At 34.8% G+C, this 144,179-nt stretch overlaps 16 protein-coding genes, 1 long non-coding RNA gene and 1 other non-coding gene across 20 annotated transcripts; 5 read left to right on the top strand and 13 right to left on the bottom strand.

Annotated features, from left to right (window-relative positions):
- Positions 1-16,937: 16,937 nt before the first annotated feature.
- Positions 16,938-17,732, top strand: LOC108201526 (uncharacterized). The gene has a single exon (XM_017369814.2). The coding sequence runs from the start codon at positions 16,938-16,940 to the stop codon at positions 17,730-17,732; it is 795 nt and encodes a 264-aa protein (XP_017225303.2).
- A 13,132-nt stretch (positions 17,733-30,864) lies between these two features.
- LOC108203025 (glyceraldehyde-3-phosphate dehydrogenase A, chloroplastic) lies at positions 30,865-33,230 on the bottom strand. The gene is made up of 5 exons (XM_017371711.2): positions 32,989-33,230; positions 32,675-32,785; positions 32,028-32,326; positions 31,695-31,939; positions 30,865-31,609 (listed from the first exon to the last, which is right to left on the bottom strand). Exons 1-5 carry the CDS (start codon positions 33,028-33,030, stop codon positions 31,107-31,109), a joined length of 1,200 nt encoding a protein of 399 aa, XP_017227200.1. The 5' UTR covers positions 33,031-33,230; the 3' UTR covers positions 30,865-31,106.
- Positions 33,231-35,244: 2,014 nt separating this feature from the next.
- Positions 35,245-35,316, top strand: TRNAD-GUC (transfer RNA aspartic acid (anticodon GUC)). The gene has a single exon. It is a non-coding gene; the product is annotated as a tRNA-Asp (tRNA).
- Positions 35,317-61,371: 26,055 nt separating this feature from the next.
- On the bottom strand, positions 61,372-62,148 carry LOC108201516 (uncharacterized). The gene has a single exon (XM_017369802.2). The coding sequence runs from the start codon at positions 62,146-62,148 to the stop codon at positions 61,372-61,374; it is 777 nt and encodes a 258-aa protein (XP_017225291.2).
- Positions 62,149-63,005: 857 nt separating this feature from the next.
- On the bottom strand, positions 63,006-66,320 carry LOC108202153 (F-box/FBD/LRR-repeat protein At1g13570-like). The gene is made up of 4 exons (XM_017370535.2): positions 65,946-66,320; positions 63,869-64,792; positions 63,582-63,740; positions 63,006-63,425 (listed from the first exon to the last, which is right to left on the bottom strand). The coding sequence occupies exons 1-4, from the start codon at positions 65,958-65,960 to the stop codon at positions 63,093-63,095; spliced, it is 1,431 nt and encodes a 476-aa protein (XP_017226024.1). The 5' UTR covers positions 65,961-66,320; the 3' UTR covers positions 63,006-63,092.
- Positions 66,321-70,607: 4,287 nt separating this feature from the next.
- LOC108201515 (F-box/LRR-repeat protein At3g26922) lies at positions 70,608-72,654 on the bottom strand. Its single transcript, XM_017369801.2, has 3 exons — positions 71,691-72,654; positions 71,402-71,563; positions 70,608-71,194 (listed from the first exon to the last, which is right to left on the bottom strand). The coding sequence occupies exons 1-3, from the start codon at positions 72,588-72,590 to the stop codon at positions 70,898-70,900; spliced, it is 1,359 nt and encodes a 452-aa protein (XP_017225290.1). The 5' UTR covers positions 72,591-72,654; the 3' UTR covers positions 70,608-70,897.
- A 7,277-nt stretch (positions 72,655-79,931) lies between these two features.
- Positions 79,932-82,882, top strand: LOC108202985 (FAD synthetase 2, chloroplastic-like). The gene is made up of 5 exons (XM_017371660.2): positions 79,932-80,300; positions 80,986-81,038; positions 81,415-81,550; positions 82,072-82,247; positions 82,335-82,882. The coding sequence occupies exons 1-5, from the start codon at positions 80,095-80,097 to the stop codon at positions 82,835-82,837; spliced, it is 1,074 nt and encodes a 357-aa protein (XP_017227149.1). The 5' UTR covers positions 79,932-80,094; the 3' UTR covers positions 82,838-82,882.
- A 156-nt stretch (positions 82,883-83,038) lies between these two features.
- Positions 83,039-90,304, top strand: LOC108202984 (serine/threonine-protein phosphatase 7 long form homolog). Its single transcript, XM_017371659.2, has 5 exons — positions 83,039-83,185; positions 86,011-86,891; positions 87,914-88,397; positions 88,487-89,330; positions 89,911-90,304. Exons 2-4 carry the CDS (start codon positions 86,014-86,016, stop codon positions 89,297-89,299), a joined length of 2,175 nt encoding a protein of 724 aa, XP_017227148.1. The 5' UTR covers positions 83,039-83,185; positions 86,011-86,013; the 3' UTR covers positions 89,300-89,330; positions 89,911-90,304.
- A 2,082-nt stretch (positions 90,305-92,386) lies between these two features.
- On the top strand, positions 92,387-104,791 carry LOC108200665 (uncharacterized). 3 transcript variants are annotated; one of them, XR_010287706.1, is made up of 7 exons: positions 92,405-92,618; positions 93,370-93,497; positions 93,677-94,560; positions 94,649-94,754; positions 95,104-95,294; positions 95,429-95,803; positions 104,308-104,791. XR_010287706.1 is itself a non-coding variant. In XM_017368895.2 (6 exons), the coding sequence occupies exons 3-6, from the start codon at positions 93,806-93,808 to the stop codon at positions 95,703-95,705; spliced, it is 1,329 nt and encodes a 442-aa protein (XP_017224384.1). In that variant the 5' UTR covers positions 92,387-92,618; positions 93,370-93,497; positions 93,677-93,805; the 3' UTR covers positions 95,706-95,894. The 3 variants fall into 3 exon arrangements, 2 of the variants coding, with proteins under 2 accessions (XP_017224384.1, XP_017224386.1); XM_017368895.2 differs by lacking the exon at positions 104,308-104,791 and having other exon boundaries at positions 92,387-92,618; positions 95,429-95,894; XM_017368897.2 differs by lacking the exon at positions 104,308-104,791 and having other exon boundaries at positions 93,721-94,560; positions 95,429-95,894.
- Positions 96,017-97,219, bottom strand: LOC108200666 (cytosolic sulfotransferase 13). The gene has a single exon (XM_017368898.2). It carries the CDS (start codon positions 97,162-97,164, stop codon positions 96,154-96,156), a length of 1,011 nt encoding a protein of 336 aa, XP_017224387.1. The 5' UTR covers positions 97,165-97,219; the 3' UTR covers positions 96,017-96,153.
- On the bottom strand, positions 97,753-100,256 carry LOC108201514 (uncharacterized). The gene is made up of 2 exons (XM_017369800.2): positions 99,292-100,256; positions 97,753-99,201 (listed from the first exon to the last, which is right to left on the bottom strand). Exons 1-2 carry the CDS (start codon positions 100,109-100,111, stop codon positions 97,913-97,915), a joined length of 2,109 nt encoding a protein of 702 aa, XP_017225289.1. The 5' UTR covers positions 100,112-100,256; the 3' UTR covers positions 97,753-97,912.
- LOC135149638 (cytosolic sulfotransferase 5-like) lies at positions 102,921-103,367 on the bottom strand. Its single transcript, XM_064085406.1, has one exon. It carries the CDS (start codon positions 103,365-103,367, stop codon positions 102,921-102,923), a length of 447 nt encoding a protein of 148 aa, XP_063941476.1.
- Positions 104,016-112,807, bottom strand: LOC108201513 (uncharacterized). Its single transcript, XM_064084716.1, has 9 exons — positions 112,631-112,807; positions 110,980-111,618; positions 110,246-110,854; positions 109,449-109,961; positions 107,632-108,185; positions 106,630-107,395; positions 106,080-106,451; positions 105,242-105,831; positions 104,016-104,919 (listed from the first exon to the last, which is right to left on the bottom strand). Exons 1-9 carry the CDS (start codon positions 112,653-112,655, stop codon positions 104,269-104,271), a joined length of 4,719 nt encoding a protein of 1,572 aa, XP_063940786.1. The 5' UTR covers positions 112,656-112,807; the 3' UTR covers positions 104,016-104,268.
- On the bottom strand, positions 112,663-113,986 carry LOC135149637 (uncharacterized). The gene is made up of 2 exons (XM_064085405.1): positions 113,395-113,986; positions 112,663-113,279 (listed from the first exon to the last, which is right to left on the bottom strand). Exons 1-2 carry the CDS (start codon positions 113,984-113,986, stop codon positions 112,663-112,665), a joined length of 1,209 nt encoding a protein of 402 aa, XP_063941475.1.
- Positions 113,987-127,153: 13,167 nt separating this feature from the next.
- Positions 127,154-129,080, bottom strand: LOC108200701 (cytosolic sulfotransferase 6-like). Its single transcript, XM_064084827.1, has one exon. It carries the CDS (start codon positions 128,264-128,266, stop codon positions 127,316-127,318), a length of 951 nt encoding a protein of 316 aa, XP_063940897.1. The 5' UTR covers positions 128,267-129,080; the 3' UTR covers positions 127,154-127,315.
- Positions 129,081-130,460: 1,380 nt separating this feature from the next.
- On the bottom strand, positions 130,461-131,486 carry LOC108201512 (cytosolic sulfotransferase 5-like). The gene has a single exon (XM_017369797.2). It carries the CDS (start codon positions 131,484-131,486, stop codon positions 130,461-130,463), a length of 1,026 nt encoding a protein of 341 aa, XP_017225286.2.
- A 3,596-nt stretch (positions 131,487-135,082) lies between these two features.
- LOC108200515 (uncharacterized) lies at positions 135,083-138,443 on the bottom strand. The gene is made up of 4 exons (XR_001802721.2): positions 138,249-138,443; positions 137,075-137,185; positions 136,930-136,996; positions 135,083-135,533 (listed from the first exon to the last, which is right to left on the bottom strand). It is a non-coding gene; the product is annotated as an uncharacterized LOC108200515 (long non-coding RNA).
- Positions 138,444-140,931: 2,488 nt separating this feature from the next.
- LOC108201511 (cytosolic sulfotransferase 6-like) lies at positions 140,932-141,913 on the bottom strand. The gene is made up of 2 exons (XM_017369796.2): positions 141,145-141,913; positions 140,932-141,032 (listed from the first exon to the last, which is right to left on the bottom strand). Exons 1-2 carry the CDS (start codon positions 141,911-141,913, stop codon positions 140,932-140,934), a joined length of 870 nt encoding a protein of 289 aa, XP_017225285.2.
- Between the last annotated feature and the right edge of the window lie 2,266 nt (positions 141,914-144,179).

Below are 144,179 nucleotides of genomic sequence, written 5' to 3'. Positions count from 1 at the left end.
CACTAGGCGAATTGAATTTTTTTTAAAAAAAATTATCCTTCCAAAGTAGGTGATGTAAACAATATGTATGCTACAAGTTATATATATATGCAAATATTTTCAAAACATTTAATATAAAAGAGTGGAGAAATATACATGATATAAAGATAGGATTGGTTTGAAAAACCACTATGTTATATTGTTCAAAAGCCACCCAAGATTTCTATTTGAAATTCATTTCATTTAGGTAGTTAATTGAGTAAAAACAGGGTGATATAAAATAATTTTATTCATACAATTTATTTCTATATATAAGATATTGATAGTATTTAATCCTATAAAAGCTAGAACAACCTTGAACCCGTTTTTCTAGAAGGATCTTTCACTTGGAGTTGAAATCTTTCACAAAACAGCTGAGAAGACCTGTTCCTATTTTCTCCTTCCATCCCGTCTTATCCTAATTGTAGCTTGTGAAAACCTGGTTAATAAGTTCTTTAGTCAGCGTCCCCAAGAGATTAACATCACTCACTCTGTCTCAAGTATTACTAGCTTGTGCTCATCATTAAAACACGTCCATAGACCTAGGAAAGTGCACAAATGTAGTAGTTTTTTTTGTTTCTTTGATGTGATCACGTGAGTAGGAATTAAGCTTTAATTAACTACATTCTTAATCACACATAAATCTAAGATATTCAAAGCTCAATATAATATATGAAAATAAATCATATAAATGGGTCCAAAGTAGAGACTGAAAAACTTTTCAATACTCTAATCATGAATCTACAAGTTTTCAATGCATGATTGTACAGGTTCAAGGAAATTGATTGAACTTCAATTTTACTCTAAACAAGGCCTGATATGCGTCAAATCAAACAAACTGGCTTTAATATGGCCTTATCTAATCATAGTTAGGTGCTGGTAATTTGGTTCATTTTATATCAATTAAGTATAAATAACTTGTTTGAAAGAAAGAAGAGAAAACTGTTAAGCTTAAGAAGAGCTTTTTCAATCTCTCTCTCATTGTCTCCTAAAAAATCCTTCCCCTATCGGTGACTACTTATTCAAAATTTTGAGAGATCGATGTTGACGAGGCAATCACAGCCGCTATCTTTTCGACACTCCGTCGTCGTCGGCGTCATAATCGGCACCGTAGAACAAAGCGTGATAAACTGACCAGACTGTATGACGACCGGCGAGGAAGACAAGAGGCTAGGGCTTCTGTTACCTGTAATTGCCCTAGGTATGCTCAAATATATGAGCGTTAATATTATATACAATCAAGTCTGTTTGAACTCACATTATTCCTTATATATAATTTGCATATCCTTGTATTGACTTTAAAGATCTATACTCTGATTATAGTTTCTCAGATTATAGTTTCTGAGATATAGTATCATTTCCTACATTTATGGTACCACATATTTAGTTGTACACTAGTAAAAAAATGACTTTTAGTGTTAGTCAAAAAAGATTTTTACCGGTAATAACCGACATCATAAAACTAATAAAGACGCATATTTGTTGCTTACAATATCGGTTGTCTAGAAAATGCCGACATCTAGTGTATATGTTTTTGCATCGATTTCACAAAATACGGACACCTATTGTATATGTTTTTGCATTGGTCTACCAAAATGTCAATGCCTAGTGTCTGTGTTATATGTTTCACACTACAAGAAAAATGGCCAAAAGCCACCAACTAAAAGCTACCAGGTTCAAAAGCAACCGCATGTGGTTGCTTTTAAAGACAATTTAAATTATAAGAGATTGAAGCATAAAAGCAACCAAAAGTGGTTGCTTTTACATTCGGTTGCTTTTGTTTAGTTGCTTTTGTAGGCGGTAGCTTTTAAGTGTCCATAGTCAGTTAAAGTATGTATTAGTTAGACTTTGTGGGATGGTTATTTATTAGCTTTAGTTTTATGTAATCTTTTGGTATGTACTGTTTGATTGAGATCAAACAGGAGATGATGTATAGGGTTGTTGGACAGGTTGTATTAAATGTTATATCTATTTTTATGCAGCTTTGATATATTTATTGTTTTAATTTTATTAATACCCCTCCCCCTGATATGATGATGTATATTCATACCCCTCCCCCTAATATAATGTTGTTGGGCACCTTTTGATTGGAATTGTCAAAAAACTAGCATGATTTTTTTTTAATGAAATTAGCATATAAAAGCAACTGGAAATAATTATGGTGGCTTATTAAATGCCACTGATTTTGGTAGAATTTCTTTGATTTTGGCGGGAAATTCAAATTTTCGACAAAAAAATGAAGTAATTTGGACAAATCCAAGATTCAATAAAAGCGACCAACAAGGCGGTTGCTTTTATATAAAAGCAACCGGAAATGAGAAAAGCAACCCCCTTATTTGCTACCGACAGTGTTCGGTTGCTTTTAGTCAAAAGCAACCCGGTTCGGTTGCTTTTATCTAAAAGCAACCATATTTTGACGGTAGCTTTTAACAATTTTTGTTGTAGTGTCACCTTTCGGATAACCGACACCTAAAATTTTTTTTCAAAAAAAATAATTTATTTTCTTGATATCCCTGCTGCATAGAAAATCTCATACACCAAAGATCTTAAGCGACCAATCCGGCGGAACATCACACAAACATGATGAAATTTTTAATTATTATAAATTTTAAAACTCTAATGTAATATTTTTTATACATAAAAGGAAAAAACATCAAAATATTAATTTTAGTAAATGTCTGATTTACATAAAATGAATTTCTAATAGCAGATACAATCTCCCCCTCAGCCAATCAAACCAGCCATCTCAACCATCAAAAACTTGAGTAAATCATCCTCAAACTCCAAATATCGTGTACTGGTTCAACTGGAACAACTACAAGGGTGACTATGTGGCTTGTTACTTCGTACAGTACGATATTCAAAGCCATCAAGATCAAAAGATCCACTGCAGACTAAGAAAACATAAAATATACTTTTCAGATATGAGAAGAATTGGAGAAAAACCAAACCCCTTCAAAGCCAAGATATATCCAGAGTTGGCTTCTCATATTACCGTCGTCCTCTCTATATGTCCATTTATGAAGTGGGGATCAGATATTATAAGATGAAAAGAGAAAAAAAGAAGTAAAATATCTACATGCTACGTACTTGCTTCTTAAACAATTCCATATGTGTCAACTTATATTTTTGAGGAATCTTGCTAAACTCTACTTAGTTTTCTAAATGACGGTAAAGCCACAGATCCTGCATGTTTACAATATGTGAGTGGTCTTAATAGGATGTCACAAAACTAAGGAAGCATAAATATAAATTTTATGTCATTATTTTAACAATATACAACATCACGTCAAAAGCTTGGCATTGTATCAGCTAGAGAGTTTCGATTTTGTAATTATCTTATATCACGCATATGGTAATTACAAAATTGAACTCCAGAATTTGAGATAACCATTTGCTGACACAATGTTAAGCCTTCAAGGAGATGGTGTATATGGTTATAACTACCTGATATCATCTAGGATCTTTTTAATAAATGGAAAGACTAAGGAAGCATAAGTATAAATTTCTAACTCCTATGTCGTCATTTTAACCATATACAATATCTCGTCAAAAGTTTGGCATTGATTCAGGAAAGTGAGTATCTCAAATTCTAGAGTTCGATTTTGTAACTACCTTATATTAGAGATAAGGTAATTACAAAATTGAACTCCTGAATTTCAGATAACCATTTGCTGACACAATGTTAAGCCTTCAAGGAGATGGCGTATATGGTAACTACCCAATATCATCTAAGATTTTTTTTCTAAATAAATGGCAAGACTAAGGAGCATAAGTACACATTTTTAACTCCTATGTCGTCATTTTAACTATATACAACATCTCGTCAAAAATTTGGCATTGAATCAGGAAGTGAGCATCTCAAATTCTGGAGTTCGATTTTGTAATTATCTTATATTAGAGATAAGGTAATTACAAAATTGAACTCCAGAATTTAAGATAACCATTTGCTGATACGATGTTAAGCCTTGAAGGAGATAGCGTATATCGTAACTACCCGATATCATCTAGGATTTATTTTAATAAATGGCAAGACTAAGGAAGCATAAGTAAAATATTTATGTCATTATTTAACAATATACAGCATCACGTCAAAAGCTTGGCATTGTATTAGCTAGTGAGTATCATAAATTCTGGAGTTCGATTTTGTAATTACCTTATATTACCGATATGGTAATTACAAAATTGAACTCCAGAATTTAAGATAACCACTTGCTGACACAATGTTAAGCCTTCAAGGAGATGGTGTATATGGTAGCTACCCGATATCATCTAGAATTTTTCTAATAAATAGAAAGACTAAAGAAGCATAAGTACAAATGTTTAACTCCTATATCGTCATTTTAATCATATACAATATCTCGTCAAAAGTTTGGCATTGAGTCAGGAAGTGAGTATCTCAAATTCTAGAGTTCGATTTTATAATTACCTTATATTGGAGATAAGGTAATCACAAAATTGAACTCCAGAATTTAGGATAACCATTTGCTGACACAATGTTAAGCCTTCACGGAGATGGCGTATATGGTAACTATCCGATATCATCTAGGATTTTTTTTTAATAAATGGCAAAACTAAGGAAGCATAAGTACAAATTTCTAACCCCCTATATCGTCATTGTAACACAACCCTAACATAGGCTCGAAAAACTAATTACTCGATCCCAATTGGTCTTCTTTCTCATAACTCACAAATACATTATAAGATTTCTTACATATAGATTAATAGATCTATAATTTTAATACAAATGTCATAAAATAGAATAACTGGATTGTTATATATATTGCAATTTTATCAAAAAGTTTCATTCAAATCTATACAAAATAGTTTACGGTAAAAGTACATTGCAAACTATATCTTATCGGAATTGCTTTTTTTTAAGGTCGTTTTTCTACTACAAGAAATCGCAAAAAAAATAAAATTAGGAGGAACGCAAATTAATTATAGATCGCAAATAAGAAAATAAAAGCCATATATATCAATGTGATAGATTTTTACCTATGCAAAGAAAATCATCGCAATGTGGCTTTGAGCTTTACGATTCATGATTGTATGCACCTTTAACAATATTGTAGGATGTAGTAGATATGTCAGTTTTTCTTGATCTCTTCTTCTTTGGGCTACAATTCTCACAGTAGGAGCCAGTTGCCTATGTTGAGGAGTGGTGCCCAAAACTCAAGGCAATTAATTGGCTCCAAAAGGTCCAATTGTATAACTCTGAAAACACGACATATATATATATATATAATATATATATATTACCTTTATGTACAATATTTATCTGGTATAACAAGAATCTATATACTTATCCCATGGATCATTCCTTAGTTAGACCTTGAATATAGAATATAGGAAGAGAAATAGAGAAAATACGAAAACAAGAAGAACTCCTACTCTGTTGTAGTCCTAGCAGATTTCCATAACAAATGCCTCAAAGCAATGCCTTTATCATCCTTGTGCATATTCTCATATAAATGCATAACTCCGAATATGTATGTTCTGCATTAGGAAATACAAACTCCAATAATGCATTAATCAGACCATGTATTGATTATATGCGAGATCAGTCCAATTACAACCAAGTAATCACATTTATGTAAAATACCATTAAATGCCAAAAGGCACAGACAATATCCTTAGATGACTATCAGTATTTACAGAACGCTTACCAGCTTTGTTGGTCTATTAGTTAGGGAAAATTTTGCAACAAAGTGCTCCATATATAACAATAACAGCATCTAAACCACCAATCGTAATCAGGCTAGCCAAATGGACTGAAAACATATTAAGTTGTGGATTCCCAACTGAAGTATGTTGGAATGGGAACTGGTTGCCTCTTGTTTTTCCTGTGATGCTAGCATAGCTAGAAAATCATCCATAGATGTCTGAGAATGCATGCAGTTAACCAAATTTTAAGGACATTTTATACAGACTGGATATTACTAAGATATCATAGTATGATATAAGTTAGTTAAACAAATAGTGAAACCATCTTTACAGAGAATTGTGGATTCCCTCCTGCTACGTTTTCCCGTCTCAAAGAGAATTGCAACCTGAATATCTCCCACCAGTCCTTTATGAAACCTGTTTCTGCATCCAGCACAAAGTAAAATTTGAAAACATCTGAAATTAATTACCAAAATATATTTAGGGAGACCATCTATGATGGAGAATATGTTTTAACCCGTTAGAAATATAAGAATACTCAAGAGCAAAACGATCAAAAATCCCCTTAAACACGAGTTCGACAAATATTATACACCTACAGCATCTTCTTTTCTGAATTTTTTTCATCATTGATGCCTTTAGTTGCTTATGTCATATATAGAACAGTAATTCGGCCACCTTTTCTGGCCAATCAATTCGTAATTTGGGACCTTTAAAACAAAAATGTAAAACAAGTAATTTCGAGACTCTCTCTCCAAATTGTAAAAAGTTGCAAGTTTGTTCATAGATTGGGGATGCCAACACATAATGTAAAAAACAAGTAATTTACATGTAGCCATGCAAGTAGCATATAAACATATAAGATTCTGAGTCCAACAGTTAACAATTACTATAATAGCACAAAAAGCTTACACGATACAGGCTTCGAGGAAAAACTTCTTATGTGAAATGGATTCAGCCGCCGCTGCAGATGGTTTCAACCCTAATTTCTTGTGTGAAATGGATAGGGCGCGGTCATATTTTAAGAGATTACTAGCTTGGGCCCTGCAGGGCCGGCTCAACTAAATTTGAGGTCCTAAGCAGACTTGAACCAGAGGCCTTTTTTATATAAAAAAATATTTTTTATTTAAAATAGTATATATTTTAGATTATTATAAATTAATTACGCACAAAAATTTATATACCATTTTATATGTTGTTTTTTATTTATTATTAGGTTTATTTGTACATTAATGTAACATTGAAATTAATTAAACATTAGAAAAATACTATAACATAAAAAGTAGAAATCATATAATTTATAATAATGTAAAACTTGTGAAAAATAAATATTATATATTTTAGATGATAAATTTTATTACATTTAGTAAGTACTTAATACACATGCGACTAAAAAATTTAAAATCATTTGATTCATTTAATTCTCACTTTTTATGTTAATCTTATTTATATTTATTAATATTTCATATTATTTATATATATATATATATATTATCTTTTTAAAGTTCAATGATTCATATTTGTTTTAGATATTTAGTTTTTTCCATATTTACAAACAAAAATTTAAATATTATTATTTCAATATATATACTTTCATAAAATTTTGAGGCCCTTTTCAGGTTGGGGGCCTAAGCGACCACTTAGATGGCCTTAGTGTTGAGCCGGCCCTGGCCATGCCAAGTTGAATAAAGATTTGGTGTTTAAATTTTTATACAAAAAAAAAAAAAATTTAAAAATAAGTTGTAGAACTATGTTTTATATGCGCCTTAAAATGCGTGTCGAGCAGTGTGAAAAAACTGTAAATAAATGAGGGGAACAGAGGGAATATTATTTATTATAATTATATTTTTTTTATTGAATTATATTATTATCCTCTTAATATACTTATATCACTATAGTTATTTAGATATAAAACTTTATATATACATTTGATCTTATCTTGATTTATGATTTTTTTTTTTAAAAGTCTCAAATACATGTTATGATATGTATTTATTTCACAATGATATATTTTATTTTAGTAAAATCAGTATGTTGTTTTGATTTTCAAAGAGATTGAAAAATAATATTGCAATTGACTTTAGGGTATCTTATGTATAATAAAATTGAAATTTTTTAACTTATAATTATTTTGGAAGTCTAATCGGTAAATTTTCTGTGTGAGGCTAGTTAGAATTATGGTATGTACTTATTTTAAAAAGATATTTTATTTTAATAAAATTATTGTGTTATTTATGATTTCCAAAAGAGATGAAAAAAAATATTTTACAATTGATTTGTCGGGTATTTAATTGTTCATAAAATTTCTTCTTAATTAATTTTATGATTTATAAGAAGTCTAAAACAACACATATTTACATTTTATTAATTTGAAATTTTTAAATGATGTGTGAAATTTTTATCATGCTCCACTGTTTTTTTGTAAAGATGATTATATAGGTACTTGTTTAAGCCCCGGTTGTGCTGACATGAATATGGATAATAAGTATATAAGAAGTCCATATAATTTACATATATTTTATCCATACATGTATTTTCTTGAAACAAGTTTTGGTGATCATGGTGTGAATAATCAATGTCTCTTGATCTCAACTCCAGCGTTAACAAGGTCGCAACTTTACTCTTCCTCTCTAACCAACCATGCTCTCTTCTCCTCTTTTGGTCTATAAAAAGATCATTTCTTGATCCATTTTGAAACCATGCATGCTCAATTTCACGTTCATGGGAGCTAGCTTAAAGAGTCTGCTCGAGAACAAGGCATACTAAGAGAATGATAGGCGCCACAAATAACCAACCAATTTTTTCGTAATTAAGTTTTGGCGGTACTTATTATAAGAGTGTTTGATCCATGTTTGAAAGCATAAGTACATATGGTAATTTCATTACGTTCACCAAAACTGTAAAATAGTACTCGAGTTAAAAGGGATTTGCACTGGTGATAAATCATACAGCTGTGAAACCTATCCAATTTTAAGTGTTAAAAAGAGAGATCCTAATTTTGAAATATTTATGAAAGATTTCAATTGATAAACCGCCATCCAGAATTGAGAGTGCATAATATGCGAACCTGGGCCATTTGAATTACTTTTCTGCAGATTTAAAAAGAGTATTTGAATGAGAGCATGATTGGATAGCCCACGTAGTTAAGTGTTTATCCTCCGTTGTCTCATGTCCTGGGCTCGACTTTGGCTCATCTCGAGAATATATGGTCGTCCTCACCAGCTTCAGCATGGTTAAGCCCTTGTGTTGCTAATGTATGGCTGTCGACTATTAGTTACCCTCCTCATCAATTGATAGTTTAATTAACTGTGACCAACCTTGGCACATCAGTTTGCACATAGCTTTGACTTGTAGTATAGATTAATAATGTCAGTGCCCCATCTGGTATATTTACAGGTGGGATTATGACAGGAACAAAAAGGTCATGACAATTTTTATTTAAAATGTAGCCGGAAATTTGAATTTGACGAAAAAAATTGGAGGTGAAAAATCAGAGCTAAAAATGGCCGATTGAAGTCAAATTAGGCGGTCAAATTTAAGAAGTCATATTTAACCCGTCATATCTAAGCAGTCACATTTAATTAAATATGACCGAAAATGTTAAATTCCACTAAGCTATCTCTCACCAACAATTTCCGGTCAAATTTAGCTAAATTCGACTAAGCGCGGTCAAATTTAATTAAATATGACCGAAAATTGGCGGTCAAATTTACCCGTTTTTGTTGTAGCACGCAATCAAAACTAAAACCGAAGAAACTACACAAATCTTCTTTATAGTCTTCGAAATTATCAGAGTTTGAGCCATCATCAGAGTTTGATGACTCATTATCAAACTTTGTGATTAGAGCCTTCCTTTTTGAGTGACTCCTCTTTACAACAACTTCCTTGGGTGCTTTCTCCTTAACCTTCAAGGTGATTGATTTAAACTTACCATCATGTATCTTGCTCCTTAGCTCTATATCAAGCTCATGAGTTTTGAGTATTCCATAAATTTCATCAACAGACATAATCATCGTCAACAAACCTATTTGTTTTAATTTTTTAAACTCAAATAATTTAATTCTTTATAAAATTTCTATCATGTTTCAGAATTCAAATAGATAAGGAGTAATACCAAAATACCGAAATTTGTTTATCATCATATATTTTTTAATTTAATCATTATTATTATACTACTATGAAAGACTTTTATATTGATTATAATTTTGTAATGTAATGATTATTCCACCGACAAAACTATATCACAAAACAAACTATTTCTTTTAATTTTTGAAAATCAAATTATTTGATTTTCAAACAACTCTGTACAATTTCCTATCATGTTTTAGAATTCAGATAAATATGGAGTTCATCTTGATATTATTAACATAATTCATATTAATACAAAATTTCATTCATTCACGGCCCTTTACAATATTACGATTATTACAATATCGGGGGCAACGATAGCTTGCTGGATCTTATCTTTCCCCGTCTCCCTGTCAGATCACTGACCCGATTCAAATCGGTATCAAAACAATGGTGTGCCCTTATCTCCGATGCCCACTTCGGCCGCCGCCACACTGTTGAAAACCCTAGTTCTCGCATCCCCTCTGGACTCTACTTATACAGGCCTGTCTGTTATCGGGATAATACAGTTCATTCAATCTCTGTTGATGAATTAGGGCGTAAAATTCCTTCTTGTTCAGATACAGTTGAAATACCTGATCATGCTCCAATTAAGTTGATGCGGATGGTATAGTCTTGTAATGGATTGTCTTTATTTAGATTCAATGCTCTTTATGCTCTTAATTTCTATTGTGTTCGTAATTTAGTTACGAATCAACTAAAGTTAGTACCTGTGCCCAAATTAAATGCTGAAAATTATAGTCATGTTGCTAATTGTTGTTTGGCGATTGACCCTTTGGTATCACCCCATTTCAAAGTTATATGTGTGCAAGTGTTTATTTGTCCATCCCGACGCCGACTAGTGTCTAAAATTTTAAAATTCAGTTCAGAAACTGGTCAATGGGTAGATACCAGTGTTTCTTTGGTTGGAACTGGGCTGGAATTTTCCAGGGGTGAGTATTGCAATGGTGCAGTTTATTTGATCCGGGTAAACAGGCTATCTTGCTATCGTTTTGATATCGATGCTGAGAAATTGACCCAAATCGCTCTGCCTCCACAGGCTCGTGGTTCACACTTCCGGCATTTTGGAGAATCTTGTGGACACTTGTACCTTGCAGGTGTCCGAGATAATACAGCAAAAATTTTGAATGTGTACGAGCTGAACCTGGTTAATATGAAGTGGAATATCAAGCACTGGGTTCATATTGATCGTCTGATATCTTCATTCCCACAGGTTATTGTGAATGGGGGAAATCAGATGTGTCACTCCACCCAATCGATATTAGGTGTTCTTAGGGGAGAATGGGATGAAGACTCAGCTGTTATTGCAAATGTTTTGGGCACAGTTGTTTCGTATAATTTCAAGAGTAAGAAGGTTGAGGTGCTGCTATCTGAGCTCCAATGGAAGAATGATATTAAGCGTATTTTTAGTGATTATGATGAACCTCCATTTGTTCCTGCATATCCACTGATTGCAAGCCTACATCCTTTGTAAGTATAAACTATTCATTATATATAGTTTAGTGCTTAAAGTACTTCAGTTACAATATTTTTATTATTGTGGTTTGTATACTCGAGTTTGTGTTGGGTGTGCATATGGGAATAGACATGTTAATATTCTTCCTTGATGTGTATGGTAATTTTTGGACGTGTAAGGCATTTCTTAACTCTATAGTATACTGGAAGGACCTAGACAAGGCAATACGCTGTACTGCACAGTTTAATGGAGTCAATCTTCCTTCTTTTAGAAAAACATTTCGGTTGTCTTAAAACTGTTCAATCTATCAACAAATCAGTTAATTACAAGACAAGGGCAGCTGAAAAACACCGATGTGCTTAACATCCCCATTGGAACAACTACTACCGATGACAGAGAATTTTGTGATCTGACAGAAAATTTAGCTGAATTTGCTACTTGTTTACTAAGTTTACTTATTACGTAATATATCTGTTGATCAGCATAGTCGATCTGCTAGGTTTATTTGTTAAAAAAGATTCTTCCTTTAATGGTAAACTTGGGATGGTTATTTCTAGCGACTCATTTTACCTTTGTACTTGTGTGGTAAAATATGTTGCCCAATGTTATCTGTTCTGTGAATCAAATCCGAGTTTCTCTTTTCGTATTTTCTGTATTATTGACTATTATTAGTTTTGCTGCTTTTTGATAGGGAATAGGGGATATAAGTTGAAATCCGGTGCTCTCAACTATGTTTCTAAAGAGTAGAAGCAATAGAGAGTAATGGGGATGCTTTCAAGATAAATGTTGCCTCTTAGGAAAACATTAGTCTCAACTTCCTATTGCTGAATATTTGAATGGCCGTTTCTGCAACATTTCCCTCAATGTGGTTTGAAAATTTATGTTTAAATGGTCGGACGTCATTTTCTCTCATTCCATTTTTGTGTTGTGACCTAAATATTAGGGATTAAAATTCACATTGTGGTTTGTTATATATATATATATATATATATATATATATATATATATATATATATATATATATATATATATTCGCCCAAGCTCGGTCGAATTAAAAACTGCAACCAACTAGCTAAGACGAGGACGGAAACTTCGCGGATGTCGTTACATTCAACTGGTAATGGTGGAATATACATCTATAGAATTTAGGTATTTTGGCGGAAATTTTACTACCTTTTTAGAAATGAAAAGTTCAACTTCATTTTAAGTAAATTCAACGATAGATGGTAGAAAATAATAAAGGCGACTCATGCGGGTAGAATATAACATATTTAAAAACTTTTGGTCACTTCATTTAAATGTATATTGTTTCAGTCGTAATGAATATATGAGATAGTAATCCTCTAATTAGAGATAAATACTGACTATGTTCTTAAACTAGTAATTATTCGGCCCACTGTTATGAGATCAGCACATCACCTGAATTGTGATCGTATAGAAGATGAAACAACTCGATTTTCGTTTTAGAAGTCACATTTCTAGCTTGTTGGCCTGTCAAGCCAAACTCTAATGATAAATGGAATGGAATAGAATAAACTTAGTGAATATTAAAAAAAATTGAGTGGATATAGTTTTGTATGATGAGATTTCACATAACTCGTGTAATTTAATTTGACGGAAAAATTCTGAAAAAATTAGTTATTTTCGACAATCGAACATTCTATTTTCGACAGAATTCTAACCGTCAAAATTAAGGGCGTCGAAATTATCCATACTATCGGATATAGGTATTTTCGGCAGTTTAATTTCAAAAGTTTATTGTCGAAATTAATCACTCGAACATATGACTATTTGACTTGAAATTTTAAATTTTGGGCAAAAATTCAAACTAATCGCCAAAATTTTTGAATATTTATATTTTCTCACTCATCTAAATATTTTCGATAGTATATCGTTAAACTCATTACCTTTAACAATAATTTAAATTTTGACTTTTTCTGCTTTTTTTTCTAAATTTGACAACATTCTCTCAAAAATATTGAGCCATATCCTGTCAAAAATGGTTGGCTGCTTTCCGTAACGGCCCATCAATAGCACAATATCCCGTAAATATGTTGCATTAATTTAGACAACATCGGTAAAAAATAATAGCATAAACTAGAAAAAGATTATAGAAAATTTTACAAAAACCGCTTAATAAACCCAGCAAGCATCCATCACAATTAAGTCGCTTGATTGTGGAATTCAGTCGAAATTATAATTTCGATAGTTTTTCGTCGAATTAATTCCAAACATTTTCACATTTTTCGATGATCAATTTATTTAAATTTGATCAAAGGCGGTCAAATTTAACTAAATTCGACCGGAATATACGGCCGGTCATAACTTAGTGAACTTTAGCTTCTCCGATCAAAATTAGCTAAATTTGACCGATTACTTTTGACCGTTTTCGATCACTTCTGACTATTGTTTTCAAATTTTAAATTTTCCTGAAAATTCAAATCTCCCGCATTTTTTTAATTTAATTGGACCATATAGGTGAATTTTATTATTTTGACTACTTGTGTTTAGGCATATTTATAAATTTAACCACTTATTTTAATTAGCCAATTTTATAATTTCGATTGATATTTGTAGTCAAATTTATAATTTTGACTGATTTTGGGTAATCAAGGTTATATATTTGACTGTTTTCGTTCAAATATAATAAGTTGAATGCGACCGAAAACAGCCAAATTTGTTGAAAATATTACCAAAAATATTATGCCATGATCCAACTATATATGTGTGTGTGTGTATATATATATATATATATATATATATATATATATGCTACTGTCCCATCTGTAACCAAATCAAAATAACCCAATTCAATCTAATCGCAATAACCCAATCAAACTATACTTTAATTTGCAATCTGATGTAAACATAAATTAGATAAATTTTTATAAACAAACTTGATTATACACCATTCTAATAAGTGATAGTAAAAGTTTTACGTTGCAAAATTAATTACTACAACAGTTAGCAATTAATTCACGAAGGTTAGCCTAACGGCTTACAACATTATATGCACATTTATACTTCTGCATCTTAGTCTTAAAAGTCAAAATGAGTTTCAAAAAGTTAGCCTCAAAAGAGTAGTTAGTCCCTCATAAACCTTGTAGCTATTACAAGGGATATTGCTCTCCTTCTTCGTCTAGATCTTCATCATCACCATGGTATCTTGAGATGTCGCGATCCATTGAAGTTTTTTCAATACTAGTACCCTGTAATTGAATAAATTATATTATATTCTTAAATTCAAAGAGAAATAGCATTTTAAAAATAATTTTTGACTATAAATACAGAAAACCAAAGTGCTTCAATCTTAACGCAATCAAAACTAAAACTGAAGAACCCACACACATCTTCTTCAAAGTCTGTGAAATTATCAGAGTTTAAGTCATCATCGGAGTTTGATGACTCATTATCAAACTTTATGATTAGAGCCTCTCTTTTTGAGTGACTCCTTTATACAACAACTTTCTTGGGTGCTTTCTCCTCAACCTTGAAGGCGATTGATTTAAACTTACTATCATGTATCTTGTTCCTTTTCTCTTTCCCAAGCTCATGAGTTTTGAGTATTTCGTATATTTCATATGAAGACATATCATCAAGTTCATAATTGTGTCGTATGATGGTGGCTGTTAGATCCTACTTGTCACGCAATGCTAACAGGAACTTGCGGTTGGAGTCTTCCAAATCATCCTACTTGTCAAAGTGTATGGTCATCCTATTTTTCTTTATTACTCTCGCATCTCACTTCTAGAACATCCTAGATTTCTTTGGCTGTTTTGCAACCTATCACTCTGTAGTGTAGTCCTTCTTCTCCTTGGGGAGCATTCTCTGTTTGCTCTTCTCCAATTGAAAGAGAAATCATAGTTGGCTTATGAGGTCCATCATTTATACTGTCGAGGTATTATCGGTCAGTATTCTAGAAACATAGGAATTAATCGTCAACAAAACTATTTGTTTTAATTTTTTAAACTCAAATAATTTAAATCACGAACACTACTAGAAAAGCTGGCAAAACCGACCGTCAAAACCAAAATTATTATTATTATTTAATTCATGTTTCAGAATTCAAATAAATAAGTAGTAGTACCAAAATACTGTACCAAAGTTTGTTTTTCATCATATATTTTTTTATTTAAATTATTATTATTATTATTATTATTATTATTATTATTATTATTATATTGTTATAAAAATTGTATTAATTAGAATTTTGTAATGTAATGATTATTTCACCAACAAAATTATATCACAAAACAAACTATTTCTTTTAATTTTTTTAAAATCAAATTATTTGATTTATAGACAACTCTGTATAATTTCCTATCATGTTTTAGAATCCAAATAAATTTGGAGTTCATATTGATATTATTAACCAAATTCATATTAATAGAAAATTTCATTCATTCATTGCCCTTTACAAGATTAATAGAAAGAAGAAATGATGGTGACAACATTGACATGATAAATAGAAACTCAACAACAATGAAGTCATTGTGACAACTAAGGTTAGAACAATTGTCCATATTGTGGCAGCATAGAGTAAAAGGACCGAAACACAAGATATTGTCTCAAAATATTTATAATAAATTAGTTTTGGATTAAAGTTATTTAACTTCGTTAGACTTCTTTATTGATTTATCAAACAATCATCGAAACAACTGCCACACAACTATTAGAATAACAAAAACTCCAAAAAGTGTTATATATTATGTTTACCTATTATTAAGAATTAAAAACTTGAAATTTATTAAAAATTAAAAACCCTACAAATCAACTAATATATATGTGTGTTATAATAATAATAATTATTATTAATAAATAATAAATATTAAAAAATTATTTAAACCTACACGCGTTATAAATTGGTACCACTAAATCTCAGATAATACACAAGTAACAATATTTTCCACAAAGTTTATTGGATAAAATAAACAAAATGAACAAACTTAGTTTATATAAACCAAACAACCACAAATTCATTTCATTTCATTTTACTAAAGCCCCGCCGGAAAAGAAATGGTAAAGAGGAAGAACCCTAAATCTCAAAAACTATGTTCACCATCAGCAGAATTGATCGGGGGTAACCATAGCTTACTGGGTCTCATCTTTCCCCGTCTCCCTGTCAAATCACTGACCCGATTCAAATCGGTATCAAAGCAATGGTGTGCCCTTATCTCCGATGCCGAGTTCGGGCGCCGCCACACTGTTGAAAACCCTAGTTTTCGCATCCCCTCAGGACTCTACTTATACAGCCCTGTCTGTTATCTGGATAATACAGTTCATTTGTTGGAAATTAATCTAACTTGTTTTGTTTAGTTGTTTTATTTATTATGTGAACGTGTATTCAGTTTTCGTGCTAGTAACTGAAGACCAGGACGTGTAGGTTGGTCGAGTAGTTTAGGAGTATTGCAGTAGTGGAGCAGTTGTAGGTGTCTAGTAGTTGTATGAGTTTAGCAGTTAGATATTAGAGTTTGCTATATATTTCTGTAAACGTATTGTATTCAGGTTTCTAAGGAGAATAACAAGGTTCTGGTTTTCTCTGCATATTAACATACACATTGAGTCTGTCTGTTTGTACTCGTCTGTTTGTGCTCTGAATTCCAACACTTGGTATCAGAGCAACCAGGTTCTGTATGCCTAAATATCACCCAAACACATAAACAAAACCATGGAGATAACCAAGACGAAAGAAGGCTCGGTGGGTTTAAGCTATCCAATGCTAACGAAAAGTAACTATACAACATGGTCCTTGAAAATGAAAGTTTTCATGAAGGCTCAAGGTGTTTGGAGTGCGATCGAAGGAGACCCAAAGATTGTTGCTGATGACAGGACGGTACAGATAGCTCTTGCAGCTATATACCAAGGCGTGCCAGAAGAAGTACTGCTGACTATTGCTGAGAAAGAAACCGCAAAGGAAGCTTGGGAAGCCATTAAAACGATGTGTGTAGGAGCAGAGCGAGTTAAGGAGGCTAAGGTACAAACGTTAAAGGGAGAGTTTGAGTCTCTTACAATGACGGAGACAGATAAAATCGATGATTTTTGTATGAAACTGAGCGGGATAGCGACCAACATACGGGTTCTTGGAGAAGTGATGGAGGAGTCAAGCGTTGTGAGGAAGATCCTACGTGCAGTCCCTGATAAATTTCTGCAGATAGCTTCAAATATTGAACAGTTCGGAGACATGAAAGCTATGACGGTTGAAGAGTTAGTGGGTCGTCTTAAAGCTCACGAGGAGAGGATGAAGGGCAGGTCTGAGAGCGCAGACAGACAACAACTTCTCTTGGCATCACATAATCAGAGAACTAAAGGTGGTTATTTCCGTGACAAGAGTAGGATCAGGTGCTACAACTGTAACACCTTGGGACACTATGCATCAGAATGTAGCAAATCACCACGGGGAAGAGAGAAGAAGCAGGAAGTAAACATGGCAGTCGTCGAGGATGATGAACCAGCGTTATTATAGTCATAAGTAGTCGTAAGTTGATTAGCCATACGGGCTCAGTTGAATAGCCATACGGGCTCAGATTATTAGTCATACGGGCTCAGTTGAATAGCCACACGGGCTCAGTCGAATAGCCACACGGGCTCAGTCGAATAAGCCATACGGGCCGGAAGGATTGCTAGACAAGTTTAGATTATGGGGGAGATTGTTGGAAATTAATCTAACTTGTTTTGTTTAGTTGTTTTATTTATTATGTGAACGTGTATTCAGTTTTCGTGCTAGTAACTGAAGACCAGGACGTGTAGGTTGGTCGAGTAGTTTAGGAGTATTGCAGTAGTGGAGCAGTTGTAGGTGTCTAGTAGTTGTATGAGTTTAGCAGTTAGATATTAGAGTTTGCTATATATTTCTGTAAACGTATTGTATTCAGGTTTCTAAGGAGAATAACAAGGTTCTGGTTTTCTCTGCATATTAACATACACATTGAGTCTGTCTGTTTGTACTCGTCTGTTTGTGCTCTGAATTCCAACATCATTCAATCTCTCTCCAAGAATCAGGGGATCCAGTTCCTTCTTGTTCAGATCCAGTTGAACTACCTGATGAAGTTCCAATCAAGTTGATGCTCCCAGAAAAAAATATCATGCGGATGGTACAGTCTTGTAATGGATTGTCTTTATTTAGATTCAATGCTCTTTATGCTCGTAATTTCTATTGTGTTCGTAATTTAGTTACGAATCAACTAAAGTTATTGCCTGTGCCCAAATTAAATGCTAAAAATCATGAACATGTTGCTACTTGTTGTTTGGCGTTTGACCCTTTGGTATCACCCCATTTCAGAGTTGTTTGTCCATTATGAAGCCAAATAATGTCTAAATTAATAATATTCAGTTCAGAAACTGGTCAATGGGTAGATACCAGTGTTACTTTGGATGGAACTCAGCTGGGATATGCCCGGGGTGAGTACTGCAATGGTGCAATTTATTGGATCGTGGAAAGCAGGCTATCTTGCTATCGTTTTGATATCGATGCTGAGAATTTGACCCAAATATCTGTGCCTCCACAGGCTCGTGATTCACGCTTCCGGCATTTTGGAGAATCTTGTGGACACTTGTACCTTGCAGGTGTCCGAGATAATAGAGCAAAAATTTTAAATGTGTACGAGCTGGACCTTGTTAATATGAAGTGGAATATCAAGCACTGGGTTCATATTGATCGTCTGATATCTTCATTCCCACTGGCTATTGTGAATGGGGGAAATCAGATGTGTCACTCCACCAAATCGATATTAGGTGTTCTTAGGGGAGAACGGGACGAAGACTCAGCTCTTATTGCAAATGTTTTGGGCACAGTTGTTTCGTATAACTTCAAGAGTAAGAAGGTTGAGGTACTGCTATCTGAGCTCCAATGGAAGGATGATACTAGGTGTATTTGTAGTGATTCTACTGAACCTCCATTTGTTCCTGCATATCCACTGATTGCAAGCCTACATCCTTTGTAAGTATAAGCTATTCATTATATATAGTTTAGTGCTCAAAGTTCAGTTACAATATTATTTTTTCTATGTATAATTTACTTTAGCTCTTCTACTAATCTTAATTTGCATTTTATTATTGTGGTTTGTATACTCGAGTTTGTGTTGGGTATGTGTGCATATATGGGAATAGACATGTTTATATATATTCTTCCTTGATGTTTATGGTAATTTTTGGACGTGTAAGACAATGGTAACAAAAATATACCAGAACTCTCTCATATTATAGCCACAAATTTTTGGGTATTTCTTAACTCTATAGTATACTAGAACGACCTAGACAAGTCGAGCTGTACTGCACAGTTTAACGGAGTCTCTTCTTTGTTTTAAAAAACATTTCTGTCATCCTGTTCAATCTATCAACAAGTTAGTTAATTTACCCCTAAATAGGCAAAGACATTTTAGAGCATTTACGAGACAAGAGCAGAGGCGGATCTTAGAAGGGGCTTAGAAGGGGCAAGGGGGGCAACTGACCCCCTTTATTTTTTTTAATATTATACATATTTTTATGTTGTAAAATTGAAATTGACCCCCCTTAATTTTTTTGTGACCCCTCTTAATTCTTTTTACAAAAAAATTGACCCTCTTAACTTTATAGTCAGATCCGCCACCGGACAAGAGGGAAGCTGAAAAACACCATTGTGCTTAACATCCCCATTGGAACAACTACTACCGACGACAGAAAATTTAGTGACTGAATTATCATGCAATCTGATATATGCACACCTATTTTGTGGTCTCATATCCAGTCCATATATGAAATAGCTGAATCTGCAACTTGTTTTCTAAGTTTACTTATTACCTAATAAATCTGTTGATCAGCAGATTCTGCTAGGTTTATTTGTTAGTAAAGATTTTTCCCTTAATGGTAAGCTTGGGATGGTTATTTCTAGCGTCTCATTTTACCTTTGTACTTGTGTGGTAAAATATGTTGCCCAATGTTATCTGTTCTCTGAATCAAACCGAGTTTCTCTTTTCGTATTTTCTGTATTATTGACTATTATATGTTTTGCTGCTTTTTCACAGGGAATAGGGGATATAAGTTGAAATCCGGTGCTCTCAACTATGTTTCTAAAGAGTAGAAGCAATGGAAAGTAATGGGGTGAAGTGTTTCAAGATAAATGTTCGCCTCTTAGGAAAACATAATTAGTCTCAACTTCTTTTTGCTGAATATTTGAAATGGCCGTTTGTGCAACATTCCCCTCAATGTGGTTTGAGAATTTATATCATTTCTGCATTATATGCAGTGTACCTATACAGGCTTGAATGTCTTTTTCATGTTAATTTTTGGATCAGTTAAATATTGGACTATATTTTTAAATGGTTGGGCATCATTTTCTCTAATTCTACTTTTGTGTCAACCAATGTGAGTTCTTGAAACAGAAAAATAATATTATTTTTTTTCTATCAAGGTTTAATATATATAGGGTCTAGCCCACCACTTAAATCATCTTTTACTGCATTGCTTATACTGCATGTGACCTAAATATTAAGGACTCAATTTGACCTATATATACCTCTTCTGCATACTCATAATCCGGATTTGACATATCTAAATAGCCATTTTTCTTCCCTCAGGTTTACTACACTATTGCATATTATTCTTTCGTAATAATCTTGTTATTTTAAATGCTTCAAAGGCAAGTAAAAATACTTATATTTGAAATTATATGACATATTCCTAATCAGCATTATATCCGCACAAAACGAACACTACAAGAAAGTTCGCTTAAGAGTGACCGACTATTTTCCATCACTGCTAAATTTAACTGAATTTGGTCAAATTTTAGGTCAAATAAAATGAAATTTCTGTCAAGCTCAAATTTAAACTTAAGATTAGTTGAAAGCCGTCGGTTTTTCTTACTCTCGGTCAAATTTACGCCGTCATTTATATATAAATATATGGATCAAATATATATAGATATATATATATATATGTATGGATCAAATTTTTTGGAGTCTAATTCTATTGTGATCTTTAGAGACTAACTTAATCTATTACTGGATTACATCTATTTTTAAAACAAAACTAATAACATTAACCACCGTCACCTTCAACTGCTTGCCAACACTGATCTATATATATTTGATCCATATATTTATATGGATCAAATATATCCTTCAAAACAAATTTTTATTTTATAAGTTTCAAAAAAAAAGGAGTAGAAGAATATTAATTCTATCTACAAAAGGGACTTCGAATTGTGGTTGCAGAACACGAGGCTATAAGTTCATGTATTACAATTGCGCTCCTAATTTGAATAATATAATATCCCAAAATTTTAGTAATTATTAACTATGTTTACTTGATTTATGTTTACTATTGTTTTATAATAATTAATATTTTATAATAGTGCACATTTGTTTTGGATAGAGTACTTGACTCTTGTTTAGATAAGCACGCTTGACCCAAATTTAGGAAGTTGATAAGTAGTAATATTTTTAAAAAAAAACTCTAGTTTCAATCCTAAATTACCCCGTGCTTATCTACATAGTAGTATAAATATTAACTAGTGCAGTGCTAGATAACAAGGCAAACTGGTGTTGGTGAAACAGAGTGGCTGGGTTCCGTGAGCAAGTCTGGTATCACGTGTGTTAACAGTAACACAAATAGAATAGAGCTCTAGAGTAATAAAGGGAAGGAAGGCTCTATAAATTAGCAGGGTGTATACTGTGACGGAGGTTCGATTTTCATATTTAAATGCATTAGTTATACTATATTATAATCCTATTAATCGTAGCTTATTTTTCAGGGTTATAATCAATTGTACTTGTTGCTACTTTCTTTCGGTGCTCTTAATTAAGGTGAGTTTAATATTTTGTATATTCGATATTTATTTAATTATTGAATATCTTGTAATCTAAGTCCAGATTTTGTTAGATTTTTGTTAATATGCTTGCATTGTTTAGGGTCTAAAATATTATTGAGAAACCATATCATTCATGTTTTAATACAATTTCTTAAAAAATATATTTTTTAGCAGTGGTAAATATTGCGGGCTATTGATTCAGGCTTGACTACGATTTTCAACTCTTGTTTATTTGATTTGTATTAGTATACATGTGTGCTTCTCATGTTCTTATTTGGGGAGTTTAATTATAGTGGTTTAAGCATACCACATGTTATATTATATGTACTCATTGGTTAAATTTTGTAGTCATTAACTTGCATTTTTAAAACTAATTTCTTTGTAATTTATTAATTACATTATAATGCATATATTTTTTAATAGTAGTATTTAATTTAATTACTATTTTCTTTAACATGAAATTATGTTCTAATTAATCTTAAATTTGAGTTTGATATAATTGATTAAACATATTTTTCTATGTAAAGCAATTATTTTGTTGCGACAGGCACGAATAAAACATACTGGCCATGTTGTTGAATCACTCTTTTACGTGATGAACTTTGTATATAGCAAATATGAGTTTTCGCTCCTTATTTCAGTATTATATATCATGTACCTGTGTCACTTTATGCTTCTATGTTTTGTTTTACATCGAACAGGGATAACAAGTTACATTAACACGGCCACTAAGCTGTTTTATATTATTTATTTTATTGTTAAATAATATATTTAGCCATCTAATCTCATGTGATTATATTTAAATAACTATTTTATATTTGATAATAAAATAATTTAGTTTAGCTGTTATTGGGACAATAAGTGATAATACTTATTAATATTTATATGGTCACGACTTCTGAACTTTTATAAGTTTTGGGTTTAGGGGAGTTAATACAGGAATCTGACCTGCTTATAATTATTACTACCCATGTTTATAATTCCGTTAGCTAATGTATATTATTAATTGAGTAGGTCAGTGTAATATTTGGATGTTAATTTAGTATGTTAGTATTCCGGAAGTGGTCCATGTCAAAGTAGATAGAGTGGGACTAGTTACTGGTTTATAAATACGCTGGTGATGGTTCGGATGCACTGGTAATATCTTAAAGACTAATTAATTAACTGGATTTGATTAGATAACTGAGGAGCAGCGGAGAGGAAATTTATTGAATTGATTATTATTATATCAGGTACTCTCTCTCCTTTTATTTAAATAATAAATATTTATTATATTTATTATTGTGACATTCTTAAAATCTCTCTTGTTATTGCATATCACTCTTTTCGCTTGGCCTCCGTATATTTAAATTGTTGTTGCCTTGACTCATATTGTTTCCTTTCGTTTTATTATTGTATCATTGTATATATTTTGTTCATTGAGTCGGCAACTTTTGTAATTGTTTGGGCTCTTAAACTGATCCGTGTGGGTAAATCACGGACAATGTTCACATGGAGTTCGTAGTAAAGGTGAACTAGACACCAACTCGTATCGGTGATTTAAGCATACGAGCACGTTTCTGGGGTATGAGACGTGAGAAGATCATGATCGTTATTGTTTTGTGGAATGTTTTATACATTCTTTATTTCTTCTTGTGGATAACCGAAGAAGAAATCATTGTTCTGTATTTGCTCGGTGATTGGAGTTGAGCAAGTACAGTTTTGTGTAAGAGACCCGTATTATGTCATTTATTCATCATTGAGTCTTATTTATAGTTCATCGTTTATCTCGATTATTGTGACTTGGGGTACTTATTTGTACCAACTTATTGTGATTATTGTTTCGAGATTATTGATACTAGTTGCACCTACATTATTGTTATATTCGTACTGGACATTGGCTCACTCTTGTTTGTTTCCTTTCCGCAGGTAATCAGGGGTAGCGGGGAGTGTGATGAGTGACACCCACTCTAGTTGATTTCTTTGTTAGGGGCTAATGAGACTTTAGAGCTTATATTTATATTGTTTTAAGACTGTGTTGGATTTATCATTATGGAGTTCAGACTTTATTATCCATATTGATATTTTGTTTGTTAAATCATTATATTATTTCCGAATAAATTTAGAATCATTTAATCGTTTAGCCCTATTGTAAAAGTGGGGTGTTACATTTTGGTATCAGAGCGAGGTTATGATTCTGTAGACTAGCCTTAGGGCATTTGACCTGTGAGTTTTGGGTTGACTTCGTATGGGTAGAAGTAAGATTTTGATATACCTGCGATATTTACTCGATAATATTCACTATATATGTGTTCACATAATAAATGTTGCAGGATGCCGCCTAGAAGAGATACCTCGAGAAATAATGCAGGAGGACAACAGATTGTGATGGACAGGGAAACTTTCTTGGACATGGTTAGGGAGGTAGCTAATCAGCAAAGGCAGAATCCTCCTGGTAATGTGCCCAATCAGGAAGGCCAAACTATGTTTGACCGTTTTATGAAGCAGCGGCCCAATGTTTTTAAGGAAGCTAAACACCCTATGGATGCTGAGGCTTGGATTGATCACATGGAGAAAATATTTCGGGTCCTAAATTCTTCTGAGGAGGAGAAAGCTCGTTTTGGTATCTACCGTCTTGAGGGGGATGCTAGTACTTGGTGGAAGTCAGTGGTGGCTTCTCATGCAGCTGGGTAAGAGGACACTCTCACCTGGAATGTGTTCAAGGCACATTTTGATCAGAGATATTTTCCTGCTAGTGTTCGGGAGGAGTATGCTCGTGAGTACCAGAATATTGCTCAGAAGGAGGATGAGTCTGTGGCAGATTTCCAGATTCGATTTCAGAGGTTGGCTAATTATGCTCGATCTATTGCTGGGAACGACGCTGATAAAATTATGAAGTTCAAGTGGGCTCTAAAGACTTCAATCCGGAATCATATTATTGCCAACCGCTACACCACTATGGACAGCTTAGTTGATAGTGCCAGGGACCAGGAGCTTCATCAGGCTGATTTTCGTAAACAAAAGGACATGCAGGGTCAGAAGAGGAAGAGAGATGATGATCCACCCAAATCCCAGAATAATGGTGGATCTTCGGGCGGATTTAGACAGAACAATCAAAGGTACAACACCCGCAGCTTTCAGCAGAAAAATGGGAATCAGGGGAATCAGCAAAACAGGTCAGGCAGTCAATCTGGGAGTCAGTCAGGCGGTCAAACTGGTCAGAATGGAGGAAGATCTGCTTGTGCACACTGTGGGAAAATGCACAGTGGTGTTTGTCACTGGATTTCTAGAGCATGTTTCAATTGTGGCCGTCAAGGCCATACTATCAAGGACTGCAAGGCACCATTAAAGAAGTCTGGGGACCAGAATAATAATACTGGGAAGAATGAGCAGAAAAGTTCATTGTATGTGTATGTAAATACCAATTAAGGTTCATTTCTATGTCAAACGTTGTGTTCATGGTATATAATATTGCACGTTTGGTTATGTGGATAGGTGTTTATACACTGTTATGTTTCTTGATTATAAAGTATATCACTAATTTGTATAAAATTAATATGTGGGTTTTTCTTATTGGTATTTTTTTGTCACAGGGAATGCAAAGATCGATTGATTTTTCGTATATTAAAGTAGAGTTGTTAATTACCTTGTCGTATACGGCATTTGTTAAATAAATTGGGGTTTGTGGGTAAAACTTTTACGAAAAAGAAATATATTGGTGTTCTTTTGTGTCATAAAAAAGAAAGGGAATTAGGTAGTTATTGTACAAAATAATGATAATTTAATATAAAAAGAGTGTGGGGATTATTATTTTTTTTAGACTTCTCTTGCTATCTAGAATGTACTTTTAAATTATTAATCAACTTAATTGTGGCATCATTGTCACATGAACCGTAATATAGCTTCAGCTTGGTCATATATGAACTCAGAAGGGATTTTTTATACATGATCGGTTAACTTAATGTTTTGCATTATCACATTTTTAACAATATGGTGTAGATGTTCCCAAATTATCTCTGAATTACAAATTTTACTCGTACATGTGTTCTCATTTTTTGTAGAATCTCATTCTTATATGAGCCGATAATTTTGTTAAAGATAGGATATGCTCTTGTTGTGTTGTCTACGGGATTATTAGTTTGGTCATACCTTGTTGCCCTCGATAATGACACACAGATAGGAGAAAATATGCTCAATTCATAAAAGTGGTAGTAGACATAAGTTTAAAATACAAGCGGAGTCAGGAAAAGCATGAGAAATAGTAGAGGTATCCTCGAGACATAAGTTTATGAGTGAAGTAGGAGATATAAGTTTGAAATGCATGACATCTTAGTTCAGGTGGGGTGTGATTTTCCATTAAAGTAACAAACATAATTAATGAATGTACTATAAATTTTTAAACCCAGCTCTGATCCCTTATAACTATACTATATTAAACGTCTATTTTGATGATCCAACATGTTTTGTTTTTTATGGATGTCTCATAAAAATAATCAATCATTACTGTTGAAATTTAGTGTTTATAAAGCGTACATACCGTTCTCTAATTTAGTAATTACTATTAATATTCCACAAAATATTTAACAATTAGAGTGTATTAAAAATTTATTTACTACAATTCATATGTGATATAGCTAGTATGTCTAGCAAATCTCATGTGCAGAACAAATAGATAACTGGTGTAGGACAAAAGATATGACAACTTTTAAGTGATGAAAAATAAGTAAAGATCTAGTTAATTTATCTCATGGAAGTAAAAGTAAGTTTTCACTATAAAGAATTTGTGCATACAGATTTAAGATTTTATTAAAGAAAGTATAATTTGAGGGATGACTATATGGAATATAAGGCACTTTTCACAAGGACAATATAATTATTTTTAAAAAAATTACAAGGGTGGTTTGAATCAAACCACTTTTGCAATATTGTTCTCTTCATGATAATCTATATGTGAAATTTTCTATTAAGGAAATTTCACCTCCAAAATAACAATCTTTCATATATAACAAGACAGTTATTTACTAGTTTATATCTCATAGAAAATAACAATCGCAAAAACAACAGAATCTAGCTACAAGTGAACAAGATCATGTCAAAGACATAATGTTGCCTTACACTAAAGACGGATAATAATAATAATAATAATAATAATAATAATAATAATAATAATAATAATAATAATAATAATAATAATAATAATAATAATAATAATAATAATAATAGTGCAGAAGAAAATCATCATAAATAACTACAAGGATACTCAAGAGAAATGCCATGGTCGGCCAAGGCATAACGTGCAAAGTGAATCAAAAGAGAAACTGTGAAGTAATCAATTATTATTACAATACATAGGTTAAAATCTAAAACCATAAAACTAAATGTCCTTCATGATTGATCAGATTTCTTCGGTTTTGGATAAGTACGTGCATTGTGCCGCACTAACTGATCGCAATTGGTGCACTTTCTCTTCTTTCTTTCTTCCATAGAAAGCTCAGGACTGCTTTTAATTTGGCTCCCGCAACCCTTATTACGACTTATGTTTGGATTTAGCAGCGTTAGACTCTATTGACACATGTCCATTTAATCATCTAAATGTGAAATTCACTGTCATGCATATCAGATTCATGACCAGAGATTTCCGATTCTGAACTCACAATATGTGGTGCAAAAGCAGAACCTACAAATATTATGTAAATACCTGGAAGACGAATACATATATATAATGTAGAATATCTTATGCTGAACAATGTTTAAAGAATATGATAAAAAAAAAAAAAAAAGAACAACACAAATTAAACAAAGATAATAACAATCTCATTTATCCAATCCGAATTACAAATTAAATCGACTACAATTCAACGTACCAAATGTTTCTCCATCACAACCCATAACAAGAACTCGACCGAAAAACCGGAGGCGATACTATGTAGAGAAAATAAGCAAGAGTATTTGATTGTTTGATGGAGCAAAAAGGCGATAGAAGATTGAAGTGCCCCTAGAGATTAATAATGAATAAGCAAGAGAGAAGAATAATCAGATGTAATTGATTTGCTACAATCATCCACTGCACGTAACTGTTAACGCCTGTTACTTTTAACAGATTACAAAATACAGTTGCCAATATTGTGCTTGAATGTTTTTTTAATTAAAAAAACAAAAAGAACTGACCATTAATTAGATTAAAAGATGATGGTTGAGATGGGAAAAACAAAATTATATGAAGAGATTCATATATTAGCTGATGCTGTGTTTCCAGATAAAAGGGATTCAGGTGAGCAATCAATGTGGTCACAATGTATATGAGCAGCAGGAAGTTACCTTGATCACATCTTGGCAACCGACAACACGGTCATTTTACATGTACTCCACTATATTTGTTTGGAAATATAACATAATAATAAGCGAGACTAATATATATAATCAAATGTGTCATTTATTCATTAATATGTTGTTATTCCAAAGTCTGGAGACTAGAGTATTATGGTTCTTATTAACATTAACAGTATTTTGAATCAGAAAACCAGGGGAATTCATTGTTATCATTAATATTTAATTATATATGTGAACAAGATTGAAGTATTAATGCTTCTATTTTGTCAGTCAGTTACTTGTGATCCACCAAATTCTTAACAAAAAAGTTAGAAGATTTATAATTGAAGAATTTGTACCAAGTCCGGCCATCTGGCTGAAATTCTTCAGGTTTTATAGACGCCATTATTGGGTTATGATTTTAACAAAGAGATGGGGTACATGATAATAAAGGAGAAAATATTATCTGTCAGCTGGGAGAGACAAACGGTCTTGGCCAATGGCCAAACATGGTACTGATGAGTTTGTTTATTTCAGTTTTATGAGTAGTATTTTGAGTAGATGTTGGTGTACTTGAAATATATAAGTACAACATTAAAGATATGGTATGTGACAGATAAGAATTTATTATGTTCATGTCTGCAGAATCATGAATGTTTTGATGAGTGAGTACCTGGAGTCCTGGACTATAAGATTTAGTGATATAAATGTTTATGCAATCTTATATAAGATTAAACTTTGAATATTAAATAGCTAAAGAAGTCACTGAAAGTGCTCCATGACAATCAAATTGAACCTAAGGTTCACTAGATTTTATTTCAGGTTATAGTTGAACAGCTAGATTGATTTCAGGTTATAGTTTCACAAAGTGAGTTGATCAAAAAGATTACCCAGTTCTAATCTCTTATTGCGGGATACTGGACCACAGACCAATGAAGTTGAAGGAACTAATTGCGGAAACCAGAACCAACATTAATGGTGAAGACATAGATGAACATACGGAAGAATTTGATCTATATTTTTAATCATGAATGGAGAAATGAACTTATTGGATTTACAAATCCATCTTTATATCTATGGCAAATATTATAACTTATTGGATTTTACAAATCCATCTTTTGTGTTTATGTCAAATATTATGTAGGGTGAAAATCATCTTTTGATCATGACTTTTTTCTAATCGAGGATTGATCACATTTTACTTGGTTAATTCATGTTATGTTATGATTGTTAATGAGTTTTGCAATATTTTTTGTATTCCTGCAGATAGGGAGAATGTCATCTGGTTGGTCTAAATATTCCAAAAATGACAAGGTACATAAAATACCCTCCACTCTTTGGGGGTTCTGATAGTTTCTCAATCCAAAATTAACTTGATATTTTCACTACAAGAAACTGGTCTTTCTACGACCGCATATCAACGATCGCATACAGTCGCTATAACTTATCAGCAACCGCATTCCGTCACTGAAAGTAGTTGCAGAAAAACTGGTCGCAAATGTACACTGTTGCGACCAGTATCAGCGAAACATCTGCGACCGACCTGGTCGCGAATCTGACTCAGGCAGCATTCTTTTTCATATCTTTATAAATCATAAAAAAATATAATGATTTACTAAAATTGTAATTATAATAAATAAATTAAACCCACGCGTGTATGGCATTGGTGATAAACTAGTTTGACGAGAATAAGCATTTTCAACAAATCCTGCAACCCATGAGCATGCTAGAATTGAGTGATTTATGTCTTTCATAATAAGTTTCCATCAGAAGTTATTATGACAGCCTATATCCATTGTGAGCACAACTCTTCTATACAAAAACTCAATACTGCAGTCAGAAGCATATGGAAAAATCCTCAGCAAAGCTCTTTATATAGAACTGTTAGTAAAACTTATACATGATCTCTATCCTATTTTGTTAAAACTTATTCTTAAAGTAAAAAAAGTTAAACTACATTCCACAAAGACTTGGTCAGCTAACCAATTGTTCACCAACAGTTTGTCATTTGAACACAAGGGTTGGATAGACCTGAGATCATGAGAATATGCGTGACGACAGAAGGCCAGAGTGAACTAGTTGATTGCAATGCTAGTTGTAGATTTAAGAGGTCTCTTCTACTTTGAATGATCTTAGAGCATCTCCAATGTGAGGTGCCAACCAAAGTTGCTAAACATGCTTATTCATCAAAAATATCAATATTTTATTTTCTCTTTCTTTTAAGTTACTTTTGGCACCCCTCTTATCAATATTCACTCCAATGGTTGGCACTTGAAGTTGTCAAAAATACTATAATTTTGTTTATCTAAAATTAGATAGAATATTATAGGCTTTCATGACAATAAATGAATTTTTCCCATTTTGGGAGGGTGCCAAAGGGTGCCAAAAATTGGCAACTTTGCTTGGCACCCCTATCACTCCAATGGGTAGCCAAAAAGATTGTTATGCCATGTCATGCCACATGACATTTTAGCACCTCTCTTGGCACCCCCATTGGAGATGCTCTTACAAGTCTGAAACATCAAACTACAGAAAAGCTTATTCTTAATATGATATAATAAAACCTAAATGCTTTACAAACAGAAAAGCTTCCGAAATCTGAAACATCAAACTACAGAAAAGGGGCCACAGATGACCTTCTGTTCTCGCAGGCTGATGTTTGGTTTTAAACATAAATGATGAAGTTGTTCATCCTCATATTACAGTTTTCAACAAAAATCGGAAATCTATGAATGGAAAAAGTTAATATAACCAACCATCAGAAACAGATCATTTCCATTGACTGGCAACAATGTCAGCCAAATCAACCACTCGCTGGGAATAACCCCACTCGTTGTCATACCAGGCAATCACCTTCACCATGTCGTCTCCCATAACCATGGTAAGAGATGCATCAACTGTTGAGGAAACATCTGAGCATCTGAAATCAACTGAAACAAGTGGCTCCTCACACAAGGCTAGGATGCCTTTGAGCTCATTGTCAGAGCTTTCCTTAAAGGCCGCGTTCACTTCTTCAGCAAATGTCTTCTTGGTAACCTGAACAACGAGATCCACAACAGACACGTTAGGTGTGGGCACACGGAGGGCAATGCCATTGAGCTTGCCCTTCAGGTTTGGTAGAACGAGTGCCACAGCCTTCGCTGCACCAGTTGAGGTTGGGACAATGTTGAGTGCTGCAGCACGTGCACGTCTCAGATCCCTGTGGCTGGCATCAAGCAACCTCTGGTCTCCGGTGTAGGAGTGAGTTGTAGTCATAGTTCCCTTAATAATGCCTATTATGACATATCTCATACATTTTAGCTCTTGGAACCATTTTACTTTCTTTATTTAAAAAATGCTTGGGGAAGAAAGTATTACCAAATTTCTGGTCAAGAACCTTGACAAAGGGTGCAAGGCAGTTAGTAGTGCAGGATGCATTACTAATTATGGTCTCAGAATGATCATATAACTCCGCGTTGACACCAACAACATATGTTGGAATGTCACCCTTCCCCGGGGCTGTGATGAGCACTTTCTTGGCTCCAGCCTCAAGATGCTTACCAGCACCTTCTCTGTCCACAAACACCCCTGTCCCTTCAATGACCAGGTCAATTCCCAGCTCCCTGTAAGCTTTCACAGAATTATTCCTTGTACAAAGTGTAATTTGTAAGTTAATAAAAACGCTAAACGAGCAAAGATAGTTGCAAGTACCCCCATGGTAGGTTGCTAGGATTGCGGTTAGAGACGACTTGGATGACCTTTCCATCAACAGATATGCCATCAGTGCCAACAGGCTTGACATCAGCATCAAAGATGCCAAGTGTTGAGTCGTATTTAAGCAGGTGAGATGCTTGCTTTACACCACCGGTGTCGTTGATTGCAACAACATCAAGAGGAGAGTCTTTCCTTCCATGCCAACACCTAAGAAAGTTCCTTCCAATTCTTCCAAATCCATTGATGGCTACCTTCAATTTAGCTTCCACAACTCCCCTCTTGTTCCCTCCACCGATCTAGATTAATCACAAATCGGCCCCAAAATATAGTACATTAGATCTTCCTATAAATAAATCTACAAGACTACAGTACTCATTATAGAAACAAAACTTTTCAGGTAGATCTCTGTTTACTTGTCTCCGCGGTCTTACTGAGCAGTCATAAGGTCTCACACCAAATTAAAACGACGAATATTTTTTATACTATAATCGACATTGATATTGTGAAATTTACTAGCAATACTGAATTAATCTTATAAAAAAAATTACTAGCTAGAATTTAAGAATTCATTTATCTAATTCTGATAATAATATGAATTGCTACCAACAATGTCGGTTGAAAAGTGAATAACAGGGGAGACTTACGACAGAGGTCTGGAAAGCAACAACAGAGAGCAAGTCATCAGATGTTCTTCTGTTAAAAGGCAGAGCAGCAGACGAACGCAGGCCCGTGAAATCCGAGAATCCCTTGTTCACCTGCACATTTACCACAAACATACATTTAACACTAGGCGCATAAAAACTTCACATTTTATATGCTCTCATTAGTCCCGTTCAAAAACACGTTACACGTCCAGTATTTCCGCGGTCTGGGAAGTGTAAAATGTACGCTGACAAACGTAAGCGTAACGCAGAAAAACATAGTAACTACAAGTAGTTAAGTATAATTAGTAAAGCACCTGCAGAGATGAACTGCCCATGAAAAGAGCAGCCGAGGCCATGGTTTTCGATACCGGACGCTACCAGTGATCGAAGAGAGGTGGCTGATATATATAGTAGAAGTAGATGATAAATGTGAAAGATATATGTGGAGAATGGGCAGAGAAAAAAGAATGTGGATGAGATTTTGGATGATAGATAGAGGTCTGGCTCATTTTATGGCTATGGTTTTAGTGTTTAATTTTGCATTGGTTTTTTCAGTGTGGCCTTTCATATCACATCCATAGAATATATGGTGGTATGTATTACATGAAAATCTTGCACTACCTTATCTTTCAAAGTTGACACTCTGTCAATTGCCAAGTGGGCTGTGTTTTTTTATATGTATAATTTAACACGTACATTCTGTTGTTTTTAACAAAATTCGGATACTTGATCGACATAATACCATTTGATCAAGGAATTATTCGTAATGACGAAGATTTAATTTTTCTATTTTTTATTTAAAATTGAGTTTTAATAATTAATTATAAAAAAAAATTCTACAGGGTCTCTGATGATCAGATATTTAAAATTGAGTTTCATTGGTTGCGTTGAAAGTATTTGATGTGTTGCCTGATGAGATATGGTCATCTTGGATGCAAGCTGTGAAAATGGTTGATAGGAGTAATTTTTGGTGGCTTGTGATAATTTGTGGGTTATGGTTTGCTTGAAACTGCTCAATGTGTTGAGTTATCTACATTGGTTGAGGAAGAGGAGGGGTGTTGGTTTATGAGTCCTCGCCCTGCAGCCTACAAGCCAACAGCATAGCACTTCACGAAGCGAGCAATTAGGGCTCCGGATAGTTCTGACTTCTGATATTGGTTGCTGAAATGACATGATTGGTGGCTATGCACAATGTGGTTTGATTGGTAATTGTTATGAAGCTGCTGAAAGTGTTTCTCTCTTGCACATATGTGTGCGCGGATAGCTTACATATCTGAAGGCTTTAATGGCTACTTATGTATAGTTTGTCGTAATGTCAGAGACAGATTCATGGATTACATGAAACCTTGAAAATTGGGGAACTGGCAAGTCGGTTGTGAACTCGATCATCAGAATGTACTTTAATCATGGCCTTAATTAGAGGTCTAGCTAGCATTCACCCTCTTTCATAAAATGGTAGAAATAGTTTTGGTATCACGGGGTACTGTTTTTGCAAAACTTTGTGAAGTCATAGATGCTTGTGTAGTGTATTTAGTTTAAACTCTATAAACTAAGTATAGGAGGATTTGGAACCTGGCCTTGAATCAACTAGAACTCCCTATGAATATGACTCTTCCTGAATTTCTTAATCCCTATGAATATGACTCTGTTTGCAACTCCCCTGACGGGAACACGAGGATCTTTTCAATTCATTTTCCAGTCGTTACATGTGCAGGGACATCAAACACAACTTTGTCTCACTCTTTCACTTTGTCAGCAAGGCCAATTTGTAACTCTCCCGTTACTTTGGAAGAAGCCTTTGATTCGTACTATAAAGGAGTCGGTGCAGGTGGACCAGTTTGGGACCAAATCCTGGGATATTCGAAACAGAACAAGAAAAACCCACATAAAGTGCTCTTTTTGAGGTACAAAGAGATGAAAGATGAGCCTTATTGACAGCTGAGGCTGCTAGCATATTTCGTTGTTACACCATACTCCAAGGAGGAAGAAAATTCAGGTCTAATTGATCAAATCGTAAGTATATGTAGTTTCGAGAGCATGACAAAGGTAGATGTCAATAAGACGGGAACCTTTGTGGATGGTTTTACCAATAGTTCATTTTTCTTGAAAGCTCTAGTCGGATATTGGAAAAATTGTTTAACTGCTGATATAAAAGTATAAAACTTTGTCGATGTTAATAAAATTATTCTTCCCTTTCCTTACCCGAGAGTACGTCTAGCACCCTGGCATAATCTTGTCTGGGTGACTGGGTATGAAACTACTATTAAGAAATCTCAATTGATATATCTGAGTTCTAAAACACCTCCCCCTGAAATAGTGCAGACTGATATCATCTTTGCAAGATAACATTGCCACCAGCATATTTACTGCATCAGACAGATGGAAATGTATAGACATAATGGAAAAATCTGTTCATCAAGAGCTTATGCATGTATGTCAGAAGCTATCATGTAAATATATGAAGCACTATACTCACCAGTGAAGTTATTAGAGGGTGTCATATTGGTGAAAACAAGGCATCTATGACAAAAATTTGAGTCCTAAGCACAATAACAAAAATGCCACAACAGGTCGTTGTAGTATAGTGGTAAGTATTCCCGCCTGTCACGCGGGTGACCCGGGTTCGATCCCCGGCAGCGGCGTAATTTTTTGGAAAGAATAAAGCTTTTCATGAATGTTATTTTTATAGAATGTAGGAGGCTTTTTATAAACTTAAACTTTCATGAATCTCTTTTTTATAAAAAGATGCAGTGATGTGCGATCAATTTTATTGTTTCCCTTTGTTTTTCCTCTACACTAATAACATGATTTTCATCAATTTCAAAACTGTCATGTAATTTGTAATGCTAAACTAGCAAACACCAGAAATTTGAGCAGAACTCAATTTTTAACTTACTCAAAACTATCATGTAATTGGTGACTTTAAACTATCGAACATGAGAAATTTCAATGTAATTAGTGACTTTAAACTGCCGAACACAAGAAATTTCAAGTGATCAAGCAATAGCTTGGACCAAACTAATGATGAGGAAAACAATATCCTCAACAAACGCATCATACCAACTTAAAGAGTAAAGACCATGTAACACTTAAGCGACAACCCTTTTTGCAAAATACTTCTACCGCATAGACAAGACTACACAAGTGCAAGTAAAGACATGGACTTACCAGTGACCTCTTCTTTACATGGTATCTCCCTCACTTTCCTTACCCGAAGTTTAAGGGTTCAAAGGTGCGTGAGTGTCGTTGATTAACAACAAGAACAAGAGAAAGGCATGGACTTGTCCAGAAAGCCAGATTTTTAGTAGAAGCGTCTATCTAGTATGATTAAGTGTTCTATTGGTTTGTTCATGATTTTAAAAAATATAGATAAAGAAAATCTCTTGCCGTCCCTTTACATAATTTTTTGTTTATCTAGTAAGTTCCCCATATGCAATGACAGGCAAACGGGAAATTTCCCCTTTCTATTTCTAGTAAGCTTCACACTTTCTTACTTTAATCTTTGCAAGATATATAAAAAAATGTCTTGTAATTTTTTTATTTTTTTGTTTGCCAACTGCAAAATAAAGATGGAAGGAAAGATAAAAAAACGTAACCTGCCAAAAAAAAATAGGGATTCCAACAACCGGCAATTATAAGAGCAAACCCAATGCAATTCCCTATTTTCAACCCCTAAAATATTATATAATAATGGTTACCCAAAATATAGGGGACCAAAAAATTGTTTTGCTCCAATGGTATTCCCTATATTGATCCCCTATATTTCAAATTCACATATCCAACTGAAATAGAGAGAGAAATTGCAGTGGCAAATGACAGAAAAACAAGAGGATATATGAGCTGGTGATGACATGGAGAATATAGGGGTTTGCTTTTTCATCCCTCAAATAAGGGGTTGAACTTTCTCTCACCTAAAATAAATGAGGGATAGGGAGTTGCGTTGGAGTTGTGTTTTTTGTTCTCAATCCTCAAATATTGTCCATGTAGACTAAATATAGGTAAGGAGTGGGTGCATTGGAGTTGCTCTAAGAACCCTTCAATGATTACACACCATCTTCACAGAAATGTTAGCACAGGTTTAGAGTAATTAGACCAGCAAACAGTCGTGTTGCAGTAGAGTATGGAACTGGCTGAAACACCGAAAAATACCCTCCAAAGCTGGGATTAGCACAGGTTCTTGTGGTCAAGATTCTGCAGGAAAGTTGACATGGAGGTTGTAGGTCAATATTTTGATGAGATGGTTGTTTCTTTTGCACAATTGTACTAACAATTCTAATTCGGCTTTTCTTTTTGCAAATGGCAAGTTTTCACATATTTCTCAAAGAATTTTACAATTTATGTATCAAATAATTTCCTCTATTGATTTATTGTATGAAATTTTGAGATTCAGATGATGAGTAATTTTGTTATATTCCATAATTTATGTAGCTTTATTCACTGGTAAATTGTACTTTTTCAGAAAATAAGTTATCTTTTTCTGCAAATAAAGAACATTAAACACATATAAAATCCTTAATACAAAATATCAAGTAAATGAATTTTTCTCCCGAAATAAGTTCTTGATGAGGCTAAATAAGTTTAGGGGTGTTTGGCCCAGGTTTAAAAGCATGGCTTCGGCTTTATAAGTTAAAAGCACTTATTTGTACAATTTATGTGAAAAGACAGGAGGATACGGGACTTAAGATTATCCAAAATATCCAATGAACTATAAAAGTTGAAAATCAGTCGGTAATATCGGAGTTTAGGCAGGCGTAATCTATTAAATTCTCCCCTAAATAAACAACAAGGCTATGCATGTAGATAGAACAAGAAGATGTGTATTTTTGATCAAGCAATAGTGATAGCAAAGGTGAAAACATGCATAGAGCAAACAGCCTTACCTGATGATAATTATGCAGATAGACGATGATGGTAACGAAACAGAGCTTGAAAATCACAGCCTGAGCTTCCTGAAACCCTTTGCCTACTAGTTGCAAGTTTTCTTTTTATAGTTACCGTGAATTAAGGATCGGGCCCAAAAGCATGATTCTCGGTCAAAGTATAATAAAGTATAATAATTGTGGTTCGTACTTCGTAGGTCTCTAAACATCTTATTTTATTGTATTAGTTTATAAATTTATTATCAATGTGTTATAATTAAAAACACATTATAATCAATCATCAATATATATATATATATAAAGGAGGATGCTCCTCTCTAGGATCGTTCGATTCAGTATTCTGATTTTTCTTAAAATTCGGATATAAAATATAATTATAATTCAAAAAATCATGCCTAAGAATTCTAAAGCTAATCCAATTCTTTTTTTTATTGGATTCTAAAGATAATACCATTCTCTTCTTATTTAGGAATTCTAAAAGGAGTGAAATTGTATTTATTTAAACTAACAATCATAGATAAAATATAATTTATATTTAAGATTTGTAAGATAATATAATACTTAATTTTTGATTTAGTCTTAATTGTTCCATTCAGTCTTCTGATTTTTCTTAAATTTCGGATAAAAAATATAATTATAATTCAAAAAATCAGGTTTCAGAATTCTAAAGATAATATAATTCTTTTCTTGTTGGATTACTCTAGAATACTAATTTTTTGAATACCTTTTCCGTATTCAAGTCAACTCGCTGATAACAACTGTAACTGTATTTCACTAAAATTTCTTAATCTTCGATTTATTAATAGATCTGTGATTAATTTTTGATTTTTTTTATCAATTTATCGATTTTATTATGATTTGATTAAAACTTCCAACTTCTTTAAAAATTTTATAAATCTTTTTTAAATCTTGAATCAGTTTATCAACCCATTAATTCCTATTTCTGATTAACAATCATGATTTTGAATGATGATTTCAGAAAATATAACATTTTTGAGATAAAAAGGAATAAGCAAAAAAAGAAAAAAAAAAGAAAAACGGATAAAAAAATACGATACGCGTTGGCAACAAAAAGCAACGACGTTTCACCACCTTATCACGCGAGAAAAATAATTAGAAAAGCAATACAATTCTTTTTTTCCATCTCTGATCAATTCGCTCCACCTCCCATATTTTTTGTTGAGTCGCGCTTCGTTTTAATTTCCTTTGATGTTTCAAGTTTTAGTTAGTTGCTGAGTGATTCGATTGGGTTTTGTTGTTGGGTCAACCGAGTTTGTTGTAATAGCACTGAGTTGAGTAGTTGGAAATTAGAATCTGCAGGTGGTCTGATTTTTATTTTGTTGAGTTTGCCGCGAGTCGATAGTCATGTTGTTGCTTCTACGTCTTACAATTTCCACATATATTACTTGAAGTCCCAAATTTTTAGGTTCATACACACATAAATTATAACCCTAATTTAATTGATTTTGAATTTGAGTTGCTTTAATATAATATTTTTGATTTTTTTTGAAAGGTGATAATATTTTCGTAATTATTTTTTAAATTTAGTTATGTATAAAAAAAAAGCACAAAATAAACTAGGATATATAAAATAGGAATCATATATTGATTTTATGAATAGTGTAAATGATTCTTGATTAGTATTGTGTTTGACGGGCACGGGAGGCGGCCCCAATTAATTTTTATCTAAATAATAATAATTTTTCTATTGGTTAAATGTTTGACGGGAAAGCGGCTGAAATAATTTTTTATCTATGTTATAATATATTTTTTTTGTTAAAATGGGACCACGACTTAAAATAATTTTTATCCAATTATAATCTTTAACTTTATAATAATTATAATAATTTTTATTAGTATTTTTTTATGGTAGGGCGACTCAAACTAATATCTATATTATAATATTTTGTTATTAGTATTGTGCTTGACAAGAGAGTGGCTCAAACTAATTTTAATCTATATTATTATATTTAATAATTCTTCATAATTATAATAATTATTGATTAATATTGTCTTTGATGGGAGGCTGGGTAAAACAATTTTTTTTATCAGTATTGTGTTTGACTGGAGGGCCACTTAAACAAATTTTTATATTAATTATAATATTTTTTATTAGTGATATGTTTAACAGGAACATGACTCAAAATAAATTTTATTCAATTATGATATTAATTCGTATCAAAATTTATAAAAAAAGATTCTTGATTAGTATTGTGTTTGAGGGGAGGGCGGCCCAGATTAATTTTTATCTAAATAATAATAAATTTTCAAAATTCTCTATTAGTATTATGTTTGACGGGAAAACGGCTGAAACAATTTTTATCTAAGTCATAATATATATATTTTTTATTAAAACAGGACCACGGGTGATATAGGTCAGAAATAATATTTAATTATTATTAGATATTAAAAGCCCAAGAATACTAAAGCCCGGTTAAAAAGGGCCTGAGCCTCTATTTATTAGTTAATTTCGTAATTAATTAATAGAGGCCCAGTCAGAGGTCCAGTAACAAGTCCGAATTCTATAACACATCTGATTCTAGCAGATAAATATTCAGAAGGTCGGATAAACGTCAACAACAAGAGGATAAGAGCTCTATCTTATCTCTTGCTTCGAGGCATACTTCGATAAGAAGTCTGAGATACGGAATCATACTTCCATCCGACTTCTGACTCCGAAGCGCCTATATAAAGGGCTCTACCCCTCATAACTAGAACTACGTTTTGGACTTGATTCTTCTTCACACAGAAGATACGTAGGCATCTCGCACCGAGACCAGTCCGAAGCACGAATCGCTCACCCCTTTGTTTTCTATTCTATAACATTTGGCGCCGTCTGTGGGAAAACAACAATAACCATGACGAACCCAACCGGAATACGTTCTGAAATCCATGTTCCACGCAGTCGGACCACCACCGGGGTCTCGACTGAGTCAACCCCTGTAACTACCACCCTCCCGCTTGGTACGACCATTGCTCAAACTACTACTCCCCTGACTTTTGGCTCGCTGCCCCCTCTGACTCGAGTAATTGCAACCGTCACCGACGCCGGCACACATTACTCAACGGTCACTACAACCACCCGTGGAGGCACAAGAGATGACTATGTGCATGTCACTGACTACGACTCTTCCGAATCGGAGCAGGAGCATGATACACCCCCTCGAAGGAGGAGAGATGCTGATCGACATCGTCGACGCCGCCATAGGCAAGAAACTAATGAGCCCCGGGGGCCAATAACTTATGAGGAAAGGATCCGGGCCTATGAAGAGGAAATCGCACGGTTAAAAAGAGACCAGGCAAGGATGCAACCCCCAGAATCTAGGGATGAAAACCCTCGTCAAACCGTGATGAATCAAATTCACCTGTTACCAGCAGGCGATCCTGATAACCCGGTTCCCCCTTTTACGCAAGAAATCATGGGTGCAAGGATTTCCCGAAAATTCAAGCTCCCAACTATTAAAGCTTACGATGGCACGGGTGATCCCGCTAATCATGTTCGGACTTTCATGAACGCTCTGTTACTCCAGCCCGTCACTGAAGCAATCAAGTGCCGCGCTTTTCCCCAAACCTTAAGTGGGATGGCCCAACATTGGTATAGTCGCCTACCCCCTAATTCTATCTCCTGTTTTGCTGACTTGAGCAGGGCTTTCATAGGGCAGTTTGTCGGAAGCAAAACACATGCTAAGAGCTCTGCCTCTCTAATGAATTTGCATCAAGGTAAGAACGAATCGCTCCGAGAGTATATGAATCGTTTTACCAAAGAAGCCTTGAAGGTCCCAGATCTAGATCAGAAGGTAGCCATGATTGCACTCCAACAAGGCACCACAGATGACAATTTTCGCCGATCCCTAGCCAAGAGGGCTCCGGACAATATGAACGATTTACAAGAGAGAGCCGGAAAGTATATAAAGGCGGAGGAAAGTTTGAGAAAATCCCAGAACAATCAGGGACCGAATACCAACTTCAAGAAGCGTGGGAATGATACGGAGTATAATGCTGAGAATAAGTATTCCCGGAAGGAAGAGGAGGAAAAATCGCCTGCTAAAAAGAAGCTGGGGCCGAGGTTTACTGAGTATGCCAGGCTTAACGCCCCGAGGAGTCAAATCCTGTTGGAAATTGAGAAGGATGAAAGTGTTAGATGGCCGAAGCCAATAAGGACCGATCCGGAGAAACGTAACTGTTAGGCCGACTAAACTCACTATATATATGATAATATAGTGAACACAATCCAATACAAACACAAGTATAAGAGAATAATTCAATAAACTCTTATTCACAAATCTCAGTAGTTTACAAATAATCTCTTAGTGATTTATATCTTATCACTAAGAGCTGCTAGGTTACACGAATGATATTCAATTGATAACTCATGTAGAGTAAACCCTAAGCTGTGTTTATATACACAGTTACATGATATCTACTGATTGATTTATAATTATCTGCTTCCTAAAATAATCTAATCAGTAGCTATCCTTCTGCTGTCCTGATCTGTACAATCTCTCTTGATCTTTATCTTCCTTATTTAGTCAGATATGCTCCTGAAAATCAGCCGCCTGTAAACTCTGATCATCGCTTAAACTCTGATCCAGCTGACAGTCGTTAAACTCTGATTTCCAGCTAAACTCTGATATTTGCTTCTGCACACTAAACAAGTTAGATACCTGTGACATCATCAAATATGTAACAATCTCCCCCAACTTGTGCATTAGACAGAATGAACAAGTTCTATATATTTACTAATGATGTCAAAAACAATCAAGAACAAATGCAAGAAATAATTAATCTGCATAAATGAATTATAACTTACAGATCGAGCAGAACTAATTACAACTTACAGTACATGTCAGAACTTAGTCAGCCAATCAGTCTATATCCATAGCTCTCCTTAACAAACTGAGTAATCAGATTTTCTTCAATTTGCTTCAAAGTCTGTATCATTTGAGCTTTGACAGTCTTGAGTTCTTCATCTTCATCTCCTGTCTGGTATATGGCTGATCTCAAAGCATTTGCTTTGCTTCTCTTCATTGCTTCTCCCAATTGAATCACTCTGGGCCTGTCTGCTTCATTATTATAACCCAAGACTCTGATATTTGCAATAGTCTCCATCACAGAGCTATTCTTTTCCATGTCAATTTCAGAACCATCATCTTGAGCTATTTTTGGAATGTATTCTTCATCAGGCTGTACTCCATAGAATCTTCTCTTTTCCCTGATTGTCCTTTTCATCAAGTCTGACCACCTCTGAGTAGTTTCATTCTTGATCTCCAACATGTAGTGAAAATGTTCCAGCTCCCTCAGAGATTTCAGTAACAAATCAGCTTCTGAGATTCTATAAACTCTGCCAGACTCCAGAAATATAGCAATCTTTTCTTTATCTTCTGTCCCATCATGAGTGTCCATTAAGATTTGAACTGACTCAACCTTATCAAGATCCTCCTGTGTTACAGCTTCTCCTACTTTTTCAGTCAGAGGATAAGGATCTCTGAAAGTAGTTGCTGAGCCTGTTTGAATCTTTTCTTTTCTATGACCAAGGCCAGTCCAGTCATAAGCTTCTTTTCCTCTAGTTCCATGAGATCTGATTCTGGTGAGCAGTGTACTTTCTTTGTACAGATTTGTACCAAGACTTCCAAATAGACTTTTCTTCTTCTGGGATTTTGCTTTGTCAACTTGAGCCCTGTCAGTGGTTGACTTGATCCATGTAGCTTTAACTTCAACTGACTTCATGTTTTCTTCATCTTTGTGTTTAGCTTGAGCAATGTCAGAGGCTAAATTCCGATCAGTTTCTTCAGGAATATTTACAAGTGTTTGTTGAACTTCTGATTCAGCCTTTCTTGTAGATGACACACCATCTATGACCTTTTTCCCTTTTCTGCTTGAATCAGAGTCAGATTTTTGATAAACTCTGGGCCTATCTATATCAGCATAATTTATCTCACTGATCACAATTCCTTTCCTTCTTGAAGAAGTTGACTTCTCAGTGACCAGCTTCTTGCCATCAGAGCTTATTTTCTTCTGATCAGTTGCAGTTTCATTGGGCTTTGATTCTCTGTTCTTCTTGATCTCAGCAGCCAGCCTCTCTTCTTCTTTTCTGATGTCTTCAAGTGATAACCCTGGATTTTCCTCTTCGAATAGATTCTTTGCAACTGCTTCATCAAAAGCTAGTTGTGTAGGGGCCTTGTAGAAGAAGGTCTTTTCCTCTCCTTGAAACTTCACTGTGTGACTCAACAGCTTAGATTCAGGATCACCAAGCTCAACTAATTGCTCAGAGAGAGCTTTGGTTTTACAGTCAGCTGGTATCAGAGGTTGTTGGGATTTTGTTTTCTGTGGTTGCTGAGTACTGCTTCCAGCCTTATCATCCCTCTTTTCTTTAGATTGACTCTGAGAGTGCAAGATTATCTCAGAGTTTAAATTTCCAGACTCCTTCTTTTCTTCATCCTCTTCCTCATCATCTGGTTTTCTCTGTTGCTGATCAACCTTGCATTTGTCTTTCAGTACTTTCTCCCCCTTTTTGGCATCATCAGGGATGAGAAATTTGACCAGTTGAGCAACAGAGGAGCTCAACTCAGCCAGAGTTTGCTGCATGGATTGCTGAGTGAATTCTATAGAGGATAGTCTGGATTCCACAGAGGAAGTTGGAGCTCTTTGCATCCTCTTAGAGTAACTGAGAGTGCAAACTCTGTTCTCCCAATTTGCTGACTGAAGAGTGGGATTGCATCATAGTTGCTGCATTTATTTCCAAAAGCCCTGGTGATACAGTCGTAGTAAAAGCTCTATTCTTTGCAGAGACAAGGGCGCTTGAGTTCCCCCATCTTGTCAGTGTTGCCAGAGTATCCAAAGAATTGCATCATATCCTTCAGAGTTTGGGTGCTGACAGAGCTATGATATTTGGAATGCTCTGGAAGGTGGAGAGCCTTTCTTACAGTTTCAGGAGTGACAATATACTCCTGACCATCATATATGCATGTCAAAGATGGTGATCCATGTTCACCACCATCATTGTATCTTGCTGAACGCCAGAGTGAGAGAACTTGTTCTGGAGAAATCACCTCTGGTTGTGTGAGTGCATACATGAGCTCACTGTGAGCCAGATAGTCCTGAATGAGATGGAACTCGCTTGGAGCTTCAGTGTTTGACAGGATTGCAGCGTAGTTGTTGGTGACGAACTTGGCACCATTATATTCAAAAGCTTTGGTCGACATTTTCTGAAAAATCAAGAGAATAGTGATGTGTAGATAAGGTGTTTGATGAAATGCGCACAAGAGTTTTTGAAACGATTATCAGAGAGAGAGAGAATGATTAACTGTGTGAAATAATGAAAAATTTCAATTTCTGACAATATATATGTGTATACGCATGTTGGTGAGAGATAAACGCTGTAGTGGGGCACGTGGCAGGTTCTAAACGGTAAAAAATATGGTAGTGGAGAGGTAATAATTAGTGGCGTGTGAATCTGAACAAACATGCACCATTTACCAATAAAACACAATTATTTACCGTGTTTTGCTCCACTCAGGAATACAAATGGTTTTTCTACCGTTTGATAATAAAAACTAATATTATCTTGACCAAAATATTTATTTTTAACTCGGACTTCGATCAGAGGCTGACCATTGACCAGAGTTTAAATAAATGACTTATAATCTGACAAATCAAGGAGTGATCATAGAATCTTATAATGGTGAGAGATAAATATTCAAGGTCTATACAACACTTGCTCCTCAGAGTTTGCAAATATTTATTGAACTCTAGTCAAAAATTACTCGAAGCCAAAAAAAATTGTCAATCACAGAAGTGGAGTGAGGTGTGTGTTAACATGAATATTCTAATGTCACAGAGATTGTCAAATTTCTTAACTAATGTTAGAAAGAATCAAATTATTAGAAAATTGTTTAATCATCTCATAAGCCGAGTTTCTCAAGAGATGGATCAGAGTATACTTATTTCTTCTCTTTGGAATCACAAATGTCTTTTGAAAGGGAACTCCTCATGGTAAGTGAGTCATAACCTTTATTAGACTTTTTGTTTTCTCAGAGTATTTCTCCAGTAATCAGAGAATGTGAAAAGTCACCAAAAAATTGTTTCAATTTTTGATGCATTTGCTTAATACCAGCAGTGCACTTGGTTCTTTCCTTTCACAAATTTTCTAAGATCTCAAAGGAGTACCTGAGATTATTTCTTTTGTTTTTCTTTTCTTTTGATTTTCTTTACTGAGAAGAAATTTCTTGAGGACCCATAACTGAGTTGTCTTAACTCTTAGCTTAGAAGAGGAATAAATCAGATTCTTTTCTGAATACATGTCTAATATTTAAGAAGTAAGACAATCTAGGTGACAAAATTAACTCATGTGTTATGTGTTAAAGATTTCCACAGCTGTAATATCAAAAAAAATCAGACTTTAGAGATATTTAACGACCAAATTCAGGTAAGTGCAACATGTTCTTCACAGGAGTATCTTTCATCATGAAAAATTCAAGTCATCAGAGTTTGTCGGGTCAGAGTTTAAATATCAGAGTTTATCAAATCAGAGTATAATCACCAGAGTTTAGATCAGAGAATAACAGATGCAGTTGTAGATCAGATTTATAACAACAAATACTAACAGATATAGTATGATGCAATGTATCAGAGTTTAGAGAGGACCAGAAATCATCCCTAATTCGTTTACAAGCCTTGTAAATGTTGCTTCAGCCAGAGGTTTGGTGAAGATATCTGCCAACTGCTGATCTGTTGGAACAAAGTGAAGCTCTACTGTTCCTTCCATCACATGTTCTCTGATAAAATGATACCTTATGCTGATATGCTTGGTCATGGAATGCTGTACTGGATTTCCTGTCATAGCAATAGCACTTTGGTTATCACAATAAATAGGAATTTGAGTCAGAGTTAACCCATAATCCAGTAGTTGATTCTTCATCCATAAGATCTGAGCACAGCAGCTTCCTGCAGCAATATACTCTGCTTCTGCAGTGGATGTGGAGATAGATTTTTGTTTCTTACTGAACCAAGAAACTAATCTTCCTCCTAAAAATTGACAGCTCCCACTTGTACTTTTTCTGTCTATTTTGCATCCTGCAAAATCTGCATCAGAGTAACCAATCAGTGTAAAGTCTGATTCTCTGGGATACCAGAGTCCCATCTCAACTGTTCCTTTGAGATATTTGAAAATCCTTTTGACTGCTACAAGGTGTGGTTCTCTTGGATCTGCTTGAAATCTTGCACAGAGACAGGTTGCAAACATGATATCAGGTCTACTAGCAGTCAGATATAAAAGTGAGCCTATCATACCTCTGTAGTTAGTAATTTCTACTGGTGAACCAGTATCTTTATCTAACTTAGTGGCAGTTGCCATTGGAGTGGTAGCAGCTGAGCTATCCTGCATGCCAAATTTCTTTAGCAGGTTCCTGGTATATTTAGACTGATTAATAAAAATACCCTCATCAGTCTGTTTGACTTGAAGTCCCAAAAAATAGCTCATTTCTCCCATCATGCTCATCTGATATCTGGACTGCATAAGCTTTGAGAATCTCTCACAGAGTTTAGGATTAGTAGACCCAAAAATAATATCATCTACATAGACTTGAACTAATAGCAGATCATTACCATGGTTGAGATAAAATAGAGTTTTATCAATTGTACCTCTGTTGAAACCACTGTCCAAAAGAAATTGAGCCAGAGTTTCATACCATGCTCTTGGTGCTTGCTTTAGTCCATACAGTGCTTTATCCAATCTGTAGACATGATCTGGAAATTTTGTGTCCACAAACCCTGGAGGTTGTTCAACATATACTTCTTCCTCCAGCTCCCCATTGAGAAAGGCACTCTTTACATCCATCTGAAACACTTTGAATTTCTTATGTGCTGCATAAGCCAAGAAAATTCTGATTGCTTCCAATCTGGCAACTGGGGCAAAGGTCTCATCATAGTCAATTCCTTCTTGTTGAGAATATCCCTTAGCTACCAGTCTGGCTTTATTTCTTGTGATTATACCATCACTGTCTGTTTTGTTCCTAAAAACCCACTTAGTACCAACAATTGACCTGTTCTTTGGTCTTGGTACAAGTGTCCAGACTTTATTTCTCTCAAATTCATTTAACTCCTCCTGCATTGCTGTTACCCAGTCTGCATCCTTTAAGGCTTCTTCCACTTTCTTTGGTTCTGTCTGGGATAAAAATGAATGAAATAAACACTCATTTGCTGTTGCAGTTCTGGTTTGTACTCCAGCATCTGGATCCCCAATAATCAGATCTGGTGTATGAGACTTTGTCCATTTTCTTTCATGTGGCAGTTGATTTCTGGAACTAGATCCTCCCCCATGATCCATGCCAGTATCATTTTGATTCTCTGATGCCTCTCCCCCATTATTCATGCTATCTCCATGAGCATTCTGAGTTTCTGATGCTCCCCCTGAAGATATGTTCTCCTGATTCTCTGATGCAGAGTGATCAGAGTTTGAGGAGTCAGAATCAGAGTTTGTGTTTTCTGCCGAGTCTGCAACATTTTCATCCAGATTTACATCTTGAAAGTGCTCCCCCTCAACATGTGCTTGAGGTTGGTGAGTAGGAGTGACATGCTCTGATATTGTCTCAGAGTCAGAGTTTATGGAGTCAGAGAATGTATCTTCATCTTCAAATCTCAGTTGCTCATGATCTTCAAAATCTTCCATTCCAGTAATTTTCTTATCATCAAAGGATACATGAATGGATTCCATGATTACCCTTGTTCTCAGATTGTAAACTCTGAAGGCTTTTGTTGATAAAGGATAACCAACAAAAATTCCTTCATCAGCTTTTAAATCAAATTTGGTTAGCTGTTCAGGATGATTTTTCAGAACAAAACATTTACATCCGAAGATATGGAAGTATTTGAGATTTGGTTTTCTGCCTTTAACCATTTCAAATGGAGTTTTCCCATGTTTATTAATCAGAGTTGCATTCTGTGTGAAACAGGCAGACTGCACAGCCTCAGCCCAGAAGTAGGTTGGCAATTTTGCTTCCTCCAACATGGTTCTAGCAGCTTCAATCAGAGTTCTGTTTTTCCTTTCTACAACACCATTTTGTTGAGGTGTTCCAGGTGCTGAAAATTCCTGTTTAATGCCATTTTCTTTACAGAACTCCTCCATTTTAAAATTCTTGAACTCAGTGCCATTATCACTTCTGATGATCTTTACTGCATCTTTAGAGATTTTATTCAGCTGTCTGACATGCTCAATCAATAAAGATGGTGTTTCATCCTTGCTGTGAAGAAAATATACCCATGTATATCTGGTAAATTCATCAACAATGACCAGAGTATATCTCTTCTTTGCAATGGACATTATATTTACTGGTCCAAAAAGATCAACATGCAGCAGATGATATGGCTCAAGAATTGAGGACTCAGTTTTACTTTTGAAGGAAGACTTCCTCTGTTTTGCTTTCTGACAGGAATCACAGAGTCCATCTGGAGTAAAAACTGATTTTGGAAGTCCTTTCACAAGATCTTTCTTCACAAGTTCATTTATATTATTGAAGTTCAGGTGAGATAATTTCTTGTGCCAGTTCCAGCTTTCTTCAATACTGGCTCTGCCAAGTAGACAGATTGCAGAGCTTTCAGAGTTTAAAGATAGCTTAGCTTCATAGATGTTGCCATGTCTGTATCCTTTCAGAACAACTTTTCCAGTTCTTTTACTAATGACCTCACAGTGTTCTTCCAAGAAATTGACATGATATCCTCTGTCACAGATTTGACTTATGCTCAGCAGATTGTGCTTAAGTCCTGAGACCAGAGCTACAGATTGAATGATGACATTTCCAAGATTGATATTGCCATATCCCAAAGTTATCCCTATGTTGCCATCTCCATAAGATACATTTGGGCCAGCCTTCTCCACAAAGTCTGATAGCAGGGCTTTATTTCCTGTCATATGTCCTGAGCATCCACTGTCCAGAACTAGGATGTTTTTCCTGTTGCCCTGCAATCACATACATAACTAATGATTAGTTTTAAGGACCCAGACTTGCTTGGATCCTTTGTTCTTGTTAAGTTTGTTAACACTGGCAGCGGAAGATTTATCAGAGTTTATATCAGAGTTTGTGCTAACAGACTTTTTAACAGATGCTGAACTAGGAGAATCAATCTTTTTCTTCAAAGAAGGTTTTAATTCATAATAATCATAATATAAACTATGGTATTCCTTACAAGTGTAAATGGAATGCCATAAACTACCACAATGAAAACAAGGATTCTCTGGTCTAAATCTAGTATTCCTAGTCTTAACTTCTGATTTTGGAGACATAGCATTTATGTCCTTATTTTTCCTGCAAAAAGAAGCAAGATGATTAGGATTACCACAATTATGACAAGTTTTCCTAGGAGCATTTGGAACAGGCATGTAATTGTTGCTTTTGTTTATTCCAACCTTTCCATTCCTATTTTTCCTAGGTTCCTTAATCCTGTTTTCTTTCTTAACCTCCTTGAGTTTATGCTTAAGCTGTTTCTGAGTCATTAAACCAATATTAACCTGTTTAGGAGTATCAGTTTTTGATTCTGCAACAAATCTTACTGGAACTACCTTGGGTTTTTCAATTTTAATGGTTTCTTGTTTATATGACTCAGCTTCATTTTTATCAGAGTAACCTAACCCTTTCTTCCAGTTCCCACTTTCTAGGATATTCTGAGTAGTCTTTCCTGAGTTAGTCCAAGTTTTGATTATCTCTCTTTCCTTAGCAAGTTCTGATTCAAGAGAAGCATTTTTCTTTAAGAGTTCATTTTTAATAAAGATAGAGTCATCTCTTTCCTTCTGAACTTCTAGCATCTGAACTAGTTCTTTTTCAAGATAATCATTCCTTTTCTTAACATCCAAGATCTCAGATTTTAGTCTGTCATTTTCTAAGGTCTGATCTCTATAACTAACATGCAGAGTTTTAAGAAACAATCTTAACTCAGTTATATCCTCAGTATCAAAAGCAAGAGTGGAATGAGGTACCTTAGTTTCAACAGTCTCAGTGTTGTTGTCCATGTTTGCCATCAAGGCATAGTTGACTTCTTCCTCTGATTCTGATGAGTCTGCCCAACTCCCCTTCTTTGTGATAAAGGCCTGTTCCTTTTCTTTCTTAGGCTTCTTGCACTCAGTTGCAAAATGTCCTTTGTCTCCACAATTGAAGCAGGTGTATTTAGACTTATCAGATTTTCCAGATTTTTCTTCTTTGCCTTCATTCCTTTTGAAGACCTTCTTATCAGAGTTTCTGTCTTTCCTTGAGAACTTTTTCCCTTTGTTGAAGTTCTTGTAAGCCATCTTCTTGAAGCTTTTCACCATTAGTGCTGCCAGCTGCATCATCTCAGTATCACTGTCATCAGAGTCTGAAGGTATATCAGAGTCTGAGTCAACATCAGAGTTTGATGACTCAGTATCAGACTTTTTGACATGAGCTTTTCCTTTGCTTTTCACAGTTGAATCTTCTTGAACTTTTAGAGCAACTGGTTTGGGTTTCCCACCATGTCGTTTGCTCCTTTGCTCCATCTCAAGTTCATGAGTTTTCAACCTTCCAAAGATTTCATCCAGAGACATCTCTTCAAGATCATGATTGTCTCTTATAGTGGTTACTTTCAAATCCCACTTTTCAGGAAGAGCAAGCAGAAATTTGAGATTTGAGTCTTCCAAATCATATTCTTTGTCCACAAGAGACAAGTCATTCAGCAGCTTGACAAACCTATCATAAAGATCAGTCAGTGATTCACCTGATTTTGAATCAAAGTGTTCATACTCTTGAGTAAGTATGGTCCTTCTGTTCTTTTTGATGGCTTTGGTTCCTTGACATCTGACTTCCAAAGCATCCCATATCTCCTTTGCAGTTTTGCATCCAATTACTCTATTGGACATAGCATTGTCCAGAGCACTATGCAACAGATGCTTCACCTTTGCATCTTTACTGATAGATGAGATGTCCTCTGGAGTATAGTCCTTCTTCTCTTTAGGAATCATCTTCTGGGGTTCATCTCCCACTGCAACAGAGAGCTTCGTTGGCATGTGTGGACCATCATAAATTCTATCCAGATATTCTGGATCTATAGATTCCAGAAACATGATCATTCTAACTTTCCAGACAGAATATTCAGATGCCCTGAGGACCGGAACCCTAAGAGACTCATATCTACTGTTTTGTGATTTCTCAGACATGATTGTGTGTGATTAAGATCTCACTGTAGGTATATCAACAGAGCTGGCTCTGATACCACTTGTTAGGCCGACTAAACTCACTATATATATGATAATATAGTGAACACAATCCAATACAAACACAAGTATAAGAGAATAATTCAATAAACTCTTATTCACAAATCTCAGTAGTTTACAAATAATCTCTTAGTGATTTATATCTTATCACTAAGAGCTGCTAGGTTACACGAATGATATTCAATTGATAACTCATGTAGAGTAAACCCTAAGCTGTGTTTATATACACAGTTACATGATATCTACTGATTGATTTATAATTATCTGCTTCCTAAAATAATCTAATCAGTAGCTATCCTTCTGCTGTCCTGATCTGTACAATCTCTCTTGATCTTTATCTTCCTTATTTAGTCAGATATGCTCCTGAAAATCAGCCGCCTGTAAACTCTGATCATCGCTTAAACTCTGATCCAGCTGACAGTCGTTAAACTCTGATTTCCAGCTAAACTCTGATATTTGCTTCTGCACACTAAACAAGTTAGATACCTGTGACATCATCAAATATGTAACAGTAACAAAGATTTATATTGTCGATTCCACAAAGACACAGGACATAAGACCGATGATTGCCGGCAGTTGAAGGATGAGATTGAATTCTTGATCCGAAGAGGAAAGTTATCCAAATTTACCAAAGATGGAGACAAGAATCATCGAGACAATGATAATCGTGGAAGAGACAACGATGACAAGAGAGCTCAGCCTCGAGGGCCTGTTATTAATGTGATCTCCGGAGGGCCTACAGCCGCCGGTACTTCCAGTAACTCAAGGAAGGCTTATGCAAGGGAAGTAATGAGTATAGTTGGGGAACCCCCGAAGCGGGCAAAAATTGACTATGCAATGGCATTCGATAACGTCGACCTTGAGAAGGTAAAATTTCCCCATGATGACCCTTTAGTAATTACACCAGTGATTGGAAACTCGTCGGTAAAGAGAGTGCTCATTGATAATGGAGCCTCGGTGGATATTTTGTTCTATGATGCCTATGAAAAGATGGGATACTCCGATACTCAACTGACACCCTCGGATATGCCTATATATGGCTTCAACAATGTGGAAACCAAGATTGAAGGCATGATCCAACTACCTGTAACCATGGGTACCGAGCCTAGGCAAGCCACATGTATGATAAATTTCTTGGTTGTCAAAGCCTCGTCTACCTATAATGCCATCCTTGGAAGGACCGGGATACACGCTTTTAAGGCAATCCCGTCCACTTACCACATGAAGATTAAATTCCCGACTAGGAACGGAATTGGAGAAGAATTAGGAGATCAGAAAATGGCCCGAAGCTGTTATATTGGGGCATTAAGATCTGGAGGAGCCGGGGGGCAAGTATTACCTATAGAGGACCTTGATGTCCGAGAAGAAGAGGAAAGGAGAGGCAAGCCTGCCGAAGATTTGGTTCCAATCCAATTGTATACAGAAGAACCCGAAAAGGTCACTTATGTTGGAGCACTGCTCCAGGAAAGCTTGAAACAAGAGCTTGTGAGGTTCTTAAGGAACAACCGTGATGTTTTCGCTTGGACAGCGGCTGATATGCCAGGTATCGATCCCTCATTCATGACCCATAAGTTGAATGTAAACCCCGCAAGGAAACCTATTAAGCAGAAGAAAAGGAACTTCGCCCCTGAAAGGCAAGAAGCCATTAAACAGGAGGTCGATAAGTTGTTGGAAGCGGGTTTTATCGAAGAGATACAATTTCCAGAATGGTTGGCCAACCCTGTTATGGTCAAGAAAGCTAATGGGAAGTGGAGGATGTGTGTAGACTTCACTGACCTAAATGACGCTTGCCCAAAGGATTGTTTTCCTCTTCCAAGAATTGATACATTGATAGATGCCACTGCTGGCCATGAGATGCTGAGTTTCATGGATGGTTTCAGCGGATATAATCAGATCCGGATGGACAAGGACGATGTACCCAAGGTATCGTTTATCACTGACTTTGGTGTGTTTTGTTATTTGGTTATGGCCTTTGGACTAAAGAATGCAGGAGCAACATACCAACGCCTTGCAAACAAGATGTTTAAGCATCTGATCGGTAAGACTATGGAGGTATACGTAGACGATATGTTGGTGAAAAGCTTGAACAAAGCAGATCACCTTGAACACCTTAGGGAGGTCTTTGAAGTCCTGAGGACGCATAAGATGATGTTAAACCCAGCTAAGTGTGCCTTTGGGGTCGGTTCCGGGAAATTCCTGGGTCTAATGGTCTCAAAGCGTGGTATTGAAGCCAACCCCGACAAGATAAAAGCTATCCTAGATATGGAACCCCCGAAGAGTGTAAGGGATGTTCAGAAACTGACAGGAAGAATTGCAGCCCTGGGAAGGTTTGTATCCAAGTCAGGAGACAAGTGCTTGCCTTTTTTCAAAGCATTAAAGAAGGTTAAGAACTTCGAATGGACGGATGAGAGCCAAGTGGCCTTCGAGCATCTAAAGAAATATATGGCAGAGCCACCACTCTTATCAAAACCCGTAGAGGGCGAAACCCTGTATGTATACTTAGCTGTCTCGGAACAGGCGCTAAGTGCCGTCTTGGTTCGGGAGGAATCCAAAGTCTAGAAACCAGTATACTATGTGAGCAAGGTTCTGCATGGAGCGGAGCTCAATTACTCAGTGATCGAAAAGTTTGCTTTGGCCATGATTACGGCCTCGAGGAAGTTGAGACCTTACTTTCAGTCTCATAAGATAGAAGTCCTGACAGACCAACCTCTCCGAAATGTTATACATAGCCCTAAGGCTAGTGGAAGATTGATCAAGTGGGCCATTGAGCTTGGAGAATTTGATATCCGATACAAACCTCGAACGGCGATTAAAGCTCAAGCCTTAGCTGACTTCCTAGTTGAATGCACCATTAGCAACCAGGAAGTCGGGGGGCAAGGAGACAAGGTAGAAGAATCTACTAAGGAAGAAAAACCTAAAGAATATTGGCTACTATTTTTTGACGGGGCTTCAAAAACTAAAGGTAGTGGTGCAGGACTTGTGCTCCAAAGCCCTGATGGCTTTATTGTGGAATATGCTATTAAGCTAGACTTTCCGACCACCAATAATGAAGCAGAGTATGAAGCATTGATAGCTGGACTTGGTCTAGCTAGAACCTTGAGGGTAAAGAATTTGAAGGTCTGTGGTGACTCAAAGCTTGTAGTCTTCCAAGTGAATGGTGAGTTTGAAGCCCGTGAGGAGACTATGCTGAAGTATCTAAGGATCGTAAAGACCCAGATGGCACTATTCGAAGAATGCTTGGTAGAATATGTGCCAAGGGAGGAGAACACCAAGGCTGATGCCTTATCAGGTTAAGACTGTCACAGGCCATGGCTCATACAAGCTTCAAACCTTGGAAGGAGTTGAAGTCCCTAGAAGTTGGCATGCGACCAACTTAAAGATATATTATATTTAATGTCTACTCTGTGATAACAGAAGTTAGTAGTTATCATAAAAATAAGGTCATGTTGACCACTGCCATGTAGTTGGTTTCCAGAGATAGTTATTTCTTTTACTATAATAATAAAGTCCTGAGGATTATCTAGCTTGTTTATCCAAGTCGCTTTTACTTTATACTTGAGTTTGGTTCGATGGAGAGTTCACAAATTCTGATCGAATTTTACATGTTTAAAATCCTAAGTTTGGATTCAAAATAGTCAGTTTCAGAGTTTGAAAATTCTAAGTAAGAATTACTCTGATTCACAAATGAAAATCCCGAGGATTACCCTGGAATTTGGATTAACTAAAATCCTACGAAAAATATTCTAAGTACGGAATGCTAAAGAAACGAATTGCAGAATGCGAAACAAAAGATAACTTAGATTAATAAATAAGTTAAACCCCGAAGGGTATACACATTCGAATAATTAATTACAAAGATAAGCCACGCAGGGCCGAATAGGGAAACCTAGCCTAAGGAAGCCCATCATCAAAAATATCTTCCTGGGCCTGCTCAGTCTCTTGGACTTCGGGTTCCCGGGCCTCCTTCTCCTGGGCCTCGTCCCGGGCTCCATCTTGGGCTTCCCCACCTTTCCCGAGATCCATCTCATCCAAGTTGGAGTCTTGGATCATAAGAGTCTCGGTGGGAATCTCCAAAGTTTGGGAGTCCACAGGGTGCGAATCCCCGAGATCCTCGACCGCCATCGGGGAAGGGGTCTCCTCCCCGGGAAGCTTCGGGACGGGGAAACGTTCCAAGGTGACTCCCTCAATTTGGGAGCCGAGCTCGTCTATAATCCTTTCCCAACAGGACTTCAAAGTCTCGGGAAAGGATGAGTTAAAGTCCTCCGCCAGGATGTCTTCAAATTCCTTGGACTTTTTAAAGTCCTCCACCGCCTCTCTGCGGACTCGCGCCAATTCCGCCTCCAAGGTGCGGACCTTCTCTTGTTCGGCCACTAACTCGGCCTCTACCCTCCGAAACTGCTCGAAGTTGGCGGTTGAGGCTTCGAAGTAACGATCGCGGTCACGTTCCGCGATCGATTTCTCGGCCCTAACCGCCTTCAGGTTGTGAACCGCAGCCTGGAGGTAGGTGTTGACCTGCAAAAAATTTGCAGTTAGAAAATTTGTCTAAGTAAGGACAAGACTTGAAAATAATGCAATACGTAAAATGGGCTTACCGTTGCCACGGCTTGGGCCCCCAAAAGCTCAATCTGGAGGTCCTCGCTCGACTCCACCACATGGGCTCGATCCCGGGGTGTGATCACATTCCGGGACCATTCAGCAGCCGCCCGGGAATCTCCAACCACAGTATCCTTTTTGAGAAGTCCCCACTCCACAACATATGGACTTGGGTCCTCCTCGACGGGCACGGCCCGTGGAGTAAGGAAGGTTGGAACCTTCTCGATGACAGGGGATTTCCCCTCCTTGCGCGCCCTCTTTTCGCGAGGCACTTCAGCCGCCACAGTTTTGGAGGCAGCGGTTTCCCGCTTCTTGAAAATGCTTCCAAGAGCGGCTTGGGCTGCAAGACAAGTAAGAAAAATGACGTAAGTTTTCGCCAAATACATGAAAGGACGAGTCAAAATTAAAAATCAAGGTGGGCTTACCCTCAGGGCCCAAGTCACTAAGCCCGTGACTTTGGAGTGAGGCCTCAGAAATAAGCAGTGAGGTGTGATGGAGGCAATCTTCGGTCAAAATCTTTATAGCTGCTCTTTCTTCGACCCCTAGTTTAAGGGACCTCATGGCCCCATCCTCGGCCCGGCTAAAGTGAGAATAAAAGTAATCGGCCCAATCGGCCCCCTCCATATATAAGTAAAACCATTGACCCTTCCAACGAGGGAAAGAGTCAGGGGCCGAGTCCGATATAAAAATACTACGGCCCTTAGTCCTGTACTGGATCTTGACCCAGCCCTCATCGTTTGGGGCGTTCACAAACTTAAACAGATATCTAAAGACGGCCACACTGGGCTCCAAGTTATGTTTTTTACACTGAACTAAAAAGCAGTAAATAAACCTCCAGCCATTGGGCTGGAGTTGGGTTGGACACACCCGGGCTTCGGCCAACAGCCTATAAACAAACATGGGAGGGGGAAGCCTAAAGCCCGCATAAAACGTCTCTTTATAAACCCTAATGGCCCCAGGCCTAGGGTAGCAAGCCCTATCATTTGGGCCTGGAGCCACGGCCCTATACGGATGCTCTATTCCGAACAACTTAGCCATGATATCTACGTCCTTTTGTTTATAGTTGGATGGATGATTATATGCTTCAAGATGATGAAGGTTGGGAAAAGCTTGACCAAACTCGCTAAGTAAATCACGTAATGAAACAACACTAGCATGGACGAGTGATTTTTTACCTCGAACACGAGCATTAGTAGCTGGAGGCTGAGAAATCTGAGATTGCTGGGATTGCTGTGATGATGCAGAATCAGCCATGGATCTTCTTCGGATGAAGGTATGAAACCCAGAAACTGATGAAGAGGAGATAAAGATTAACCGGAACCTGGGAAATCTTTGAAGATCGCCCGGAAAACTGGAGAATGCCTTGAATGTCGCCCGGAAAACTGGAAAACGCTTGAAGATCGGCCGGAATCTGGGGAATCCTTGAAGGTTGCCGGAAATTTCGCCGAAAAACAAGGAAAATCGAGAGAAGGCTAGAGAGTGTTTGAGGATATTTGAGCTAAGAAACTTTGGAAATTTTGAAGTGAAATGAGAAATGAAACTCTCAGCCTCTAAATTTATAGAAAGTCCTAGCCCGTTCATTTGCCCGTAAACCCTAGGGTTCACGGCTTACAGCCGGTAAAATGGGCTTTGGGCCGGTTAAGGGGCATTTTAAAGGGCGGTAAGCCCACGGAACTGAAAAGATAAGCCCTTTCTAGAAGAGTCGAGAGAATTCTTGAAGACACTTGAAATATTTAAAGGAAAAAACTAAATAATGTAGGCCTGACAAATTCTAGACTGAGGCCCACAATATATAGCGGCATCATACTCCTAGGCGTGCCAAATTGATGGTCTCCTTGGCGGGGGTAGCCACGCCTAGGACACTTTTGCCAATTGAGCAAAAAAAATGCTACATATTACGAAAAATAAATGAAAATTCTAGCGAAAATGAAGTTTGTATAGATATGTCTCCTTGGCGTCTGTATACACGCCAAGGGAGCACTACCAAATAAAGCCTTGTGAAGGCCCTAAAATCAAACACGCCCAGGAGGCATCTTTCCTAGGCGTGGTGTACAATTGTGTCTCCTTGGCGGGTGTACCCACGCCAAGGAAGCACTAACAAATGAAGCCCATGTGAAGGCCCTAAAATCAACCACGCCCAGGAGGCATCTCTCCTAGGCGTGGTGTACAATTGTGTCTCCTTGGCGGGTGTACCCACGCCAAGGAAGCACTAACAAATGAAGCCCATGTGAAGGCCCTAAAATCAACCACGCCCAGGAGGCATCTCTCCTAGGCGTGGTGTACAATTGTGTCTCCTTGGCGGGTGTACCCACGCCAAGGAAGCACTAACAAATGAAGCCTAGGTAAAAGCTTTGAAGTCAACCACGCCTAGGAGGCATTGCCGCTAGGCGTGGTATGGAACTATGTCTCCTTGGCGTGTGTACCCACGCCAAGGAAGCATGTCACAGTGGAAGCTACGTCAAGCACGCCTAGGAGACATAACTCCTAGGCGTGGCATGCTAAAATGTCTCCTTGGCGGGGGTACCCACGCCCAGGAGGCAGAAGAACCAAGACATCAACCAACCACGCCCAGGAGACATGACTCCTAGGCGTGGCAAGCTAAAGTGCTTCCTTGGCGGGGGTACCCACGCCAAGGGAGCATCTCAGGGAGAGGGATGAGTTTCTATTAAAGAATTATTTAATTCTTAAAGGAAATGCCCCAAAAATTCCAAAAACAGGGGGAAATACAAGAAAAATTCCTGAAAAATCAGGAAAAATAGTAAAATTGGCTTTTTAATTTCAAAAAATATTTTGAAAATTCTTTAAAGGCTCAAAAAATTCTAGAAAATTGGAATTTAATCGCAGAAATTCCAATTAAGCCCTGGAAAAATACGAAAGTGCTCGAAAGTACCATTACGAACGTAATTTTGAAGGACGCTTGTTATACCAATAAAAAAGACTCGTAAGTGTCATGAAAACGACTCGAGAAGTCAAAAGAAAGACTCGTGTCTTCCGATACTCCAATCGAAAATGAAGTACGATCACGAAGGATACGAAACAGAGCTATCTTTACTCTACAGTCAATTCAAGTCATTTCTCGAATTGTTACAAAGTAATCAAGATCGGTGAGATCCTTGCGCTATTTATGGAACTTCAGACCTTGGACGATGGGAATTTGCAGAAGTTAGCTTTCTCGCATGATATGCGAATCAGGAGCTCAGAAAGCCAATAAGAACTCAGCAACTTTTGAAAAGTTTTTACAAAACTTGTCGAAAGTTGGGGGGCAAATGATATAGGTCAGAAATAATATTTAATTATTATTAGATATTAAAAGCCCAAGAATACTAAAGCCCGGTTAAAAAGGGCCTGAGCCTCTATTTATTAGTTAATTTCGTAATTAATTAATAGAGGCCCAGTCAGAGGTCCAGTAACAAGTCCGAATTCTATAACACATCTGATTCTAGCAGATAAATATTCAGAAGGTCGGATAAACGTCAACAACAAGAGGATAAGAGCTCTATCTTATCTCTTGCTTCGAGGCATACTTCGATAAGAAGTCTGAGATACGGAATCATACTTCCATCCGACTTCTGACTCCGAAGCGCCTATATAAAGGGCTCTACCCCTCATAACTAGAACTACGTTTTGGACTTGATTCTTCTTCACACAGAAGATACGTAGGCATCTCGCACCGAGACCAGTCCGAAGCACGAATCGCTCACCCCTTTGTTTTCTATTCTATAACAACGGGTTAAAATAATTTTAATCCAAATATAATCTTTAATTTTATCATAATTATAATAATTTTTTATTAGTATTGTGTTTGACGGTAGAGCGACTCAAACCAATATGTATATTATAAATTTTTATTATTGGTATTGTGTTTGACAAGAGAGCGGCTCAAACTAATTTTAATCTATATCATTATATTTAATTATATTATAATTATAATAATTATCGATTAATATTATCTTTGATGGAAGGACGGTTCAACAATTTTTTTTCTTGTGTTTGACAGGAGGACCAATTAAACAAATTTTTATATTAATTATAATATATTTTTTATTTTTTTAATTAATGATATGATTAATGGGAACATGACTCAAATAATTTTTATGCAATTATAATATTAATTCGTATCAAAATTTATAAAAAATTTATAACGCCGCCGCGAAGCGCGGCTTTATACACTAGTTATTATAATATAAAAATACAAACGTTACCCGTATGCGACTGGTAGTTATAGTGGATAAGCCAAACGAGATCTAAATCTAATTAAACGACCCGGCCCAAAAAGCGTGATCCTTTATTTAATGCCACCTAGTGATTTGACACATCTATTTTTTTGATTTTTTAAATATAATTTATTAATTATGTATTATCTCAAAATTTGGAGTGCCCCAAATTTATAACCCTCTGTTTAATTTAATAAAAATTATTTTTAACTTATAAAAACTAAATTATAAATTAATTATAGATTTTAGAAGTATTTTATATGTTAATTTTATTTCATAAAACATACATAATAAGTCTAACTTTTTCCTTTTTCCTTAATTAGTTGACCACACAACCCTTAAAATTGTATTACAGCATTAACAACTCCATGTAAATTTAGCCAGAAAAAAACAACTCCTGATCCTGGTAATGGTGCTAAATAAGGTTCATCCTTATAAGATAAAAATACTACTATTAAAATGTATTAAAGTTTTAATCAAGGGAACTTCTGTAGAAAGTTGTAATGAAACTAGTGCTACTGCATAGTAAACGAGAGAATTATTGAAGTGGTAAGAGTTCAAAGAAAATTAGAAATGAAGAAATGAAGTGTAATAGTTTGTTACAATATCTTGTGACTCTTGATCCTCACAATGATCAGACATGAATGTATCTACCAGATGATATCACTAGAGCAGCTGCACACTTTTACTAGCTAACAGAGAATCTATATGAGAATTCATGATAATATGTGCAATAATACTGTTTTGTGCTGGGAGAGAATTGCTAACTTGTTTTATCCTACTAATCCTCCCATTCTACACATGTGTCCAGATGATCCATGTTGCTAAACCCCTGAAGGGCATCCAAGACTTTGATGCAACAACAGCCTCATCAGACGAAGGGCAACGTCGAAGCTGCTCATTGAACTTATTATACTTAAGCCTAAATTCTGCTTCATTTGGCCAGTGGTCCAGCATCTTTTCCAATCCGAATATCATGATGGTATAAGCGTTATATGCTCCCAGCCCGCAGACTCCCTGAAGGTGGTTATAAATCTCCTCATCAGGCACATCATTCAGTGAAGCATCAGATAGTAACGCGTTCCTGTTATCACCAGCAGCTTCTGCAAATTTCTTACCCATTTCTGAAATTGTTATCGCATTACTTCTTGATGATACCCCAATACGGATCAAATCTTGATGTGCAGTTGTTGTCACGGAATGAGGCCTAACAATATCAGGGTGACATAACTGCTTCAAGTCCTCGTATACTGTGCTCTTTCTTTCGGGGATGCTTAATAGCTCCAGAAGTGACCTTATTACCTTTTGGAAATTTGTCATATTTTGTGTTTCATGATGAGCAACTATCTTATGTTCTCTTATCAAAGCTCCAAGGGCATCATCATCAACAGCCAGCTGCTCTAAACCCAACGAAATCCAGTCTACGTCTTCAAGGTTTATGGGAGAACTGTTGTCACCTCCAAGTTTAGAGTCATCAATTGAGTCTGTACTCAATACAGGGTCTTCCAAACCAGTTCTGTTGCTCGCTTGAAGTGGTACTGGCTGCTGTGTCAGAGGATCAAAAATTGACATTTCCGAACCTAAAGAATTTCCTGCATGATCAAATATAAATGACCTTAGAAAGCCATCACATTATTAATTAAGAGATCATATCATAATTTAGGAACCATCATAGACCTAATTTCAAAAAAAGACTTCCGCAGTGAATTAATAGACGAATTAGGTGAACACATATCTCATTGAAACGTTGGAACTTAATGACAGCCTTTAGAGTAGAACTATATATAATGATCTGACATGTATAAAAGGCGACAATATATTACTTTTAACTCAACTGCAGACCATCTTCCAAGAACCAGCAATTATAAGAACCCTTCAATGATTACACACCATCTTCACAGAAATGTGAATTGTGATTCCACTGTAAAAAAAAAAAAAAAAGAGAACCCTTCAATGATTACACACCATCTTTAAGAAATTGAACGATAACTTCTTAAACATCCTTCCTCTCTGAATAATACTGGCATCAGTATCAACAAATTTAACAAGGACTCCAGTAGAGCCAAAATCAGTACAAACTCTTTAGTGAGTCAATGATGTGACAATCAGCTAAGTTTAGGGGGATTTGCTTCCTCCTGACTATTTCTAACCTATCTAGCCCAAATTCTGACTCATTCAGTCATCCGTACATAATTCTAGTTGGTTTCCCTTGCAGAACTACTGAAATTTCAGAAGATTGAGTTGAGCCGTGGTTGACGATGAACATTTCTAACCAATGACATACTAATAACAGAACTATAATTAATTTTCATTCTATGGGAGCCAGGGAGCAGATCATGGTGCAAAAGGAAGTAGATATAATAATTAATTTAAATCCTCAACAATATAGGAAGATGATTCTAGAAGTAGGTTTTGGAGATTGATTAATATACATGAAGATGAAGACTAGCACCATCTTTCAAATAATCAAGAAAAAGCAAGAAGAAGAAAGATGTTTTTTTCTTAAATTAAACATCCTATATACGCCAAACAATTTGAGCTTGTGGGGATATTCTAGGTACGCGCAGCAATTCCTGTTTCATCATGAACAATTCTTCGAAACTGTGTTCTCGCTTCCTGCAGACAAGTGTCATATCTCTAAGCGAAGGGGAAGATGCAGCTAAGAGCTTTATCAAATGTAGCACAGATCTTGAACCCACTTCACCGAAAATTTCAACAAATTGAAGTTGGTGCAGAATAACATTAGTCCAGTCTACTGATTCCAAATAATGTTCAATTGCTTCTTCTTTTTTCCGAAGATAATGTTCAATTGTTGATTGTGGATGATTTGAAGTCTTCACTGGAAGTACCTACAATAAAATTATAAAAAAGAAGAAGAAGAAATATCTAAGCATCTATTCAAAAACATAAAAAGCTCTAACCTACCATATTATAGATAGATTTATGAGAAAAATACACATATAATCCAAGCAGCAACCAAACAAGCTCCAGTTTTCAATTCTCACCAGTGCTACGCAAAGAACTTGCAAGTTTGGAAGATTTCTGATTAAACAAAGGCTACTTGAAATCACACACAATTTATGTCCAAGATTGAACCTCAATTTTTTCAAGTTCACCATTTGTGTCGTAAGCCGCTCCAAAATAGAGTGAGCTGGTCCGAGAACCTATACATATTGTTATACGAAAAAACATACTAAAATGTGAGCCACAACACTAGCATACTATGCTACATTAATAAGTCACGAAAACACAATGATGATAAATAATTAGACTCATCGAACATATACTTCACCTGCAGAGTGAGATCAACAAGGGAAAGAGATTTAAGTCTCGGACTACTGCCAAGAAGTTTGATCAGATCGACAGGTTTATTCTTGTTAAAATTTGGGAGGTATGTGAAGAGAGTAAAGACTTCCAGTGTGTTTGTGTAATTGAAGCATCGCCAATCCATTGTATCACATCGCGAGATATCTAGCCTTCTCAGATTGTTATTATTGGTGAATTGGCAGCTTAAATGTTGGATTCCTCTACATCGTAGCAAGTACAATTTCTGGAGTTGATTCCCAAATGATATTTCAGAAGTAATCACTACATCGACAAGGGAAACCTCAATCAGATTACTGAAACATCCAGATTTATGGGGAGGACTCAAGAACCACTTAGAAAGTTTTAGCTGAGTCAACTCTGAACAATCAAAAATGTATGAGGGAATTGAGCAGCCATTCCATTCCGAGTTACTAAGTTTCAAAGTCCTAATACCCTTATCTGATAAGTGCTTACACCATCGATCAATATGACTCTGATGAAGTTTTTCTGGGACGTAAAGTTCGAAGTCCCAAATGGAGCCAGTGTGGACGAACAAAATCTTATCAACAGCTCCTGAAAATGCAGATAAGCATGATTCACTTTTCTTAGAACTCACTTTCAAGGAAAATGAGTCATCAAGAATCAGGCGGGTGTGCGTTTTCCATATATTCCTCCAAGTTCTTGACAAAATACTTGTTCTTGCCACATCATGAATTGGAAGATGTGCCAAAATACAATATATCAACTCAACGGGTAAACTGCTAATCCTATCATCATCAACTAGTCTTCGTGATTTAAGTTGTGGCTCCATCATCCTTCCAACTGTGGTGAATCTCCTCTTCATAGGAATTATATTGGCTGACCTTTCCAAGGGTCCACTATCAATTAGTTGCAATCCTGCACTGATATCCTGCATTTATAGTATAACACAGCACTTTAAACTTTCGAGAAGGACATGTAATAGTGGATGGAGGATATATAAACATCCAAAAACCTTAAGGTTGTTCACTTGGATGGAATGGAATGAGCGGAGAATGAATGATATTTGCACTCTAAATTAGAGGTGATTAGAAAAAAAAATCCATAATTTTTATTCCCCTTCAATTTTTCATCCCAAACTTTTTGAACAATAAACCTTACCCACATATTTTGAAAGGAATGTTTCCACGTCTTCATCATATTGTCTTCATCATATTTTCCTGTAATCTTCATCACAAAAACTTTAGACTCTATAATACTTGATCAATACTTTTTCATGTTTTTTTCTTGCTCCATAAAATTTCTTTTTAATTTTTCATTCTATTCTCTCCTCTTCCCTTCCATCAAAGGGAAGGCAACCTCATGTGATGTTTGCAATAAATTTAACTACTTAAATTATTTTAATCACAATTACTTAAATTCTCTTTGCTCCATCACTCCTAAGTTGATATATTTCTTGTTTGTCCTAATACTTACTACAAGTTATCTCCCAAGTCAAATGGTCCAGCGAACTGTATTTTGAAACAATTTTTTTTTCAAAAATGACATATAAAAGTGCACTCAGAATTATTTTTTTCCCCTCTTTTTTTCAGACAGAACATGCAAAAGAGGATCGAGGATATATTCTCACAAGACAATGTTTGCATACCTTAACTCGTAATCTGATAAATAAACTTCTAGACAAACAACGCTATGCAAGTGGATCAATCAAATCATGGTATATGTGTATTCAATGAAGCAAATAGTGATAGCAGGCTGTTGGCCCCGGTTGCCACAAATATAATATAAAGAAAATGACCTCAAATACCAGTGTCGGAGAAGATGACCCGACTTATCAATTTATAATAATGTTATTAAGACCTTCAACGCTAATTCATATAGTGTTTTACTCATCATATGCCGTCCTACTGGATTTTCAGATCTAATCACAACACGATCTAGCGTTTTCTTCCGAAGGATTAATAAAGGGTAATTTAGGTCATTTCCCAAACTGCACAATTTTGGACATTACTTATGTATTCAGTGACATATAGGGTTTTTTCTCGCGACCGCAAAGATGAAACATAGAGCAAATATTTTGTTACCTGATAATGATTCATAGGTAGATATGAACAGGCAGATACACGATGGTGGTGACTGGTGAGGCTTGAAACCGATCCCGAGGCTTGCTGCAACAATTTGTTTATTACTCCCTCCGTCCCCTTTTACTTGTCCCTTTTGAAAAAATAACGCATCTTAAGAAAATGTTAGGTGGATATCTTGTTTTCATACATATCCCTAATAAATGTGATGAATTAGATAGAGTTGTGTATATATATATGCTAGTCAAACATTGGAAGTTGTTACATTTTGAAAAAACTTACAAAAAGTTGCTTTGAAAAGAGAAGTGGACAAGTAATTTGGGACAAATTTTTTTTTCAAAAGGGACATGTAAAAAGGGACGGAGGGAGTAGTGAATTAGTGAATGATGGTTCTCGACTCTTTTATACTCCCTCCGTCCCCCTCAATTGTTTACATTGGAGGGGGCACGGAGACCAACACAATGCATGAAAAGTGGGTAAAGTTGTGGGACCCATCAATATTTAATAATAGATTTGAGATAATGGAGGAAAGTAGTGGGTGTAATAGTAGTTTGTATTGTTAAATATGAGATAGTGGGGGAAGATAATGGGTGTAATGATGGAAAAACTTACTATTTATGGTAACGTAAGGAAATGAGGGGGACATCCCAAAATAGTAACGGTAAAGAAATGAGAGGGACAGAGGGAGTATTATTCTCTGTATGTAGCAATACGAATTGCAATAGGAAAAGGCCACTTGACCATAAAGAGTTATCAGAATTTTTGTACCTTAGAGCATCTCCAACCATTGAGACCCCTTAGCTAAAAGGTGAATAATCATACTAAAAATAAAAAATTTAGTCAACCATTTCAAAATTTCACACTCCAACCATAGTGACCTGTTGTCTATAAATTTAGGCAACCTCCTATGGATGACTAAATTTGTTGAACCTCTACAGACCTGTAAGAAATCTTTAGGATGATTACACATCATTTATTACCATATTGAACTGATATATTCTATTTTAACAATCTAAAATATTAATAACATATTATTTTTAAATTATAGCCAACCAATATAGCTAATACCAATAAAGCACAATGTCTTACCACTTCAGCAAATTTTACATAATGTCTTACATGTCCAATTTAGCCAACGATTATAGCCAATGTCATTGGAGATGCTCTTAGGTTATATCGGTGGTGTTTGGGAATGGATTATAAGCCGGAGTTCTGGATTTATAATTGGAAGCACTTATTTGTACTGTTTGTGTAAAATGTCAAGAAGCACCTAAAAGAGGTTGGAATTACTAGCTTTTGTTTCAGGACTTTTACTTTTTTCACAAACAGTTTAATCACTTATAAGTCTTAACTTGCTTCTGGCTTCTATTTCACTTTTTTACTTTAAGCAAAAAGTACTTATTTTAAATTCACCCAAACGGCCCCGATTGCGTGCAATAAATTTTAAATTTATATCATTTTTTATATTTTAATATATATTTTCGCAAATATATGTTGAGGCGGCTGAGCATGGTCAGCATTTTAATTTTAATTTTAAATTTAAATATAACTAGTTAATAACCGGTCAGCCTTCTCCGCACAATTGGAAACCTCCGGCCATGGGTTTTTACAAATTAAATACAGATGCAGCAATCAAGTTAGGTGATGATACTTTCTCTATTAGTCTGATTCTCCGCAATCACTAAGGTAAATTTGTTATGGGTAAAGTTGTATGATGCTCCTGGTAACGAAAGTTGTATGGATAATTTTTACAGTCTCCTCCTAGTCACTTGTTGGAGACTGAGCCGTATGACTCTCCTTCTGATTTTTTTTTGCATTATTATAGTTAAGTGCTTATCTAATTTTAAAAGACACGTTCTTTCAAAATTATTTCTTCAAAAATGTTTTCCAAGAATAATTTTTTTAAAATAATTCCGGAGAATTTTTTAGAGAGATTTTTTGTCAAATATTTTCGAGAAAATTTCTCAATTATCCGGAATCTTTCATAAAAAATTGTGAAAATAGTGATAAATAGATATTTTTTGGAAAATGTTTTACCGTACTGAAATTCTTCATATTTTTATTAAAAAATTCTTTCGTGGAGAATCTTTTATTTTCCAGAAACACAAATAAACACAAGAAAATCTGAAAAATATTTTCTAGAAATTCAAACAAACTTTACTAAAAAAATATTATGTAATATAAACACGGAAATTGTCACAAAACCTTCTCTCCTAAAACATGAGTAGTAATAGAATACCTAAGGGAATCTATATGGATCACATTGAACATGTATAATCTGTTTGTTTAGACTTTAGACCAATATCTATCTGCCTTCATTACCAGGATTGATGAAATCTTCTTGAGCCCCCTCTGCCTACAAAACTCCTCCTATGCATGAGTCCAGATAATCCATGCTGCCAAACCCTTGTAAGGCTCCCATGACTCCAAAGCAGCCAGAGTCTCATCGGAACACGACCATCTCTGTAACCATTTGTTGAATGCATCATACTTCTCTTTAAACTCCATTTCATGAGCCGGCCAATAGTTTAACCTCTGAAACCCAAAGAGCAAGACGGTAAAGGCCATGTAAGGTTTCAACGCAGCAACATGTCGAAGTTGGTGAAATAAATTCTCGTCTGAGACATCATCAGAGAGTAATGTGTTCATCTTATCAATACCAGCTTCCTCAAATATTTTAGCCACATACAAAATTCCCATTGCTCCACTTTCTGATGCCACCCCGATATTAATCAATTGTTGAATTGAAGTGGTTCGGACAGAATAAGGCCTCACAACATCAGGGTGACACAATTTCTCTAAGGCATCGTAGATTGTGGCCTTTCTTTCTGGGATACAGATAATCTCTAGAAGCGGCCGTGTTACTCTTTGGAAACATGTCAGGTTCCGCATATCATAAGCAGGAGCAGATATAGCATATTCTGTTATTAAAGCGGCAAGAGCAGCATCTTTACCAGACAGATACTTAAAGCCCAAGGTGACAGCTTGCTCTTCCTCATCATCAGAAATCTCATTTTTGTTTTCAAAACGTGGATCATCGCCTGAATCAGCGATGAATAGAAAGCGGACTATAATTTCACAATGTTTTGTATAACCACCTCTTGAAAAAATATACCAATTTCTTCAGTTATCTCATTGAATTAGTCTTCTAGGTGCAAAATTAAGATTTCTTTTGGGATTCAATTCAGCGACGAATATTACACTTACATTGGCAGATCGAAGGGCTTCTTTTCTTGTTCTTTATTTATTTACGGAACATGTTTATTAAAGAATCCCTAATACTACCAGCAGGTTCCTTCAGATATACACATAACAAGAAAAGCAACTCAACATATCAAAACTACACAACCAAGAAACAGAGCAAACATCAAACTATACAACCAAGAAAAAGAGCAAATATCAAAACTATACAACCAAGAAACAGAGCAAATATCAAAACTATACAACCAAGAAACAAGAAACAGAGCAAATATCAAAACTATACAACCAAGAAACAACAAACAGAGCAAATATCAAACTATAAAACCAAGAAACAGCAAATATCAAAACTATACAACAAAGAAACAGAGCAAATATCAAAACTATACCAAAGAGCTGATCGAGCGTGAATTCTTGATCTTCAGGGGCTGGGGGAAGCTGTAGAGGAGCCCCATTCCGAGGATCCGAAAAAGCATCATCCGAAATATCACAGGAATGGTCCTTGTCCCTACAAATCACAAATTTCAATTTTATCACAAAAAACCTCTCTTAAACCCCATATTGTGTGCATGTCTATTTAAATGACCAAGATTCTTACATTATGATAAATATATCCTTTGATGGTGGGACTAACAGGGGAGCCTCGTTGGAAGCCTCAACAGCAACAGAAGTGCTTATGTCCTCATACTCAGCCATTATCTTTCTTGAAAAGTTCTCAGAAGTTCTTAAAAATATATTGATGCAGAGAGAATAAGAGATTGAGAGGGGGGGGGGGGGGGGGGGGGGCAGAGAGAGAGAGAGAGAATGAGAGAGATGAGTATAAGTGTATTGTATAATATGTGTTGTGTCATGAACATGTTAGTTAAAGAGAGGGCTTATAGTTGAGGGTTGTTTGTATATATAGTGGTATGTGTAATGTGTAATGATTTTGTACTAGTGTGCAATATGTTGGGAGTAATGCCTTGATCATAAACTCTGCAAGTAAAAATGTAAAATGATTGAAACTGATTTAGATTGAACTAATTTTGTTCAATAGATGTATATACATAGAGTTATAAATTTGGGGTCCTTTACTTTCGGGGGCCTGTGTGGTTGCCCACCCCGAGATCCTTCAGAGCCGCCCCCTGACGCTCTTTAGTACTGATCGTGTCTGGGCCGTCTGGCTGTGTGTAACCAGTACAGGATTTTGAGTTCATTACTGATTTATGCAACAGACCGATAAGTTGAAACTATGTCCAAGCAGAATATAATGGTCTGCATAATGCAACTTTCCGCGCTTGATGTTAGAGTAAAGAGAGCTAAGAGTGACTTGCAATTGCACTAGTTCGAACATCAAAGTCATAATACCAACTGTTTGGGATGACATTGCAGGTTTTATATATCTGATGTGTATCACTATTTCATTGTCTACAAGATAATCAGCTAAATAAACAATAAGGATATGCATGCAAATAGACCAAGGATACATCAATTTTAATCAAGCAACCAGTGACATCAAAAGACTAAAACATAGAATATATGTTCTCTTCAAGTACCCTTACCAGAGAACAATACATAGATGCTGGTGAATCAAAACGAAGATCGGAATCGATAACCTTCCTCCAACATCTTATTTAGTAAGATAACTTGCTTCCAGGATATCCCTTTTAGTGATTCAAACTTTGATTTTGTAGTTTATAATACATCTCCAGGACACTAATACCCGAACAACCCTTCTGATTTCAGGTGCCAAAAAAATTATATAAGAAGAAAAGAAATTATATCCAGAAAAGTTGTGCAGCCTTGGATTTTCTAGGTAGCAGGCACAGCTCCTGTTCTATTCTCAACTTTTCTCTGGGATCACTTACTGTCTTGCTGCGGAAAAGTGACATCACTCTAAGCGATGGGGCAGATGCAAGTATAAGCTCTATTAAATGTAGCGCGGATCTTGAACCATCAACACCACTTATTTTAACAGCTTCAAGTTGGTAAAGAAACACGTCCGACCAATCTAGTGATTTCAAATGATGTTCGATTGTCGATTCTGCAAGATCAGAGCTCTTCACTTCAAGATCCTGCAAAAGAAATTATTCAATCTAAGCTTTATATTCAGGCATATTAGAATTTCAGCCTACAACATTCAATTAAATACATAAACACATTTTCAGATACATCCTGACTTCCTGAGCATCTCTTAAAAGATGCATTTAGTTTACCACATTTCTTAAAACAAGGTTTAGTTTTGTTTTTTTTACTAAATTACAAGGTTGTCTAGTTCTTACCAGTCCTATGAAAAGATCTTGCAAGCGTGGAAGATTTCTGATCAGACAAAGACATGTCAAGACCTGACGCATGTTATATCCCAGTCTATACAAGCTCAGATTCTTAAGGTTTACCATCTTCATTGTAAGCCCCTCCAAAACAGAAGGACCTCGTCCCAACACCTATATTTTTAAACAGTACATCGAGTACATCGAGTGTAAGCCACGAACCCAGCATGGTATTCTTGACATAAATATATGTATGTTATAAGACAAGATTATTAAATTAATTTTGTTGAAATCATGTTACCTCAAGGGTGAAACCATTGAGTTGAAGAGTGTTGACTCTAGGGCTATTACTAAGAAGGTCAGTCAAATAGACAGAGTTGTTGATGTGGAAATCTGCAGAAGGTAAAAAAAGACCAAAGCTTTCCAGTTCTTTTATGCACTCGATCCATCCCAAATCAACTGTATCACTTAGATAGATACTAAGTGTTCTGAGATTGTCATTCTTTGTAAGTTGGCATGCCAGATGTTCAATTCCTGTACATTTTACCATATACAATTTCTGGAGTTGAGTCCCAAATGACATGCCAGCAGAAATTGGAATCTCAACAAGGAAAACTGTAGTCAGATTAGCGAAGCATTCAAAATGGGAAGTCTGCTTAGAAAGTGTTGCCTGATTCAACTCTGAACAATCAAACAAATGAGAGGGACTCGAGAGGGGACTAGTTTCCGAGTTATAAAGTACTAATGTCCTAATACCCTTAAAGGATAAGTGCTTAATCCACAAATGGATGTAACACATATCAAGGTTTGGTGGAATAAAGAGTTTAAAGACTAAAATGGGGCCGGTGTGGGACAAAAGAATCATGTTGATGGCTGCTGAAAATGCAGATAAAATTGTGTCCTTAGTTTTCTTGAATCTCAATGTCAAGAAAAATTGCTGATCAAGAATTAATAAGGGGTGCATTTTCCATAAATTCCTCCACAGTCTTGACCAAACACTTGTTCTTGCCACATCATGAATAGGCAGATGTGCTAAAATACAATGTATCAACTCTGCGGGTAAATTGCTAATCCTATCATTATCAGGTATTCTTCTTAAGTTACTATCATCAATCATGCGGGATCTAACTGGAGGCTCCCATATCCTTCCTTCCACAGTGAATTGCCTCTTAATATGAATTATATTGGATGACGTTCCCATTGCTACACTATTAAATAAATTGTGTCTTTCTAAAACTGCTAACCTTATAAGTTCTATTCCCACCAGCTCCAAAATCTCAAAGTACGAGCCCTCAGTGCTACCCTGCAGTCAAATATTACACCGTTCATGAGTATAAATTTCATAGCACAAAGAATCCAGTGCAGCGACAACAGATAACTGCTCAAGTTATCAGCAATTTAAATTATCTCATTTCTTATTTTATTACAATCAACTATTTTGTGCAGCATTCATAGTAGTTATAACTGAAATCAATAAATGATCTGTTGCTGCTTGCCTTCTCTGGTTGGAATGTGTCTTGGGAAGTTACTTGGTGACTGATTTTATCAAAAAAAATTATAATTGTCAATACAATCCTTCAAAATTCCCTTCTATTATTTTATCTCGTTTGACTTATCTTATTTTAGCTTATTTTTGGGAAAAAATATGTAACTTGTACTTTTTTTCAGAAAATAAGTTATCTATTTCTGCAAATAAAGAACATTAAACACATATACAATACTTAATACCAAAATATCACGTAATTGAATCTTTCTCCCGAAATAAGTTCTTGATCAAGCTAAATAAGTTTAGTTTGCGGTGGCTCAACTTGAATTTAAGAGGATGCGGGGCTTAGGATTATCCAAAATATCTAATGAGCTATAAAAGTTGAAATCAGTCGGGATCGGAGTTTAGGCTAGCGTAATCTATAATATTCTCCCCTAAATAAACAACAAGGCTATGCATGCAGATAAAACAAGAAGATGTGTACATTTTTGATCAAGCAACTAGTGACAGCAAAGGTGAAAACATGGATAGAGCAAACAGCCTTACCCAGAAAGACGATGATAATAACGAAACAGAGCTTGAAATTGATAACCTAAGCTTCCTGAAACCCTTTGCATACTAGAAAAAACATAATAGTATTCATGATACGTTTTCTTTTTGTAGTTATAGTTATCGACTTATCGTGAATAAACCAGGATACCGGATCCGAATCCAATGAAACGACCCGACCCAAAAAGCGTGATCCTTTTTTTGATGGCACCTACTAGATTGCAGTTCTATAGCTTATTTTGAAATTCTTTTTTTTTTCTGAATAGAAATTTTGATGTTAAATTTTTATTTTAAAAATAAGCCACATGACTATAATTTACGGGACCATTAAAGTGTGTGCCGCGGTCTTGTCCCGCGATGTATATTACCTTTTACGGGAGCATTAAAGTGTGTGCCGCGGTCCCGTCCCGCGCGATGTATATTACCTCAGAGGATAGAGAGAATACTATTTAGGGACCGTTTGAGTTAACTTAAAATAAGTGACTTCTTACATTGAAGATTGGAGTAGAACTGAGAAGTAAATAAGTTAATAAAGTGTTTGGAAAAGAAGCAGAAGCTGTGAGAGAGAAGTTAGTATTCTCAGCTTCTTAAAAATGTTTCTGCTTCCTTACACAAACGGGTCAAGGAAAGTAGAAGCCAGAAGCGGGAGTTGGTTCTCCCAAACAAGCATGCCCTTATAATACGCAAACATATATATATTTGGTTATATTTTCTTATTAACTCATGTTTTTTTTATCATCATAAATTGTCTTTATTTTAAAAAAAATTAACAATAAAAAGCTCTTGTTTTTTTTTTTTTGTAAAGTCTACGTACACGTAGATGAATTGTATCGAAATGTAATAAACCGCATCAGGGATTTCTTTCTTTCAAGAAAGTTTATCATCTAACCGAAAGTCATGCAAGCATAACTCCGGACGCTTAGACAATAAAGCTTAAATGAATAAGTAAAGAAAACCCATAAGTCCAGTAGCTTCCAGAGTATCCTGAAAAAACAAATCAAACAAAACATAAATCAACAAAAATCACACACATATAAATTTAATTAAAGTAAAATAGAAAATCTAATAAAAAGCAAAACCAAAAATTTATATATATATATATATATATATATATATATCGGGTGAGGTTCAAATTAGAACCAATATTATAATTAGAACTTAGGACCACACACAGCCATTGGATGAATATGAATTTAATGGTCATGATTTACCTAGCTATATAAATATAAATTAAAACTAGATGCTATTTAAGATACCTTACCTTATATATAGATCATTATTACAAATCATAACAATCATTGATTATTTACTTACTTACAATAACAATTAATTAATATATATACATTTAACATTACAAAACATGAGATTGTGCTACAGTACATATTGAGCTCATATAATATTACAAAACACGATATTCTGCTACAGTACATTTCTTGCTCATATAATATTATAAAAGAGAGGAGATTTCTGTTGCAGTACATATATATAACTCATATAATATTACAAAACAAGAGATTCTGCTGCAGTACATAAAATAATAATAAATAAAATCAAAACATACACACTCTAGCTCATCGTATGTAGGAGTTCTGTTACAGTATATGTAAATAATAGAGTTAAAAAAATCATAATAGATAAATCTCTAGCTCATCGTATGTAGGAGTTCTGTTGCAGTATATGTAAATAATAGAGTTAAAAAAATCATAATAGATATATTCGATTTATTCATATATCACGATTCTGCAGCAGTATATAAATTAATTTGTATGTATATATCATTTTATCACATGAGATATATAAATTAAAGATCAAATATTTTTTTTGTTGGAATGATTAAATATGGTTAGTTTCATTAAAATCAGGAATGTGCATTAATTGAATACATGTATATTTAAATATGTACTAATTTAAAACACATTTAGGTTATTTTCATTTAATGACTATTAATGTGGTTCTAAGGTTCTAAGTTTAAGCGGTTCTATGTGGAACCTGACCCTATATATATATATATATATTAAAAATAGATAGAAAATAAAATAATATAGAAATATTAATTAATTTCTAACCAAAGGAAAATCCTTTGGTTAGACACATAAAAATTAATTTTTTTTGGCACAATAAAAATTAAAATTTAAGTGAGGAGTAAAAGATAAAATATAATTAAATAAAATGATCATCAAAATGGTCAATAAGACATTAAAAGTGGCATCCATAATTGGAACAAAAAGCCATGAAAAGCACGATAAAGCCATTAAAGGCACAATAAAGTCATTGATGACACCCATAAATGGTTTTTAAATTTTGAATCTTTGAAAAATAATAAAAGTAATCAATTTTCAAATTTGGATGGTAATTGATTATGACTTAAGAAAAGTTGACCAATCTCCATAATAAACCGACAACACATTTAAGGAGCATTAAAACACATTTAAGACATATAAATCCAAAACCAATTTCAAATATAAATTTATCAATTTATCAATTTAAGCTTGTATATAAACGGTCAATTAATTATTCAAATTAAAGCATAAATTACTCACATTAAAACACCAAAATTCAAGTTAATGCATGTAGTGGAAAGTCAAATTCCAAAGATAAACAAATTTAAAAAGGAGTCAACTAGCCATTCAAAAATAACTAATTTTAAGATCTGCAATTACTACCATTAAAACCAAATAATATTCAAAATTACAAAGTTAAAACTAGAATCACGGAATAAAATTAGTCAGTCAGGCTAATCTAATATTGCAACACGCACTAATTAAGTCACCAGTGCACCAGCTCCACCGTCACCATCCAAGAACCGCAAACAGTTATCATGAACACTAGCGAAAAACTAAAAATCGAACATGAAGATACAAAACACCAAACGTAACTGATCCTATATATAATAAAAGATCGACAATATCTATCCAATCTTTTCAAATTCGGACAAAAATAGATAGAAAAAGATTAAAAATGGATACGAAAACAACTCATACAATAATAAATTTAAGCACACAATTATACCTAATCATGAAATATGAATCATCTCACAATAATATATACAGTAAAACAAAAACCAATCACATAATCATAATCATGTAGGTTTATGTTTTGAAAAGATCACACCTGTTTTTTTTTAAAAGTATTTCCAAAGATCTCCCAGGCAAGTTGCTGATGAAGGAGGTGTTGACACCCTAGATGGCGTTGCGACTACAGGAGAGGGCTTGGGTGAAGCGGGAGTTTTTAACACTCCTTGGCAACCGTGGAGAGATCTTATCCCCGGAGACTTGGAAAGTGAATCAAAGTTGACTTAGTACCGTACTGCCGGTGTCGACGGAGCGGTTGAGGAGAGCAGAAGCCAAGCGGCAGCTCTTGCTTTTAACTACAAGAAAATTTAGGATTTGTGATTTTGAGAGTCGATTTCCGAAACTAGAGTTCTAGCTATCACTTCTCCATTCTTCAATTTTCACCCCCTCAACTAATTAAGTCTCTTTTCTATTCCATCACCTCTTTTATTTATCGGTTTTTTAAATAATATAAAGACTAATCATTTATGGATGAGTTCTTATTGAGTACCTTGTTATCAAGGTTGTTTACCGTGCCTTTTTTTTTTTGAGATGTTATTATTTTGTATCCTGATATTTTTGTGTGTCTTGTCATGGATTTCGATAATTTTTTCTAAGAACTTGCATGACAGTTTGGTTAATCCATAAGGCTTATATCAAATATGGATGATTATAGTAAGAGCTCAACTTTCACAATAAAAAATTGTTAATATGTTGGTGACATTTGTTACTCTAATATCAGTTGATGTAACTGATATTTCTGAATATTGGGGTATATATGGGGCTTGTGTGAAGGTCAATTGCGATGATGTATGTTAGATTGGTCGAGATATTATTGTAATATTTTTAGATTAAAGAATTTCGATATTTTGTGTGTAAACTATCTGAAAACAAAACAACTTTTATTTAGTTTGTTTTTTTTGTTTCATAATCGGGTTATAGTTGACATTTCGGAGATTTGTCTTTGTCGGGGTTTCAGTATCTTAATGATTTTCATTTTGTAAAAAGAAATTCAAATAGAATGAATGGTTAGTTGGCATATGAATCAAAATTTTCTTATCTTATATAAGTCTTTTTCTATATAATTTAACATACAAACACATGTATATTATATACAAACTTTATAGTCCCGTACTACTTTGATATAATATTTAGAGAGGTATATTTAACTGATTTTTTTATAAAAAAATTTATTAATGAAATTCGAGAGTATTCAACTCTGATTTAAAAATATGTATCAAAATCTTGGAGTATTTAATTGGGATTTATAAATCGTGCTATAAAATCTGGTGGTATTCAATCAGAATCATAAATTATTTTTAAAGATATAATATTTAATTGAGATTGTTTAAAGTCCATCAAAATATGATGACATTAAAATGATGACGATTTTTTTTGGATTTCATAAAATGTTTTTTTTTTGTCAGGATCTACATACTCGTAGATGATTTGTATCATAGATACAATAGCCGCATCAGGGATTACTTTCATCCAACAAAGTTTATCATCTAACCGAAAGATACGCAAAGATATCTCCGGACGTTTAGATAATAAGACTTTAAAGACTGATAAGAAAATCCGTAAGGTCTCTCTCCAAAATCCTGAAACACAAAGCAAGCAAAAACAAGCATAAGAAGGATAAATTAAAGAAAAAAGTATGTTGGAGGAAAATAAACCCAATTATGACATATAAATCTTGACAAAAATAAATATAATAATATAACATCTTATTCAAAAATAAGAATTTTAGAACTAATAAAAATAAGATACAATTATGAAAAGTGATAATGTCTAACCAAAGTAAGAACTTTGGTTAGACACGCAATACTAAATAAATCATAATACATACTAATCTTTCTTATGAGAACAAAAATACATAAACAAAAACTTAAGATTTTTGTTAGGAAAAGAAGGAAATCAAAATTAAATCATATTTATATCCCAATCAACGTAAATTTATTATTTAATTATCCAATTAGTCAACGAAAGGGTTATCATAACATCACAAAGTAAAAGAAATCATAGATCTAATTATTAATACAAGAACAAAATTAACCGCAAAATATTCATTTAAGACAATAGCACGATAATCGTGCCAACCCATATTGGTCCAAAAAATATATGCCACCAAAATTGGTACAAACTCCTTGAACGTTATCAAGACCTAATAAAAGCCATCAATTATGACACCCAATAAATTTTCATAATATTAATAAATTAACAAAATTTAATATGCCAATTAAGCGGAATAAAAGCACATAAACACTTACCAAACACACATTTATTCAAAAACATGAATAGAATCAATTAATCCCTAATATGTATATATGTAAATATAAATTGCATTTACACAAATATTTAATACCTTCTGATGTATAACCGAAGTATTTAATTCCTTCCTATCCAAAATCATTGCATACTAACATATATACATGCATAATATATAAATTTATACCATAATTACAAACAATTAATATTCAAATCATAACAAATCAATAATCTATTCGTACCTGCAACTAAAAACAATTTTGAAAACTAAAATTTATAATGTAGAGGATTAAACACACACGAAACACATCCATCAATCAAGAACTACGAAGAACACATATAAAAACTAAAACACATCTCGTTTTCGACTAATATTGTGGCCGACGACCACATCAAATCCGGCCAAGATAAAACAAGTTAGAAAAATATAAGATACTACACTCAACAAAATTCACAACCTAAACCGAACAAATTCCAACGAAGTTACAAATGAATCCGATCACCGAAAAAACCCTATACAACTTCTATATCAGAAGAGAAGAGAAACAAACATGCAATAATGTACATCCATGATCATAATAAAATACAAAAGCCAACCAAACAAGCGAAAAGCACACAACAAACATAAGAAAAGACGTACCTTTTAAAGCGACAGAGGGAATTTGATTAAAAAAATAAAGGAATGATATTACCGATTTTAAAATAAAGCCCATAAATTGTGAGGAGGAAGGAGATCGGCCAGAGAATCGATCGATTATTCTATTGATCGCCATCCAAACAGAAATTAGATAAATGTACTCGGTCGTTGACCACAAATCGTCAGAACACATATGGAGAAAGAGGATAGAGGCGGATTTCATAAAATGTTGGATCTTATGGCCTTGTTCAGTGTATTTGAAGTTTTGTGAAATCCCGCTAAAATCTATGAAATTTCGAAATATTGTGCTTAAACATAAAGAATCTATATCAATTTTACGATAAAATATCATACCACTCAATATCAAAATAAGATATAAATCCATCAAAATTTATAAATTAAAAATAATTAATTAAAATTCCAGTTAAATACATCATTAATCATGTCATTTTTTTATTTTTTTAAAGGATCATTAATCATGTCATTGAAATAAAAAAAATGTTGATTTTAGTTTTATGGTAAATATAAGATACATCAATCATTAGACTTTCCTTCACAATTCACAATTATTCGGTTAACAAGACCTAAAAAACTTGAAGGAAAACAAACCGAATGGGCTGAGAATCTTGGCATGAATCAAATTTGTAGAAACATGTTGTTATCCTATGTATGAAGAACACAAAACTCCACGCCATCTTGTCACTTGATCCCAACAATGTTGTCTGGGTCTTTTATGACCCACTGTATACTAGACTATGATAATCTCCATAGCAAGCTTCATTTAAAATCACAGCTGGGTTATGTTTCAAAGAAGAAATTGAACCAATTTTCATCATCAAGTTTTGATTTTGGAAGACCCCTTGTTAGCATTCTACCCAATTCTCCATTTGCTAAAAACCCCATCATTTCTCATTCTTTGAGGTAAACTCTTGATATTTATGATTGAAAAAGTAATTTTATGATGAAATTTCTGTTTAATGTTAATTGTTTGTATATTTTATATTGTTGTGAAATTTGTAGTCATGTGCTTGTATAATGTTGAGTGGGTGGATTATAAAGTTTGAAACTGTGTGAGGTAGAGTCTTGTTAGATATAAGTGGAAGTTGATAGTTTAGAGGATGTATTAATCTGTGAATTTGATAGAATTTGTATACCTTTAGTTCTTGGACCAGATTGAGCTGATTTCGATTAATCTGGATTGTTTTGTGTTGATTATAATGGATAGTCTTCTTATTTAGTATGGTATGACACTTTCTTTATTTGACCAAGTAATGCAATTTAGTATTTATGTTGTGTAAGAATTTTTTTGAAGACGGTATTGTAAACAACTTTCCCGGCTAGACTTTGGACTTTGTTATCTGGAATTGTGAAACGTGAATGACTTCTCAGACTGAGAATGAATGATTTGAATATTAGGTGTTCACAGACAAATGTATAAACAGACTCGGAGACCTTTTATACCATCAGCAGCTTTGCACAACTTTGTTTACATCAATTAATCTCAGTAGCAGCGATCTATAACACCAGGATTTGTATTTTGTTTTTCCGTTTTACACAATAATGTCAGTTCTTGTATACTTGATCTGATTATATTTATTATGTGAAGTCAACAGGAAGATGATGGTGAGCCTCCATCCGAAAGATCATCAGCAGTGGCAGGTAAATTATTACTCTACATTATTATTTACTTGTTCCTTTCATGTTAGTCTTGTTGTGAAGCTGATAAAAATGATGTTAATATATACTCTACATATTATCGCATCCTCTTCTTTTCTTTTCTTAAGTTTCATATCTGAGATGTTGATATGGTAATTAAGACACAGGGTGGTTGCTAATTGCATTACTTATTATGAGCGCATAACAATATCTTATTCTGGCTAAGTGGCTGCTACCTCCTTAATATTAATTTGTCTTCCACATCCATCTTTTTTCAATTTTGGTTAGATTTGGTTTTAAATATTAGTTCTGGTGATATGCCTTTTTTGTAAGTGATATTAGCATTTCCTTAGACTTGTTTTGCCTCTTGTTTTACTAGGAGGTATAGTAGCTCTGGGGAAGTTTGAAGCTCTTCACATTGGTCATCGTGAACTTGCAATACAAGCATCAAGGGTTGGAATTCCATTTCTTCTATCATTTGTTGGAATGGCTGAAGTGCTCGGTTGGGAATTTAGGTAAAGATCTTTGCATATCAGTTACTTCCCTCTCTAATTATCTGAGTGAATAATGTGGCTAGTGCAAACAGAAATACGTGCCATGAAAGGGACTTCTCCTCAGTTATAGCTACCTCACGCTCGGAACCTAAAACAAAAGGAAAAAAAGGCATAAGAAGTAAGCGTATTGCCAAAGAATACTCTTAGGGTCTAGACAGTGTGCCATTGATCTCAGTTCTGAATTGGTCATGCATTCGGCTACAGAAATTGTTCAGAAAGGGAGTCCAACATTCAACATTGCTTTTATTCTCTTTAGTTGATAATTTAAATTAGATCTACTCTTATTCAGATGTGTGTGGCAACCAGAAAATATAGTCTTGTTCTGCATATATCTGCAATTTCATGTAAACAGTATGGCTCTTTTACATATTTCAGTTTTCACGTCTATAAATGCATCTATAGCATTCTCTTACATCTATTACTGAATTCTTTATGTCAAGGATATGAAGCATGTGATTGAAAATGTTCATTACGCTTTACAGGGCTCCTATTGTGGCCAAATGTGACCGTAAGAGGATTCTTTCGTCATGGGCTCCATACTGTGGTAATGTGACTCCCACTGAGTTTGAGGTTGATTTTTCAAAAGTTCGATCTCTCACTCCTCGTCAGTTTGTTGAAAAGTTATCAAAGAATCTTGGAGTACGTGGTGTTGTTGCAGGTGCATTATGCAAATGTTGTCATCATTGGACTTTTTACTGTTGTCAATACTTGTTGAATGAGGTATAATACCGAATTCTTATTTTAGGAAAGAACTACAGATTTGGTTACAGAGCTTCCGGTGATGCGTCAGAGCTAGTAAATTTAAGCGAGAAGTATGGTATGGAGGCTTACATTATCAACTCTGTCATGGACAAAGAACAAGACTCAAGAGTCATAGGTCCTGATAATCCAAAGGAGCACGGACAAGTTTCATCTACCCGTGTTCGTTATGCTCTTGGTAGGGGAGATATGAAATATGTCTCGGAGCTGTTAGGTCGACAACATCGCCTTATGTTGATGATGAATGATAAGGAAAGGTTTGCTAGAGTAAACAATAGGATTTCAGCTTCAAATTCTTGTATATTAAATCTCTCGCCAAAAGTGGGTCTGTATGAGAATTGCTCAGTTGTGATAGGTGACGAGAATTTTGTACCATGTTTAGTAACCATCGATACTACACATATTCATCTGGAAATGGATGACGTAGAAACATGTATTCTTATAGTATCTCAAGACGTTTCCCTCTTGGGTATTGACTTTGGTGGCTAAGAATTTGATAATGTTCAAGTATTTCTTACTTCTGATTATTATTCACTAGGTTTTACAGTTTAATAACAAATTTTACATTTTTTTAAAAGACCAGTTGGGTTCATCTTGTGCAGGAGCAGGAGCAAGTGAGCAATCAGTTTCAGATTCATACATTCAGAGCATTATTATCTTAATCCAGAATGATATATTTATAATTTACAGCCTTTCATTGTATTATTAACATCATGGTCTATTAAACTTTGCTTTTATCACTATCCCTTGCTTGTCTTTAACAAATTATGTTTCACAGTGGAAGGACTGGATTCTGAAGGAGCTGAAGAAAATGAATCAAGTGTTGGTTGAATCAAGGTAATGTGTTATTATAACCTAACTGTGATTTCTTCTCAACTGCCACTTTAAATATTCTTATGCTTGGTAGCTCTAAAGTCAGCTGAGTGTGTTTTTATGATTTTTTTAGCGTGGCTATGCTGAAGTTTCTGGTATGAATGTACAAGATCAATACCCTATTTTATGGCTTTTTAGCTTTTCCATGGGTCAAAGTTTTGATGTAAAGTTTAACTAGCAATGAATCAGCATGCCATTTAGTCTTCGCTTACCGGAGATTGTCCAGTTTGGCTTGTAACACTTTTCCAGTCCAAAGTTTGACATGTTGCTATTTCATTTGTTGATATGCTTATGCGGCTAATGGAGCCTTCTCTCTATATTTTTTTTGACATAAATCCTCTGATTATTAATTGTGGTCTTACCTAGATTATATTTGGATTTACTATGAATTTGGTGCACAGTTTCTGCGTATTAAAGTTTACACTTTATATTGATTGGAGTTGCCTGTGAAGCATTTTCACAATTTTATATTAATTGGAGTTGCCTGTGAAGCGTTTTCTTTATTGACTCTGCATTATACTTTTCGGAAAGGTCTGTATAAGCTAATGTTTGATCCATTGATGTTATATTTCAGTTGCAAGCTAGTTTTGGCTAGGTAATTTCTGTTTAGTGATTCCCAAAATAGTTCACTTTGGTATTAGTATTGTATTTCTGGATTCTTGCTACATTTACTTGAGATACATAGACCGGCAGCTGTAACTGTCTAGTTTTCAGATAGTTGGAAGACATATATAATTTTCCAATTCTTTTTGGGAAATGTGTTAAGTTTTTTTTTATGCAAGTGGTAAGAATAATGTAACTGGATGATTCATCGACAGGCGGGGTTATCCTATTTAGATATAATTCTAAATTAGTGGTTGTGTGATGCTGACTGTGCTGTGGAGCTCTAAAAAAATGCTAAACATAACATTTTTAATAAAAAACATTATGAAATTACCATTTCTCGGATTCACCGGTTATTTTTACCATTTTTATTACCCATTTCCCATATTCATATCACAGCCCTGACCCATACCCGGTCCAGCATACATATACTCGAGTAAAATCAATTTATTCATTCCCAATTTCTCCGTGCACTCAATTCGGTTCTCTTCTCCCCACTTCGAAGATGAATTAAAAAAATTCATCACTGAATAATCACAAATCACTACTCTTGCCAGTCGACTTCATACATTACATCTGCATTTGCGGATCGATTCATTTGTAAGTCTTTTTTGATGTAATCTAGGGCTACTAACTTCATTGGTTTTGTAGATTTTTCACTATATATATGTCTGTTATGTTTTCATTCTTTATTTTACTATCTTTGCTGGAAATTTATGTGGATGATTGCTCATATTGATGGGCAGTGTTTGTTATATAGCTAGATTTTGTTAATTTTGGTTTAATACAGAAAGTTTTTGTTATATGTTGTATCAGTGTAAATTACTTGGTTTTAAATATATTAAATAGGAGAGGTTATTTGATATATTAAGTCTGCTCTATCTTGTGTTAGTTGTATGTCGAGTTTATCTTTTATATCGATAGAATCGAGCTCGAAAACCAGGCGTATTCTTCTCTAAGAAAGTCTTGATGTGTTTCTGATGACCTGATAATTCTTTTTTGGTTGTTTTGATGATGATGATGTGTTCGAATTTTTACATACTTGAAGAGGTAAAAATCTAATGAATCAAAAATTAAACTACTTCAAATTCTTTGTAGAAAGTAAACTTTAAATTGGTGAATTTGTGGCAATTGAGCTACTTCTTGTTAGTATCATAATGACTTTGACTTTGAACTAGTTAGTTTGTGTCGTAGTCGATGTGAGAAAAACGTATATTGTATAAAAGCCTTAAAACTGCGATTATATATTAGAAGCGTTACTGACAATATCCTATAGGTTTTGTACAGTTTATCTATTGTACCTTTTACTCTACACTTTCTCTGTTTCGAGCAGTGTTTAATCAGGGCTCTCGCCAGATCATTTAGGTGCCGTCGTAATTAGTACTCTGCACTTCACTTACTATGTTTCGTGTGTCTTTGTGTAGATATGCAGCTAGTTGACACATTGAGTGTCCATTAGATTCTTATCTGTATCTGTTCATTTTGTTCAAGTGATTTTTTGTTTACCTATTTAGTTAGTAATAGGCAGAGCCAATCTGCAGCTATACGCTTGTGACATTAGGAATGTAGTAACAAAAGTAGTTCAATTACAGGCCTACAGCCAGTAAAAGTAGTGTAAATTATTTGATAAAATTGTGTTTTAGTTGGCTGAACTTACCTAGGCTGATCGTGGATTAAACTGTAATGATACGCAGTTAGTCAGTTTGGAATATCTATTGTCTAATTTTCTGTATGGTACTTCAGTTTTCTGATTTCTGCACATTTCTGCACATTTCTGCACTCTGCATTCTGCATACAACACACTGCTCTCTGAATTCTGTAGACTGCAGACTTGCATTCTGCAAACTGTATAAACAATTCAAAATACTTTGAAGTGAACATTGAGTATCAACAATTCCATGCGAAACAAAAATTGTGGTATGATCATTTTAGTAACATGAATTTGAATATGTGTCTGAATGGAAGTGCAGTAAACATCAAAGAGGCCCATAGTCTTCTGCTTTGAATGCCAGCCAGATCTTCTCTCTATACCTATGTGCCCCACAACCTTCAGTTATAACCTCACTTTGCTTCCTCTGTAATAACAAACAGCACTAGTTTGACCTGTGTTATATATTATGTTGTGTATTCCTGTATTGTGATATGTAATTTGTAAGTACTTGACTGGTATTCATGCTGTTTCGCAGAGTATGAATGAGTCAACAGATGATACATATGATGACAAGTTTGAGTTGAAACCTGGGCCTAAAGACCCGTCTGTATTGCATTTACAAGCTGAACATAGGTCATCCATTATATGGAATGTGGGTGGTGGGGATGTCCTGAGATCACGAGTTCGTAACCCCAGCAGCAACAGATTTCCTTCATTACATCACCGGATGGTTCCATTACTCCGAGACGTGGGTTTTGACGGAGTTGCTAGGCTTACAGGCATTTATATAGATTGGAGTCTGGTTACAGCATTGGTGGAGCGCTGGCGACCGGAGACGCATACATTCCACTTACCTGTTGGAGAGTGTACTATTACTTTACAAGATGTCAGCGTTATTCTAGGATTACGTGTTGATGGGCAAGCAGTTACTGGTTCCACAGATTTCAAAGAGGGTTGGAGTAAACTCCTTGAAAATATGTTTGGGGAAGCTCCTGAGGAAAAGTATTTAGATGGTGGCAGGTTAAAGATGAGTTGGTTGGACAAAATACTTCCAGAACTTTCTGACAATGCAAATGAGGATGAGCTCATCAGATACACACAATCTTATATGTTGCGACTCATTGGTGGCATACTATTCACAGATCATCAAGGTTCTGAAGTTCATTGCATGTTTCTTCCTTTGATTCAGAGTTTTGAACGTTCTCGAACATTGGCTTGGGGTGCTGGTGTACTTGCATACCTGTACAGAGAGTTGTGCAAGGCATGCAAAGTAGGAGTAGTAGAAATTGCTGGATGTGTGTTATTGTTACAGCTATGGGCATGGACCCGACTCCCTACTCTAGCTCCTGTTCCCCGTGGTCCCTATTCAGATAATAAAGAGATATGGGGTGATCTTCCTGGACCATTTGGTTTGAGGTAATTGTGGATTTATTGTTTAGGTTGTAATTGTTTTAAAGGATTTGGTTTTAATTGCTTTGGTTGTTAGTGAATTATATGATTTGGTTTTAAATGTTTCAACGGATTTGGACTAATTGGTACTCAATCTCTGTTAACATACTAGAAGTCTAGAACGCAGAAATTGAGTTTCATTAAAGTTGATTTTGCATTTATAAACCAAGAGAATAGAAAAGCATTCTTGTCTGCACAAACCAATCGCAGCCAACTTCTTTACAGTATAAGTGTTTACACATTCTATGGAACAAAATTTACGAGTTTATATTTGAATCCTCAAAATGCTCCAATCTGAGCAAGTTACTACAGGGCAGTAGGTAAGAGTGTGCAGAAAGACCAATAGCACAGTGCCCCAAGATTATATAAGTGCATATATTTACATTGATAGATATCAGAATAATCTGTATAGTCAACAAAAAATGTAACTATAGTTTCCCTTTGAAATTCTGTATTCTGAAGATGCAACTTTCTATTTCCTATTCCTTTGAATAAACATAGCACTAATAATATCTTGTACTAATTAGTAGTTCAAAATGGACATACAAAAAGTTTATAGCCATTTACCATATATCAATATACAATTTGAAGTCATCAAAATGGTCCACAAGACTAGTGAATTACCATTTCTTATTGCCCTCAGTAAGCCCCTCCCCACCAACAACATCAGCTCCTGCAGCCCTGGTTTCATTTGCAGCACCTCCATCAGCAAAGACATCAACCAGAACAGGTTGAAATACAGATATATACATCAAATGAGTATTAACCAAATTTTTAATCTTCACCAGTCACTGGATGTACTTCTCCTGTACATGTGGCAGAGGTGCAGTGCCTATAAGTTTATGGAGTTGTATAACAGAAAAACATGAGAAACACCGACCCTGCAAAACAAACTATGAGTTTAATGGACTTCATTTTAATTGTTCAGGTTTTAAGTGATTTCATAGATTTTATATTAACCGTATCAATGTGTTGTTCTGTTTACATAGGTGGTGCGTTCCTAAATCATATGCTGATGCCAGTTGTCACAACGTGTCTGTTAATCGCTTTTCGCTGGATGTTCTTGGGCCTGATCACTTTATATGGCTGCCGTATGCTGATGTGCTTGATGATTTATCCGAGATTTGTCAAGAAGGTAATGCAGTTTGGTGTTACAAAGGTCCAATTATCTGTTTTTATATAGTAGAGCCGCATGAACCCGATAGATGTGTGCGTCAGTTTGGTATGGTCCAGGATATACCATCATCTGCTACTGTTTACTCTCGTTGTCTGCACAAGATGACTTTGAAAGGAAAGACTGAAACTAACTGGAGGGATAAGCATAAGGAGCATATACTCTGTTGGGACAACCGCCTGCAGTTTGTGAACGTTATAAATAATGTAGGTGCTGGGGTGACTACTCGCTATACTGAATGGTATGCTAATGTCACTCGTCCATATCATACACGAGTTGCTGCTGCACAATCATATGCGGTAATTGTAATTAGTATCATGTGTTTCTCACTTTCTTGCATGTTGTAATTCTTAAATCTATTAATGTATGCCTCTTTACCTTATTACAGGTGAAGATACTCAATCGCATATCTGCTATAACCAAGGTAAATGGAGATTACAATGCTATTGATGTTCTTGCTGCTCGTGCGAGACAGATATTAGAGTCTCAATGTAGTCGTGGACTTCGCCAAGATTTTCCCATTGATGACTCCCTTGTTGAAAAAGATCAAGATCTGTTAGAGGTGAAAAAAAGAAAGGTTGGTCATAAAGGAGGCCGTGGGGGGGTTAATTGTCGTAAGAGACGCAAAAAGCGAAATGATGATGAGACGAGTGTAAATTTGGGTGATGAGGGTGAAAATCATACCTCTGATGCAGCATCAAATTTCGTATTGCAGTCTAGTACTCCTGTTGGCAAGATTTTAGCAAATATCGAGAATGAGGTGGACTATAACGGTGTTGATCCTTCACCCACATCGGGGTATCAGAACTTTAATTTAGGTATTGATCCTACGCCTCCATCCTTAGCACCATTTGAGCAGCAGCACACGCCATTTGAGCTGCAGCAGGCGCCAGTTGAGCAACAGCAGCCACCAGACCCACCATCGGTTGAGCAACAACAGCCACCAGTTGAGCTAGAGCAGCCACCAGAAGACAAACAGCCTCCAGTTGACAAAGAAGTGCAACTAGTACAGCAACAGCAGAAACAACCAGAAGAAGAGCCTGGAGAGCAACAACAGCCACCAGTGGAGCGAGAGCAGCCACAAGTTGATGAAGAACTGCAGCTAGTACAGCAACAGCAGCAGCAACCAGAAGAAGATCCTGAAGAATCAATTCAGGAATACATGAACATATTGTGCTGTGGCGACCTTGAAAGGAAATAGCTCCAAAATGTGGGAATCTTCATTACAAAAGGTTGCAGTGAGTTATGATACATTTTCATCTGATGAATACCTTGAATGCTTTATCAGAATCATGATTTACATTCTTGATTATTCACCTTTGAATATTCATCTGCTTGGAATGCTATTCATATAATTTAACTATTCCAAAGGGGATAAACATTAGAAGAATGAATAGTATTTTCTTTATAATATATTTGTTACGTGGCCTGTGTAAATTTTATCTGGCATCTGTCATTTTTCACTATTAACTTTGATTGTTTATGTCTAAAAGTACAGATTTCTGCACTTATCTTTTCTAAACTTTGCATGTGTTCTCTTGTAGAAGTAACATAAAAGTGAATAGAACAGTTGAATTTTCGTGTTTATCTTAACACTCTGTAGTATTAGTACTCATTTGAAATAGTGGCGGATTACCAGATTATATAACTGTTGGTGACCTAATAAGTATGATATAATGAACTCTTGGTTCTCTAATAAGCATGTGGATCCGGCCTTGCTCCATCAAGACCTCTTTTTTCTGGTTAAAATATAAAATATGATGTCAAGAATATGATCATGCCAATCTTTACTAATATCTTTCTATTGTGCAGGAAGAAGTTGTGTTGATATGTTGCTGTTGAGAATATACTACTGTCCTCTGAAGCAGCTTTAGAGTTCCGCTTTTATATGATGATACACATCTGTCATGTCTGCAGGTTTTTAAACGTTATCAGAAAGGATATGAGGTCATATATCTGTTTTTATGGAATAGCTTCTTGGTTTTCATGGGGTGCAAACGCTTATAAATTTTAGGGGTGTATTTGGTCCAGATTTTAGAGGATTTTTTTGGATTTCACAATTCTGGGTGTATTCAGTTTGGAGTTTAAACTATGCGTTGATTTTAAGTTTTACTTCAATATCTTTTGTTATTCTATCAAGATTTTATCATATACATTAAATCCGATAGTATTCATATACTAATGGATGTTATTGGATTGTATAAAATACCGGATGGTGGTGAATTTTCCTTTGTTCTTTATACATGTTGAAGTCTGTTAAAGTCTGTCCATACTAATGTGATGTGAATAGTTTCCTGGCAGCAGTGTTGTAAAATAGGGAATTGGATTTGATTAGTAAAGATACGGAATAAAAATTATTCGGAAGTTCGGCATGTTACAGAATCGGCGTGTTGCAGAATGATCAGTCGGTGATTAATTGTGATTAATCATTCACTTTTAGAACATTGTCCAAGGCTAAGATAAAAAGATTCGAGAAGGAAGAAGGTGGGGGTTGTGAAGGTGGGAGGGAATACATGAAGATGGCTTGAAAGTGATGATACTGATAAGGATAGTTATGGAGGAAGTTGAGGCTTTATGCCCACTTTCCAAGAATCTGCTTTTCTTGCCCATCACTTGTTTGCTTTCTTTTCTAGTATCAAATATCTCATTTTTTTCTCTTCTCTGAGGTATTATTAATATTTAAATATCTTAGATTTTATTCAAAATTCAAATTCATATTCTCAAACGGGTTATTTGTTTACATTCAGAATTACAAATAAAATTGTCTCTATATTTTTACAATTTTATGTTATGCCTATTTTTTTGTTACTTCTCACCCTGGTTTCTAAAGATCCATATTTACTTGACCTTAGGCGATTCGCTATAATGGTGTGGAATATGCTTGCTTTCGGGATTTCTTTTTCAACTAGCTGAATTAACAACCTAACGTGATAGATACGAATGATTCGTGATCTTTGGGGAGGCAAAACTTCCATTATTGATATATACCGGGCCGTTTGGCAAACTTAAAAAAGTGACTTCTTGCTTAAATTAAAGAAGTGGAGCAGAAGTGAAAAGTAAATAAAATAATAAAGTATTTGAAAAAAAAAGCAGAAGCTGTAAGAGAGAAGTTAGCATTCTCAGCTCTTTAAAAGTACTTCTTACACAAAAAGGCAAAAAAAATTAGAAGCAAAAGCTGCTTCCGGCAAACAAACAGACCCACTATGTATTCGAAATGTATATAAAATATTTTTGATAAATCATAGTAAAAGTTATTTTATCCTCCAAACACTTTGTGTCTTTGTTTCATATAATATCGAATGTCTTAAAATATATAATTAAATAGATATGTTACATCAATTTAGTTGTTTTTCAGGCAGAAAATTTTAGAAGAAATAAATATTTGACAAAACCGTGAGCCCACTATCTTATCTAAAAATATAATATAATTAATATATTAAAAATAAAATATGAAAAATAGCACTCTGTATAACAAATTGAATTTGAATACCATAATATTAATGATTTTAAACAGTCCTAATTAATACCATCTAATTATACTTTCTGAATGAATACCACCTGATTTTATAACATAATTTAAAATCTCAATTAAATATTCCAAAATTTTATTTCATTTGAATTGAATATTTCATGAGTGAAAAATATTAATCTCAATTAAATACAGCCCCACAGCACCGTCAAGTATATTCCCCACCCTATATGCATTACTGAGGAAATCTTGACAATAAATACAAGAAAAAGTGTAAGCAACAGTTGAAAAGACCAAGAAGGCAAGGCTATTAGTAATATATATCGACAGAGATTAAAGGCGTATCCATATATATAATATGGGTAGCACTCCATAACATACCCTCTTATATAGAGTTACGTAGCACACCATTATAAATATATACATAATATATATTCTATTATATTTTTTATAAAATATAATTGCAAATTTTGATTATTAAAACGAAAACGAAGTTATACAAATTTTTTATTCCAAAGATCATCTAAAATTACACAATATCTCAACATGATTCTATAACAGAATAATACTCATCCAGAATTATTCTGTTGTAGAATCAGTTTCGAAAATATATTTTTTTTAATCAAATTTTAAATGTTAAATTACTTAAAATAGATTTATTTTATAGTATTCTATATTGAAATCACGTTTTATATGTATTCTATAACAGAATTTATAATAAAATTGATGATTTATAGTGGCGCACTATGTAACTCCATATAAGGAGTCCCTCTATGGAATGTTGGCCTATATAATATTGTATATTTTGTATATACATACAATCTCACTGCACACAACTCCTCTCTTTCCCCTCAACGTATATATGTGGCATATGCCAATATAAACAGAGGCAGAGGAGATAAAAATCCCACTTTTGAGGCTCTCCTGAAATATAGCTTATACCTCAAGACTCTTGTATTGCATTGTATTGTTTTCTAGTTGAACAAGAATAATAAAAACTACACGTTCAATCTCTTCTATCCTTCTCCTGCACCTTTAATCTCTTTCTAAGGTATGCTCTTCTGAGTTTTATATGTATATGTATGTATATATGTATATGTTGATCATCTATAAGCATGTATGATTTTGATGATGTTCTTCGAGATTTTGTTGTTTGATTACATATAATTGTGTTATAGGGGCTTCGTTTGTAATATTAACACGTTTATTAGTAATGGGAAATGTTAAAGTTCTTGAATATGATTTTGATACGAAGTACGTGGTGTTATAAGTAATAACTTATTACTAATAAACGTGTTAATATTATATATAAGTTAAGTTTATGTTTTACCTGATAAAAAATTGCTGTGAAAACTTGTTTGTTCGGCTGGGGTTGTTGGGTATAAATTTATTAGTCTTTTTGTTGGGAAGTTAGCCAAATATGTCACGTGAAAGATCCAATGAAAGAGGGCAGGAGCAACATTTTGTGACAACTTAAAAGTCAGTAGTCAACATGTGTCTAACTGTCTATCTTTACATAGCATAGCTACTTTTGCTGTTTTTTCCAAGTTAATTAGTTTTCATTTTGGGGACAAATGTGTGATATTATGTTTACGGATTTTTACTAGCTCCAATCTCATTAGTAATGCCCCCTGCATGTACAAAAATCTGTCACAATCAAAATCTTTCACCTAAGTAAAAAGTAATTATGTTTAAGTACTATGCCCTATTATGTCCTCTATTCTTATATATTTCTGAAGTGATCTTCTCTGATACTACAATTTTGAAGTTATTCAACTTATTAAGCTCCTGCAATCTTGCAGGTGTGTTTGGAGATCAGAGTTGGTTGGCTGTTGATAGTTTTATATATTGGTTTCTGCGAGGCTGTCAATGCTGTGTTGGCAGCCCGCATTTTCTTGAATTATAAAAAGAAGCTACTTACCCTCAACAGGTATGACATCAAGAGGCATGCTTATTAGAATGTCAATTTCCAAGTTGTGTTATATTACATTTTAGTATTTTACCTTGTTTTTCTTGCCATATTTTTCGTGTTCGTATAGTATATGTTCATAAGCTAATATGCATTGGCTTCACATCTGGTTACTCTCCGCTTCCATCTGATTTCTGCAGGTTGTTCATTCTCAATTAATATTTTGTTTTTACGGGTATTTTAGTTGAAATTTGAAGCGGTTATGGGAATTTGGAATTTGAAACTTTTAAGTTGAAATGGTATGAGAGATTGTCAGGTTGTTGAATATCATGGGTTCTTTAGGAGGATACCTGCAAAGACCGTTTCTTGCAGCTTCTGCTGTTGCTATAGCTTCTGTCTATACTGATCTTTTTGAGAAATTGAGGCCTTCAAAGTTATTAAATATTGACTTTTCACCCGACCAACGAACTTCTACTTCACATTCATGTACTCAAGTACATTCTTCAAGGGTGTCTCAATTGTCGGATTCCAAGTTGTCTGACTTATCTTTTGTAGCCAAGATTAGACTCCCTGTTCCTAATATACGAGGCCTGGTTCAATTTACAAGTCGAGGTCCTGTTACAAACTTTTTGTTTTCTTCTGTTGTCTCTTCCTCTGTCTTGCTCAATATATATAACTCTGCCGAGTTAGCCAAAGCTAAGCCAACTGCATATACACATGACTTCCCAATACCTTCATCATCCTCAGATGACGAATTGTATAGATGGCATTTACCAGAGCCATATACCATTGATGTATCTGGGAATTCAAAATGTTCATTGGCCAAGTCTAGGACAGTAGTTGTTTTGCTTGGATGGTTAGGCGCAAAGCAGAAGCATCTGAGAAAATATGCAGAGTATTATACCACAAGAGGATTTCATGTGATTACCTTTACTTTCCCCATGTCTGAGATTGTAAGCTACAAAGCTGGTGGGAAAGCTGAAGAGCATGTAGATTTTCTTGTGAATCACCTCTCTGATTGCTTGGAAGAGGAGCTTGAAAAGAATTTTGTGTTTCACACTTTTAGCAACACAGGGTGGTTAACGTAAGCTTTTCCCTCTTACAGATTTCTAACCTGTTCTTGAATCTGCTCAAAGCACATTTCGTAATGTCTGTATTGGCTGTTCTTATAGATATGGAGTTATTCTAGAAAAGTTTCAACAGATGGATTATACTTTGAGAGAGAGGATTAAAGGCTGTATCATTGATTCAGCTCCTGTAGCATCCCCTGATCCACAGGTTAATTCAGATACTAATCATTGAGCACCAGAAGCCTAAATGCACATAGTCAGTCTAGCTTTTACAAGGATTCCAGTGTTTCGGGTTTAGGATTTAATTCCCCTTAATTTGACTTGATTATTTACTTCTGTAGTTTATGGAAATAGCTTAAAGGACTAATCGACAATTTAAAAAAACAGCATCGTTACTCCACACTGTGTGCATTTAATTTGTAATTGACGTGTGAATAGTTAAAGTCTATGAATGATGTTTAGTCATCCCTCTAAAGCTTTTTTTGATAAAGTTTTGCATTGGCCCCTCATATTAAGAATGCCAAAAGTGTTTACTGATTATCTTCTTCACCATGTAGGTATGGGCTTCAGGTTTCTCTGCTGCTTTTTTGAAAAAGCAAATTGTAGTAGCAAAACAAGACAAAAATACAAAAGTACCATGTAGAACCTATGTTTCTGAGGAATCCAAACCACCGTTCAAGGAAGCAGCTTTGCATGTCATATTACAGAAGGTTTTTGAGGTAGTCTTGAGACTTCCTCCGGTGAATGGGTAAGGAGTTGGATTTTCTGTCAGGCATAGTGTTAGTTTCATAGTTTATGCGCTATTGGGAAGGGCTGTGGTTTTGTTTTACGACATTGTTGAATGGATAGCAGTGCAGAATGACACAATTATTTCTTTTACAGGAGGCTAACTTCTTTAATGGATCAACTGAAGTCTGGACAACCGAGATGTCCACAGTTATACATCTACAGCACTGCAGATAAAGTTATTCCTGCAGAATCTGTGGAGTCTTTCATAGCTGAGCAGCGGAGGATTGGACATCAAGTCCGGGCTTGCAACTTCATCTCTACGCCACACGTTGATCATATGAGAAATTATCCAGAGTTCTACGCAACACAGCTCACCGAATTCTTGGAGGATTATGTGCTCACTTGTTGCAAACAAGATCATGGACACTGACAATATTCTTTTCTTCAGATCTCATTATCATTGTACGCAAGTCGTAAATGTCCTTTTCATTTCTCTATACAGAGGCCGCAGACCAAAGGAGCCCCTAGGTGTGTTCCTTCTCACTTGATTAACACAAGATGTAGATATGCATATACATGACAAATTGGTCTTTTTCATGAATTAATTTTTGAGCTCTATCATCTATATTTTGGTTATTACTCATTTTTTACGTCGCTAGGAGAATCTGTTTTGTTCTTATATTACAGATCTATATAAATAACTTTTACATGAAAATGCACATGGGAATGAATCTGAAAACACCAGAGGAGATTGTGTTTGAATACACATGCGTAGATAGATTAACAAATTTGATTCACTAACAGAAAACACTGAAGAACAAGAAATACTGAAAAAAAACTCTGAAACCACATATTTACTGCAGCAGCATTCTAATATGTCAGAAAGATAGCCCGGAACCATGAAATTTTTCTTCTGTAATTTGGTCTAACCTAGAAGCCATATCTGCAGTTAGATATTTTTTGCCGTCTCCAACCAAGCCATTCCGAAAAAATGAACTATTGCTTATACCATGCTTCAAAATCCCAGTGCTATTAACCTCTAGTTTGCTCATAGTGTCAAAACTACACAAACTGATGATTTGATCAAGAACACCCGTGTTTTCTTCCTCTAAAGAGAAAGGTTTCCCAAGAAAATGCGCAAGACGCCTGAGCTGAAACCGGGGCTCATTTGTCATCTCCTCATACCTCATGAAAAGCACCTTATGTGGCTTTTCCAGGCTCTCTTTCCAGTATCCCAAGATCTGATCCCATATCGGTCCAACTGCACTAATTCCCTTGCAGAACAACTCGAAGGCATCTGCCAATGAAATGGGAGACGGCCTCATGTTGACCTTGTTGGCAAAGTGAAAGAGGGAAACAAAGTTGTCTTTTATGTCCCTGCAAAGGTAAACGATTTTGCAGTTTGATGAGGTAGAGTCATCCGTAAAGAATCTTGGGAGGCTATCTACTGGAATATGAGTAGCAAAGATCCTAGTCCTGCTGTCTGAGGAATTGCAAACTGCATCATATTCAGAGGGATCAAGTGTTTCAAAAAAAGGAACGAGCTGATGAGGCGTTTTGCTAAGCAAAGGATGGCTAGGAGTCTGTGGAGGGTAGGCTTCACGGTTGATCAACGTATAGAGAATGGCTTTTAACCAGGTGGTGCCGGATTTAGGGGCAGTAACAAGGAATATATCATTTTCGCGAGGATGAAAATGCTTTTGACAGTTAGTAACACCTCGCAAAGCTAAAGGCGAGTACCAGAATCCTTGGTATTGATACGAGTAGGTTGGAGCTAAGCCTCTCTCTTTCGGTAAGGATGAAAGGAGATCCTTAAATTCTTGGCTGTGGAAATTCTCATCGTTGACCTGCTGGTGGAGAGGTTGATCCATAATAGGACCATAGTACATTGTCAGTATTAAATACCAGTGGGGGAACTAGTACTCCTACATATCCCGTGCCGATCTATACCTTTTATTAATAAACAAAACCCCGTTCTAGTGGAACATTAGAAGCACTGAATAACAAAATACCAAAATTTGGTGAGATTTGACATATTAAAAAGTTTCGGAGAAACTATGAAACGTACAGGAGTAAGGATCAAAGTTGCACGGATCGCGGGTCGATCGGGAACGTGGTTCGAGTACGGGTACGTGGGACGTTACCTCGAGTGAATCGGGTACGACGAGCCGTGAATCGGGTTCGCGGATCGAAAGGAGGATCCCTTTTTTATCATAATTTTTTTTAAAAAATTATATATTTCAGCAATCATTTAGACTCATAGTTTAATACAACAATTATGTTTATGCTAGTATTTAGTTTATTAATACATTACATGAAATGTAGAACTTCTGAGTTCTGAGGAATGTTAATACAAGTTACAGGTCCAAGTTTAAGTTTCAGCTTCAACATGTTACTACTCAGTACTTGCTCATGTGCTAAAACAGACATATTGGCAAAGGCAAACATATAGAAAAGACAAAGGCAAACAAGATTTTAACACCAGAATGAGCATGATATAATAAAGGGTATTAAGTCCAAACTATAATACTTAAACATTCAGAGTTGACAGCATTATCACTCAAGAAAACGATCCAAACAAAAACCAAGATAAATAGCAAGATGTCCCAAACAACATTGAATTTAATAAACTTCAATTTACTCCCAGTTTTGATCTTCAAGTCGGATGGCAGACTCTTCCAAGTGGGTGTTCTCTGGATTGACATCCCATTTCCTTGACGACCCTTGTTTATAGCTTTCGGAACAACGAGATAGAAGACGGACATTGGAATGAATGAATACCAGTTTATCAGCCCTTGTAGCATTGAGCCGATTCCGTTTTGCATTGTGAATATATGAATACGTACTCCAAGCTCTTTCCGCTGATGAACTACTGATTGGTTGTGCCAAAATCTTGACTGCAATATCAGCCAATTCCGGAGTTTCCGAACCATATGTTGACCACCACGAAATTGGACTCATGGACACAGCATCAATTCTCGCAGCCGGTGATCCAAAAATTCCTTCTTTCACTTGGAATCTCGAGAGTTGTCTACGCAAAAGTGTTGTTTCAGTAGCATCTTCACCAATTCTTTCTAAGGCTGCCATTACCCCGTTAACAACTTCTAAATCATGATTTGGAGGACGCCTAGGCATACCACCCGGAGCTTCCATTCTCAAGTAATTTGCATCATAATAATGGGGATTAAGTGAAAAACCCAAGCAATGCATAGGAATATTCATTTTCTCCCAACGATTAACTAAAATTTCTTGCATTTGAAAATGATCATTGGCATGCTCTCCATTTTTCATGGCATCACTTATTTCTCCTAACATGCAATCCATCCTCTCATATATCTCTCCCATTTTTGGTCCCTCACCATCAGAAAATTTAACCATTAAATATATCGGTTTGGTTATGGCTAGTATATTATTTACCTCTTCCCAAAAGTGTTCATCTCCAATTGTTGCAACAATCTCTTCGGCAAGCATCCTTACTCCTACTTCACTTTTTTTAACCCATTCCTTCCAAGCAGTTAAAACCACAGTGGTAGCCAGAGCTTCCCGACACTTGTTTACTCTCCTTAATAAAGTAAAATGAGATGCAAATCTGGTTTTGGCCACTTTGAGTAATTCAAGTTCACTACGTGTTCTAAACATTGCCAGGGCATGTGAGTGATTATTGAAAAAATTAACTATTTCTTTTGCCCTTTTATATGTATCTCGCATCCAAGTAAACTTTTCGGCAATATCCTTAAAGATTAAATTAAGAGTATGTGCCACGCAGGGGGACCAAAAAATATGCTTATGTACCTTTGAAATCTCTCTTCCGGCTGCCTTACAGTTTGCAGCATTGTCGGTAACAACTTGGAGAACATACGAAGGCCCGATGTCTTCCACTGCTTTAAGCAAAAATGCTGCAATCTCTTTTCCAGTTTTCTCTACTCCTGGAAAAAGAAACAAGGCAGGTTTATTTAAGTAATTTACCTATATATCAACCTTTACTAATATGCCATATTGCAATCATATTAACGTACCTTCGTAATTTTCAGCATATAAAAACATAGAACCACGACTATTGGAGACAATGACATTGAGAAGTGGTTTATGCTTTATATTGGCCCATCCATCAGAAATAATAGAGACACCATGAGTGTACCAAGTGTCTTTCAGCGGCAACAATTTTTTTTCGATATCCCTTTTGCATTCATCAAGCAGTGTGGTCCTTGCTTTGTCATATGATGGCAGTTTATAATCCTTGGGAGCATGGTTGATTCCTCTCACCATTTCAACAAAGTCTGGACTTCTAAGGACATTAAAGGGAATGCCATTGGCACACAATGCTTTCTCGACAAGCAAGTCTACCGAATGTCGTTCCATCGAGCGAAAAGAATCTGCTATATTTTTCTCATTTGGTGAAGCTTTCATTGAGTTACCGATTGTAGATGACTTGAGACTTGGGGAAATGCCTTTGTCTTCTGCATCAGCAACTATTTTTCTTACTCTTTCTAACTCTCCCTTATTTGTCATCAAAACAGGGCATCTTTGAATCTGTGCTTTTTTTCCAGGTGGAGCACCAAGAAAGTGGTAATGAATTCTTGTGTATGAACTGGTGAAACCTTTTTTGCAGTGCTTACAAATCCACTTTTTTGCTCCTCCGGGGTTTTTTCCAGTTGCCTTAGCCTGAAATTCAACTTCTGAAAGTAAGGGTTTGAGTGCTGGATTAGGCTCATCACCGTCGGTTGGGGTTTCCTCTGTTGGATTTGGTTCTTCATACTGATTTTCCTCGATGTCTTGATCACTTTCACTGCGTGAGATTTGTTCATGAGGACGTTTTCTTCCTCTTCCAAAAGCCATTAGAGGAGAGAGATTTTTGTGTGTGTACTGTGTAGGTTTCAGAGGTTTAGGTGAATATGGAATAGAGTATGGACGTGTATATATAATTTGTTTGGTTTTTGGTTATTAAACTCTATAATTAATTCATGTCCTGGGAACATGTACAGGAAGAGCAAGAGACAAAACGGATCAATTCCTGTATATTTTGTTTTTCTTGATGTGTTTTTTAGATGTGCATTTTTTTTATATGACAAAAGAGAGAGCTTTGTATTTAAATGACATCTTAATTAATTTTTTTTAAATCTACACGTTAATTATTGTATTATTTATATTATTTTTCATGATACATTATTATTGTATTATTTATATTAGTTTCGTGATCATATACTTCATAGTCTGTATATCACGATTTAAATCACCATGACTCGGCTATTCTGAATTATTGTACCACATTATTTTTTGTGTAGTGCATTATCTAAATACATTTTCGTGATCATATACTTCACAGTGTGTATATCACGATTTAAACCACAAGTAATGTGCTAGTCTCGGTTGATACATTTTAAAAGTAAAAATATATTTTATATTATTGTATTACATTTTTTTGGTGTAGAACGTAGTGGATTATTTAAATATATTTCGTGATCATATATGATTTAATCAGAATGACTGTACTAGTCTATTTTATCGTCGATACCTATAATATTTTCGTGATCATATACTTATACTTGAGAATGTACCACTTAGACTTGAGAATGAACCATGACGTGTACATTCGTGTAAAAATACTTAAATTCATATCCGACCCGAATTTTGGTTTGTGTACTATTTTGGTGACAGTAACTTGATACTAATATATTAATATCGTGTATATATGTATAAGTGTATTAATATATTGACAATTGTATGTATTGTAAAATTTAGTTTTTAATAATTAAATTATTTTTATTTGTTATAAAATGTAAAACTAAACATATTATAAAGTTAATATGTTTTTAATATTTTATGTATTTCTTCCATGTACTTTCATTGTGACGCACTGCTGTGTATTTATATTGAAAATCTAAACGAGACACTAATATATCCATGTACTCTTGTGTTTGGGTACTGGTACCGAATTTTCAATATCATATACTCTTGTGTTCGGGCACTAAATTTTCAATTTTATATTTTATATTTTATTTTTTTCATGAACTTGAATCATACTCGTATTTGTAATATTTATTGCTTAAATATTATCATTTCAATGCTGTATTTTAATTTAATACAATTAAAATTTATGATAGTTTTATTTTTATGAATAAAATTGAAAAAATAAATAAGCTACTGTCATTTGTTTTGTTTGATCCATAATCGTATGTTTAATTTTTATAATTAATATCGGTCATTAATTTATTGAAAGAGCATATGCACAGTATATAAATTGATCTGATTAACCAAAACTAATATTTTTATAAGTATTAAAATTTGAAATTAATTTAAATTGGATAAAGATCAACCGAAACAAAAATAGGTAAGATAAATGATAGTGGATCACCGTCATAGTAAGTTGACCTTAATAAATTCATTTTAGCAATACTCCCTCCATCATAAATTAGATAACCCCTTTGACTTTGGCCACAAAATTTAAGGTTCATTGACCGCATAGCTACATGACTTATTTTTAAAATTTTATTTTTGCAAATAAATATTTAAATATGAAATTTTTATTTACAAAAGAAAAAATAAAAAAATAAATTTCGGAAGTAAACGGTCAATGCACCTAAAGTTACATGCCCAAAATCAACGAGGTCATCTAATTTGAGACGGAAGTAGTAATAAAAAATGAAAAATGAAAAATGAGTAATTCGTTAGTATAAAATTTGAATAAGCCACGTTACATACATCGAATAAAAAACAATAATAATAAAGAAAAAAGTAAAAAGAACTTCAGTACAACTAAGAGTCATTGAGTCATTGACCAATAATTATTATATTACATTGGTATAAGCAGCCTCGTCTTCTCTGCCTCGTCTTCTCTGAGTTCTCTCCCACATTCCCAGATCCCACTTCATCTTCTTCCCGCGCCGTCTTCATTTTTTCTCCAAACATTCATATATACATATGAAACACTCCGTTTTTTCCTCACCGATTTGCAGGTCCCAACCCATCATCCTTTTTCTTCCCTTTTTTTTTCAGTTTTAAAGCCGCCGGAACAAAACAGATGGGTTCGCCGGAAATGGCGAACTGGAACGCGACCCATGGCGATCCGGATCGACTTCGACCCGTGTTCCGGTACGAACGATCCAGTTCACGGATCCATGGGTCGACCCGCGAACCGGGTAACTATGGTAAGGATGTTGGCCCTCACCGTCACAATATTCAAGAAAATGGCCCCAAATACCAGTGCCGGAGAAGATAGCCTCGACCTACACGATCGTCTGGCGTTTATCCTCTTTTTCTTCTTAACGCTACATGATCTAGCGTTTTGAAACCCTAAACGCTATTTCATGTGGAGTTTTGCTCCTAAAACGCCAAATAGTGTTGTGTTTTGTAGAGTTTTTCAGATCTAAACACAATACGATCTAGCGTTTTCTTTTGAAAATCAAAACGTTGGATTATCCGGCGTTAATGATATTTGGGGCCATTTCTCCCAACATTGTTATCTTGGAAAGTACTTGTGGGTTTTATAGCATCTGGGGCATTTCTCCTGCGGAAGGCCTTACATCGATTGCACATAATGCAGAGTTTTATTTGAACAAATAGAAGTCACAAACAACAGAGAACAGTAGTACAGAACAACAAAAAAGATGGAAACAACGCTCAGAATCACATAAATGCTGATGATATCTTAGATTGATAATCCAGAACCCCGGAATTTTTCTTCTGTAATTTGGTCTAGCCTAGAAGACATATCTGCAGATAAATAATTTTTCCAGTCTCCAACCACACCATTCCGGAAAAATGCAGCATTGCTAAAACCCTGTGCGGCGTTTTTAGCTTTATTTACCTCTAGCTTCCTAATGCTGTCAAAACTGCACAAACTTATAATTTGATCAGGCAAACATAAATTTTCGTCGTCTTGGGAGAAGGGTTTTCCAAGAAAATGTGCAAGACGCCGCAGCTGAAACTGAGGCTCTTTCTTCATATCCTCATACCTCATAAACAGCACCTTATGTGGCTTTACCAAGCTTTCTTTCCAATATCCCAAAATTTGATCCCAAATCGGTCCACCAGGACTGATTCCCTTACAGTACAAATCAAAGGCGTCTTCCAAAGAGATGGGAGAGGTTTTCATACTATACTTGCCAAAGTGAAAGAGTGAAACAAAGTTGTCTTTGATGTCCCTGCAGAGGTAAACTATTTTACAGTTTAATGAACTAGATTCACCGGTTATGGCTTTTGGGAGGGTACGGGTACCTAATGGAACATGAGTTGCTAAGATCCTGGTGCTACTGTCTGAGGAGTTGCCAACGGAGTCATACTCAGAGGGATGAAGAAATTCGAGAAAAGGAACAAGCTGATGGGGAGTTTTACTAAGTAGAGGATGGTGAGGATCCTGAGGAGGGTGGGCTTCGCGGTTCACCAATGCATAAAGGATAGCTTTAAGCCAGGTAGTGCCGGATTTTGGGGATGTAACAAGGAAGATATCATTTTCACGGGGTTGAAATTCTTTTTGACAATTGACAATTGAAATTTATGTTTTATTTGGTCAATAAAACATAAATTTTCTTCTGCTTGGGAGAATGGTTTCAAAAGAAATTACAAATTACAAATAGATCCGGTTATTGCTGTATTGGCAAAACAAAGTGGTATATGGGTCCTTTTTCTCTATTGAAAGGGGAGACTAATAACACTCTTTTTCTTCAAAATAGTCATGAGATTTGAAAGATAAATCATGAACAACATTACACATGTTTGGATAGAACTTAGAGTCTCATGCACAATATTACAGAACAACATAAAACATGGAAACCAAGACCAGTTGAAATCACACAACAGACATTTTTAGCATATATTACTTACTGTTAAGATCCTTAAACGTGTATCAAGTACAGATTTACAGTACACCACTATCTATCACTTGATTTTGGAATTGTATACAACACACCATGAAAATTGAAAATTGATTTAAGAAATTATTGGAAATAACAACATGCATACTCAATTATTGAAAATATTGAAAATTGAAAATTGATTTAAGAAAATTGATTATATGCTCTCTTGATAATCCACAGAAAAGGAATAAGAAAAAAGAAGAGGGAACCAGTAATGCACACAGCAATGGCTAGAGCCGGGGAGTCGGATAAGACCACGTATGTTCCTGAAATGAAGGTCAACATCATCCCCATAATAGAAAGAATGTTGAGCACGGTTGATGAGGTATTGAGTAGTGAAACTTGGTGGAGATCATCATTCATTGATTCAAGGAAGTATAAGAACAATGAAGACGTTGACATTAGCAGAGTTAATGCATCTGACATCATGAAGATGTTAAAAGCTCTCCTTCTAGACAGAACAACCAAACCTTCTCCAACCTCTCCACTTTGATGGAGACCACCTGGCATCGTGAATCCTACTGTAAAAGTTACTGTCGTTATAAGGGCAGTAACTAATATCTGGGTGTTGGTCCTCGTTTTATATCTTTCTAGATCTTCTCTCCTCTGTTTATGCATTTTTTGCTCTAAATCTTTTTTCTCTACCTCAAATTTAACATCTTTATTCTTTCGTTTACCTGGGGTGGTTTTATTACATTTCCAAATATCTGTTTCCTTCTCTGCTCGTTTAAACCAACGCTTCCAAACTGATTGATCATTCTGGACTTCGTCGAGGGCAATTTTAATATTCACCTGCAGATAAATGACAACCAATAATTACTAATTATCTTAATTTGGAGATCTGATCCTTCATAATAAGACTGTAATTAGACTTTAGAGGTATCAAAATAATCATTGCAGTAATCTTTCTTGCCTCGGCACCTCTGATGCAACTAGCCAGAGAGCAAAGTTAAAACCAATGGAAGCTAAACAGAGGTAAGCATTTACTACATACTAATTGAAAGCAAGACTTAAGGTACTAAGTTTCCTGTACTTCCGTTATTTCCTTGTTACGAAAGGACAAAAAAATTGTTATCATTAATAAGTGCAAAAGAAAAGTAAGGTTTTATAGTACCTGATCTTCAACAATGGCATCTTTAACATACAGCATGTCCATAGGAGTAAAGCCTTGCTTGTTTCTTGTTTTTGTATCAAGTCCTTCATATTTTACTAGTTCGGGGATAAAACAACCTTGGGAGATAATGAGATGGAGAGGAGTATCACCGTTGCTATCTGGTTGTTTCAACATATCGTCCTTGTACATTTTCGGACAATATTTGAGAATACCTTGTACCATCTCTTTTCTGTTATCAGCAGCAGCTTTTCTTTTATCAGCAGAATCAGCCGCAGCTGCCAAATGTAATATATTTTGATCTTCTTGAGTACGTATTGTGTATAGAGAGCCCTCAGTAGAAGATGAAGCTGGCCATAATTTCATAAGTCGTAACAACGTTGAAGTATATCCATGTTTGACAGCTAAATAAAATGGCGTTTTTTCCATCTCTTGTAACACAAATGGGTGTTCCAAATCGTTTTGTGCTTTTATTATGGCATCAAGTATCCAATCAAATTCGTAATATACTGCATAGTGAAGAGGTGTCCACCCATTATCTTCAGTAAAAGTTACAAGTGTTTTGGCCTTCTCCAAGAGATTTAGTACAGATTCTGAAGCAAAAAAAAAATATGTGAATACCTGAATTGTCATCAAACACAAGTCAAGAAAAAAATACACATGATAATCTTAAATTTTAGTCGCACCACATGAGGTCTCAATTATACTGAAGTACTTGATATAGCAACAAAAATTTTACTTGAAGTAGCTTACATAATATTCTGCACTTATTTGCAAATTAACTTTCTACAAGTAATCAAATAATTGAATAATATAGTATATATTGATATATATTACATACCTTTATCAAGCTTATGAATCGCAAGGATTAAAGCAAGCACGTGGTTAGGATCATGGTCGATTATTCCATCTTTGTAAGTTTCAGAAAGTGACTTGATAATATCAGGACTATACTCGTTATCAATGGCCTTGCAGATTAAACGCATCAGATCATTTCTTTTCTTTTCACCACCACGTTGATAGGCCGGATCTTCTTGTAGTGTCAGTGTAACAGCATTCACATCATCTCTTTCCACTGCCAGTTGTAAGACAGTTCTTTCTGACTTGTCTTTTTTACTAAATAATGATCTAAAATCAGCATCTGATGCATTCTGAGCAGTACTCCAACATTTGGCTCTGTTAACCATCATCCCAATGACATCGATCTCTCCTCCTTACAAAATTTTTAAAATATGAGACTAGGTCCCTAAAATATACTGAGTAACACCTAAAAACTTTTATTGATCTACACTAAAAGTTTATCAATTCGTCCAACAAGATATCAGAAATGTATTTTTTAAATAAGCAGTCTGAAGCTTGACAAATTCAAATCATACATCCATACTACATACCTCTGTCCATATTCTCAATAAGAGCATGCAAAGCAGTTGTCCTCCCACCCGGACCATCTAAAGACAGAGCTCTGCAAGCTGTACAGATCTCCTTTATTATATCTTTGTACCCATTTTCCGCAGCTATATAGATTGGAGTTTTGCCTTCTTTATTTTGAACATGGCTAGCATTTGGATCTGCCTCTACCAAGAGCTTAACTATTTCCACTTTTCCATTAAGCACTGCAAGGTGTAATGCGGTGTTCAGGTCTGGATCATTAGCTTGCCTAATAAAACCCTGAAAAGAACCGACTGTATTATGGGAATCATCATTCGCTGAAGAAGAAGGCAAAAGTCTAGCTGCATCAATGAGAGCTTTAACCACTTGAATATGTCCGTGTTGTGCTGCAAGGTGAAGTGCAGTTTGTTTCGATCTATCCAGCTTCCCCAAAAGGCTTTTGTTTGCAAACTCACTCACAATGAGTCGCACGTTTTCTATATCTCCCTTTTTTGATTCAACGTGAAGGATAGTCTCTTTCAATTCATTCGGTTTATCTGCTTTCATCTTCAATGCTGCTGCGGAAATAGAATCTCCAGCAATGGCATCGGCAAAACAAGTGGCAATGGCATCAGTATCTCCTTTCATTGCTGCGTACTTTCCTTGCACCTTCAGTTTTGCTTGTTCATGAAGAATCTTATCTTCTTTCATTCGTATACTTGGCAACACAGAATTTGAAAAAATATCCTTTGATGGATGCAAACCATCAATTACAAGTTTGATTTGTACCTATAAATAAAGCAAAGAAAATAATATAACAATCACCTTAATTTGAAGATAACAATATATATAAAATCACCTAAATGGTGAAAATCAGGAACACGTGGGAAGACGGTCCATACGTCATCTTTATGTATAGTAGAGTTGCACATGTTCTTTCTCTGAGTTTTAAAGTGTTTTTTTGTGAAATAAGAATAAGAATACAAGTTTTCACAATTAGTATAAAAATGTAAGTTTTAGAGTACCTGATCATCAATAACTTTCTCTTCAGAATATAACATATCAGCAGCAGTCCAACCTCTCTTGTTTTTTACCCTTAAATGAAGCCCTTCATATTTCAGGAGTTCAGGAATAAAGCAACCACGCCTGATAAGAATGTGAAGTGGTGTATCACCATTTTTATCCTGCTTATTGACAAACTCTTCCTTCAACTCTTGCGAACAATATTTTAAAATGCCTTGTATCATCTCTTTTTTACTTTGCAATGCGGCTAAGTGTAGTATACTTCGTTCATTTTTATCAACAACAGTATATGCTGATGACGAAGATGGCCATGACTGCATAAGACATATGACCGTAGAAGTATACCCTTTTGCTGCTGCTACCTGAAAAGGTGTTGATAACATATCTTGGTATACAAATGAGTGTCTGAACCTTTTTTGTGCTTCCACTATAGCATGAATCACTGTATCAAATTCGTGGTATGCTGCATGATGAAGGGCCGTCCATCCTAGATTGTCGGCAAAGGTTACAGGGTGTTCAAGATAAAATTCCTCCTTCAAAATGCTAATTACCGATTCTGAAAAAAAAAGTGATTATCAACTGGGCATCAAACTGAATCTATCCTCTTTATATATGTATATTTTCATCAAACTGAATCTATCCTCTTTATATATGTATATTTTTAAATTGTCAAACAATAGTCAAGTTAGTAATACTATGAAACCAAGCTTTTTAATTCTCAGGACTAACAATTTCATCAGAACTGATCTTGATATCTAAAGTCCAAAGAGAAAGGACAAAACATGAAAAATGACATCAATAATACTTTTGTGGATAGGAGAAGTGGATTAGTTCATCTCATTGTGTTATTATTCTTTGCAAATTAGTGTATATTAGCTTTAAATTTAAACTTGGACCTTAATATCTGTTTTACTAATTATCAGATCTTCTATAATTAAAAGGCTTAATGACCTTTTAGCCCTCGAAGTTTGGGTGGAAGTTCCGATGCGGCCTCGATATTCAAAGTCGTTCGATTCGACCCTCCAAGTTTTGCGAATGAACCTTTTAGCCCTTATGGTGTATACCGGTATAAAACGGGGTGGACACAGTTGATATTTCACACGTGAGGGTTAAAAGGGGCATGAAACATCGAGCTTAAAAGGAACATCTAATGTATTTTAATGTAATTTTTAGGGGTTAAAAGGAACGAGATGTATACTTTAGGGGTCAAAACGTATGCCCAAACTTTACTCTGAGTATGAATTGTCAAGTTAACCCCCGATTTATACCGGTATTTAAAAAAGGGCTAAAAGGTACAACATAAAAACTTGAGGGTCGAATCGAACAACTTTAACATATTCATATACACGAAAAATAATTATTATATACATATTCATATACATATAATAATTATTTTTTATCTTACACACAGACACACATATACAGATAAATGTCTCACAAATATAAAAATATATTTCTAATGTTCCTATCTCATAATTATGTATTGTCTGTTAAAAAAATAATCCATATAACATAATTTTACATAGGATATCATATTTAATTTAGGTTATGATTATTAATATATTATATTAATTGTATTTTAATCATATTCCTTTTGTTTTTTAATATATGACGTTTGACTTTTTGACACACACTTTTAAGTGTTTTGACCGGATAATTAAAAATATAATTTTTAAAATTTTCTTTTTCTCAATATAAATATGTAATCAAAATTTTAATTAACAAAAAAAAATCAATTAAAAATAACATTTTTTACTAGGCGGTCAACCCATACGTGCCCATAAAAAAAACAGAGGGAGTATCAAATAACTGTATATACCTTCTTGGCGGTGACAAATAGCAGAAATCAACCACATTTTGTATCTATCCACTTTATTTCCAATCCTTGGGACCTGCTCTTTGCATGCTTCATATGCTGTGGTGAGTGAGTTGAACATATCAATGTGTTCTTTATCCATGGCTTTGTAACTCAAAGACTTGATACTCATGAAAGTGCGAATTACAGGCTCGACATCCATCAAACTACAACTACAAGCCGCAGATACTATTGATTCAACGGCTTGCAATATTAAATTAACAATCTTCAAATGATTTCTCTCTACAGCCAACTGCAAAATGGTGCATCTCTCCTCGTCAGTTCTATCCCAGAGCTCAATCATCTTAGACTTCTCAGGCAGATAATTATCTTCAACTGTTAGGGGTTCTAGGATGATTTCCTCGTCAGTTCTAATCATCTTAGACTTCCCAGGCAGATAATTATTAACAACTTTTAGGGGTTTTAGGATGATTTCCGCAATAGCATCTATATTTTCAATAGCATCTGTATCTTCTTCTGTGAAGTTAACAAAAAAAAAGAATTAGAATAAAGGTCTTCTTTTTTATATTTCAAATATAAGATATTCGAAGTATTATAGCATAAAATTTATTATCTGATGTTAAAAAGAATATCTTATAACTGTTAAAAACCAAATATATATCATTTTGCCCACATCACTTGAGTGGATTATAACTGTTCAACCTTTTGCATTTTTATATGATACATGTATGTATGCTGTAAATTTTGTTTACTAACAATAAATATGCTGGAGAGGTTAGGGGTATAAACCGAAAATATACCTTGGGCGGCCTTCTTGATAAGAATATGTAAAACAGTGGTGCTACCACTAGGAACCTCCAAATTAGTAGGAGCAGTGCAAGTTGTACAAATCATCTTCGCTGTATCGTAGTACCCTCTTTCGACAGCTATGTAGATTGGTGTTTCACCTTGACTGTTCTGTGTATGTGAATCACTTGGATCGGCCTCCACTAATAGCTCAACGAGGGCCACATTTTTCATCTGAACTGCGGCGTGCAAGGCAGTGTCCATTTTATCATCAGCTTGCCTAAGGAAAGCTTGAAAAGTAGTAGGCAGCAAATGTGTAGCAGCATTAACGAGGATCTCAGCCACTTCTGTGTGTCCTGCATACAATGCCACGTGAAGTGCAGTCCCTTTACGATTTTGAAGCTTGACCAGAAGGTTTTTGTCTGGAAACTCCCTTAATATAAATCGCACGTGTTCTGTTTTTCCTTTTCTGGACTCTGTGTGAAGGATAGTTTCTTCGTATTTGTTCCGTTTATCTGCCTGCATCTCTAATGCAGCTATGGCATCAGCATCTCTAGCAATGGCAGCCGCATACAGAGCATCATTATCCACAATTTTGTAGAGGCTTCCACCAGGGCTCTTAGCTATATATAAAAATAAAAAAAAAGTGTCAAATCAAATAGTGAAGAAAATTTTAACCAAGAAAATTGGATTCAGCTTAAATAACAAAAAACAAGTATGTTTAAAGAAAAGAGTCTTATAAGCATACCTTGGTCCTGATTCTTAATACGCATAACAGCACTACCATCTGGTCCATTCAAAGACGGAGCTGTGCAAGTTGTAGAGATTATCTCTACTATATCATTGTACCCTCTTTCAACAGCTACGTACATTGGTGTTCTGCCTCGTTCATTTTGAATATGTTTATCTCTTGGGTCGGCCTCTACTAATAGCTTAACAATAGGAGCGTGACCTTTCTCAACTGCTCTGTATAAGGCAGTTTCCAACCATTTATCAGCTTGCCTAAGGAAAGCTTGGAATGAAGTAACTGGATTATCATCATCAGTATTATCATCATGTGGAGAAGGAGGCAGTAAATGTGTAGCAGCATCAATGAGGATCGCAACCACTTCTGTGTGTCCTTCAGACGATGCCAAGTGAAGTGCAGTCCATTTAACTGTGCTAAGCTTGACCAGAAGGTTTTTGTCCGGAAACTCCCTTAATATAAATCGCACGTGTTCTGTTTTTCCTTTTCTGGACTCTGTGTGAAGGATAGTTTCTTCGCGTCTGTTCCGTTTACCAGCATGCATCTCCAATGCAGCTATGGCATCAGCATCTCTGGCTATGGCAGCCGCATACAGAGCATCACTATCCACAATTTTGTAGAGGCTTCCACCAGGGCTCTTAGCTATATATAAATATAAAAAAAGTGTCAAATCAAATAGTGAAGAAGATTTTAACAATTAGAAAATTGGATTCAGCTTAAATAACAAAAGAGTTAATTGCAAAATACATCCCTAAATTTGGGTCCAAACGCACTTCAGTCAACAAACTTTTATAAATTGCAATTTGCAACCCCTTACTATTTATCGCGCTGCATTCGACATCCTTTCCGTCAAAAGATAGCGCAGCAGTTTAAAAATCAATGGCATTTATGGTAATTAAAAAAATTTAAAACACTAAACCACTAATCATCAGTTAATTACAAAATTAACATCTAATTCTAAAAAAACCCTGCGCAAATCATAAACCACCCCACTGGAACGTGCAGAACTAGTCATCGGAGCGAGCCTCCGTATTTATTTTCTGGGTAACAGCGAAGCTCCGTACACATGTGTAGTGCGATGTTTAATGATCTAAGTGATGATCAGGTGATGCTAATGAAATAAGGTTGTTTATTCTAAATTCTATACAGTATATACTGGTTTTAAGAAGATTTAGCAGTCTTTGTTGGATATACTCGGTCCCTCTCCCCAGCCTTAAACCGCGTATAGGTTATATTTGTTTGAATTATATCAAGGTCCCAGGAATGATTTTTTTATATATATTTCACTGTATGTCTGCTTAATTGATCTATACCCATATGACGTATGGCTCTTGATGATCAAATGTATATTTTCTAAAGAAGAGAAGAGACTAAGCCAAGAAATTAGGGCATATATAGAAAATTGGGGAAGAAGATCGTTGAAAATGGATTTTCCCGTTCTACCCTTACTTAAGTAAGGTTAAACAATGAGATTTAACGGACTTGGACGGAAAGGTTGTACATTGCAGCGCGCTAAATACCGAGGGGATGCAAAATACAATTTATAAAAGTATGTTGTCCGAAGTGCGTTTGGGCCCAAGTTTAGAGGTGTAATTTGCAATTAACTCATAACAAAAACAAGTATGTTTTGAAGAAAAGAGTCTTATAAGCATACCTTGGTCCTGATTCTTAATACGCATAACAGCACTACCATCTGGTCCATTCAAAGACGGAGCTGTGCAAGTTGTACGAGATTATCTCTACTATATCATTGTACCCTTGTTCAACAGCTATGTACAGTGGTGTTCTGTCTCGATCATTTTGAATATGTTTATCACTTGGGTCGGCCTCTACTAATAGCTTAACAATAGGAGCGTAACCGTTCTCAACTGCTATGGATAAGGCCGTTTCCAACCATTTATTAGCTTGCCTAAGGAAAGCTTGGAGTGAAATAACTGGATTATCATCATCATCATCAGTATTATCATCATGTGGAGAAGGAGGCAGTAAATCTGTAGCAGCATTAATGAGGATCTCGGCCACTTCAGTGTGTCCGTCAGACAAAGCCAAGTGAAGTGCAGTCTGTTTATAATTGTTGAGCTTGACCAGAAGGTTTTTGTCTGGAAACTCCCTTAATATAAATTGCACGTGTTCTGTTTTTCCTTCTCTGGAATCTGTGTGAAGGATAGTTTCTTTGTTATATTGGTTCTGTTTATCAGCATGCATCTCCAATGCAGCTATGGCATCAGCATCTCTAGCAATGGCAGCCGCATACAGAGCATCTTTATTCATAATTTTGTAGAGGCTTCCACCAGGGCTCTTAGCTACAAAAATAAAAAAGTGTAATGAAGAAGATTTTAACAAATAACAAAACTGGATTCAGCTTAAAAAACAAAAACAAGTATATTATGTTAAGAAAAGAGTCTTTAAAGAGCATACCTCGGTCCACATTTTCAATACGCTGAACAGCACCCCAATGAGGTCCGAGTAAAGATGGAGCAGTGCAAGTTGTAGAGATAATCTCTTCTATATCGTGGAGCCCTTTTTCCACAGCTATATACATTGGTGTTCTGCCCATATTGTTTTGAATATGTGTATCAGTCGGGTCGGCCTCTACTAGTAGCTTAACAATAGCGAGGTTTCCTTCTGTGACTGCTGCATGTAAAGCTGTGTTGTTATCTTCATCACCTTGCCTGAGAAAAGCTTGAAAAGAAGTAACTGGATTATTATCATTATCTGAAGGAGGAGGCAAATGGCGAGCTGCATCAATGATGACCTCAGCCACTTCAGTTCGTCCAGTATAAATTGCCCAGTGAAGTAATGAACGCTTATCTCTACTCAGCTTCGTCAAAAGATTTTTGTGTGGAAATTCACTCAAAATGAATCTCACACGTTCCGTATTTCCCTTCTCTGATTGCAGGTGAAGGATAATTTCTTCATATTCGAACAGTGTATCAGCTTTCATCTCCAATTCAGCAATGGCATGAGCATCTCCTGCCATGGCAGCATCGAAGAGAGTATCCAAATCCATGACTATATCTTTACTCTACCAGTTGCTCCTGCCTGGTGGAATTTCTCGGATTAATACAACAACTTGCTAGTTATATATATATAAATGGAAGCTTGGTTATATATATTAAGAAGATGTTGACTAGCAAGTTGTTATATATAATTTATTTGTCAGTATCTCCGTCTATAAGCATCATAAAAATCATGGATAAAGATGTAGTCATGGATCTTCATTTGTCGTTGAGTGTATCAAGTTCTATCTGCAATTCAGCAATGGCGTCAGTATCTCCATCTATGGGAGCATCATAGAAATCATCTAATTCATCCATAATTATATCACAATTAGTCATATTGGTGTATATAAAAATGTTCGAATTTCTGGATCAACAGAAGAAAATAAACAGAGATTGAAGTAGCGGTTTAATTTAAATAATTAAGTTAATTCTGTAAGCTATTTGGAGGAGTTTTTTCAGTTTGATATGTGCCTATTATTATAAAACAGCTATTTAACAAATAATTTCATATAAAACAGCACTACAATTCCTAATCAAAACAACACTGCTTAGTCAATAACAGTTAAGTCAATCTTCAATCTGCTAACCATACTACTACTTATATAAGCAAAACCAATTTTTGTCTTATAAATTCTAGAAATATGCTATTGCAATTTCTAGCTCCTATTAGTTGACGAGGTAAGTTAAACCAACTATGATAAATTAATAAGTGTTTCTGTTTAAAAATCGCATATCACTACACCAATTCTGGGCAATTACGACGGATTTACGACGGAAGAGAAAATCAATTTATTTTCATTTATTTTTTTCTTTAATTGGGTAGATATGTTAATTTACGACGGTTAAATTACGACGAACAATTAAAATTTATAATTTCCATTTATTTTTCATTTTTAAAACAGATATAATTATATAATTATATGAACTTACGACGGCGTATTTACGACGGAAAAGAAAATACTTTATTTTCTTTTATTTTTTGACTTTATTTAGGTAGATATGTTAACTTACGACAGTTAAATTACGACGGTTTTTTCGCGGGAAAAATATTTATTATTTTTTATTAGAGCGCGCCTGAATTCTAGCAAAACATGCGACGGAAGGTTGTTACGTCGTAAGTATTGATGAGAAAATACGACGAATGTTGGTATTCCGTCGTAAGTTTTGCGCTCCGCCTTTTCCGTCGTAAGATATCCGTCGTAATTGGCCAGAATTGGTGTAGTGTATATAAGTATAATAAATATTACTCTAACAGTAAGGCCAAAATATGAAGATAATATGATCTGCTAGCTGTACTGGAAGCTTATATTTCAATATAGTTGTTAGACAAAATTGACATAACAATCCACCAGTTGTTTGTAGCATCTTCCCATCCATGTGATCACCTCTTATGCTAACAACTCTTATTGTCTCACAAGAATGCATTTTCTATACGGTTTCCTATAGTACACTTAAATGACTAACTGTAGGGTTGTGTTCACTTTGATGGAATGGAAGATAGCCAAAATGGAATGAATTTTGTACTCTAACATGATGTTGTGTTTACTTGGATGGAATGGAAGACACGAAAAATGGAATGAATTTTGTACTCTAACATAGTGTTGATTGGAGAAAATGTCTATAATGTTTATTCCTTCAATCATTTCGTTTCTACTATTTTAACTAGAATTATAAACCACCTGTTTGGAAGGAATGCTCATTCCATTTCTACGTAATGTTTCTTTAGAATCCTTATCACAAGAAATATAAACTCTTTTATATTTAGTCACTATTATCTCATATTTTCCACTACAAGAAAATTGGCTAGAGGCGACCAAATAAAAGCAACCACGAATAAAAACCACCGAAATAGGTAGCTTTTAATATAATTTCAAACTTTGATTTTCTGACTAGCAAAAGCGACTAATAACGGTGGCTTTTAATGGTGGTCGTATTTAATTGGTAGCTTTTGCAAATGGTGGCTTTTTATTGGTCACTTTTAAATACAAAAGCGACCAACAGTGTTCTGCGATCGCTTTTCTTTTTTTAATGTACAGGCGGGAAAATTCATGTTCACGGAGGTGAAAAATGTTGAAACAAAAGCGACCGGGCTCGGTGGAATACAAAAGCGACCGGTTTCAGTGGAATGTAAAAGTGACCACCTTTAGCGCGGTCCCTTTTGTTCAAAAATATTTCTTATCCACTGCCGTTGGTTTGTGCCCACTTCATTTCCCCTCATCTCTCCCACATAACATATTCCACCATTTTCTCTCCTTCCTTCAAGCTCACACATCTACTAATTTCAAAGCAAGTAAGTATCATTTCTCATAATTTATTATATATTTTTTGTATAATTGTAAATTACATTATATTGTTAAAATGACATACTAAATATTTGTTGCTATCTAATTTATTATATATTTCTTGTATAATTGTAAATTACATGATTATGTTAAAATGGCATGCTAAATATTTGTTCTTATCTACTAATTTCAAAGCAAGTAAGTCATTTTTCATAATTAATTTTCCTAAATTAATCTTTATTTATTTTATAATTGCAAATTAAATGATTATGTTTAAATGACATTCTAAATATTAGTTGCTAACTTTTCAAGAAGAGAATTTTTATAGATATAATATATTAAATATGTTAACAACAATCATTTTGAATTACATTTATTGAAAATAAGTAGCACTAATAATATAAATGTAATAATTATTGTTTATTTATTGTATATTTGGTGATTTATTTAAATGTGTTTGTATAGATTAATATATAATTAATTGATAATTTATTAGAATATTTGGACACCTTGTAGAATGGCCTGCTATCATAGTCTAGATATGATATTGTCTTTGGTTGCAATGGCATTATGTATAGGCAGCTCACCCTAATATTTTGGTACATGGTATTGTAGTTGGAACAAAGATTGGAACTTAGATTATGTATTATCGTGAATTATTTACGGATTTACGAATGCTTCTTTCTTCTTTTTATGTTTATTAATTTGTATTTTGTTCACACTCCTCTCCCAGTAATTAAATTATGTTGATTATTTTCATGGTTGAATGATTCATTGATCTGTTTGCAATAAGCAGGGGTAGTAACAAAAATATTTTGATTTTTGTTAGAAACAACCATATAAAAGCGACCAAAGAGAATTATGATCATTTTTTATTTGTAAGCGGGGGAATTCAAAATTTGGCCAAAAAATTAAAGTGACAGAAAGGAATTTAATTATAGCAAAACCGATTAGCAAAGCGGTGACTTTCATATAAAAGCCACCGAAATCATTAAAAGCGACCATCTTCAAAACTACCAATTATGCGCGGTCGTTTTTAATTAAAGACGACCATATACATCAACTTTTATGTAAAAGCTCAATTTCGACGGTAGCTTTTAGCCATTTTTCTTGTAGTGTTCTTCTTTCTTCATAAAATTAATTTCAATATAATTTTTCATTTTATTTTCCACTCATTTTATTCCATCAAAGTGAACACAGTCTACATGTAGCTAACATTTCATAATCCTAAAATTATGTTTTGCAAGTGCGTAATAATTTAAAGTCTCATCTCACTAATAATTGCTCCCTCTGTTTTTTATTATTTGATGTTTTGACTTTTGGCACACATCTTTAGGTGAGTTGACCGGATAGTAAAAATTATTTTTTTGATTGATTGTTTTTTTTTGAAATAAAATTTTGATTATATATTTTTATTCAAAAAAAAAATTAAAAAAATAATATTTTTAATTAATCGGTCAAAGCACTTAAAAGTACGTGTCCAAAGTTAAAGCGTCAAATATTAAAAGACAGAGGGAATATTAAATGACCGGCAGCATACAGTTTCAAAGCTGGGAGTCACAAATTAGATACCAATGCTAAAGAAAGATGATCGGGCCTGTTTGTTTAGCTTCTGTTTTTCTTGACCTGTTTGTGTAAATAAGTAGAAGCATTGTAAGAAGTTGAGAATCTTAACTTCTAACCACATGCCCGATTTGTAGATTATTCTCTCATGGAGCTCTTATAATGGTGTGGGTAGAATAACTACAGAATATAATATTATTGTTATTTAATCGAACTGAATTAAGCAAGTTCGATTTAAGTATTTAACCGATTAATCCTTGATTAATCCTCTCTACAATGTGGATGGTCGAATTGATTTTTGAAATCTGATTAATAATCCTTATAAATTATTCTTAATGGGAGTATATGTGATAATTTATTAAAATTAAAATAATATATTTATTTAAGCATGAACAATTACAGAATTTATAATAGAGTAAATATATATTTGTTAATAAATAACTAATAATAATAAATATATATTAAATCATATTTTAATATTAAAATATATCCAATTTTTATTCCGATTAATTCCAATTTTTGATTAATCATGAATATTAACGATTAGACATGATTTCCGATTTCTACGCTGCTGGATGTAACTTGTTAAAATGGCTAAACTCCTGTCGTTAAGATGGTGGTGACATTTGCTTTTGTCACATGTGATGGATACAACTGCCTTTTTTCATTCTGGGATATGTCTATTCTTTGTGTTCCATTCATCTATATCAAATACTCTGTACAATGCAACTGTTTAAGGGGTCGTTTGGTTGGAGAGAGGGTAAAGGGTTGGAACGAAGAATCGGGTTAAGCTGATATGGGTTTAAGATATTATTTCTGATATCAGCTGTTTGGTTGAGTGGTGGAATAAATATGGTTGAATTATAATATTTATGAGTTATTAATTGTAATTAATTTAAATATCATTAAATTATTATTTATATATATATCTTTGAAATGATATAAATAGTAATGAAAATAAATAAATAAAAATTGATTCCTGAAACCCATGTTTCATACCCACCTCCCTTTTTGGGTATGAAAATCTCATATATATCTTGTGGGTTTGAGGAATAGATTTTATATGGGTTTGGAATGAACAAAACACTTACCTTATACCAGTGGAACTCGAACCAAACGACCCCTAATAGTATACTAAATGCATGTGTGCATTGACTTTTTGTGATGGACGAAATGGTCAGCAGGCCAGCAGAAAATAACTCTTTCTGTACTACTAAATTAGTAATCACCTACCATAAAATAGCTGGATTGAAAGTGACTGACATGCATGTTTGGTTAACATAGTTGGATGTGTTTTTGCTTAGAACTAATTTACATGGTAGAAAATTGAAGGAGCTGGAGAATGGTACATAACATGTTACTACAAAAATGTCCAAGGCCATATAATGCTGACAAATTTAACGAGAACATATCAAAGTTTCTCTGCTCACTTGTTCTGATATTGCATTTCTTAAAAGTGAATGAAATAAGATGTAGTAAATTAAGCTAATGTAAAATGCATCTGCTTTCCCTCAAAGAAGTTTCTCTATAACTATAGGGTTGTTAGAGATGGAGTTGGCACTACAGGAAAAGCGGTCATTTTTTATCGTCCAATTCTGGTCGAAAATGACTAATTTCGACTGTATATATACGGTCGAAATTAGTCATTTTCCCGCCACATAGATATTTTCCATCGACAATTATTTTCGACCAAGTGCATGGGTGGGAAAAATCTAGAGGGTTATTTTCGACCTGTTAATATAATTTCGACCGGGTGCGATCGAATATATTAATTTCGACCGGTTATTTCGACCGATTTGATCTCGACCGTTAACGGTCGAAATTAACGTCCGGTCGAAAATAGCCGCTTTTTTTATAGTGTGGCCTTTGTTTTTCTCCCCTCTAATTCATAAAACTGGTCTTCTTTGTTCTGCGCTGATACATTATTTAAATATACCCTAGTCTTTTTTTAGTTTGTTTAATTTAATGATCAGAGACTAATGGGAGTTGTCCGGATAAAAGGTTGTTAGAAAGATGGAATACTATAAATGATCAGCAAGTTCAGCTAACTATCCGCTAATTATCAATATTGTTCAGAAAATAAAATACTCTGTACATATGCATTATTGCGACCATATATGAACAAGTTGTTTCTTTTTATAAAAGGTTAATGGACCAGACAATTAGTTGTCAATATACACATGAACGCTTATAACTTCATCGATAAAAGGTCTTTGAATTGTAGATCTTTTACCAAAACATTTCCAACTATTGTTACAAACTAGTTTTGTTATTCTAACGCCATGTGGCCACATTTAGCATTATGATTCTAGATTATGCTCCGCCGTATTACTTTTATCATAGTATTTTAAATCACTTTGAGAAGTAGTTTATAAACCGCGCTTCGCAGTGTTATCAGAACATTTTTCTAAATAAATGAAATATATTGGACCTTTTAAGGCAATTATAGATTCTAGGAGATAGTTCTGATTGGTCAATGAAAATCGATTTCAATGTTCTCTTCTTCTTTTTTTCTTAGTTTATTTGTTCTTGCGTATAATCAATCTTATCTTCTCTTAGTCGGGTTGCTCAAGCAGCGGATCTCTCTCTATCTATAGATAAAGAGAGTTCTATCTATAGATACAGAGAGTGGTTTGAAAGTAATAGCTCGATAGTCTGTTGAGGCTGATTCCAAACTCAATGATGATAACTAAACACGAGGGTTGCGCTCGTTGCGGGACTTAACCCAACACCTTATGGCACGAGCTGTCATGTAGGTGGATCGACTCATCAAGTTCCCATTTACATAATATACTTATTTTTATTTTGGAATATTGAAAGTATAAATTTTATATATATATATAGGGTTAATTATCAAACTCATAACTGAAGTGGAAAAATGGTATCAACTTCATCACTGATCTCTACGGGGTCTCAAGTTGCTCACTAAACTCGCTTAATGGTATCAAACTCATCACTGCCGTTAAAAAAAGTAACGGAGGTTAGACGGAGTGACAGATTGGCGGTTGACGTGGCACATTAATAAAAAAGACTGAAGAAAAACAAATGAAAGAAAATAAAAAAAAGTAGAAAATAGAAATGCCACATAATTTGAAGTTTGTATGAAAATAAAGTATGCAAATTTTTTATTAAATTGATTTTAGGATATAATTATCTAAATAAATGTATGGAACTAAATTTTAATATATAATTAACTAAACAATTAATATTAACTTTTATGTTTTTTATTAGATTATAATTATTTTTGAATAATATTGAAATGTTTTCTCTTTTAATAAATTTTATTTATGTGAATATTATTGTTGGCAAAAAAATATGTTTAAACATTATGTGTCGTTTTTGAAGATTTGGACAATGTGTGTTGCTTCATATATTAAATTTACATATATTTATTTTCATGTTTTTGTTTTTTACAAGAAACTCCAAAAGAAATAGAAGTGTTAAAAATCGAAATGAATTTCTTTATATTCTATCTCTAGATTTTTCTTAAAATTTTAAAAAAGTTGGTGATATGAAAAAATTTGAAAATATTTTTTTGCCAACAATAATATTCACATAAGTAAAATTTATTAAAAGAGAAAACATTTCAATATTATTCAAAAATAATTATAATCTAATAAAAAACATAAAAGTTAATCTTAATTGTTTAGTTAATTATATATTAAAATTTAGTTCGATACGTTTATTTAGATAATTATATCCTACAATCAATTTAATAAAAAGTTTGCATGGTTTATTTCCATATAAACTTCAAATTATGTGGCATTTCTATTTTCTACTTTTTTTTATTTTCTTTCATTTGTTTTTCTTCGGTCTTTTTTATTAATGTGACACCTCACCCGCCAATCTGTCACTCCGTCTAACCTCCGTTACTTTTTTTTAACGGCAGTGATGAGTTTGATACCATTAAGTGAGTTTAGTGAGCAACTTGAGACCCCGTGGAGATCAGTGATGGAGTTGATACCGTTTGTTCACTTCAGTGATGAGTTTGATAATTAACCCTATATATATATGTATGTATATATATATATATAATATATATATAGGGTGTGTTTCAATGAGTAACTCATTTTATACGGGTAACTTAGTAACTCACGCTCAACCCTTCGATCATTGATGTGGATGGTACAGTATACCCTATTGTTTCTTTACGACACCCACGGACAATAACTGAACAGAACATGGGGCAAGACACGTGCTTGTGCATAAAATTTTTTTATTTTAGGTTTATGAATACAATTTTGTAATTATTGTTTTGTGTATGAGATAATTTTAAAAATTTTATTTTTTATACATTATATTATTTTTATTCTCTTGTTTAATAATTGTTTTATTTTTTGTAAAATTATTATGTATATCAATAATTTATAATTAAATTCTTATGTTTTTTAATTAAAATAAATATATAAAATTACTATAATTTTATTAAAAGATTAGATTCCTAAATTGTGCAGTTCTGTATTTTTATAACCAAATTATATATAATATAATATTTTTACTAATAAACAAACATATATATATTTTCACTGTAATTTTATTAAAAGATTATGTTCTATATTTACACATGTTCCGTATTTTTATAATTTATATAATGTTCTGTATTATGTTCTGTACTTTAAATATGTTCTGTAATTAAAATAACAAGATTAGGTTCCTTAATTGTGCATGTTCTGTATTTTTATAACCAAATTATATATAATATAACATTTTTACTAATAAACAAACATATATATTTTTACTGTAATTTTATTAAAAAATTATGTTTTGTATTTACACATGTTCCGTATTTTTATAATTTATATAATGTTCTGTATTATGTTCTGTACTTTAAGTATGTTCTGTAATTAAAATAATAAACATATATGTGCTGTAATTTATTATAAGATTATGTTCTGTATGTTCAGTATTGTATAAGTAAGTTCCATATAAATTTATTATGATTTCTAACAAACTAACTAAAGATATGTATAATTACTTTAATTTTATTAAATTTTTATATGTTAAGATACTCTCTTTACATAACATATTTACAAAATAAAATATATATAAAATACATAACTATTTATACAATATAAACATAAAAAAGATCACAATAAAATATGAAAAGCAAGTGATAACAGTTATGTGTGCACGTGTAGAAAAGCAGGTATGAAAAGTATAACTGCCATGTTCATATGATCCAGTACTACTATTTTGATTGGTTACCCGCTGAGAAGGCCCATATATATATATATATATATATATATATATATATATATAGGGGAGGGTTCTGGTACAAACTTATAAACTTTTTTTGTTTAACACATATATAACTTGAGTTCAACATTTTTTTTAAAAATATTGTTGAACATTGATTAAAATTGTATTGGAGAAGTACATAAACTAATTTTTTAATGTATGAACTAAGTTAAACGGGATTATTAACCAATATTTATCTTTCTAAATCCTACCCAAACCCCAGAAGTATAGTTTAAGCATCTCTATAAATATATTCAACATAATTAATGTTCTACACTCAATGTTGAACTCCAGTTACAAATGTGTTGAATACACGATTTATCTAATGCGTTATATTTAAAATTGTGATGTTTTTTCAAAAATTTTCAACATAGATACTTGTTATAACTAAGTATTAACAGTTTGGAAGATCAAAAAAAAAATTCAAAAAAAAGTTTGTGAAGTTTGTAACTTAAATTTTTTTTTATTTGATCCTATCCCTATATATATATATATATTTATTTATTTATATAGACAAATATATATATATATATATATATATATATATATTAAAAATTCACTAAAAATTTGTTATTCTTGAATATTTTAAAAAATATCATTGGCAAACACTTTCAATATATATAACTAACTTTTTTTTTATTAAATTTCAATATATATATGCACATTATTCTATATATTTAGAAGTTACTTGTTTTCAGGGGGTTGTCCATGCACAGAAAGTGATCAATATGGCATGCAGATACAAATTGCCCTGAGACGGCTAACTTGTGCTTAAAAATATCATTAATGAGAAAAAATTACTAATACATTAATATTATATAATATAAAAATTAAAATAAGTCTTACAATAACATTCTTCTAGATGCCTTATTTTGAAATCTCATTATAATATTTCAATATTAATAAATTCATCAAATTTGTTAGGAGCTAAATTAATTTTTGCGAGTTTTTATACATAAATATAATTATTATTTTTTTACTTTTTTTTTAAATTATATCAGGGGCTGTAACCCGTCCGTTGCTAGGTCCCCAGGTGAAGTTCGAATAGGGCTACGACCGAAAATGACCTCAGAGTAAAAGATTTTTTATGCATTTTGGTGTAAATAGTAGGAATGTGTTCAATATTTGTTGAACTTTGAAGCGGTGGAAATCATGGGAGGACCAGGAACTAGTTTATTTTTTCGGTACTTCTAATACTGACCAACTAGTGGAATTCACATGTGTTAATCTTTTGGTTTTATTGTGGATGAGACCAGATCCGTCAGTGGATGAGACAAGATCCGTCATGTATGGCGCTGCAACCTTAGAAAATAGCTACAAGGTTGTTCAAGTGTGGCATTCTTGTGGCTAGTGTCTACTTATGAAACTGCTGCCGGAGAAACTGCTGTGGCGAAAAATGCAGTCAAGAATAGATACTTCAGTCGAAAAGTGTTGTTGCAGAATTTAAGCCACCTACCGACAGAGATAGTATAAATAAAGAAAATATGTAGAGGTCCTCCATGGAGAGGTTAAATGTAGTACAAAAGTCATTCTATTTTCACTATCTTTTGTTCCATCTAAGTGAACACAAGTCTACACTTACTTATTTAAGTGTACTATAGGAAACCGTAAGCTGGTAAGAGACCGTGAAGTCACAATTTGAATCCCATGATAGGATATAAGTAATAAAATGAATTTTAAGGAAGTGTTATAAATAAATAAATAAATAAATAAATAAATATATATACATATATAAATTAGAAATTCACTAAAAATTTGTTATTCTTGCATATCTTTAAAAATATCATTGGCAAAAACTTTCAATATATATAACTAATTTTTTTTATTAAATTTCAATATATATATATATATATATATATATATATATATATATATATATATATATATGTGCACATCAGTGTTTTAAGGCTTTCAGCAAGTGATCTGGATTAAATAAGACTCATATTATGATGGGTGGGTCATGTTCCACGTAGAACCATTAGACACATAACCCTTAGAACCGTTAGCTTATTTCTAGTATTAGTTAGGGTTTTGCGGTAGAACTGCGCATGAAAAAATGTTTTATTTATGTATCATATTTTGAATTTACTTTTGAACACACACACAATGATGTAAAAAAAAACATGTATTTAGATTTAGATCTTGAAAATCTATGAAAAAAATAGGATTCTGCAGCAGAATATTAGTGGTTCTATGGTTCTATTTTAAGCATTGGTTCTCCGCGACCATATGATGGGTTCATCTGATCAGATATTTTTTATTTTCAGTATCTATATATTCTCATTGTTTATAGAGAGATTACAAACCCATTGTTAGAATATGATCCTATTAAGACCTCCTCCTGAACTTGAGATTTTAGGAGAATTGGTCACTTGACATGGTATCAGAGCTTAATCTTGCCGGAGACTCGGGTTCGACTCCCTGTGACCCCCAATATTCTTAAAATTTATTAATATTCTCAAAATTTATTAAGGACACGAAGGCGATATTATGCCCCAAAAGATGGGCGTCTGTGATCCACTCTCGACCCATAAATGGGCTTTCTGGTGAGGGGGGCTGTTTCGACTCCCTGTAACCCCCAATATTCTCAAAATTTATCAAGGACATGAAGGCAATGTTATGCCGCAAAAGATGGGCGCCCGTGGTTTTCGAGAGAGGGGAATGTTAGAATATGATCCTGGCAAGCCTCCTCCTAACACCTTGAGGTTTTTGGAAAATTAGTCACTTAACACCCATCAAATTAAATTAATTGTAAATATGCACACTCATCCCAGCACCTCAACTCCATAATCATATAATCTCTTATATTGTTTAGCAATATCAACTTCAATTGAAGACAACGCGATTTTCTTGCTAATTAACAATGGTTTTCAAAATTAACACACCGCGGGACTTCATTTAGGTGTTGTTGAATTTCTCTCGACTTCCGCTTAGGATTAAACCTCATATGATTTCCAAATTTCCTAGCGATCCAATCAGAGACCACACAAAGCTAACCTTATGGTCAAAAATGTCATCAACATCAATCGTGCTAGTTTGCTAGTTTAGCATTACAAATTACCGTATACTTTTAGATGTGATAAAGATCCGGTATTCCGGTTATTGCTGTAAGTATGTAATGGCAAAACAAGAACAAACCTATCAGTCTCTTGTACTTGAAACTTCTTGTGTTCGCTAGTTTAAGTATGTGCTAAAGATCCGGTTAATACTTTTGGATGTGCCAAAGATCCTGTTACTGTTGTATTGGCAAAACAAGAAAAAATGCTGGAGATCCGGTATTGCTGTATTGGCAAAACAAGAAAAAACGCCGTTGCCAGGGATCGAACCCGGGTCACCCGAGTGACAGTGGCATTTTTGTTATAGGGCTTATCATTCAAATTTATGTCATAGATGCTTTGTTTCCACCAATGTCAGACCCTTTAACAACTTCACAAGTGAGTATAATGCTTCATATATTTACCTGATAGTTTCTGACATACATGCATAAGCTCTTGGTGAACAGATTATTCCATCATGTAATTACATCTCCATCTCTTTGATGCAGTAAATATACCGGCAATGTTATCTTGCAAAGATTATTTCAGTCTGCACTGAACTCAGATATATAATTAGAGATTTTCTGGTAGTGTTATTATACCAGACAAGATTAGTCCAGGGTGCCAGACTCTTTGGTATGGAAAGAGGTTTTGGCCCAATCTATCAGTTCTTTTCCGGAAATAAGGTCCCAAATATTATTACCAAAGAAAGATGCCCCCAAATATCACTTTGCAATCCAAAATGATAGTTCGCGCGACGTTCATCCATCTTTCATTTCTTAGCACCAGATCGTCTTGTGTTTTGAAGCCCTAAAAGCTATTTCATGTAGCGTTTCATACTAAAACACCAAACCATAATACATTTTGTAGGATTTTTCAGACCTAAACGCAACATGATGTAGCATTTTCTTCTAAAAATCAAAACGCTGGATTATCCCGCGTTAATAAGTGATATTTCAGTTTTAGCATTACTTGTGGAAATTGTGGTATTTGTGTCCTTTTTCTCTATTGAAAGGGGAGACTAATAACACTCTTTTTCTTTAAAATAGTCATAAGATTTTATATATATAACATGAACAACATTACACATGTTTGGATAGAACTTAGAGACTCGCACACAGTACCACTGAACAACATGAAACATGGAAACCAAGACCAGTTGAAATCACACAACAGACATTTTTAGCATATATTTTGGCGGGAGCATAGTGAAAATATATTAGAGAGACAAACCGGAACCACGGAATTTTTCCTCTGTAATCTGATCCAACCTAGAAGCCATATCAGCAGTTAAACAATTTTTCCAATCTCCGACTACACCTTTCCGTAAAAATGAACTATTGTTAAATCCATCCACAACGGTTCCCGTCTTATTAACATCCACCTTGGTCATGCTCTTAAAACTACATATACTTATGATTTGATCAATCAAACCTGAATTTTCTTCCTCCGGGGAAAATGGGATCCCAAGAAAATTTGCTAGACGCCTCAGCTGTAAATAAGGCTCATCTTTCATCTCTTCGTACCTCATAAAGAGCACCTTATTTGGGTTTTTCTGGCTCTCTTTCCAATATCCCAAGATTTGATCCCAAATCGGACCAGCTGAACTGATTCCCTTACAGTAAAAATCAAAGGCGTCTTCCAAAGAAATGGGAGAGGTTCTCATACTATTCTTGTTGCCAAAGTGGAAGATTGAAACAAAGGTGTCTTTGATGTCCCTGCCGGTTATGGCTTTTGGGAGGGTACCTAATGAAATATGAGTTGCAAAGATCCTACTGCTACTGTCTGAGGAGTTGCAAACAGACACATACTCAGAGGGATGAAGAAATTCGAGGAAAGGAACAAGCTGATGGGGAGTTTTACTAAGCAAAGGATGGTGACGATCCTGAGGAGGGTGGGCTTCGCGGTTGACCAATGCATAAATGATGGCTTTAAGCCAGGTGGTGCCGGATTTTGGGGATGTAACAAGGAAGATATCATTTTCACGGGGTTGAAATTCTTTTTGACAATTGATAATTCCCTGCAAAGTTAAAGCAGAAAACCAGAATTCTTGGTATTGATATGAGTATGATGGGATAATACCTCTCTCTTTCGGCAAAGATGAAAGCAAGTTCTCAAGTTCTTGGTTGTCGACGTCCTGAAGAGGCGGTGCTGGTCTTGGCTCCATCATATGTGGTGCGCAGAGAAACAAACAGCAGTAAATAATATATCAGAAACAGTAAACTAGATTAACGAGGTTCGGCAACTTGCCTACATCGACAGGAGGCAGCTAAATTACAGAGTACAGAAACTGATTTCCTCACTACTAATATATATCAAGTGTTTCTCAATATTGCAGAAAACTATCATTTTAAGCTAATATATAATGTGCCTGAAATGTCTTTCATCAGACTTGTAGGTGAAATAATCAATGCCAAAGCAACCAATAACCTAACAAGACAAAAACAGATGTTGACAGAGATGAAGTATGAACCACAAACAACAGAGATGAAGTATGAACCGCAGAAAACGTAAAGTAACAGAGTCTTTATGGGAGGGTACCTAATGAAATATGAGTTGCAAAGATCCTACTGCTGCTGTCTGAGGAGTTGCAAAGGGAGTCATACTCAGAGGGATGAAGAAATTCGAGAAAAGGAACAAGCTGATGGGGAGTTTTACTAAGCAGAGGATCGTGAGGATCCTGAGGAGGGTGGGCGTCGCGGTTGACCAATGCATAAATGATGGCTTTAAGCCAGGTGGTGCCGGATTTTAGGGATGTAACAAGGAAGATATCATTTTCACGGGGTTGAAATTCTTCTTGACAATTGATAATTCCCTGCAAAGCGTAAGGAGGGTACCAGAATCCTTGAAACTGATATGTGTAGGATGATACAATACCTCTCTCTTTCGGCAAAGATGAAAGCAAGTTCTCAAGTCTTGGTTAATGTGACTGTCAGGGCCTACACCCGTAAATATACCGGGAATGTTATCTTGCAAAAATTGTTTCTGTCTGCACTGATCTCAGTTATATATTTAGAGATTTTCTGGTATTGTTATTATACCAGACAAGATTAGTACAGGGTGCCGGACTCTTGGGTATGGAAAGAGGTGTTGGCCCAATCTATCAATTTTTTTCAGAAATTAAATGAGGTCCTAAATATCACTACCGGAGAAAGATGAGCCAAATATCACTTTGCAATCCAAAACGATAGATTTTGCAGCGTTCATCCATCTTTCACTTCTTAGCGCCAGATCGTCTATCATTTTGAAATCCTAAACGCTATTTCATGTAGCGTTTCATACTAAAACGCCAAATCGTGTTACATTTTGTAGGCTTTTTAGAACTAAACCCAACACGATGTAGCATTTCATTCCAAAAATAAAAACGCTAGATTATTCGGCCTTTAATAAATGATTCCCTAACTCTGATATTTTGAACATTGCTTGTGGAAATTGTGATATATGAGTCATTTTTCTCTATGGAAAGGGTAGACTATTAATACTCTTTTTCTCAACATAGTCATGAGATTTGAAAGATAAAACATGAACAACATTACACATGGATAGAACTCAGAGTCTCACACACAGTACTACTGAACAACATGAAACATGGAAACAAAGACCAGTTGAAATCACAGAACATGGTGATTTATTTTTTTTTAACAAAATGCATTCATTAAAACTCTCAAACACAGTCAGGACAGTTCCCCAAACTGATAATACAACCTGATTGGGAAATAAAATGAGTTAAATAACTAGTCATTCTATTTTTAGATCGCTTAACAAACAGAATATAAATATTCTTGACAATAAAAATGATTACAATGGTTTCCAGAACAATCCAGTAGACAGCAACAATCTTGAAAATAGTAGCATCACAATTGACCTGCGCACATAAAAAACAGGTGATAGTCCCGTGTTCATGCCCGTCAGTTACGCCAACTGAGGCAGGAGATACAGATGTCCTGATAGATTGAACAATCTTTCGTTGTGCAAGGTGAGTTTTTGCGATTATCACTACCGTTTCAGATTCAAAGCTGGCTTCTCAAATCTCCCGATACACCAATTGAATCATTATCAACGGACCAAAATAACAAAACTGAACACACCAAAACATATTAAAACACACCAACCACTCCAAAAGGAGAGACACAAACCACTCCGAAAAGAAGGACATAAAACACCCACAAAGATGGATGCAAGAATCAAAAATCTCACCCAAAAGATGAAGATTATTGAATATATGAAAGGAAAAACAAGAAAAACAAGAAAAACAAGAGAGAGGAGAATAAGATCTCTTTATTTAGATCGAGTGTATGAAGGTAGAGGCGGAGGGGAGGCAGCGGGTGAGAAGAAAAATGAGAGAAATAGACGGTCGACTCTCATTAGGGTTTACAGGGAGACGGCGAACATGGTGATGATATATTAGAGAGAGACAAACCGGAACCACGGAATTTTTCTTCTGTAATCTGATCCAACCTAGAAGCCATATCAGCAGTTAAACAATTTTTCCAATCTCCGACCACACCTTTCCGGAAAAATGAACTATTGTTAGATCCATCCACAAAGGTTCCCGTCTTATTAACATCCACCTTGGTCATGCTCTCAAAACTACATATACTTATGATTTGATCAACCAAACCTGAATTTTCTTCCTCCGGGAAAAATGGGATCCCAAGAAAATTTGCTAGACGCCTCAGCTGTAAATAAGGCTCATCTTTCATCTCTTCGTACCTCATAAAGAGCACCTTATGTGGGTTTTTCTGGCTCTCTTTCCAATATCCCAAGATTTGATCCCAAATCGGTCCACCTGGACTGATTCCCTTACAGTACAAATCGAAGGCGTCTTCCAAAGAGATGGGAGAGGTTTTCATTCTATCGTTGCCAAAGTGAAAGAGTGAAACAAAATTGTCTTTAGTGTCCCTGCAGAGGTAGACTATTTTGCAGTTTAAAGAGCTAGAGTCACCGGTTATGGCTTTTGGGAGGGTACCTAATGGAACATGAGTTGCCAAGATCCTAGTGCTACTGTCTGAGGAGTTGCAAACGGAGACGTACTCAGAGGGATGGAGAAGTTCGAGAAAAGGAACAAGCTGATGGGGAGTTTTACTAAGTAGAGGATGGTGAGGATCCTGAGGAGGGTGGGCTTCGCGGTTCACCAATGCATAAAGGATGGCTTTAAGCCAGGTGGTGCCGGATTTTGGGGGTGTAACAAGGAAGATATCATTTTCACGGGGTTGAAATTCTTCTTGACAATTGATGATTCCCTGCAGAGCGTGAGGAGGGTACCAGAATCCTTGGTACTGATATGTGTCGGATGATATAATACCTCTCTCTTTTGGCAAAGATGAAAGCAACTTCTTAAGTTCTTGGTTGTCAACGTCCTGAAGAGGTGGTGCTGGTCTTGGCTCCATCATATGTTGTGCGCAGAGAAACAAACAGTAGTAAATAATATTACAGAGTACAGAAACTGATTTCCCCACTACTGATATATATATTCTTAAATTTGCAGAAAACTATCAATTTAAGCTTTTGTTTTATCTTCTAATTTCTAATAATCCAGTTAGGAATGGAAGTGCTGAATTTATATTAAGCCTCTCCTGACAATAATATAAATTCAGCATTGATAGACAACCAAATTTGCATGCAATGCCCTCTCAAAAAAAAAAAACTCGTGCCTGAAATGTCTTTCATCGGACTTGTAGGTGAAATAATTAATGCCAAGGCAATCAATAACCTAACGAGACAAAAACAGCTGTTGGCAAAGATGTAGTATGAGCCACAAACAACGTAAAGTACCAGATTCTTTATTATCTTGGTATTGATTTGAATGCTATATGGGGAACAGAGGGGTCCTGGACCTGTTAACTTGCACATGATTTTCTGGCCGTTGGATAAATATCCAGTGGCCTCATCCAGCAGCTAGGATTATAACACCTCTTTAATACATCCAGCACTTTTTAACTGCTGGACGGGGAAAATCACCACGTCCAGCGGTTAAAAAGCGTTGGACGGGTCATCCGACGCTTAAAAAGCTCTGAACATTTTAGAAAGAATGTTATAATCCTGGCCGCCAGATATTTATCCAACGGCCAGAAAACAGAGATGCTCTGCTTTGGAATGTAATATCATAAGCACTTTCTTTATTTATTTCTGGGAATTACAAGCTATTATAATTCCATGGAAATGAAATGAAACAATGAATAGTATATGAATGAATGGGACAATAATTCCGTACATTCAAGATAAATAAGGTAATAAGACGAGGATTATAATCCCATCAAACAAACATGACACTTATATATCATGACTAATATATATGATCAGTCCATAAATCGCTATTTCAATATATGGTTTGATCAAGGGAAGGCTGTGTTACATTGATTCAAATATAGTTTCAGATAAACAAACAAAAAACACAGACACAAACAGAAAACAATTATTCTGAATAAAAAGATGGAAGAAACACTTGAAATTATTAATTTATTGATAAGCATACTGATGATTATCAGAGATATAACCCTGTACCACGAAAATTTTCCTCGGTAATCTGATCCAACCTAGAAGCCATATCTGCAGTTAAGCAATTTTTCCATTCTCCGAACACACCATTCTTGAAAAATGCACCATTGCTAAAACCATGCTCGGAATGTTTTGTGCAAAACTGCACGAACTAATGATTTGGTCAATAAAACATGAATTTTATTCTGCTTGGGAGGATGGTTTCGAAAGAAATTGTGCAAGACGCCTCAGTTAAAACGAGGCCTCTTCTAACAAAATGGGGGAGAGTCGCCAATTGGCCTTGTTGTCAAAGTGAAAGAGCAAAACAAAGTTGTCTTTAATGTCCCAGCACAAGTAAACTATTTTGGAGTTTTACAAGCTAGAGTTGTCCATTATGAATATTGGTAGGCTAAGTACTGAATATGAGTTGCAAACATTCAGTGCTGCTGTGCGATGAGTTGCAACCCGAGTCATATTCTGAGGGCTAAAGTCGTCTGAGAAAAGGAATGAACTGATGTGCAGTTTCATTCAGCAAAGGATGATAAGGATTTACCGGGGGGTGGATTCACGGTTGATTGACTTGTAGAGGACTAGAAGTAGAATGGACCATAATGTATTGTGTATAATGCAACTTCTTGGATTCCGTTTCTCTTTTTGGCTCAAACCGAAAAAGATTGCAAATAATGATCACATGACATTATTACTTGGGTGAATTCTTCATCAATGGTTTGATTTTGGAGAGTAGAGATAGTAAATGATTAATTCAAGTCATGCGATACTATTTCAATCTCCTTTCCCCATATCTAATGAAAAATCTAACAGCGTGTGATAATAAGACCAGCCCCAGAACTCTGATTCTGGTGTCATAGATCTGGTGCCCAAGTAAACTACTTTGCAGTTTGATGATCTAGAGGTGTCTGCTATGGATTTTGGGAGATTAAGAACTGGAATATGAGTTGCGAAAATCCTAGTGCTCCTATCCGAAGAATTGCAACTAGAGTCATAATAGACTCGAGAAAAGGAATGAGCTGATCTTGGCTCCATAATAGACTACTAGAGTCTAGAGTCTTTGTTACTGCTAGAGTCCTTGTTAAGTTTGTTAACTAATGCCACTGTTATGAAGAGAGCAAGAATGTCCGAGAAGTTAAAGTTTTGGTTATTTATTTTTTTAATATCATACTACAGTGGAATCACAATTCAGATTTTTTGTCATTTTGATAAGAGAATTGCTGGTTCTTGGAATCTTATTTATTTATTTATTTATCGGCTAGTGTATCGATTTAATAATTGATCATGGTTCTTGGATTCTCTCCTTTTTGACAAGCCAATTTTTTATCTTTCCTTCCATCTTTCTTTTGCGGTAATCAAATTAAACAGAAATTTAAAAAATAAGATGACATTGGATTTTTGTCTTAATTATATCTTTTGAAACATTTAATGTTGTGTTTGGTTGGGGAGAATGGAATGGAATTAGTAAAAATACTTGAAACTAATAGAGATAAGAAGAGAGTTTTGAAAAAAATTTGAGAGAGCGCAAAATTGCTATGATGAGATTTGAGAAAAAATTGATGATAGGAGAGAATGGAGCATTCCATCTAAAATTGAAGGTGTGATATCTAACCCATGATCTAAGGAATGGAATGGAGGAATGAATGAAATTTCTTAAAAATTGTCCATAAGATAGTTCATTTTTCATTCAATTCCTTCCGGAATCATTCACCCCAACCAAACACAACGTAGATGTCAAGGCATATGAGAACTTTTTAGAAATAGAAGTGTGAAGTTTACTATAAACCATTTTCCTATTATTGCACATCAGAACTTATTAGAATTAGAAACATAAAGAATTATTAAAGGGATGACATTTCTTTAGTTTACAAGGAAATAAACAAATATGACACTTGTGTCAAAAAAAAAACAAATATATGACACTTATATCATACTAAATAATTAATCTAGCTTTTTGTTACCGGACAAGTCCATGTGTTTATTTTGTTACTAATTATTTGCACTCAAGCATTCTTGAACCCTCAATCTTCTATAAAGAGATCGAGCAAGATATCATATAACCGAGAAGTCATTGGTAAGTCTCTATACCATAGATTGCATTTAGCAACCCCTGAAAATAGTTGCTATATTATAAAAAATCATTGCAATAGACGCTATTGCAATGATTTTCAAAAAATCGACCGTTAACTTTGCCCCCGTTGCCATAGGGCCCTTTTTGCAATGAATTAACATATGTATTGCAACCAATTTAAATCATTGCCAGAGCCACATATTGCAACAACTTTTCCTCTATAGCAATGCTATTTAAATCATTGCTTTAGTTTGTTCTTTTATTGCAACAAAATTTGCAACACTTTTTTTTGATTTAAACATTGCCATATAGCACCTGTTGCAACAAATTTTGGTCCTAACGCATTGTTATTTTAATGATTTACAATAGCAAAAGCAACTTCTAAGGCAACATTATAATCATATATTGCAACAGTATGAATAAAAAAAATTGACATGAACATTCCAAAAATATATTAATCCACCATTAAATGTTGAACACCAACAAATCTCAAAAACAATACTAAGACTGTTACCAATCACAAGTATGATCATTGCTAGGCAACCACAGCCAAGATCAATACCATGTTTACTGAACAAGAAAACAATTCTGAGTTGAACACTAATGGAAATAGACCAAAATAGGTTAAGTACATCAAATTTTGGACATCAAAATTAATTGAGCAAAATCTAGAACATAGTACTACTGATCATGAATAATCAGCTGCATCGCTATCGGCATTCGACTCATCTTAATTCTGACCACTAGCATATAGTTCTTCAACATTAATATGTAGTGATAGATTCTTTCTCATCCAAATGTCTGAGGATTGTCTTCGGTTTTTTTAACTTTATCCTCCATATGAGAAGCTTTCTTAGAGATCTCCAAGTCCGTTGATATCCTGTACATCGATAAGTATATAATCATGTCATATATCCCTTAAAATAGTAAGAAAAACAAATAAATAAAAGTGTCAACTACCTTGTTTTAGAGGACAACACCATTATAATCAATTAACTGATTTTAATTTTATATTATAATATATAGACAAATAAAGATATCAAAATTAACATATCAATAAAGGTTATTGTCCGACCCTACCTTCGTTAATAATAATGATCAAGCAGGTAATATTAGTGTAAGATGTGAGTTATGATTCTATAGAAAGATTTATTTCTCATTCATCTTGTTAAGTATGCAAGTTTTACAGTAGAGGATTGAGAACATAATCACAGTAGAGGATTGATTTGCTAGTTGTTTGTGCTCAGGCTTTCCTGTTTATCTAGCTAGCAGCAAAAACAGGATGTGGATTTTATTGTTGATCTAAACTTTTTTTTTTTTATTAAACTAGAAGGTAAATCTCTATACAAAGCATATAGGAAAATCATGAGAGCAGATAGAAGAGGACATTAGGTGTCCAAAGTATTTTAGTCCTAGTGAAGCACTTGAATATGGGATCATTGATAAGGTACTTGTACTATATCTTGTCAAAAAAAATCATATCAGTTATAAAGTATATACAGCTTTTGGGTGTCAGGCAGATATAATTTGTCTCGTTTCAATGCAGGTTGTGCACAATGAAAGTGGAAGTAAGGACAGAGGAGTTTTATCGTATCTAAAAAAGGCACAACTTATCTCATTTTGTGAAAATGGGATTAGTACTTCATAAAGTTTGGGTATATACTAGGGATCCTTGCATATTAAAGCCGAACTGTTATAAATATGAAGATAATTTTAATTTGTGGGTACAAGCTAGCCAAATTCTGTAGTTCTAACAAGAAATCTTTTTGAATCATACTCTCCTTGCTTGTCAACTCTTTTGCTATAATAATCACTTGACCTGATGGCCCAGCAGCTTATACATATAGAGGAACCATGATAAGTGGGAATGCAATAAGTAAAAAATAGCAGTTGTGTCGATAGAGGATTGGCAAAGAATTGAAAATTAAGAGATCGCAAAGTGAAAAATTCAGATATAACTAGATGTAATTCAGATATAAAACCACATGTAAAATTTTGTTAAACTTGGCCAGAAGTTTGAGCTTGCAATTAGGAAAACATTAGTTGATTAAATATCTAAGTTATTTGCTCTATAAACCAGTGAAAACCACTGAAAAAAATCACATATTATGAATAAAGAAAATATGAGTATACACAACATTGGTAGATCAGGAAATTTAGATTACTAGTATATGTTATTTTCATTCAATTAAATAGATAGGTATCCATGGATCCATGATCATGTTTGCTCTGTATACAATTGTAGAAATTCATCCTAAACAGAGAAAAACACTCACCTGGAACTCCCCTTGTTAGTGTCATCCACAACGCGTAGCGGACGCCTTCTTTGGGATCGACTTCGATCTAAGAGTAACCTATATTAGATAATTTACAGCATGATTCTGTAAAAACAATAATTAATTGATTTTAACTTTTATGTACCTTTGATCAATTAATCTCTCTAAACGCAAACACTGCCAAGGCTTTGAATAATATCCCAGGGCCTTCTTTAAGAGTAATATTATCAAATTGATCCTGAGTAATATTATCATACTGATCTTGCACGTTACAAACAAAAACAAAACTGCATAAATATATAATCACAAAACTGGAAAGGAATACGGAGGAAATAGTGAACTTAGTAGTCTGGTGATACTTGCAAAACATTAAAGTCAGAGTACCCTTTACTTGGGTATATTACTGTTTTTTTATACATAAACCCCATACAAACATATAACAGAACACCCATGATCTTAAAGTGGCATTCTGGAGTTTTAACACCTACATACTATGAATAATTGGGGTTGTATATACAATATAGCATGATTCTATATCATTCCCTGGTCAAATTCAACGAAAATTTGAAACGGAAGTCGCATGAATTAGTGTCACTATACAATGGGAAGACTTGCCAAGCAAAAAATGATCAAAATGGCACTTGTGTCTAGCTCCAGAACCATGTCAGATTTTCAATGGTTTCTAACATAATCATGTATCAATACAGGAAGCATAAACATCTGCATCCAACAAATTTTGAAAAGATATTTTACTAGGAAGCCTCAGAGAGTTTTATAAAAGAAAACTTTCATTTATTTTTTCCTGTCCTGGGACTAGTCACAACAGATATCTACCGTTCCTGGGTCTAGAAACAACAAACTTAGTGTCACACCATACTCCTGCTGCAGTATTGGGTTAGGTTCAATTCCCGCGAACAGAAGAATATTTTCCAATTACGTTGTGCCATTATTGGGTTTAATTCCCACAACCAAAAAAATCAATTAACAGTATTCATATCAAATAAAACCTGCAAAACTACAAAAAATCAAAAGGAGTCCGATGATAAATCCTCTAGGAGACCTATTCTCTTTGCAAACAAACAAAATGAAACACCTAAATTAACAAACACACAAAACCCCTAAATTACCAACTCATAATTAAACAAACCCAAAACCTAATTAAGAACATAAACCCTTCATTTATCAAATATTTGACCTGATTAACAACAAATAATCGATTACACACATGTACAAAACTCAATCAAAACATATACAAACTCAAGTTAAACACACATCTAAACCATTATACACTTTAAGTTGTTAAGGGAGGAAGATAATACCTCTGTATCGATTACTTTCTTCCATCCGTTTGGTCTTTCTTCTCCCTCGCCTTCTTCCTCGCCTTCTTCCTCGGTCTCTCTCTCTCTCTCTCAAAAGACCCTTCTCTCTCTCTCTCTTCCCCTCCCCCTCTCTCTCTCTCGAGCCTTCTGTCTCTTCATTCGACCGAGTGTTTGTGAGGTGAAGTACACTGCCTTTTTCTTTATTTTGAATAACTGGGCAAAATATTTCATTTATCCCGCCCGTATATTTCATTGGCCCGCCAATTATTTTGGCCCCAAAAACATCATCTACTGCAATGCCTCTCTAGTAACGTTGCAAAAGACGGTTCTTTTTATACATCTTCAAATTTTATAACGAAATTTTGATTGTACTGTAACGATTTTTTCAGCATTGCAATAGACTAATTTTATTTTATCAATTGCAATGATTTTGAAGAAATTTTCTTTTGAGTGGTTGCTAAATCCAATCTATGGTATAGTTGTGGAGTCTTATCTCTTTGCACGACTATTATTCTGCAAAGTGTGCGGAGGTTGATCAGGACGTTCAAGACCCTCTAAGCAAAGCAAAGATGATAGTATTGGACATGCTAAGTTTCTAACACTCGAAAACTTCCTGTATTCGTTAGTTTAACATTACAAATTACATGATAGTTTGGACGTAGTAAAGATCTGATTATTGTTGTATTGGCAAAAAAAGGGAAAGAAAAGTACTTTTGTTCACACCGGTTTTATTTTTTTCCAAAAGAGTTTATATCTTTTTTATAAATCAAACGACGGGTTTTATTCTTTCCAAAAAGTTACAAACAATGGATTTTATTCTTGCAAATTTTATTCTTTCCCTGCAGAGCGTGAGGAGGGTACCAGAATCCTTGGTACTGATATGTGTCGGATGATATAATACCTCTCTCTTTTGGCAAAGATGAAAGCAAGTTCTCAAGTTCTTGGTTGTCAACGTCCAGAAGAGGTGGTGCTGGTCTTGGCTCCATCATATGTTGTGCGCAGAGAAACAAACAGTAGTAAATAATATTACAGAGTACAGAAACTGATTTCCCCACTACTGATATATATTCTTAAATTTGCAGAAAACTATCAATTTAAGCTTTTGTTTTATCTTCTAATTTCTAATAATCCAGTTAGGAATGGAAGTGCTGAATTTATATTAAGCCTCTCCGGACAATAATATAAATTCAGCAGTGATAGACAACCAAATTTGCATGCAATGCCCTCTCAAAAAAAAAACTCGTGCCTGAAATGTCTTTCATCGGACTTGTAGGTGAAATAATTAATGCCAAGGCAATCAATAACCTAACGAGACAAAAACAGCTGTTGGCAAAGATGTAGTATGAGCCAGAAACAACGTAAAGTACCAGATTCTTTATTATCTTGGTATTGATTTGAATGCTATATGGGGAACAGAGGGGTCCTGGATGGTCATGGACCTGTTAACTTGCACATGATTTTCAGGACGTTGGATAAATATCCAGTGGCCTCATCCAGCGGCCAGGATTATAACACCTCTTTAATACATCCAGCGCTTTTTAACTGTTGGACGGGGAAAATCACCACGTCCAGCAGTTAAAAAGCGTTGGACGGGTCATCCGGCGCTTAAAAAGCTCTGAACGTTTTATAAAGAATGTAATAATCCTGGCCGCCAGATATTTATCCAACGGCCAGAAAATAGAGATGTTCTGCTTTGGAATGTAATATCATAAGCACTTTCTTTATTTATTTCTGGGAATTACAAGCTATTATAATTCCATGGAAATGAAATGAAACAATGAATAGTATATGAATGAATGGGACGATAATTCCGTACATTCAAGATAAATAAGGTAATAAGACGAGGATTATATCCCATCAAACAAAGATGACTCTTATATATCATGACCAATATATATGATCAGTCCATAAATCGCCATTTCAATATATGGTTTGATCAAGGGAAGGCTGTGTTACATTGATTCAAGATATAGTTTCAGATAAACAAACAAAAACACAGACACAAACAGAAAACAATTATTCTGAATAAAAAGATGGAAGAAACACTTGAAATTATTAATTTATTGATAAGCATGCTGATGATTATCAGAGATATAACCCTGTACCACGAAAATTTTCCTCGGTAATCTGATCCAACCTAGAAGCCGTATCTGCAGTTAAGCAAATTTTCCATTCTCCGAGCACACCACTCCTGAAAAATGCACCATTGCTAAAACCATGCTCGGAATGTTTTGTGCAAAACTGCACGAACTAATGATTTGGTCAATAAAACATGAATTTTATTCTGCTTGGGAGGATGGTTTCGAAAGAAATTGTGCAAGACGCCTCAGTTAAAACGAGGCCTCTTCTAACAAAATGGGGGAGAGTCGCCAATTGGCCTTGTTGTCAAAGTGAAAGAGCAAAACAAAGTTGTCTTTAATGTCCCAGCACAAGTAAACTATTTTGGAGTTTTACAAGCTAGAGTTGTCCATTATGAATATTGGTAGGCTAAGTACTGAATATGAGTTGCACACATGAGATTCGAAATATAAAACATGAACAAAACATTACACATGTTTAGATAGAACTCACAGTCTCACACACAGTACTACTAATTAACATGAAACATGGAAACCAAGACCAGTTGAAATCACACAACAGACATTTTTAGCAGATATTTTGGCCGGAGCATAGTGAAAATATATTAGAGAGACAAACCGGAACCACGGAATTTTTCTTCAGTAATCTGATCCAACCTAGAAGCCATATCAGCAGTTAAACAATTTTTCCAATCTCCGACCACACCTTTCCGGAAAAATGAACTATTGTTAGATCCTTCCACAAAGGTTCCCGTCTTATTAACATCCACCTTGGTCATGCTCTCAACTACATATACTTATGATTTGATCAACCAAACCTGAATTTTCTTCCTCCTGGGAAAATGGGATCCCAAGAAAATTTGCTAGACGCCTCAGCTGTATATAAGGCTCATCTTTCAACTCTCCGTACCTCATAAAGAGCACCTTATGTGGGTTTTTCTGGCTCTCTTTCCAATATCCCAAGATTTGATCCCAAATCGGTCCAGCTGGACTGATTCCCTTACAGTACAAATCGAAGGCATCTTCCAAAGAGATGGGAGAGGTTTTCATTCTATCGTTGCCAAAGTGAAAGAGTGAAACAAAATTGTCTTTGATGTCCCTGCAGAGGTAGACTATTTTGCACTTAAATGAGCCAGAGTCGCCGGTTATGGCTTTTGGGAGGGTACCTAATGGAACATGACTTGCTAAGATCCTAGTGCTACTGTCTGAGGAGTTGCAAACGGAGACGTATTCAGAGGGATTAAGCAATTCGAGGAAAGGAACAAGCTGATGGGAAGTTTTAGTAAGCAGAGGATGGTGAGGATCCTGAGGAGGGTGGGCTTCGCGGTTCACCAATGCATAAAGGATGGCTTTAAGCCAGGTAGTGCCGGATTTTGGGGGTGTAACAAGGAAGATATCATTTTCACGGGGTTGAAATTCTTCTTGACAATTGATGATTCCCTGCAGAGCGTAAGGAGGGTACCAGAATCCTTGGAACTGATATGTGTAGGATGACATAATACCTCTCTCTTTCGGCAAAGATGAAAGCAAGTTCTCAAGTTCTTGGTTGTCGATGTCCTGAATAGATGCTGCTGGTCTTGGCTCCATCATACGTAGTGCGCAGAGAAACAAACAGTAGTAAATAATATATCAAAAACAGTAAATTAAATTAACATGGTTAAATTAACATGGTTCGGCAACTTGCCTACATCCACAGGAGGCAGCTAAATTACAGAGTACAGAAACTGATTTCCTCACTTCTGATATATATTAAGTGTTTGTCAATATTGCAGAAAACTATCATTTTAAGCTTTTGTTTTATCTTCTAATTTCTGATAATCCAGTTAGGAATGAAAGTGCTGAATTTATTTTAAGCCTATCCGGACAATAATATAAATTTAGCATTGATATCCAACCAACTTTGCATGCAATGCCCTCTCCACAAAAAAAAAAACTCGTGCCTGAAATGTCTTCCATCGGACTTGTAGGTGAAATAATTAATGCCAAGGCAATCAATAACCTAACAAGACAAAAACAGCTGTTGGCAAAGATGAAGTATGAGCCACAAACAACGTAAAGTACCAGAGTCTTTATTATCTTGGTATTGATTTGAATGCTATATGGGGAACAGAGGGGTCCTGGATGGCTATGGACCTGTTAACTTGCACATGATTTTCTGGCCGTTGAATGAATATCCAGTGACCTCATCCGGCGGCCAGTGTAATATCCGGGATTTCGATATGTGTTTATTTATACCAGTATGTAAATATTTTGTGAATATTATGTGAATTAATTGTGAATTATATGTTAAGTGACTTGTTGAATGATTGTCTGTGTATGTTATGACTTGTTAAATTATAATTTTTATATGATCAGATCAAAATATGGAGAATTTAGGTACTCATTTGGTAAATTATGGATTATTATATGATTTGATATTTGATTTAAGGATTTAATTAAGTATATTATAAAATATTATTATTAATTGATTTTAAAACCCGTTTACTAGATAATTAAACCCCGGGGGGCTTCCGGGAAAGTTTCGCCGGTTTATTATTCGAGATATTCTGAACAACTTTCGTGTTTTAACTTTTCCCATCTGGTGTACGGATTTACGTGAAAGAATTTCGGAACGATTTTATGAATATTTTATTATTATTTTACCGTATCGATAAACGTGTACGCCGGATATTTTTAACCCCCAAATTATTTTGGCTAAAGCATTATATTTTCGTACTTCGTGCCAGACAAAGCTCGGAGCCCCATAAGTTTCTCGTAATGTGTGTATTTAATATTTATCTTTAAGTCGGTCCCGAACGGATTAGTTTTCTTAATACTTAATGATTAAGAAGTGTATTTTATATCCGGTATGATCCAAATGGGGGACAATTATTCGTAATTATAAATAGGATAATTACTATTTTAATTTTCATAATTATCGTTTCAATACAAGAGAATCGAGAGAAACCGGGTTATCGTTCTTCGTGTTCTTAGAATTCAATCGAAGATTTGAAGGCGTTATCGGACTCAGAATCGAGCGTGCAAGCAGTCAAATCGAAGATATCGAAGCTTAGAATCCATATCAAGTTTCAAAAACAGCTCTAGATTAACAGGTTAGAAGTAATTAGGGTTTTTAATTTCGAATTAATTAGGGTTAAATTAGGGCTTTTTGATTTTGATGTGTTTTATGTGATTTTATGCTTCCATGTTGTAGATAATCTTCTCCTGGTCATTTTGGTATATCATATGCATGATTTGGAGTTTAATAACATGTTCAAAATTGGGTTTAATTCTCGGATTCATGAATTAGGGTTTATGACCCGTATGAATGTTTGCAATTGAATTTGGGCGTTTTCAATCTAGGAATCTAGTGGATGTGTGGTGAGTACCATTAGAAAATTATTCTAAAATATGTTGAAGGGTCGTTAATTGATTTCAACTGATTTCGAACCTTATTTCGAGTATTCGGACTTGTTTATTCAGTTATAAATTGATTCTTTTACCCGTTTTTATTCCGAAAAATGTTTAAAAATTCGTAATAAATACCAGAAAAATCATTTTAACCCCAAACCTTTTCTGAAAAGCTATTTTAGTGATTAACTTATGTGTTATGTGCTATTTGTTACTTGATTGATATGTGAAATGCTTATGTGAACACTGTATGACTGTTTTATTAGTATCTTTTGAACCGTATATCAGGTTTTAGTGAAACGAAGGGTAGATAGAAGCTTGTTTCGACTATGAAACAAATAGAATGATATAAGATTGAGTATTGATAGATGAATATTGTGATTATCAGAGAAGGACAGGCTTAGAAAGGGAAAGCAAGTAGTATTGGAGTGATTCTGTTTAGAGAAAGCTATAGAAAGAAGTG

This window comes from Daucus carota, chromosome 9 (assembly GCF_001625215.2).
Source record: "Daucus carota subsp. sativus chromosome 9, DH1 v3.0, whole genome shotgun sequence".
Classification (NCBI taxonomy): domain Eukaryota; kingdom Viridiplantae; phylum Streptophyta; class Magnoliopsida; order Apiales; family Apiaceae; genus Daucus; species Daucus carota.
Note: the sequence above shows the minus strand (reverse complement) of the source record. Positions and strands in the feature narration are given on the sequence as shown.

Coding starts and splice junctions, on each gene's coding strand:
- LOC108201526 (XM_017369814.2), top strand. CDS start 16,938: ATGGAGATAACCAAGACGAAAGAAGGCTCGGTGGGTTTAAGCTATCCA.
- LOC108203025 (XM_017371711.2), bottom strand. CDS start 33,030: ATGGCCTCGGCTGCTCTTTTCATGGGCAGTTCATCTCTGCAG. Junction 32,786..32,988: donor TGGGCAGTTCATCTCTGCAG/GTGCTTTACTAA, acceptor GTAAATGTGCAG/GTGAACAAGGGATTCTCGGA. Junction 31,940..32,027: donor CCTAGCAACCTACCATGGGG/GTACTTGCAACT, acceptor GAAAGCTTACAG/GGAGCTGGGAATTGACCTGG.
- LOC108201516 (XM_017369802.2), bottom strand. CDS start 62,148: ATGTCAATTTTTGATCCTCTGACACAGCAGCCAGTACCACTTCAAGCG.
- LOC108202153 (XM_017370535.2), bottom strand. Junction 63,741..63,868: donor TTGTTGATCTCACTCTGCAG/GTGAAGTATATG, acceptor CAATATGTATAG/GTTCTCGGACCAGCTCACTC. Junction 63,426..63,581: donor AAGTTCTTTGCGTAGCACTG/GTGAGAATTGAA, acceptor ATTTTATTGTAG/GTACTTCCAGTGAAGACTTC.
- LOC108201515 (XM_017369801.2), bottom strand. CDS start 72,590: ATGGGAACGTCATCCAATATAATTCATATTAAGAGGCAATTCACTGTG. Junction 71,564..71,690: donor TCAATGGTTTCACCCTTGAG/GTAACATGATTT, acceptor TTAAAAATATAG/GTGTTGGGACGAGGTCCTTC. Junction 71,195..71,401: donor AAGATCTTTTCATAGGACTG/GTAAGAACTAGA, acceptor TTTCTTTTGCAG/GATCTTGAAGTGAAGAGCTC.
- LOC108202985 (XM_017371660.2), top strand. CDS start 80,095: ATGTTGTCTGGGTCTTTTATGACCCACTGTATACTAGACTATGATAAT. Junction 80,301..80,985: donor ATCATTTCTCATTCTTTGAG/GTAAACTCTTGA, acceptor TATTATGTGAAG/TCAACAGGAAGATGATGGTG. Junction 82,248..82,334: donor AGTACGTGGTGTTGTTGCAG/GTGCATTATGCA, acceptor TTCTTATTTTAG/GAAAGAACTACAGATTTGGT.
- LOC108202984 (XM_017371659.2), top strand. CDS start 86,014: ATGAATGAGTCAACAGATGATACATATGATGACAAGTTTGAGTTGAAA. Junction 86,892..87,913: donor CCTGGACCATTTGGTTTGAG/GTAATTGTGGAT, acceptor CTGTTTACATAG/GTGGTGCGTTCCTAAATCAT. Junction 88,398..88,486: donor CTGCTGCACAATCATATGCG/GTAATTGTAATT, acceptor ACCTTATTACAG/GTGAAGATACTCAATCGCAT.
- LOC108200665 (XM_017368895.2), top strand. CDS start 93,806: ATGGGTTCTTTAGGAGGATACCTGCAAAGACCGTTTCTTGCAGCTTCT. Junction 94,561..94,648: donor AGCAACACAGGGTGGTTAAC/GTAAGCTTTTCC, acceptor CTGTTCTTATAG/ATATGGAGTTATTCTAGAAA. Junction 94,755..95,103: donor TAGCATCCCCTGATCCACAG/GTTAATTCAGAT, acceptor TTCACCATGTAG/GTATGGGCTTCAGGTTTCTC.
- LOC108200666 (XM_017368898.2), bottom strand. CDS start 97,164: ATGTACTATGGTCCTATTATGGATCAACCTCTCCACCAGCAGGTCAAC.
- LOC108201514 (XM_017369800.2), bottom strand. CDS start 100,111: ATGGCTTTTGGAAGAGGAAGAAAACGTCCTCATGAACAAATCTCACGC. Junction 99,202..99,291: donor ATATGCTGAAAATTACGAAG/GTACGTTAATAT, acceptor TTCTTTTTCCAG/GAGTAGAGAAAACTGGAAAA.
- LOC135149638 (XM_064085406.1), bottom strand. CDS start 103,367: ATGAAAACCTCTCCCATCTCTTTGGAAGACGCCTTTGATTTGTACTGT.
- LOC108201513 (XM_064084716.1), bottom strand. CDS start 112,655: ATGCGTATTAAGAATCAGGACCAAG. Junction 111,619..112,630: donor TATTAAGAATCAGGACCAAG/GTATGCTTATAA, acceptor ATTTATATATAG/CTAAGAGCCCTGGTGGAAGC. Junction 110,855..110,979: donor TATTAAGAATCAGGACCAAG/GTATGCTTATAA, acceptor TTTTATATATAG/CTAAGAGCCCTGGTGGAAGC.
- LOC135149637 (XM_064085405.1), bottom strand. CDS start 113,986: ATGGATTTGGATACTCTCTTCGATGCTGCCATGGCAGGAGATGCTCAT. Junction 113,280..113,394: donor TATTGAAAATGTGGACCGAG/GTATGCTCTTTA, acceptor TTATTTTTGTAG/CTAAGAGCCCTGGTGGAAGC.
- LOC108200701 (XM_064084827.1), bottom strand. CDS start 128,266: ATGATGGAGCCAAGACCAGCACCGCCTCTTCAGGACGTCGACAACCAA.
- LOC108201512 (XM_017369797.2), bottom strand. CDS start 131,486: ATGGAGCCAAGACCAGCACCACCTCTTCAGGACGTTGACAACCAAGAA.
- LOC108201511 (XM_017369796.2), bottom strand. CDS start 141,913: ATGGAGCCAAGACCAGCAGCATCTATTCAGGACATCGACAACCAAGAA. Junction 141,033..141,144: donor CCAGGAGGAAGAAAATTCAG/GTTTGGTTGATC, acceptor TTTTCCGGAAAG/GTGTGGTCGGAGATTGGAAA.